The 139,742-nt window shown below is 43.8% G+C and overlaps 13 protein-coding genes across 20 annotated transcripts in view; 6 read left to right on the top strand and 7 right to left on the bottom strand.

Moving 5' to 3' along the window:
* LOC133107726 (TLC domain-containing protein 3A-like) overlaps positions 1-4,864 on the top strand; it is a 7,115-nt gene extending 2,251 nt beyond the window's left edge. Inside the window, exons 2-5 of the mRNA XM_061216853.1 lie at positions 1-34; positions 1,775-1,991; positions 2,180-2,275; positions 3,566-4,864. The exon at positions 1-34 is cut by the window's left edge and continues 50 nt beyond it. Coding sequence (XP_061072837.1) covers positions 1-34; positions 1,775-1,991; positions 2,180-2,275; positions 3,566-3,850 — 632 coding nt within the window. The 3' untranslated portion in view covers positions 3,851-4,864. The remainder of the gene's footprint in view (positions 35-1,774; positions 1,992-2,179; positions 2,276-3,565) is intronic.
* Positions 4,266-9,102, bottom strand: gemin4 (gem (nuclear organelle) associated protein 4). Its single transcript, XM_061216850.1, has 2 exons — positions 8,800-9,102; positions 4,266-8,290 (listed from the first exon to the last, which is right to left on the bottom strand). Exons 1-2 carry the CDS (start codon positions 8,807-8,809, stop codon positions 5,094-5,096), a joined length of 3,207 nt encoding a protein of 1,068 aa, XP_061072834.1. The 5' UTR covers positions 8,810-9,102; the 3' UTR covers positions 4,266-5,093.
* Positions 9,103-9,422: 320 nt separating this feature from the next.
* dhrs13b.2 (dehydrogenase/reductase (SDR family) member 13b.2) lies at positions 9,423-14,612 on the top strand. 2 transcript variants are annotated; one of them, XM_061216851.1, is made up of 8 exons: positions 9,439-9,708; positions 10,277-10,447; positions 10,536-10,811; positions 10,963-11,292; positions 12,222-12,551; positions 13,199-13,300; positions 13,621-13,640; positions 13,969-14,612. In XM_061216851.1, exons 1-8 carry the CDS (start codon positions 9,663-9,665, stop codon positions 13,981-13,983), a joined length of 1,290 nt encoding a protein of 429 aa, XP_061072835.1. In that variant the 5' UTR covers positions 9,439-9,662; the 3' UTR covers positions 13,984-14,612. The 2 variants fall into 2 exon arrangements, with proteins under 2 accessions (XP_061072836.1, XP_061072835.1); XM_061216852.1 differs by lacking the exons at positions 13,199-13,300; positions 13,621-13,640; positions 13,969-14,612 and adding an exon at positions 12,681-13,175 and having other exon boundaries at positions 9,423-9,708; positions 12,222-12,594.
* Positions 14,613-14,726: 114 nt separating this feature from the next.
* On the bottom strand, positions 14,727-19,062 carry tmem199 (transmembrane protein 199). Its single transcript, XM_061217736.1, has 7 exons — positions 18,882-19,062; positions 18,317-18,501; positions 18,027-18,100; positions 17,822-17,911; positions 16,641-16,683; positions 16,314-16,426; positions 14,727-15,514 (listed from the first exon to the last, which is right to left on the bottom strand). Exons 2-7 carry the CDS (start codon positions 18,495-18,497, stop codon positions 15,419-15,421), a joined length of 597 nt encoding a protein of 198 aa, XP_061073720.1. The 5' UTR covers positions 18,498-18,501; positions 18,882-19,062; the 3' UTR covers positions 14,727-15,418.
* An 11,858-nt stretch (positions 19,063-30,920) lies between these two features.
* Positions 30,921-35,814, bottom strand: LOC133108429 (dynein regulatory complex subunit 4-like). 2 transcript variants are annotated; one of them, XM_061217942.1, is made up of 9 exons: positions 35,570-35,814; positions 34,894-34,992; positions 34,054-34,251; positions 33,642-33,848; positions 33,459-33,513; positions 32,652-32,857; positions 32,218-32,385; positions 31,567-31,653; positions 30,921-31,319 (listed from the first exon to the last, which is right to left on the bottom strand). In XM_061217942.1, the coding sequence occupies exons 1-9, from the start codon at positions 35,570-35,572 to the stop codon at positions 31,188-31,190; spliced, it is 1,155 nt and encodes a 384-aa protein (XP_061073926.1). In that variant the 5' UTR covers positions 35,573-35,814; the 3' UTR covers positions 30,921-31,187. The 2 variants fall into 2 exon arrangements, with proteins under 2 accessions (XP_061073926.1, XP_061073927.1); XM_061217943.1 differs by lacking the exon at positions 31,567-31,653.
* Positions 35,815-35,951: 137 nt separating this feature from the next.
* nek8 (NIMA-related kinase 8) lies at positions 35,952-46,306 on the top strand. 2 transcript variants are annotated; one of them, XM_061217703.1, is made up of 15 exons: positions 35,952-36,050; positions 37,245-37,450; positions 37,942-38,174; positions 38,300-38,431; positions 38,870-39,078; positions 39,503-39,582; positions 40,103-40,272; positions 40,483-40,630; positions 40,966-41,042; positions 41,154-41,271; positions 41,376-41,526; positions 42,640-42,803; positions 43,314-43,466; positions 44,086-44,244; positions 44,611-46,306. In XM_061217703.1, exons 1-15 carry the CDS (start codon positions 36,004-36,006, stop codon positions 44,637-44,639), a joined length of 2,076 nt encoding a protein of 691 aa, XP_061073687.1. In that variant the 5' UTR covers positions 35,952-36,003; the 3' UTR covers positions 44,640-46,306. The 2 variants fall into 2 exon arrangements, with proteins under 2 accessions (XP_061073687.1, XP_061073686.1); XM_061217702.1 differs by having other exon boundaries at positions 40,085-40,272.
* A 583-nt stretch (positions 46,307-46,889) lies between these two features.
* On the top strand, positions 46,890-54,968 carry tada2a (transcriptional adaptor 2A). 3 transcript variants are annotated; one of them, XM_061217667.1, is made up of 16 exons: positions 46,927-47,038; positions 47,487-47,592; positions 47,781-47,887; positions 48,116-48,175; positions 48,865-48,956; positions 49,466-49,620; positions 50,018-50,106; positions 50,241-50,313; positions 50,548-50,611; positions 51,248-51,291; positions 51,411-51,521; positions 51,657-51,728; positions 53,503-53,635; positions 53,826-53,869; positions 54,276-54,355; positions 54,578-54,968. In XM_061217667.1, exons 4-16 carry the CDS (start codon positions 48,173-48,175, stop codon positions 54,761-54,763), a joined length of 1,146 nt encoding a protein of 381 aa, XP_061073651.1. In that variant the 5' UTR covers positions 46,927-47,038; positions 47,487-47,592; positions 47,781-47,887; positions 48,116-48,172; the 3' UTR covers positions 54,764-54,968. The 3 variants fall into 3 exon arrangements, with proteins under 3 accessions (XP_061073649.1, XP_061073651.1, XP_061073650.1); XM_061217665.1 differs by lacking the exon at positions 47,487-47,592 and having other exon boundaries at positions 46,890-47,038; XM_061217666.1 differs by lacking the exons at positions 47,487-47,592; positions 47,781-47,887 and having other exon boundaries at positions 46,929-47,038.
* A 5,513-nt stretch (positions 54,969-60,481) lies between these two features.
* On the bottom strand, positions 60,482-73,539 carry LOC133108025 (synergin gamma-like). Its single transcript, XM_061217433.1, has 14 exons — positions 73,500-73,539; positions 72,149-72,189; positions 71,488-71,618; positions 70,336-70,448; positions 69,853-69,958; positions 69,277-69,388; positions 65,572-65,649; positions 64,966-65,162; positions 64,224-64,352; positions 63,942-64,103; positions 63,334-63,473; positions 62,496-62,605; positions 62,139-62,198; positions 60,482-61,681 (listed from the first exon to the last, which is right to left on the bottom strand). The coding sequence occupies exons 1-14, from the start codon at positions 73,532-73,534 to the stop codon at positions 60,699-60,701; spliced, it is 2,397 nt and encodes a 798-aa protein (XP_061073417.1). The 5' UTR covers positions 73,535-73,539; the 3' UTR covers positions 60,482-60,698.
* A 4,898-nt stretch (positions 73,540-78,437) lies between these two features.
* Positions 78,438-90,036, bottom strand: hnf1ba (HNF1 homeobox Ba). The gene is made up of 9 exons (XM_061217744.1): positions 89,681-90,036; positions 87,908-88,107; positions 87,315-87,588; positions 86,899-87,134; positions 82,117-82,289; positions 80,032-80,152; positions 79,763-79,906; positions 79,362-79,475; positions 78,438-78,508 (listed from the first exon to the last, which is right to left on the bottom strand). The coding sequence occupies exons 1-9, from the start codon at positions 90,034-90,036 to the stop codon at positions 78,438-78,440; spliced, it is 1,689 nt and encodes a 562-aa protein (XP_061073728.1).
* A 3,040-nt stretch (positions 90,037-93,076) lies between these two features.
* On the top strand, positions 93,077-100,235 carry tp53i13 (tumor protein p53 inducible protein 13). Its single transcript, XM_061217938.1, has 9 exons — positions 93,077-93,643; positions 94,651-94,725; positions 94,967-95,002; positions 96,100-96,158; positions 96,308-96,386; positions 96,683-96,811; positions 97,535-97,780; positions 97,918-98,764; positions 99,483-100,235. Exons 1-9 carry the CDS (start codon positions 93,524-93,526, stop codon positions 99,596-99,598), a joined length of 1,707 nt encoding a protein of 568 aa, XP_061073922.1. The 5' UTR covers positions 93,077-93,523; the 3' UTR covers positions 99,599-100,235.
* Positions 100,236-101,647: 1,412 nt separating this feature from the next.
* On the bottom strand, positions 101,648-109,972 carry tekt1 (tektin 1). 3 transcript variants are annotated; one of them, XM_061218114.1, is made up of 8 exons: positions 109,899-109,972; positions 107,074-107,325; positions 105,638-105,803; positions 105,134-105,262; positions 104,868-105,011; positions 104,291-104,516; positions 103,723-103,919; positions 101,648-103,185 (listed from the first exon to the last, which is right to left on the bottom strand). In XM_061218114.1, the coding sequence occupies exons 2-8, from the start codon at positions 107,261-107,263 to the stop codon at positions 103,026-103,028; spliced, it is 1,212 nt and encodes a 403-aa protein (XP_061074098.1). In that variant the 5' UTR covers positions 107,264-107,325; positions 109,899-109,972; the 3' UTR covers positions 101,648-103,025. The 3 variants fall into 3 exon arrangements, with proteins under 3 accessions (XP_061074098.1, XP_061074095.1, XP_061074096.1); XM_061218111.1 differs by lacking the exon at positions 109,899-109,972 and adding an exon at positions 107,653-107,872; XM_061218112.1 differs by lacking the exon at positions 109,899-109,972 and adding an exon at positions 107,534-107,610.
* Positions 109,973-110,084: 112 nt separating this feature from the next.
* On the top strand, positions 110,085-116,802 carry LOC133108576 (dynein regulatory complex subunit 4-like). The gene is made up of 11 exons (XM_061218161.1): positions 110,085-110,363; positions 110,799-110,885; positions 111,114-111,311; positions 111,497-111,703; positions 111,832-111,886; positions 112,627-112,832; positions 113,092-113,259; positions 114,092-114,178; positions 114,375-114,584; positions 115,996-116,061; positions 116,229-116,802. Exons 1-11 carry the CDS (start codon positions 110,361-110,363, stop codon positions 116,349-116,351), a joined length of 1,410 nt encoding a protein of 469 aa, XP_061074145.1. The 5' UTR covers positions 110,085-110,360; the 3' UTR covers positions 116,352-116,802.
* LOC133108578 (MICOS complex subunit Mic19-like) lies at positions 116,196-123,033 on the bottom strand. The gene is made up of 7 exons (XM_061218162.1): positions 123,021-123,033; positions 122,118-122,220; positions 121,694-121,814; positions 119,323-119,406; positions 118,566-118,636; positions 118,171-118,306; positions 116,196-117,614 (listed from the first exon to the last, which is right to left on the bottom strand). Exons 3-7 carry the CDS (start codon positions 121,799-121,801, stop codon positions 117,591-117,593), a joined length of 423 nt encoding a protein of 140 aa, XP_061074146.1. The 5' UTR covers positions 121,802-121,814; positions 122,118-122,220; positions 123,021-123,033; the 3' UTR covers positions 116,196-117,590.
* Between the last annotated feature and the right edge of the window lie 16,709 nt (positions 123,034-139,742).

Genomic DNA, 139,742 nt, shown 5'->3' with positions numbered 1-139,742 from the left:
TAATTGCATCGTGCAAAAATGTGATGACTGACAGGTACGTGGGTTTGTCTAATGACAGCACAACAACGAACAAAGTAAATGGCATACCGAATCTCTGCACAGATATTATTCACTCACGTAGATAATTATGGAAAGGAAACCTTGAGAAGTGCAAAACATTTTTTTTTTTAGGATGAAAAAATGAAAAGAAAAAGAAAGCCTGTTGCTTGTGGTAATTTAGCTATTGCCAGTACTAAATGGTAAATGGCATTTATACAGCGTCAGATATAGTGATTGGCTGCCATGCAAGGCGCCGACCAGCTTGTCAGGAGCATTTGGGGTTTAGGTGTCTTGCTCAGGGACACTTCAACACAGCCCAGGCAGGGTATCGAACCGGCAGCCCTCCGACTGCCAGGCGACTGCTCTTACTGCCTGAGCCATGTCGCCCCTGAGGTTTGGATATTTCACCGTTTTTGTAGCGCTTGTTATGGGTGGAGGAGGAGGAGCCGGGCTGTTGTTCAGGGGTAACCGACCGCTTGGTGTAAATTAATTCTGCGGTTGTTTGGGGGGTGGCTTGGTGCAAAGACATTTGAGTTTATGAATAGGAGTACCCAGTATACTCAAATTACCAAATGACTGTTTTCTGATATGTTTATGGGACAGTCTCGGGAAAATGTGCCTTTTTGGCATTGCAATCTCAGGAGAAAAAAAAATCATAGAAATATCATTTCATAATGCAAACTCTGGCCTTGTGCAATTTCATTTCTTACATGTTTTTCACATGAAAGCACTTCCATAATTTCATAAAATCTCAAAAGAAAATGTAGAGAGGTGACACCCCCTTCACCCCCATCAAGTGGAAAACATTTGGCGGGGTTGAATGTTACAAAGTTCAGCTTGACAAGCTCAAATCGGCATCAAATGGAACAAAGTAAGCTTACCTCTTTTTAATCATGTTCTTCCAAAGATTTGAAGATCATTTCCACTGTAACAGGACATTTAAATATTTACATGCATTAAAGAGCAAAAGTTTGGTCAAAAGTGAACATTGTCCATTGAACATATCCAATGGAAATGTAGTGATGATCACTGGGGACATATGTGAGTGTATTATAATGAAAAACAGCCATTATTTGCTAATACTTTTTTTTTTTTTTTCAACTTTTCTTGACATTTTTTTTTGCGGTATTTTGTCCTGACCTGTGATTAGGAAGCAGTTTGCTGGTGTTCTCCCTGAAATATTGAAAGAAAATGGCATGTTTTCCTGAGAATGTCCCATACATAGCAAGCAGTTATTTTTAGATTCCTACACCAATAATCCTAAAATGTCACATTAAAACTCATGGAGTGTTACGTTAATAATTTATGATTCTTTGTGTACCACCCAATCAATGTACAATTTTAGAGTCTATGATCCTCACGAATCAGTCTGTGATCCTGAAGCAGAAGGGATAAGGACTGCCTTTGCATCCTCATGCCTCCACATGCCAACCTGTCACTGCATCTAACGCATGCAGGGTGCAGTTAGACTAAAATAAAAATGCTGGAGCTCCACCCATTTCACAGGCCTGCCACTCTGTGGCTTCTTCAGAATGATGCAGGAAAATGAAACCCACAGCTCCACTATTTTAACTGTATTTTTATTTTGTGTCAGATGGAAAAAATCTGGAGTAGAAAAAAGCTTTGTACAAGTTCCATTCCATGTGTGTGAAGACATTTCTTGTAATGAGGCTTCAGGTAACCTCTCTCTCTCTCTCTCTCTCTCCCCCTTTCCCTCTCCCTCAACTTTCTCAAGACACTGGCTGTCCACTGCTTTTGTGTGGTTCGGCATTCCCTATATGTCTTACGACATTTATGCCATGTACCTGAGCCATTACTTTAATCACCGGGTTAAAGGGCATGTGGACTATCAAAACCACTCCCTCCACACGGTCAAGGCTTTCCTCCACAAGGACTTCCTGCTGATTCTTCATCACGTGGCGCTGCTGACCGTCTTTCTACCCATCACACTGGTGAGAGAAATACTGATGGTTATTTACTGAGTTCAAGGCATTTATCTTTTTGTGTTACGATTGAACAAAGCTGAGTGCACACACCGTCAAGCTATCCTGCGAGCCATAGTAGACCTCAATCCTTTCGTCACAGTACATGTAGTAAGCTGGCGAAACGTCTCACAATAAGTGCGATTTTTGTTTGCCAGTTCTTCAGGAGGGATCTGGGAGACTTCTTCGTTGGCTGTCTCTTCACTACGGAGTTTAGTACTCCTTTCGTTTGTCTCGGGAGGATCCTAATGCAGGTAAAAATCAGTCTCGCACTGCACAGAGACACCCACTGCCCCAGCTCCAGCATACTGTTGTGATGCCACTGTAGAGTGGGGCTTTTTGACTTACCTTCTTGAATCAGCTTTAAGATATGTGACCTTTTTCTTTAAAGGTATAATATAATAATAATTATAATAATATCTATAATATATATAATAATAATATATATATAATAAATATAATAATTTTTGTGTAAAAACATTGTTACAAGACCATTGTAAATCCCTTCCTATCATCGAAAAAGGCTCGCTGACATGTTGACTCACCCTCTGCCTGTGTTTGGGTTTAAAAATATACATTTGACCTCCCTCCCTGTACCAAAACATTGTATAACTGTACAATAATTCAAGTTCATTAGTTGAAAATTGGTTTTAATTGCCACAGCCAATGGCGTTTCAACGTCAGCGCGTTTACAGAGAAGAGGGAGGGATAAACAGTGTTGTGGTTTGAAGGTGTTTGTTGCTGCTATTCCTCTCTTGACCGTTAGAAGTCTGAAATTACCAATTGTACCTTCAACCAAAATAATGTTACAATTGTAACTTAATTTATGCACCAGTGATCTGGTATGCAGATGTTTTTTTTTTTTTTAGCAATTCCTTACAGGTGCACTAAGCAACTTTGTGTACAGCAGGTTGAAAACATTTTTAACATTAAGTTTAAAGGTACAATAGGTATTTTCAGACAACACTGCTTGTCCCACCCCTTCTCTGTGAACGCGCCGATGTTGAAACGCCATTGGCTGTGACAATTAGAACCCATTTTCAACCAATGAGCTTGAATTATCGTACAACTATACAACGTTTTGGTACAGTGCCAGCCCGTCACCTGAATATTTTGAAACCCGAATTTAAGGACTATAAAACACAGGCAGAGGGCAAGTCATCATGTCAGTGAGCCTTTTTCAATGATCGGAAGGGATTTACAAAGGTCTTGAAACAATGTTTTAACACAAAACTTTTACCTATTGTACCTTTAATTTCCACTGGTGAAAGGTTTAGGTTTTGTAGTGTTTAGGGCGGCCTGTAGCATAGTGGTTAAGGTAAATGACTGCGACACGCAAGATCGGTGTTTCGATCCCCGGTGTAGTCGCAATAAGATCCGGCACAGCCGTTGGGCCCTTGAGCAAGGCCCCTTAACCCTGCATTGCTCCAGGGGAGGATCGTCTCCTGCTTAGTCTAATCAACTGTACATCGCTCTGGATAAGAGCGTCTGCCGAATGCGAAATAATGTCATAACAACCCCGACTGTTCTCGTTCTGCCCCAAGCTGAGGCTGCAGGACAGCTGGCTGCACGTGGTGAACGGCGTGCTGGTGCTGCTGACCTTCTTCACGTGCCGCATCGCGCTCTTCCCCTACATGTACTGGGCGTACGGGCGGCACGCCGACATCCCCTTCCACCGCGTCCCCTTCCACCTGCCGCTGTGCTGCAACCTGGGGAACCTCTGCATCCTGGCGCCGCAGCTGTACTGGTTCACGCTGCTGTGCTGGAAGGCTCGTCGCCTCTACCTGCGGAAGGCCCGGCCGAAAAGTCAAGAGCCCAAGTCAGACTAGACGATCCCCGCGACCGCGTTCAGACTACTTGGGATTTACTGGGCGGAATTGTAACCCCCCCACTCCCCACTTCACGATCACTATTGCCACAGAAATCAGAACGGTCGCTCTCAATTTTAGTTATGTTAAATAGATTGAGGCCCCCAATTCATGCCAACGGTAATATTTTACTGGGGGGGAATTTTATTCTGCATTCTTCATCTTCTGTTGTCATTCAGTCAGGCATTGCCCCCAGGGATTGGCGTCTCAGGTTACTACAGACACACACTAGACTGGAACATGTGGTCGGTGTCCTTCAGGGTAGAACAATGAGTTTGACGGTAAAAATGTAATGCATTTGCATAATGTTGTCAATTCAGTATATAGGTATTCAACATAAGTGTTCTCAACAGAGAACTAAAGACCACCAATGGAATAATTTCAGAAACAATTTATTTAAGCCAATTGTAAAACAGTAAAAAGCTTTACATGCAAAGTAAAAAAGAAAGAAAAAACCTTCACTGAGAGAAGTGACAACTGAAATCACACAGGCCAATAAGATGCATCAACAAATGAAATAATTTGTACACAAGAATGGGTGACATATGCCAAAGTGCTCTGAAGCACATGTTCTGAAGCTTTCCCTTTCCATTTCGATTTAGACCACTTATTAAAAATATCTGTAAACAAGTCAATTCTATGAAAGCCCAAGTAGGGTTTTTACAAAGCCCCCAACCAAAAGTTTACTGACAAACTCATGCCAATGAAACTGTTGACACGTCACTGACAACATCAAAGCACAACCCCCCCTCTCAATGGATGCAAGGATCAATGGGTGGTGGTGACAGTCTGTTATTTTAAAAACTGGCAGATACTGTGTATATAGGGCAAAAGAGCAGTGTGCTGTGGCTGATCTAATAAGGGTAAAGGTCTCGTTTGAGGAGTTCATTTGAATACTTCGGCTGTAAAATCAATATTCTGATTTTAGTGCAGAAGCCTAAAATTAAAATGATCTAACCAATTGTGTCATGATAACAGTGTTTCGTTTTTGACTGAATGGAAATGTTTTGGATCTTGAATACATGCACATATGTACACATTCCAAACGAAGAAGAAAACCATTTTTTTGTGTCAGTTAAATAACCTGTTTAACCGGTTGTTACACAACCAGAAAAATGACAAAAGCAGGGGCTTATCATAATTTTGTCATAATTTTTCCATGGGAATTCATTTTCACTTAATAAACTCATGTTCAGAAAACGGTTCACAGCTGGGCAATCTTTTGACTCAGGGCAGCCCTCATGTCCGCACTCTCCAGGTTGGCCGTGAGGGTGGCGAAGAAGTGTTTCGTGTTTTTACGGTTCAGGCTGGAGCTGCTGGCGGGATACGCGGCCGTCAGCGACTGGTACAGAGTCAGCGTCTCGAGGGCGCACAGGAAGAGGGGCTCGGCGCCGCCCGGCAGCATCACCAGGACGTGCAGCACGTGGCAGAAGAGCTGGGCCAGAACGAACAGGCCTTCCTGCCCGGCGCTCGCGCCGCTGGGGAGAGCGGGCGGCGGGACGGGGAGCTTCCCCTTCACGGAGGCGATGGTCTCGCGGACGGCGGCGGCGTAGAGCTGCCCCGCGTGCGCCCAGCCCCGCGCCGGCAGCCAGCCCTCGCAGCTCGCCCCGCACAGCAGCTGGAAGACGCGCAGCAGCAGCGCGGACAGGCGGAGCTCGCAGGCGAAAGGTCGGAGGTCGAGCAGCGGGAGGAAGTCCACGTACTCCAGGGAGTACGGCGCGTAGAGCCGGCCGGACTCCAGCAGCTGCCTCAGCGCGCCCAGCAGCGTCCGCCACTCCTCAGGGGTGCGCCAGGGCAGCGTCTGCGTCACCGCCACCAGGAGGCCCTTGCCGAACATGGTGACCTGGTCCGGGCAGCTCTGGTCCAGAGCCAGGCCGCTCAGCATGGTCTCACGTAGGCCAGGCATGCAGCAACACTCCACCCAGGCCAGAAGGCCCGTGCCCTGGCCGTACTGGAGCAGCTCCAGCCCAGACCACTCCCGTTCCGACAGCTCACACACGGCAAACAGGGAACATGGACCCTCGTTCTTGAAGTGCCCGCCCAAGATCGACCTCAGATGAAAGTAGACGGTCCAGTCGAGCCCTTCCAGTTTACTGTGGAGCCAGAAGACTGCTCTAGACCAGACGCCAGGGGCTGCAGCCACCTCCCTGCCAACCAACCCGTCAATCACCTTCAGAGCACCAATGAGCAGCTCCTTTGACTCAATCGACACGTAACGGCTGCCCTCCACTGGCTCCTCCCAACAGGCGTAGCTGTCATTCAGGAGTTGACAGAGAGCAGCGAGGAGGGGGAAAGGGCTGCAGCTCATCAGCCAATGAGCAGAGCCGATGCGTTCTCCCTGCTTCAGGGCAGAGTGAAGCACCTGCAGGCACAGTTCCAAGCTACAGGAGTGAGGGGAAGAGGCGGTAAGGTAAGGCAGGACAAAGGAACAAACCACATTTTCGGGGGGCAACAAACTCAGCTCTTCCTCTTCGGTCTCGCTCGCCACCACCTTGAAATTCATTAAGGCGGCAAGGAAGTTGAGGAACTGCCCCTCCTCTTGGGGTGTAGCCAGCTTGCCCTGAACCGCCTCCTGTAGACAGCTGCACAGCAGCCCCCCACGAGCCAGGCTCCGCCCCTCTGCACCGGAGCCCTGGGGATAAATCAGCCCAGGAAGCTGCTGGAGGACTTGGGCCAGGAGAGCTTCAGCTCCCAGGTTCATGACAGCCATATGACAGCATCTGCTCAGGGTGGCTTCAGGGTCCTGTAGGGCAACCCGGGCCACGGCAGACACCGCAAGGCCCAAGCCGGACTCTGCCCGACTCTGAATGAGGCTGTTGAAAGACAAGTTTAGCTCCTCACTGAAGCCCTCAGACATGGCAAGGGGCAGAGTCCCGTTCAGCCCACCGTTTCCCCAGGAACCAAGCACTGCAGCCAGGCTCTCATTCTTGCCTGGTAGTGGAAGCTCAGAGAAAACATCCAAAATAATTTCCTTCAGCAGTTTACACTGCACGATATCCGTGTTCATTTGGCATTTGGCCACTAGGACGGAGATTAACTTCAGAACCAGGTCTTTGTGCAGAAAGGCGTCTTTATTTCTCTTCAGGCAGTTAATCCACTCATTGCCACTTAAAGCCCAATTTAATTCAGAGGCAAACACACAAACGATATCTTGGTATCGGTCTAGACGCTGATCGATGACGGCAACAGCTACATGGGCCATGTCCACAGAGTCACACTGGAGGTCGGGGACAGGAAGGGACTCTGCAAGGTCCCTCAAAGTACGACACATTTCATCCACGTCCCGCCTCTCGGCTTCAGTCAGCGCCTCGGTTGCTGTGCCTTCCTCCACGGCTCCGATTACTCGGCGCAAACTCCCCGCCAGACCGAGGACATTTTCACGGGGAGCGTCACTTTCCGGCACCTTCAACAGCCCCCGCTCCCCCCAGGCCCGGCAAATGGTCGAGACGGTACGCACGGCGTCCATCAGAGTCACGCTGTGCGGCCTGAACCGCGCCGGTCTGCGTGTGGCGGCGAGCTCTCGCTGTGCCTCTCTGATGATCTCCGTCAAGTCGCGGCCCTCCGGGCCAGCTTGCCGTCGTCTCACGCACACCGCCCTCGAAAGGCTCTGAAGATACTGCTCGGGGCTGCCGTCCTCCGCGCGGTCGAGCAAGAACGACGTGTAGAACGTGTCCAGGGAGACGGACAGGGCAAAACGACACACGTCCAAGGACAGCGCGTCATGATTAACTGCCTCAATTGCACTGAACAGGATGGACTGCACACAAGGGAAGGTCCGAGATTGCCGCGGACCAGGCTCGACGTTCTGGGTGGCCTGGCGTGAGCGCTGAGAGCGGGGCGTTGCGTAGCTGCCGCACTGCGACGCAAAGAGCTGATCCAGGGCGTGCTCCTGCCCGCCACGGGCCTTCCACAAGTCCCACCACACGTCTAGGAGGAGCTCAGTGTCCTCCTTTGTGTTTTCGGCTACGATGTGCTTGGCCAGCCTAGCCAGCTCTGAGCACAGGCCCGCCTCCGGGAAGCACAGCAGCAACTCGACATACACTTGGGAGAAGCCCGTCGACTTGATCAACTCGTACAGCACCACGCGGCTGACCTGGGGGAGGGCGTTCTGCACTGAGAAAAAAGGGCTCTCTCTCCACGCGGAGTCAATGTCCTTCCCGTCTTCCGTTTCCAGTAGCTTGCGCCACAGGACACAGACGATCCTCTTTCTCCAGAGGACTTGGTCTTGGCTGCCCCCACGACCTTCTCCACAGATGCTAATGACGGCCTGCCGGACAGGGTGACCCACTGTCGCCCAGTCCTCCTTCCTGAGGTCAGACAGCTTCCCAGCACCAGATAGCTTCTCCGCCAGTAGAAACCCTCCCTGGAGCACGGCAGTCTTCTCACAGCTCAGCCACAACTCTAGAATAACAAGCACAGTGATGTGAGGATAAACATTTGCTTGATTATGATTAAAGCTTCGTTGGTTTAAAACAAATCAGTAAACAGCCAAGTTGTGAGTGGTAAAAAAGTACCAGTCTATACAGTCACACTTGTGAGCGCAACTGTTAACAATATCACACTGTTGTGCTTGCATACTATTATTCTTACAACACGTTAACAAATTGCATGTTTGACTTAATAATTAACTTAATTAGCGGCTTTGTATTTTAATTAAATATTCTACAAATAGTTTCGTTTCAGTGAATAAATGCACATCTTAATTTAGGACTATCAGTGAATTAATTTATAACACATCACCTAACCTGACAAATTATGCGATTACTGAAGCTACCACAACAAACGAAATCCAGGTGATCGCTATTCAAAACACAATGTACTAAATTACTTATTCTGCACAGGTAGTACGTAAGCTAGTTCCTGACGAAGAATATTGAACTGAACGCGGTAGGACAAAATATTCGGCTTACCAGATTCCATACTTTGGACGTGACTTGAGGCTCTTATTCGGGAGATAGCGCAAGTTATGAAACCGAGCGATTGGAGCACAAAACAAAACACCTAATTTGCTATCGACACCTGGCCAAGTTCCAACCTAGCGTTACATCTTGCTCGTGAGCAACCTAAGTTTATGAACAGTAGGTGAGGGCCAAATGGCTCTAATACTTTATGTTTATACGGTTGATCAACTCCAGGAACCACATAGAACCATGTGCTGTGCCCTTTCACATTCGCAGCTAGTTTGTCCGTAGTGCGCCCTTTGCACTTTTCAAACAAGCCAACGTGTCTATGTATCGCTCAAAGAACTACATACACAAAAGAACAACTGCGAGGTTTTTATATTGCGCCCCCACAGGGGGATTGTGGAACATAATTTGCGCCTATATGTAGAGGACAAGGAATATCGGTTCGCAGCCAAATTTAGACAATATCACACTTACTAATATAACCATTTATCAATTTACTGATAATGAATCCTCGTTCAGTGTTTGACTATCTGTAAGACAGATAGACAAAACACGTATTAGTTTCGTCTTTATAACGTTTGTGTTCAAATGAGCGAACCACAATGCAGCTAAAATAATACTTTTTAAGCTGTATAACACTGACACGATCTTTGAAATGTGTGTTTATAGCTGGTCCTGGTTAACAAGATTTTTAACCAATTGGGAGAGGTGTCACTCATATTTCAAAACTTTATCTTAAAAAATAGGATGGGCTGACAACGTTATGTTACTCCAAAAATGAAAGTGAAAGCACTAGCTATATTTATCCACTTGAAACGAAACGGCGGTTGGAGTGCTGGGCTCATATGAGCACATTCTGAGGCAACATGGTGACGCGCTTTATAGTTCTTCTCAGTACACTTATTTATTCAGGTTGGTATCTCATCTGTTAATTGCACGGCTGCTTCCTCCACAATTATTTTTCTGCTTAATGTATAGTAATAGCGACATATATAGTTCATTTCTGTCGAAGGGATCATAACCTGGTAGCTGTAGCAGTCGGTCAATCTACAGTAGTTGGGTAGTTCATGTTGAGTAGTTCATGTTGAAAACGCTGTCTTTCAAATGAATAAATATTCTGCACAAGATTTCTACATGCTTAGCTCGTGTTAGCGGTATACAGACACCCATAAATATAGTCCGGACACAGTCAGATGACAAGGTAGCACAAAATTACTCGACGTCATGACATCAGCTTCACCAGTGGCAAATATCATTTAGACGTAATTTTGTTTACAGCCAGACTTTTGCCGACGATTAAATAATCCTACCGAGTTCTGCTTTGAATTGGCTACTTATTTAACGATGGAACTCGAATCTACTAAACGTCTATGCAGCACATCTATTGAACATAAGTATTGCTTTGACTAGCACCCAAATTTTCTAAACAAGTATACCTGCTGCAGTAATCATAATATGTATTGTGTGGTGTCCTGTGCAGTGTTACTGGAGGAGGTGAGCTGGCTTCCCTGTGAGCTGGCGGAGGAGCAGGTCGAGACTGATTTGAATGGACACTTAAACACTCACTACCGCTATCGAAATGCAATGCTGCAGTTCGGACAGCCAGGAGACCGCGCTATGAACCCGGACGGCATCACGTTCTTCGTCACAGGTGAGTTAACAGCCGGAGTGCCATTCAGACATGGACGCAGTGCAGTTTTGATGGGAGCGACAGTGCCTTACCTCACTGTGTCTAACAGGCTCGGGGAAAAAGCTGGACATGAGGAGGCAGGTTGACCTGGGAGTGGAGGCGCTGCAGTGTGATATTCGCAGGTACAGCACCGGTGGGATCCAGGTGCTCTGGCCAGGTCGCGGGGCACAAGAGCAGGACATCTGGTTCACCTGCACCCTGCGGCACAGCGGCCACTTCGTCCTCACCACCTTTTTAAGACACACCCCTGCCACGCCCATCGACGCCCAGGAGGACCACGCGAAGTCGCACGTCATCGGGGACAAAGACTCCATTGTCACGACAGGTGATTTGCGTGGGGGGGGGGCGGACGCGCAGCGAGTGAAGCAAAACCCCGAAACACTAGTCCGTAGGTAAAAGATGAATGAACTCCGCTGACATTAATTCGCTGAATCATTGTTTTACTCCCCTGCACAACCCGCCCCCCCCCCTCGCAGCGGCGATGCTGGTTCTGACCCGGACCCCCGCGGTGGACGTGGGACTGTTGCGGGAGCAGGTTCTGCACTGCCAGTTTGCAGTGGATCACAAGGCGCCGGACCTGGCGCTGGAGTGGGTGAGGCAGCACCGGGGCGAGCGGACCAAACTGTTCCACCACAGCAGCCGCTCCGGCCAGAACACGGGCGCGGGCGTGTCCCCGGCCGCCGTCGTCAAGGGCGACGGCTCTCTGCTGCTTCCCGCCGTCTCTCTGTCCAGCGAGGGGACGTACGTGTGCTCGGTCTACGTGCCCCCGCTGTACGCAACCCATGACGTGGTCCTGCAGATCATGGGTGAGTCTGCTGGGGGGCAGGGGGGTTACATTACATTACATTATTGCCATTTGGGCAGACGCTCTTATCTAGAGCGACCTACAGTTGATTAGACTAAGCAGGAGACAATCCTCCGCTGGAGCAATGCAGGGTTAAGGGGCCTTGCTCAAGGGCCCGACGGCTGTGCCGGATCTTATTGTGGCTACACCGGGAATCGAACCGCCGACCTTGCAGGTCCCAGTCATGTACCTTAACCACTACGCTACAGGCCTCCCTGAAGGGTTATTTGCTGAATTATTGGCACCCTTAATGAACATGCACAAAAAAGCTGTAAACTAAAAAATAATAGTTACTGACATAAGCTTTTTTCTATTACCATTAACTGAAGCTCCTGACCCGTATCTACATGATTGTATGTATGATTGTATGATTGATTGTATTGATCCCACACAATTGGCTGATTAGATAATCGCATTACTAAGTAGGTGTAATGAAGTAAAAATGTTCCTAATAAAGTGCTTGGTGAGTGTAGTTCCTGTAGACTGAGATTTACAATTAAGGAAAAACTGTATTGCCAACTTTCACTTTGTTTGATTTTATCGACAATAACTGTCAGGGGTGCCAATAATTTTAGCGCCTGTGGTGTTCAGAAAAAATGAGGTTACTAAATAAAAAACACTGAAACATGAGAGTGAATGTATTGAAAGAAAAATACATTGTTTTCCCATATGTTTGAACATAAAATATAGATCATTATCCACGTTGTTTATTATATGCAGCCTTTTTCCCCTCCATTAATAATAATTCTGGAGCCCACTGTGTTTGATGGCAGGACAGACAGAGAACGGCGTTTGTTTCAGTGGATACAGGCGTTTATATTTGGTTGCTACTGACCTGTTACTGAGAGCACCTGTGTCTGTCCGTCCGTCCGTCTGTGTGTCTGGCTGCAGAGAGTCCGCAGGTATCTCTGAGCACGGGGGCGTCCCTGACGCTCCAGGAGGGGGAGGCGCAGAAGGTGGTGTGTGAGGCGCAGGGGTACTACCCGCTGGACGTGCACATCGAGTGGCTGAAGGAGCAGAGGGGAGGCAGCCACCTGCCGGAGGTGCTGAAAAACGTGCTCTTCTCCAGCCATCGGCACCACCGCGACGGCACCTACTCCCTCTCCGCCTTCTTCCTGCTGCACCCCTCCCCCACGGACTCAGGGAGCACCTACACCTGTCGAGTGTCGCACCGCTCCTTACGTGTGCCCGCCCGCAAGAGCTTCACCCTGACTGTCACAGGTGAACCCTCACACACCCATAGAGCTCCCTCACCCTGTCACAGGTGAACCCTCACACACCCATAGAGCTCCCTCACCCTGTCACAGGTGAACCCTCACACACCCATAGAGCTCCCTCACCCTGTCACAGGTGAACCCTCACCCATAGAGCTCCCTCACCCTGTCACAGGTGAACCCTCACACACCCATAGAGCTCCCTCACCCTGTCACAGGTGAACCCTCACACACTCATAGAGCAGCCTCACCCTGTCACAGGTGAACCCTCACACACCCATAGAGCAGCCTCACCCTGTCACAGGTGAACCCTCACACACCCATAGAGCTCCCTCACCCTGTCACAGGTGAACCCTCACACACACATAGAGCTCCCTCACCCTGTCACAGGTGAACCCTCACACACCCATAGAGCTCCCTCACCCTGTCACAGGTGAACCCTCACACACACATAGAGCTCCCTCACCCTGTCACAGGTGAACCCTCACACACTCATAGAGCAGCCTCACCCTGTCACAGGTGAACCCTCACACACCCATAGAGCTCCCTCACCCTGTCACACAGGTGAATCCTCACGCATCTTCAAGTACACACATACAACTACACAGACATAAATATTAATGTCATTTAACTAACCTGATGTTGTTGTTTCAGAATCTGCAAACTGGGGCTCGGTGTTTTTAGGAGTTGTGGGCTTTGGGTTAGCAGGATTTATGATTGTGTTTCTGGTGTGGATGCTTCGCTACCTCCATACACGTAAGTTCATTCTAAAACTCTTATATAGGACCACTGAAAAAATGTTTGTACTAGGTTTCATGTCATTCAGACAAATGGATTGCGATAAAGGAGATTTCATAGTGTTTCAATTTGTATTGTGGGTTATCGGAAGGGTGCACAACAATGTGATGTATGTGGTTTGTTGCTAGCATCTATTCTGTAGGCATTCTAAAGCTATAGCTGTTGTTTATTTATACACTATTATTTACTGTGTTGAGATGTATTTAATGAACTGCGGAGAAGTGCCGGCTAATAAATAAATCATATTTAAGTCTCACTGTTTTATTTCCCCCATACAGTAAAACAAGAGGCAAAAAAGGTATGTAAAAACAGATTAATTTTTTCATCTATCATGTTTGTTATTACCAGATTTGGTTTCCTAAGGCATGTAGTAAATTCAGAACAACTATAACTAGAGTAAACAGAGGATGTTTTTTAACCAGCTTCACCCTGGCCCAGCTGCTCAGTTCTGAGGGACAGCCTGATAAATTCAATTTTCATGGTTTAATGTTGTGGGAAAAATGTGATTTGAATTGTGTGTATGTGTGCGTGTGTGTGTCTTTGTGTGTGTGTGTGTGTGTGTGTGTGTGTGCGTGTGTGTGCGTGTGTGTATGCGTGTGCGTGTTTCCATGCTCTCCCCTGTGCAGAGTAAGCCGTACTGAGAGACCGTGCCTGGAGAAGAGCTTTCTCCTGGCCTCCTGTATCAGGCCGTTCTGTGCGTTACCGTAACGGGCAACGTGGAGAACCCAGCAGAGACACTTGTAATGGAGTCATTTCCAGATGGTACACAAAATAAGTGGCTTTCTAAAACCATGGAATGAGAATGCAATGCTGGAGCGGAATGCATTTTATTCAAGTCAGTCCTGGAGCATTTATGTGTCAACGATGCTCGATTCCTGACACAAGTTACATTCTTACATGGCAGGACACATGATCAGAGAAGACAATGATTACGTTTTGAGTGTGCAGTAAAATAATACAATTTTGGAGTCCTTTTGTCAGACTAAAGTTTTAGGTTTTCAGGGTGTTTTTGTCTTCCAGTATCTGTTGACTTCTCTCTTCTAAACATGATTAATATCTCCTGATTTGTGCATGATTGGAAGGCCTGTATTTTTTGCAAGCGGACTGCTCATGTCTGAAAGCTTTAGGCAAAGGTAGGCCATCAGGGCCCTTTCATGCTTCGTTTGTCTGATCATTCGGTTTGAGTACTAGTGCAGATTAATAAGATTGCAGCTGTATGTGAAAATTATGATGCTAACATAATTACATTTGAGTGGACATAAGGTAGTTGGGGAGGGGGGGGGGGTCTAAATGGTTAATTGCATATTTGCACTGTTCGGTTTGCACTGGAATGCTTTCATTTGGGATGTGTGAATAAAAGGAATATGACATTGAGAAAAGTGTATGAAGTTTTGAAGGGTAGTTTTTACAAAACACGTTGTTTATTTGCTTTGAAAACCACATCTTGACATTTCTACATGGATTCTCAATGTATACAGCTGGATAATTACAGAAGTTATCCAGGGTACTGTGCTGAAAGGTGCAACATTAAGAAACTGGTTACTCAGGTCTAGCTCTATCAACTCTACCATACTGTCACATTCTTAACATAGTGCTAGGAAATCTGACTTTAATATTGCCATAGTCAATAATGGGAATACCACTGAAATGAATGTCAAACATAAAACAGTACGAAACAAGACTTTAATAATTAGACTGGGGCAGACGACAGCACTGAATGGCAGTAGCAACAAGAGGAACACATTAAATATTTTATGATTCATTTAACAGCAGCCTTTCCAGTCATGTGCACATGTGTGATACATACTCCTAAAAAGATTTTACACATCTATTAACAGAAACACTGACTGAAGACATCGCTTTAAAGATTCCAGTATTTTGCGATGTGCTGATTTGAGGGCGGACTTCCCTGCTTTGCATCCAAACTGGGATTGGTTTCCTGGGTGATGGGTCTGAATTTGGGTTGATTTCCTGGGCGATGGGTCTGAATTGGGGTTGGTTTCCTTAGTGGTGATCTTGAATTGGAGTTTGTTTCCCTATGATAAGCCTGGCAGAGGTCTGTGCAGGTTATGGTTGCTACGGCTCCCCCAATTCCCCCTCCATGGTTCTGACCAGAACGTACAGCTCTGCAAGACCCACAACAGAGGCTGCGATCACTGCAGAAATCACCCTCTGTAACACATTAGCACATACAAACACTCAGGACACTGCTGTATTTTACCACATTCTTACCAAGTAATCTGTATCTTAATCTGGCTAATTGATGGGCTCAGGGAAGAACTAATCTCGGGACCATTGGCAGATAGACAATGCCAAGACAGCTTGGGGCAAAAATCATGGGTTGGTCACATATCACAGTAAAATACATGTTATCACTGACAAATCCCCAGCAATATTTATTTACAGGTAATACTTTACTGATAATATACAAATCAAGCCATACTAGTCAAGATTGTGTGGGTCCTGTTTGTGCTGTACCTGTGTCTGCACAGTAATGGGGTTTTGTATGCACAGGTGTGTGAAGGAGGATGGGTTATAGACATTCAGGTGTGTGCAGAGGAAGGTGGTTTGGTGTATACAGGTGTGTGCAGGGGAAGGTGGTTTTGTGTATACAGGTGTGTGCAGGGGAAGGTGGTTTGGTGTATACAGGTGTGTGCAGAGGAAGGTGGTTTGGTGTATACAGGTGTGTGCAGGGGAAGGTGGTTTGGTGTATACAGGTGTGTGCAGAGGAAGGTGGTTTGGTGTATACAGGTGTGTGCAGGGGAAGGTGGTTTGGTGTGTGCAGAGGAAGGTGGTTTGGTGTGTGCAGAGGAAGGTAGTTTGGTGTTCACAGGTGTGTGCAGAGGAAGGTGGTTCGGTGTATACAGGTGTGTGCAGGGGAAGGTGGTTTGGTGTATACAGGTGTGTGCAGGGGAAGGTGGTTTGGTGTATACAGGTGTGTGCAGAGAAAGGTAGTTTGGTGTGTTCTTACCGCTGTCGTCTCAGTGAAGAGATATTGACTGCCCATGTATGAGCAAGCGAATGTTGCCACAACTGTCACGAGGAAATTGAAGACCGTGACAACAGCGGCTTTGACTGAGCGTACTGTAAGGTCAGGAAAAGTGTACATGTCAAAAACAAATAATTTTGTTTTCATAGACACAAAATAGACAACCCAAAAACTATTTTGGGCAAACAGTTTTAATGTAGTAACACATCTAACTATATGTTTCAACTATGCCACTAACTACATTTTAACTATATGAAGTTAAAAGTACTCCATAACACTGATCATAAATAATTAATGAATTAACCAAACCTTGTCTCCCAAAGTCAGCCATTGTCCCAAGGCGATTCAGTTCCTATATGAGAGAAACAATTGGGGAGAAAATTATCACTTTTCAAAGTCAAATTGTTTCCTCTGCTATTGGAGTCTAATCCTGAGAGTCACATCATTGGCTTTTTTTTTTTAGTTGATCACACCACACATGGACAGTGCCATCAAGGGTGCAAGGTATCAAATGCAGAAGATAAGAAAATTAATTGTTTCTCCTGAATATTTTTTTTTCCATTGAGTTCAACAGGAAAATTTGTCAGGAGAAACTGCATATCTGGCAGCAGCACCGTTCACAGCTCACTTGATACCTTGGACCCTTCATGACTCAAAGCCATTTAGCCAACAAATGTGTTCCATACTGTGTCAGAATTATTTACAACTGAATCTATTACACCCCCACCATTCCCATAGAGATCTATTCAAATGCAAATATTTTTAGTATCACCTGTAGGACAACCTGAAAATAAGATAGCAAGATGCTGATGATGTCGATAGGTCACAGATGTCAGTCAGTCATGGATATGAAACAAAATACTAAACATAGGGGCCTACTATTTTCATTTATGTAACATTTATGTGTCCCAAACATTATAGTGCCCTGAAATGGGGGGACTGTGTAAACAATGCTGTAATTGCATGGTGACCAAAATGTATAAAAATGGCCTTTATTAATCTCTGGCAATGTGCACTTTAACCATATTACAAATCTCAAATTGTGGAGTACAGAGGCGAATAAAGAAATGATGGATCTTTGTACCAAACATTATGGAGGACACTGTATATGCACTGGTAGTGCCAGGTAAGGGAAGCAGCTTTCTAATTTATTACACCTGGCTGTACAAACGAATTGTGTCAACAGAATGGTGTCCAATGTCAAAGCACATATGAAATTAAAGGTTTATTCAATAAAAAGAGATAATCCACCTCCAAATCAGGATGCCAAGGAAGATTTGTACAACAGAAGCGGCTCATACATGGAGGCATGTCTCCAAACCGTCTGGGAAAAAGATCTAAACTGTGAAAAGATGGGTAGTGTACAAAAATACAGTTCACAGCGTTTCAACCTATAATGTTCGGTATTCCTAGTTTATACTACATACCGGGACTGTTAATGTTCCTTTTAAAGAAACAAAATGAAATGTTCATGGACTCCGTGCGTTTACCTGAGCGTTCACATTTCTGGTTATCCTCATGTATTCTTCGTTCGCCAGTTTCGCTTTAATCCGCTCTAGACGAGCTACCAGCTGGGGATTCTGTCATAAAGAGCAAGATAATAAGACAATGTGCCCAGTTTAACATGAAAACTAATTATGAGTGGTCTGCAGTTACATTATTCTAGAAAATCAAAAATGGCAGTGCAACACTTACTCTTGGGGGCTTTTCAACTGGAGGTAGGTAAATCGAACCGTCTTCCAACAACTGATGAAGGTACACGGGGTACCCTAAAACGAAATTCAATGGTCACAAGGCTTGGCCTATGTAGTTACAATAGAGTTTCGGCCGGGTTGACATATTAAGTTTAGCCCTCGACTAAATTGTGTTTTATATGGAGAATCACCATTCAAAATTCACGTACGTCAAGGACTAGACTTAATCTGTGAAACCGGGCCTTTATATTTTAACTGAAATCACATCGTGCTTATACTTCGTCCTCATACCGCTTTTCTGTAGATGTTTTTGTAACTTCCTTGCGATTCTGAAAGATAGAATCGATGGTTCATCCTTTCCCAAAATCTTCTCCAATTCTTCTTTTAATTCCAGGGGAAAGGAAGTATCCGTAGTCATCAACTCATTTACCCTCTCACGAAATTTGCAGCCAATCACAAATGAAGATGTCATCTTTCTGTAAAATGATGGGTAAAGGATTTTAGCCAGGTTTTAGGTTATTGTCGAAGAATATATCAATCGCATAGTTGATGCAAATAATTATTGAGATTAAAGATTAAAGTGTTAACATTCCGCACATGCAATCTCCTAAAGGAAATTCCCCAAAAAGCACAATACCGGGCTCCTAGGCTTAAAAGGATTTTAAATTAGACCGTGAATTAACAGTACATTGGTAGATACAAAAGCTATATAATTTAGGTATACGACAGCATGACTGAGTTGGCAAATGTCTTTAATTCCCAAACAGACCTGAAATATCGCGCATCTAACACATTTAACATGGCTACATTAGGATAGCAAGCGTACAAGAACATATTGTAGTTTATGAACTGTTACCTTGCGAATGTTCACTATTTTTCAAGCAGTTGTTTTATAGCATTATTAGGATTTCTTAAAAGCAGCTAGTTTCCAGAATATACAACTAGTTGCACTAGCATTACACATTCATATAAAAAAATCCCATCTGAAATGGTTGTGTTTCCTTATGGTCACAAGACCAGAACAACAGACCCAAACATGAGCGTAACTTCCGGGAATGGCAAATGAGAAAATAATTCAAAATAAAAGCATCTGGAGCTTCTATACAATTTGGTCATAAAAACTAAGTAATCCATCATATAATATTCCGGGATTCTACAGTTTTGCCAAGTGTAACTAGTGTGTTGTCAATATCATTGAAGTTTATAAAGCAAAAACGATTTACAATGTGAGAGTCTGCAGGTGCGATTATAGTATATTTTACCTAGTTATTCCTAGTTATTCTGTGTTTACCTTATTAATCAGTATGATTATCTTATGTTATTCTGAATCAGGATGATATTCTATGTTTACCTTATTAATCAGTATGATTATCTTATGTTATTCTATGTATCAGTACCTATACTAATTTCCACTAACACAACACTGAAGAAGTACACTGAAGTATGATATTTGCACTGTATTGTATTATTTTTTATATAACCCCAGCATTGAAGTACACTGCACTGAATTGCATTATTTCTGTTTCTCCTTAAAACACTGGAAAGAACGTTTTCTTGAAGTAAAATGTTAAGGGTGGGTTGATAAAAAGTTTCTGAGATATGGATGCGCTGTGTGTAAAAGCCAATCAGAAGCAAGAAAACAACTATGGCGTGACTGGAAAAGATGTAGCCGTACCCAGACAGAGGGAGAGACCAAGGCCACGAAAAATGAGATACAAGAAACTGTTTTGCAAAGTGTGTGTGCTCAGAGTGCTCAGATGATTTAGCTTGTTCTGCTCACGCTGTGTGTGTGTGTGTGTGTGTGTGTGTGTGTGTGTGTGTGTGTGTGTGTGTGTGTGAGTGTGTGTGTGTGTGTGTGTGTGTGTGTGAGTGTGTGTGTGTGTGTGTGTGCTTGCTGTTCTGTGCCCTACTGATGATCACTGCTTTTTTGGTACTTGGATTCCATCTGATGGAATAAAGGCCTATTATTCAGTACTTTACTACAAGACTCCTGATTTTATAAATTGGATTGTTTATTTGTAATTGGACTGATAATTTGTTGGCCTGGGAACCCACAACAGAATTTGGCGCTGCGAGCAGGGTAGGGAAGAGGTCAGGCCCCGTCCGACTGCAGAGGCGGCTGAACCAGGAGGCCCTGATATTTGCTTAGAGCGCTGACAAATATCAGAAATTTGTGGTTGTGGTGGGAATTTTAATTTATTCCTGTAAGAAAACACTCAGAGACAGAGACAGTAAATAAAATCCAATCTTTACTATGTATAGGGTCCAAGTTGCATGCAAAAACAAGGACAGAGGTTTCTCTCCTTTGTCTGGATATATGTATGCGCGGAGCGCAATAAATGTACGCCCCCTTTGATTAAACATTCCCAATGATCAATATTCAAAGACAATTCCCCACTCTTTTCCTTACTACAGATTGTTTATTCATATCTCCCCCCTTCAAGGTACTGTTTATGCAGATATATGTTCTCAAAACATTCCAGCATTCCCAGTGTATACACAGGGGCCTGCACATTCCCTGTGCGTCTGAGAAGTCTATCTTATCTTGTTTAAACTCCCTATGTCCAGGGGGAGGATAATCCCCATGGTAACCTCAGTGGTGAGGTCCAAGACAAGATAATATAGAACACACAGTTTATGGCCGTAGCCTTGGAGGCCCACAGGGTACAGAAGGAGAGAGACATCTCAACTCACACAGTTACAGAAAGTAATATTCATTAGCACAAAGAAAATTATGATACTTTAATAATTATGTATGATCTGGATCACTCCAGGATAAGCAATTAATAATAGGATAAGCAATTAATAATAAAATAATCACATAAATGTATAATTTCAACAACATTTCCCTTCTCTTTTTAATTGATTATCCGCTAACATGCCACTTCTTTTGATTTTCGGCATGTGCTTCATTCACAGGAAAATATTTTATTGTTGAAACAGGCCAATGAATTCTATCACATCATGGGATGGTTTCTTCAACGTGTCAGACGGAGCGGTCACTTCATTGACGTCCTGTAACATAAACATCTGATATTGTGGGTTAGCATTCAACATTTTTGATATCAATCCTTTAATTATGGGAACCCCACAGCAGCTGCAGAAGAGCAGTACTGCGAATCCGGCTACTATGAGGGTCAGTACAGATGTTATTGCCGCTTTCCACCCCCCAGAAATGAGCCACTGCCACCAGGAGTTATTATATACATAGTCGTTATGTTGTGCATCCGACAGGTCTTTTAAGCGCTGCAAAGCTTGATCTATTTCTCCGCCTTTCTCATCATTTGCTGGTATGTAGGTGCAACACGAGGTTCCCACGATATGACACACTCCCCCCTGCGCCGCCGTCAACAGGTCTAGCACCATCCGATTTTGCAGTGTCATTAGCCGTAAAGCAGTCAACTGTCGCTGTATGCTTCTAGTTATGTTGCTGGTCTCATTTATAAGTGCACTTAAACGGTAATTCAGTCTCCAAACATAGCATTATCTTCCCCACCCCTGTCCAAGGAAATAGGGAGAGGGCTACCTTCTGTCCGGTTGTCCACAATTTTGCGTCTGCCGGGACATTGGTGCCGCAGATAGAATCATGAGGAGCACTGGCGTCTCGCCTCCCCTGCGTGGCCTCATGTGGGCTCACAATGTACGTGAACCTGGTGAAGATACATAAGCACATACCCCTCCCCATTTCGGTGGTAATGCCACATATATCCGATGTCCACACAACCAATACCAACTGTCCACGGCTCTCATCCCATTCCAATGCGGTGCCGATGGGTTACATAGCGTGCCATTTTAGACTGTTCTCTTTACCGGTGAAAAAGGACTGTTCGGTTATGAGCGGATATCCACAAAAAATCAGTAGTTTCCCCTGACACCCCTGGGTTACTCCCACAAATTCAGTGCCAATATGAATATTAGAACTCATATTCCCCTATTTCAGATATCCATCTTTGTCGGTGCAATATTTGAACCCAAAATCCATTATCAGGTTGAGTGGGGGTGCACTGGGATGCATTGATGTTAATGTACTACGAGCAATAGCGCACTTTATTGTACTATTCACACTTAGCGTGGGGGCTGCAACTTGTATCACCTCTACCCTGGGTGTAGATATAGAGGCCGCCAATTGTGTGCACACATAACATTCAGTGCGGTTTGCAGAATGTGCTGATCTATTTGCATATTTCCACCATGAGTTAGTAGCATATATGTGTGCAGGGTTTCCTGATTCAGATAGGTAATCATTCGCCCCCAGATATCTTCTAGCCCTAGGCGAGGTTGGCATATGACCTGCACTGACCGTGCATGTCCCTATGATCAATAGAAACAGGGAGGAGAGAGGCATCTCTGGGAACCGGTCTGGAGTCTCTACTGACTTGGAGTGTAAATAAGTTCTTCACCAGGTTTGAGACGGACGAGCTCTATATCCCACGCCCCCCTTTGTAGCTGGACTCCCTCCAAGTCTATCCTGACCTTTTAATAATATTGAAATGCACCTACACACCAGCAACTGGAGGCGATACTATCTTACAGTGTGACTGATGTATCCACGTCTCTCTCTCCTGGATTCTCACTGCAGTAGGTGTGGTCAGGAGCACTTGATATGGACCCTTCCACGTCGGTTCACTTTTTACCAACACTTCGCACCAGGATCCAATCTCCAGGCTTAATCTCTCCTGGTGGCAGCTCCGCTGGCAATCTGGGAGGAAGCACATTTCGAATCTCACTTTTATTAGTTAACATTCTATTCATATATTCTGCCAGGGTTGCTTCTTCCACTTGTGTTCTCTGCAATAAATGTGGTGATTCAAATGATTTCCCATGTATTATTTCATAAGGTGACAACCCCAATCCGCGCTGTGGTGTTATTCTCATGCTAGTTAATGCCAATGGTAGACATGCTATTGTTGTAGGAATTTTAATGTATTTCTGTAAGAAAACACTCAGAGACAAAGACAGTAAAATAATTCAATCTTTACTATGCATAGGGTCCAAGTTACATGCAAAAACAAGGACAAAGGTTCCAGGACCTTTGTCTGGATATATGTAGGCACAGAGCGCAACAAATGTATGCCCCTTCATTAGTATTCGTGAGTATTTCCAATAATCAATATCGAAGGACAATCCACCCCTCTTCTCCTTGCAACAGATGTTTCTTGACTTTCTCCTCCCTTGAGGTATCTGTCCACGTGAATGTATGTTTTGGGAACATTCTGAAGGGCCCTCGCTTATCTTGTTTAAACTCCCTGTCTCCAGGGAGAGATACTCCCAGTCTCCAGGGAGAGATACTCCCAGTCTCCAGGGAGAGATACTCCCCAGATCAACACTCTGTCGACGTAGAATGTTGATGATCTGCGAGAATCACAGGCACCAGCCCCTTCTCAAATAAACAGATACCATGCTGTTCCATGCCTCGTGGTGCCCTGTGGCCTTCAAGGGCCGCAGGGCAGAGAAAGGAAAGAGACATCTCAACTCACACAGTTTACAGAAAATAGTTTCCATTAATACAAAGCAAGTTATACATACTTTAATAAGTGTGTATGCTCTGGATCACTCCAGTATAAGCAATCAATAACAGTATAAGAAATTAGTAAAGGATAAGCAATTAATAATATGATGAGCAACTAATAATTATATAATCACATGAATATAATTTCAACAACACTATCCAATTCCATTTAGTTTCTGCCATAGCTTTGCACAATTTTGCTTTTAGGGTTCCATTAGTTCTATCCACCAGTCCTGCTGATTGTGGATGATATGTGCAATGTTTCTTTAACTCTATTCTCAATTTTGCTCCTAGGTGGGTCAAGACTTCATTCCTAAATTCTGGCCCATTATCACTATATAATGCCTTTGGAATCCCCCACCTAGGAATGATTTCTCTACTCAGACATTTTGCTACTGTGATTGCATTTATAGATGTGGCTGGGAAAGCTTCTACCCATTTAGAGAAAGGTCATAACATTACCAATACATATCTCTTCCCTTCACACGGTGTTAGATGTATAAAGTCCATTATCCATGTATGGAATGGCTCAGGGGGTGTAGGAATTGCCCCCCCCCCCCCCCCCCCCCCTTTGTGCTACCACCCCACCCCGTGTATTATAACTTTGTCATGTTGGGCATTTCTTAGAAAAGTTTTTTAGGTAAATGGTGAGTCCAATGGTATAGTAACTTTGATCTATTAACCCCTTCATCTCTTCTCTTGATACATGGCACTGCCCATGTACCAAATGAGCAGGAATATGGAAGAGAGATTTTGCCGAATTATCCTCTTGTTTTAGAGGCTGAAACTTATTCGGGCAATCTCGCGCAAAATGATCCTCCTTTCCGCATACATAACAAGCTCGAGAACCCTTGTATGGTTCGTTTCCCCCACGACCACGACCACGACCACGACCGCGTCCGTTTCCCCGACCTCTGTTTCCCTGGCCACGCCCTGCCCCTTGAGTCTCTCCGTCGTAATGCAGCGGATAAACCCCCTTATTTTCGTGCATCTCCCTTTCAAAATGTAAGGCGTAATCTTTAATGGGTTGGAATGCCCCAGTTTGCCAAGTCAACAGGTGTCGCTTTACCATTTGCGAAACTTCGGGGCGCAGCCCGGTCAGAAAAGCTATCTTTAATTGTTGGGCATACAGACCGTTGTCATCCCACGGGTTCGGTAAGTCGAGACCACTATTTTCAGCGAAAACGGGTTGTAATCGGTCTAAATATTCTAGACAGGATTCATCTTTTTTCTGTCTGCAATCGTAAATACGCGCATAATTACAATGCCCATGAAAAACATCGCGTATACGACCTAACAATGCCATTAAGGGTCGCCAGTACACATCACTGTTTACATCAGCGGGCTTCTCTCGCCATAAATGCCCTGCCACATTTGCGGCAGCAGCTGCGTTGGCACCATTTGTCCCTCGACTTTCTACTGTCCAGTTTCCCGCGACCTGACACCACTGCTGTTTCAATAGCAAACGCAGACAACGTTCTACTTCAGTAGCGTCTAGCCGATAACTTTCTATAAAGGGTTCAAACCACATATGAAACGCCTGATATCCTTTCTGTGGATGGGGACACCCTTCCATAGCTGCGCGCATATCTCCGACCGTCCACGCACGATACACCCACTGTGTTCCGCCGGCAGCTGCTGACACTTTTTTAACAACTTTTTGTCATCACCTGCCCGCCTCATTATATCACGCATAAGTTTATTCGTATGGGCAGGCTTCAGCAGTCCATTAAACCCGAATTCCTTTACCCAAAATGATTCCCATTTCCCCGAACCATTATGCCGACGCTCCACACTCTCCCCAGTCATAGTCAAAGTCACGTCATCTGTCCCACAACAGTCTTTACAGCAGTTACAACAACACCCCCCTTTACTGTTAGTGTGTCCCATCTTTTTTTTAGTTTTACTCTCTCTGTCTCACATAAACACAAGCCGAATTCAGGGATACCGTCACTCACCCGCCCGCTCCTCTCCTCTTTTGGAGAAACTCCCGACTGGCCTCCTACTTAGCCCAAAGAGCCTTGACTCGCTCCGGCTGAGGTCTTTCTCTATACCGGCTCGCAGACGACCCGTGCACGGTTTGCAGTCAGCGCTGATACTCCAGGGAGTGCAGGTGAGGTATTGGTATCCCGGCCGAGCCCCCAATGTGGTGGGAATTTTAATTTATTCCTGTAAGAAAACACTCAGAGACGGAGACAGTAAATAAAATAAAATCTTTGCTATGCATAGGGTCCAAGTTGCATGCAAAAACAAGGACAAGGTTTCTCTCCTTTGTCTGGATATATGTATGAGCGGAGCGCAACAAATGTACGCCCCCTTTGATTAAACATTCCCAATGATCAATATTCAAAGACAATTCCCCACTCTTCTCCTTACTACAGATTGTTTATTCATATCTCCCCCCTTCAAGGTACTGTTTATGCAGATATATGTTCTCAAAACATTCCAGCACGATGCATACGCAGGGGCCTGCGCATTCCCTGCGCGTCTGAGAAGTCTATTTTATCTTGTTTTAACTCCCTATGTCCAGAGGGAGGATAATCCCCATGGTAACCTCCGTGGTGAGGTCTTATGTTTTTGGTTCTGCAGGCTCACAGGCTCCCAAGACAAGATAATATAGAACACACAGTTTATGGCCGTAGCCTTGGAGGCCCACAGTACAGAAAGGGAGAGACATCTCAACTCACAGAAAATTACAATTAGAAAATAATATTCATTAGCACAAAGCAAGTTATGATACTTTAATAATTATGTATGATCTGGATCACTCCAGGATAAGCAATTAATAATAAAATAATCACATAAATGTATAATTTCAACAACAGTGGTTTTAATTTCAGTCGCAGAGTGGCTGTATATAAATTGGGAAGGCATAATTATACATAATTGGATTGTGGAAAAAGTGGGAAATACATTATTATTAATCATTAGAGATTAATTAATTAATCATTAGTGCATTAGTGGACCTAATAGAAAATCTTGAATTGCATTACGTAATTATACAGATTAAAGAATACATCTAGATGTTATTCTGAATCAGTATGATATTCTGTGTTTACCTTATTAATCAGTATGATTATCTTATGTTATTCTATGTATCAGTACCTGTACTAATTTGCACTAACACAACACTGAAGAAGTACACTGAAGTATGATATTTGCACTGTATTATTTTTTATATAACCCCAGCATTGAAGTACACTGCACTGAATTGCATTATTTCTGTTTCTCCTTAAAACACTGGAAAGAACGTTTTCTTGAAGTAAAATGTTAAGGGGGGGTTGATTAAAAGTTTCTGAGATCTGGATGAGAAGGTGTAAGACAATTGCGCTGTGTGTAAAAGCCAATCAGAAGCAAGAAAACAACTATGGCGTGACTGGAGAAGATGTAGCCGTACCCAGACAGAGGGAGAGACCAAGGCCACGAAAATGAGATACAAGAAACTGTTTTGCAAAGTGTGTGTGCTCAGAGTGCTCAGATGATTTAGCTTGTTCTGCTCACGCTGTGTGTGTGTGTGTGTGTGTGTGTGTGTGCTTGCTGTTCTGTGTCCTAATGATGATCACTGCTTTTTTGGTACTCGGATTCCATCTGATGGAATAAAGGCCTATTATTCAGCACTTTACTACAAGACTCCTGATTTTATAAATTGGATTGTTTATTTGTAATTGGACTGATCATTTGTTGGCCTGGGAACCCACAACACGATCACATGCATTGATATACAATGTAGTCTAAAAGTATTTGAACAAGTGATACAATTGATGCACTTTTGGCTCAGTCCTCCAGCACATCGGATTTGAAATGAAACAATGATTATTACATTACATTCGTAATTTAGCTGACACTTGTATCCAAAGCAACGAAGTTGATTAGGCTAAGCAATCAATCCCCTGGAACAATGTGGGGTTATGGGCAATGCTCAAGGGTCCATCATCTGCATGGATTTTATCGTGGCTTGAGCCACCAACCTTCCGGGTCCCAGTCATGTACCTTAGCCACTAGGCTACAGGATGCCCCCCTATGAGGTTAAAGTGCAGTTAGATTGCAGCAAAGTGAGAATTTCAGGTTAAAGTGCTGTCACCTTCAATTTGAGGGAATTTACATCCATATGGGGTGATTTTTAACCTAACTTTTATCTCCGGTGAAATCCCAACGGTCTGGAAGTCCGCACAGGTCGTGCCCCTGTTTAAAGGGGGTGACACCAGTGACCTAAACAATTATCGTCCCATCTCTAGACTGTGCTGCCTAGCTAAGGTTTTAGAAACCCTGGCAATTGAACAGCTGCAGGCTTTTTTAGACGCATACAATATCCTACACTCACACCAATCAGGATTCAGACCCGGTCATAGCACTGTTACTGCCACTTCCCTCGTCATTAATGATATTGTGAATGGTCTTGATAATCGCCAACATTGTGCTGCCCTCTTTGTCGACCTCTCTAAGGCCTTCGACACTGTTGATCATGGTATTTTGTTAAGTATGTTAGCTTCCATTGGCCTGGATGACCTTTCTCTTAGTTGGTTCTCTAACTACTTGTCTGGGAGAAAGCAGTCAGTTGTTGCTGGCAATCTTAGATCCAGCTCTTTATCTGTTGTTAAGGGTGTCCCACAAGGGTCCATTACTGGTCCAATTTTATTCACTCTTTATATAAATAATATTCTTTTCCCTTCTGTATACACTAATGTTCATTATTATGCGGACGATACAATAATTTACTGCTTTGGTCCCACCCCAGCTCAGGCAGCTGCAAGCCTGCAGTCAGCCTTCGACACATTCCAACGATCTCTGCTTGATCTCAAATTAGTCTTGAACTCAAACAAAACTAAATGGATGTTTTTCTCTCGATCGTCAATTGTTAACAATAGCCTTTCTCTTCACTCTCTGCAGGGAGAACTAATTGATTGTGTCGACTCATTTAAATATCTGGGTATTTTGCTGGATACCAAGCTCTCTTTTCGCACACATATTGAACATCTTATAAAGAAGCTGAGGGTTAAAATTGGCTTTCTTTACAGGAATAAATCCTGTTTTTCTCTTCAAACCAGGAAATCCATTGTTCAGTCCCAAATTATGTCTGTTTTTGATTATGGTGATATTGTGTATATGCATGCTTCTCCTGCCATTTTGAAGCTGCTTGATGCTGTGTATCATAGTGCCCTGCGCTTTGTAACGGGTGATGGTTTTCTTACTCACCGATGTGTTTTGTACGAAAAATTGGGTTGGTCGTCCCTAACTGCACGAAGAGAGCTACATTCGCTTCTATTCATCTATAAAGGTCTAATTGGTAAACTCCCATCGTATTTATCCTCGCTCCTCATTCACAACTCTATGAGTTGCCGAACACGCTCGCAGTCACACATCAGATTGCTCATTCCGCGCGTGAGGACGGAATATGGAAAGACTGCTTTTTCTCACTATGCTCCGGACAAGTGGAATAGGCTCCAGGACACTCTAAAATTGGATCATTTTGTTTCTCTAGACTCTTTTAGAGTGCTCCTCGTGGGTACCATGACTGAGAACTGCTCGTGTTTTACCTGATTTTTAGTGTCTTATCACTTATCTGTTTTTTATAACTTGTTTTTTGTCTGCTCTTATCTTGTCTGTTGCAACCTGTATCTTTTATATATGTCTTTTGTAAACAGGGCACCCTTGAAAATGAGAGCTTGCTCTCAAGGGACTTCCCTGTATAAAGGTCAAATAAAAAATAAAATAAAATCTCTGTAGGAATTACATCCCATTTTACGCAGTCACTTCATTTTAGGGAACCAAAAGTAATTGGACAGTTGGCTTCTCAGATGTTTCTGATTAGTCGGGTGTATTCAATCACTTCCTTGAGATTGAAGAACAGCTTTTGATTGCCTTTGGAGTCTGTTATTGGTGTTTGTCATCTTGAGAATCACAGTAAGTAAAGGGTAAATGGTACATTTGTGCCAATGAAAGTGAAGGACGCCATTATGAAGCTGAGAAATAAGAAAAAAAGAATCAGAGACATAGGCCAAATAGACTTACTGAAAAACTGTTTGGAATATAATTAGGAAAGAGAGCATTGGTGTATGTTGCTACCTTGCTGTGGGATGAGGCAGCATCTAAAGAATTTGGAGGCATTTGTTTGAACTTGAGTCTCTCTGTACACTTCAGAATTAATTCAGCTGCTGCCATCAGCAGTTACATTATCAATGAAAGCAAGTGAGTCAGCACCTGTGGCAACCATACAAGCCCAAACTGTCTCTCAGATTTCAAGGCTGATGAAAATGAGCCGTTAATGAAACAGTCACACAGTCATTCCAATATGGCTTTTATTTTTCACTTCAAACAATGTTCCATTCTTTATAGAAAACAAATTATTAAGAGCTATTACTGGATTTCCTTTCTGGGGAATTAGCAAATTCACTTGTAGTATCCTTGCCAGGCTTGTTTCATTCCTTACAGTTGTGTCTTCTATTGGTGGAGTGTGAAATGTTGTGACTGTGTAATTATGCATAAAATCAAATGCCATGGAGCCTCTGAAGCTCGAGAATTTTGTTGTAGATAATAATAAAACAAATATAATCACACTTGTGCTTTAACTGGACAGCCCACCACTCTTTGAGCTACACTTCCATGATATGTTCAAAATGTTTTTGCATGAACACCAGCACATGTTCTTATATTAGTAAAAACCTATTTCACTAACTCATCTGAAAGATTTTAGTCTGAATGCGTGGGTCTTGTGGAAAAACAGCAATATGATTAAACTTTAATTCAAAGTAGTTCATTTGCTCATCACACTGTGGCAGACACCAGTCCAGCTGAAGTGCTCTCCAGGGGCGTGAACCCCAGCTCCTCCACAGGGATCCCCAAAGACTTCCGCTTCGCCTCATATGTCCAGAGCAAGTCATTATGGGCCTGCGAAGGAGACACACTTAGAACAAAACAGTTACATGCTTCCATAGCAGAAATGACACACAAGGGACCCTGCAGCACTATACACATCAATAACATAAGGGCGGGGCTCTGCAGCGCTGTACAGGAGGGCGGGGCTCTGCAGCACTGTACACGACTGCAGCAGGAGGGCGGGGCTCTGCAGCGCTGTACAGGAGGGCGGGGCTCTGCAGCACTGTACACGACTGCAGCAGGAGGGCGGGGCTCTGCAGCACTGTACACGACTGCAGCAGGAGGGCGGGGCTCTGCAGCGCTGTACACGACTGCAGCAGGAGGGCGGGGCTCTGCAGCACTGTACACGACTGCAGCAGGAGGGCGGGGCTCTGCAGCACTGTACACGACTGCAGCAGGAGGGCGGGGCTCTGCAGCGCTGTACACGACTGCAGCAGGAGGGCGGGGCTCTGCAGCACTGTACACGACTGCAGCAGGAGGGCGGGGCTCTGCAGCACTGTACACGACTGCAGGTATACAGTATTGGAGTATGGCGACAGTGGATTATGGCAAGTGGGGAATTGGGACATATGTAATAGCCCAGATAATCCATAGCTTAATCCAAACGTTCATAACACACGTTTCCTCGTCCAACTAAACTTCAGGACAGATCCAATCCGAGTAACAGATTAAAGGACCGGTGAAGAACAGGCATACCTCCACTTTGCGGGTCGCCAGGTCGTGCGCCAAGTGGTTGAGGTTGGAGTTGGAGAGGACCTCACTAAGTCCTGCCTCCTGTGCCTACTTCTCCAGCGTTTCGGCCAGAGCGCTCAGCTTCTTCTCCAGGAGCAGGTTCTTAAAGCCACTCTTCTGCTGCACCTCCAGAATGGCCTTGGTGAACTTCTGGTACAGCTCATCCCTCTCCTTCTGAATCTACAGTGACAGTCATTTCCAACATTTTGTGAGACCTGCTTTCTTTCCACACACAAGTTTGAGTCCTCCACAAGTGGAGCTGGACCCAAGCCATGTACAGAACAGCAATTTCACAATGCAGTGGGTTTAGCATTATACATTACATGAGTAAAGTACCATGGTACCATGTGCCAGCTTTTATAAAGCAACACGCGGAAAAGTGCTTCTGCGTCACACGTTCAATAATGTGAGGAGAATAAATTCTCACTTTGCTAAATTTCTGCTCCAGGACTTCATGTTTCCACTTCAGGAATTTCATATCTTTTTCTGCAACCTTCAACCGAACTTTTGCCGTCTGTCCGGACAGAAGATGTAATAACATCACTGTACACTTATCACACAATATATTATATTATATATATACATTATATACAGTGAGCTCCTTAAGTCTTGGGACAAAGACATATATGGGATAATTGGAATCACAGGTGTCTCTGTGTCCAATGACTTACCACCGTAGCGTGGGTATAAGGGAGCTTTCAGTATCTAGTCTTAACTCTAGGTTGCCTTTGGAATCTGTTAATGGCATTTGTCAACATGAAGAACAGACTGAGTTGTGCAAATGAAAGTCAAGGAAGCCATTATGAGGCTGGGAAATAAGGGGGGAAAAGAACTGTCAGAGACATACAGTATGCCAAACTATAGGCTAAGCAAAATCAACTGTTTGGAACAACAGTAAGAATAATGAGTGCACTGGCAATCTCAGCAATCACACAAGGGACTGGTAGGCCAAAGACGATCTCTATAGTTGATGACCAAAGAATTCTATGGAGGGCACTGTACTTGGCTGGACTTGACTGGATTCTTAGGAATTAATCTTAAGCTTCAGCACCAGAAGAAGGCGTTTTATTTCACCTACCGCCAGGGAGGCCTTGTCGTTTTTGTAATTCGCCATCTGTCTCTGCAGCTCAACCACCTGCTCCTTGGCTTTCTGCAGTGGTTCAACCAGAATCTTGTTCTGGTGTAAGACTTCCGCCATTTCGTTATCCATCTTATCCTCCTTCTTCTTCTTCTCCTCTAGCTGCTCCTGTTCAAAATGGGTTTGTGTCCTGCGTGTTACTGAGGTCTCTGCCTAAAAGCACCGTGGCTTCTCATGGCAACAGTTTCAAACTTCATCATCATGAGTCATTTTTATACTTTCACACTTCAGCAGAGTGGAAGGGTCCAGCACACACTTCATCACAAGAGGGCATAAAATACACACTTGCCCTGACCTCATGGTAAGATATTCAAATGAAATGGCATGTAAAATTAATTGTACCATTTAAACGAGGTTTGTACAGTTGTTCTTACTCTCAGTGAGTTGATGAGTGCCAGGTTGTTGAAGGTGGTTTTATTGTAGTAAATCTTAATGTTGCTGAAGTCCTTGTCATGGTTCATAATCAGTGAATTGATCTGGCTGTTCTTCCTTTCTTCAATTTCATGGATCTCCATTTTCCGCCTCAAGTCCAGGTCATGTTGTAACGCCTGCATTCTTTCATCATATTTCTTCTCAGCGACTTGAAAAAAAAAAAGTTCCTTCATAGTTGATAGCCTGCAACTTTTTTGAACAGCTTCATAACAAACTACTTTTACAATTTATTCCCAATTCAAAGGCATACTATGCAGGATGTTTTTTGACTTGCTGTGGTCCTGTCTTTACAATTAAAGATAAATTTCCCCTGCGTCCTCAACCCCACCCACTCACCTCCATGCTCAAATCTGTTTAACCATTTTATCTTTTTTTTTTCATCCCACCCCACAGGCTCTGTAGCTAGACCCACCCATCCACACACAGATAAGACTGCCACACCAAGAAATGTCCAAAACACATTTTAGAATAACAAATACAGGTAAAGTAATAGACACCATTGCATGTTTATTTTACAATATTTTTACAGGTAAAAATAGTATGCCTTGAAAAAGTCCATCTGCTGAAAGCCAGCCTGTCTATATCTACCTTTAAAACGGGCCCATATCTGATACCTGTGTTAACATGGTTTGCGACCAACATGCACATAAGAGATTGGTTACCGATAATGAAGTAGGCTATACAACCACACAGGCACAGTGAAACAAAAGTAAAATATGTGAACGAGTGTTACTTAAAATTAGGCATACCTTGCACTTGACTTTCAAAATCGTGTCTCATTTTGGTAATTTCTTCATCTTGTTTCTGATGGAATTAAGAGTAAAATAGGCTTTTTGTGCACAAAGGTGAGAATTAACAAAGAGAATTCAAGAAACCCCAAGAACAAGACATGGTACAATTCCCTTCAACCCCAACCAATCCCACCCACTCACCTGTCGCATGCTCTTCAGTCGTTCTTCATTCGACAGGTTCTGCTGTTTGATATCCAGTTTAAGGCAGCGTATGGCCTTACGCAATTCATCCTCCATCTCTGCATAGTCTTTCTGCATCAATTTGGCGGTCAAAACCACTTTTGACTTCTGGTCTGTGAGAGTATTTTGGTATTCATACAGCAAGTGTTTCACTTTCTCTTTGTAAGCCTGAATGACAGCAAGCAAACACACACAAAACATCATTGTTTTCCAACAAAATAATTTCAGTGCACACAATGTAAATGCACAGCTGAAATGTGTAAATCTAAGCAGAATGATCCATTTGTAACCATATAACGATAGTAGCCGTTTCCTTTCATCGAAGACAAAATTTTAGGCATCCTTCAGTGCATTCACTAAGTTCTTTTATAACCTGGATTTCCATTTGATGACGCTCCTCTGACTCCTCCATCTCCCTGTCCCTGTTCCTCAGGTCAGCCCTTTTCTCTTCGAGTTGCCTCTTGGTGACTTCCCAGAAGGTGTGGATCTTGTCCCTCTCCAGCTGAAAATAGTTGCGCTCCTCCCGCTCTCCGTCCAAATCCACCCGCAGGCGCACAACGTACTCCTCCAGCTACATCACAGAGACAGAGCCCAAGAATGAGCTAACTACCTAATGTTAAGTTAAATTAGGTTTCACCATATTTATGTTGGAAACGTGATGCCCTTAAGAAATACGACGACAGAAATGTAAGGTATAATATGATTTGCATAAGATAATTTGATTAATGTTAAATTAATAATTGCAATTCGTTAACGACTAGATAGGACTAGCATTTGCAAGCTGGCTAAATTAGCACATCCAAAATCAAACGTGAGTGGTGATTGTACGAACCAATCACATAAGCACACACACTCACAAAAACATCAATTCATTGTCGCTTTTATATTTATCAGACATCTCAAGTCCTCTGAACGTCTAGGAGTCTTTTGCAAGCGCTCCCTGCCCAAGAGAGGAAATAAGCCAGCAGAATCTCCTGAAACTAGAATCTTACCCTCCTCCTCCTCCTCCTCCTCCATCTATTGGACTATCGACCCTATGAGTTCTATATATTGGACACATTTTTCAGATATAGCCCAGAAATAAGCACAGTATCGGGCAGAAGTTAACACAGACACAGGTTGCCAGTGTATCATAGTAATGACTGAGCATGTTTGCTTTATAATATTTTCATGGTGAAAATCCTGCATAGTATGCCTTTAATGTTTAACTTACCTCCTCCTTTGACATTTCTGGCATAGGCAGGTCATCCCCCACTAGAGGTGCTGCTGCCTTGACCTTTGCAGACTTTTTCCGACCTTTTTTTTTTGGAGGCTGAAACAATACAACTATGCGGTTAAATAATTATTTGATTTTCCCTGAAATTAGTCAGCTGTTCAGTCTACCCTTGACAATTGAGCTGGTAAAAAGCCAGGGTATGAGCTGGTAAACCAGCTAGTGCTGGTCGATTGTCTGAGCTGATAGCTGGTCAACCAGTTAATTTTACCAGCTGTTTCAAAACATGGCTTGAGCTGGTCAAACCATGTCAAGCTGGGAGCTGGTCTGAACTGGTAAACCAGCTACCAGCTGTTTCAAAACCTAGTTTAAGATGTTTTTCTCGAAGGATAAACAAAGAGTGTTGCTTGCACATTGAACAAACAACAAACATCAATCAAAGCTAAGTTAGCTAGCCTAACGTAGAGACTAGTTAACGACTAGCCTTAGCTACAGTAAATTTAGTCATAACTACTAGTCTATGTAACTTACATGAGCTATCACACAACGTTATAACGTTAATTTGGCTAGCTGACCGTTAGAGTCGAATTTAACGTTAGCTAACATAGCCTAGCTATTTAACTAAGCTAGTTAACGTTAGTTGTCTAAACGTATCTCTCTGAATAAATATATTCACCATGTCGATGTATTGATTTCACTTGACACGAATAAAATACAATCTAGTTAAGGAGGTGAAATGTGTTATTTACGGGCACTAAAAGTACATTAGCTGTGTTAGCTAGTTAAGTTATCAACTCTTAGATGCAAAGTTAACGGTAACCAGATAGCTAGGAACTGTTAGCCAGTAGATGAAGCGTATAGCGAGCTAGCGTATGACTGTTAAATGCCGTTGCTATGGAGAACAAAGATGTTGGACGGAAAATAGCTATCAACTAGCTCGCTTAGGCTGCCAGGTTGAAATAATGATTTATATACCGGAACTCTATACTGCTAAAATAACTTCGACATTGACCGGAACTTGTAAACCAAAGCAAGAATAAACGCCGATTACGTCATACAAAAAAGGAAGACGCGATAAGGCTGTCTCCACAAGTGTGCACACAGTGAGAAATGGAAAAATATGAGAAAATAAAAGTGGTGGGAAGAGGAGCTTTTGGGTAAAAATTCAATCTCCTTACTTTGTACTTTTAAGTGAAGCTTTTAATTTATCTCAATATTTAACGAAGCTATTTAGAAGCCTATTAGAGTTATCTAAATTAGCTAACATTATACGTTACAAAACTTTGCCGTTGGGCCGTAACGTTAATCTAACTGCAGCGGCGGTGACCAGTTGGTTGGATGATTTACTTGTTAGCTAGCCAGCATCAGGCTGTCGGCAATATTTCAGATTTACGATATAAATTATCTTTACTGCCTATTTAGCAAACTTTAACCACGCAAAAAATGCAATCTCGTTAGCTAGTTAGCTGGTTAGTTTGCTACAGCTACTATATTTAAAGGAACTTGCAAAATTAAGCATCTTGCTAATCTTCAAGATACCTAGACTGTTTTTTTCATATGAATAACGTAATTTATTCATTTATAGAAAAGTATTTACTTTAAAGACAGAATTTAACTTAGACAATGCTGTTTTCTGTTGAATGCCAGTTTTTCAGTTTGACATTACTTTGATCCAGCTGACATCCACGGATAAAGGGTAAAGCTTAGATCCTCGGACCAACTGTTTATCAGTGTTCTTGTCAAAGTACCAACTACGATTCACAAAGCTAGAACTGTTCCTCCTTTTGATCCGAATTCATAACCCAGGCAGTTGATTGACCTTTTGTTTCAGAAAATTATACCAATTCAACTTCCACTGAAAGATAGTGGATTTTCTGTCAGATATATTACATTATACGTTCCCTGCGTAAGAGCTGAAGTTATGTTATTTTGTTTATGCATTCATACAATACTCTTGCTTCCAAAAGCATCAATGCCCAGTGGAAAAAAGTGTTGTGAATTTATTTACATAACACAAGGTAATACTTTTCCTACACTGTCTGGATTTTCAATCAAAACATTAAACATTATTATTTCAGAGGTCTATTAAGAAATCATTTATGTGTTATTAATATGCCATTGAAGCTATTTAAGAAGCCCTTGCTCTACTGTTGGGACCGAATGGTTTTATAACTTTTATAATGATTGACATTTTTACCTCATTTATGAAAAGAAATCTCTCTCTTTTTACTTTTTGGCATTACTGAGGTAGGACATTGCCTTCAGAAATTGTACTTAACGAGCTCTAAGCTAACCAATCGACTCCTGTGTGTGTGTGTGTGTGTGTGTGTGTGTGTGTGTGTGGGAGGCAGAATTGTTCACCTGTGCCGCAGACACAGCGATGGGGCCCTGGTGATTCTGAAGGAGATCCCGGTGGAGCAGATGACCCGAGATGAGCGTCTCTCTGCACAGAACGAATGCCAGGTGCTGAAGCTGCTCAATCACCCCAACATCATCGAGTACTACGAGAACTTCCTGGAGGACAAGGCCCTCATGATCGCTATGGAGTATGCGCCAGGTATTCATCAGCCTGAGCTCTCTCATGTCACTCTCTCTCTCAATTATCCTCACTCAGGAGTATGTAGGTCGGTGCTACTGGGGCATCAGCAACATTGACAGAACACAAGTCAAACCTGTTGTTAGAAGTTTCTGGCAATATTTCTATATTTCTGCACGTGAGTCGTTCCATGCCAGATCATTCACAACTGGGAAATTTTGCTTTTCAGCTGTTTATAGCTCGTCTTTCATTTTCTTAACCTAATACATATTTTAATTATTTGTATTATGGTATTATGGTTCTCATTCGCCTCATTCAATTTTCTCTAATTGAATCAAAATCAAGACAATTCAGCAATATTTGCTGTATTCAACAACTGATCTCAACCGTAATGTAACTCAGATCGCAAGGTCCCTAGAGCATTAAATTGTCAGTGTTTAATGTTTCAACTTCGACCTCAATCAGCCAGATGACCCTTGTGAGGATGTTTGATGGACTCTTCCCCTGTGTAGGTGGGACCTTGGCTGACTACATCCAGAAGCGCTGTAACTCCCTGCTGGATGAGGACACCATCATGCACTTCTTTGTGCAGATCCTCCTGGCGCTTTACCACGTACATAACAAGCTCATCCTGCACCGGGACCTCAAGACACAAAACATCCTGCTGGACAAACACCAGATGATCGTCAAGATTGGAGACTTTGGCATTTCCAAGATCCTTGTCAGCAAGAGTAAAGCCTACACTGTAAGCGTCAGCCGGCAGAGCCAACAGCCGCACTCATACTGCGGTCTGTCACTGTCGAACTGCTGCAATGTGGAGCCATTCTGCCCGTAACCAGCTTCTCCGTTGGCTCTCCCATGCACCTGCAGGTCGTGGGGACTCCGTGCTACATCTCCCCTGAGCTGTGTGAGGGAAAACCCTACAACCAGAAGAGTGATATCTGGGCTCTGGGCTGTGTGTTGTATGAATTAGCCAGCCTAAAGAGAGCTTTTGAAGCAGCGGTAAGGAAACTCCCACCTCGCATTTTATTCTCTGTCATGCGTTTATGCGGATATTTCATGTCTAAAATAGGATGGCAGTCAGTGGGTTTTTATAGGTGTTAAAAGCCTGCATGCATCAGCATTTTCTTCCTGGTTTTAGCATCTAAAATGCCCACAAAATGTTCGCAAAGGGCAGTGACATATGTTTTTTGAAAAGTCCCTTATCCTGCCCCCAGAGCCCCATTCTCCCTTCCCCTCCGCCTGTGGTTGGTTCTCTGATAATTATGTGAAAACCTTCATTGTCACATTGGAAATTGTTTTACCAACAGCTCAGAAAAATTGCAGTTAGACCCTAAAATATGCATACTCCTACCAAAATTGCATTCGTTTCACCTGAATCTGTGTGGAACACAGCTAGTAAGCAGGATGGTATCAAAATCTTGTCTCTTCTCCTTCCAGAACCTTCCTGCCCTGGTTCTGAAGATCATGAGCGGTACTTTCGCTCCGATCTCGGACCGGTACAGCCCACAGCTCAGGCAGCTGATTTTGAATATGCTGAATCTGGACCCATCCAATCGGCCGCAGCTGAGCGAGATCATGGCCCAGCCCATCTGCATTCGGCCTCTGCTCAACCTCTGCACCGACATCGGCAACGTCAAGATGCGCAGGTGATGGGTGTCTCGGTGGCGCAGCCTGCAGAGCACTGGCCGCATGCTCATCGCGAGCCGCGACGTCGGCGGTTCGAATCCGACCGTCCGACATTTGTCGCATGTCTTCCCCTCTCTCTCGCTCCCATTCTTCCTGTCTCTCTATACTATATACTGTCCAATAAAGCTGAAAAAATATCTTAAAAAAAAAAAAAAGATGCGCAGGTGATGAGCGTGGTCAAGGCTGGGGCTCCTGCTGCTGACAAGGGGTCTCATAACCCAGGTGTCACAGCCTGGAGATGGCTGTGATGGTCGCTGCTTGCACGTCTGGCTACATAGCTTGCTAGCTGTATCCTCAGGAATGTGATACATGCGTACCCTCACGGATGATGTCCATCATCTGGCTGATTGTCATTGTAAAAATTGTTACGATGTTTGATCCCAGGATCGAGAAGCCTCTGTCGACGGTGCAGGCGGGTGCTCATGGGAGACCGGGAGCTCGAATGCCCACCAGCAGATCCAGAGGTCAGTGCACATCTGCTGTTAAATGTATACCGCATTAATTGCAATTGAATTTTACCTAAATTATCTTTTGTATTCCTATCACTTTTATGCAGCAAACTGGTCTACAATGTACTGTAGCTACAATGCCGCAAGGAAGTGTTAGATGGGATTAGAGAGAGTCATTACTTAAAAGGAACTGAATTATTTCTGTCAGTTGTGTTGTTCCCTATGTTGTTTTGCATGCCTTACAGTGCTGTGGTGTTGTGTTACATGCTAACCAAGCTGTGCTGTTGTGTTACATGCTAACCAAGCTATGCTACTGTGTTACATGCTAACTGAGCTGTGCTACTGCGTTGCATGCTAACCAAGCTGTGGTGTTGTGTTACATGCTAACCAAGCTGTGCTGCTGTGTTGCATGCTAACTGAGCTGTGCTACTGCATTGCATGCTAACCAAGCTGTGCTGCTGTGTTGCATGCTAACTGAGCTGTGCTACTGCATTACATGCTAACTATCCTCTGACAGATGGGATGCTGGGTTTAGGCACAGGAACTATGGGACATCCTCTCCCCCTGTCGTCTGTCTACACCTGGGGAAGTGGCATCTCTGCACCCCTCCGCCTGCCCATGCTCAACACCCAGGTGCTGCAGGTGTCTCTGGGCCGGACACAGAAAATGGGCGTCACCAAATCCGGCCGCCTCATCACCTGGGAGGTCAGCGGTCACGCACTGATGAAAACTAAGAAATATGTATTATAGTGTTTATGTGCTTTTGTTCCCAGACAAGGGTTATCTTCAGATGCCATAGTGCTGAATTGCACGCTGTTTCCAGTAACTTAATTTAACTACTCTTATTATCTTGTGATGTTGTGAATAGCTCAGGCTTGCGATTATTTGTGTCAATTCCCTCATTGAATGGGTCAGGCCCCCTCCGTGGGGTGCGGAGAGCCCTCTCTTCCTGGGACAGTGGAGCACATGCAGCCACAGTTCATCTCCCGCTTCCTGGAGGGGCAGTCTGGTGTTACCATCAAATCAGTGTCCTGTGGGGACCTCTTCACCACCTGTATGACAGGTAGGCCAGTATTCACCTCTGTGTGTGTGCGTGCATGAGTGTGTGCATGTGGAAAGGTCCAGCGTTTAACAGGGTAAACATTACAGCAAGAGTTATTCAGAATGGGTCATACTACACAAATAAGGAAATGTTCACATTAACAAATCATCTCCTCAGCTGTATTGGCTGTCCATCCAGTCTTTGACAGTGTGGATTTTTAAAGCCTTACAATCATACATTTAGCTTGTAACCCAACTTATTTGGATCTCATACAGTAAGAACAGTACAGTAAGTGTACATCATGGTTTTGTTGGTGGTTTGTTTTGTTGTCATATTGCTCTTTTTTCAATATACAGACAGAGGCATTATAATGACATTTGGGAGTGGAAGCAATGGCTGCCTTGGACACGGAAACTTTAATGATGTTACCCAGGTATATTCTCAGCAGTACAGCAGCTCTGAATGCTCACAAAGAGAAGTGACATTGCTTACAGTCTGAGAGAAAGTCAGGCCTGTGGACTTCCTAATGTTTGTGTTTCTACAGCCGAAGATTGTGGAGGCGTTGCTGGGATATGAGCTGGTCCAGGTGTCCTGCGGGGCGTCACATGTCCTGGCCGTGACCAATGAGAGGGAGGTGTTCGCCTGGGGCAGAGGGGATAACGGTAACGGAGCAGCTTCATATGTTCTTGGGACTGTGGTGTTATGAAAACAGGCTCTTGGAGCGGTTTTTGACGCGCCTCTTCCTCTCCTGCGTCCCGCGCGACAGGTCGTCTGGGTCTGGGCAGCCAGGACCCGCACAACTCCCCGCAGCAGGTGTGTGTGCCGGCGGAGTTTGAGGCCCAGCGCGTGCTGTGCGGGGTGGACTGCTCCCTGATCATCAGCACACAGCGCAGCATCCTGGCCTGTGGCAGCAACAGGTGAGGAGCTCGGCCCGTTTCCCCTGCCCAGACTACATTACATTACATTATTGGCATTTTGACACTCTTATCCAGGAGGTCCTGTGTTCGAATCCCCGTCGGCCGGGGCCTCTCTGTGCGGAGTTTGTATGTTCTCCCCGTGTCTGCGTGGGTTTCCTCCGGGTACTCCGGTTTCCTCCCACAGTCCAAGGACATGCAGGTTAGGCTGATTGGAGAGTCTAAATTGCCCGTAGGTATGAGTGTGTGAGTGAATGGTGTGTGTGCCCTGCGATGGACCGGCGACCTGTCCAGGGTGTATTCCTGCCTTTCGCCCAATGTATGCTGGGATAGGCTCCAGCCCCCCTGCGACCCTGTTCAGGATAAGCGGGTTAGGATAATGAATGAATGAATGAATGAATATCTTATCCAGAGCGACGTACAGTTGATTAGACTAAGCAGGAGACAATCCTCCCCTAGAGCAATGCAGGGTTAAGGGCCTTACTCAAGGGCCCAACGGCTGTGTGGATCTTATTGTGGCTACACCAGGATTAGAACCACCGACCTTGGGTGTCCCAGTCATTTACCTTAACCAGTACGCTACAGACTAACGCCTTCCACCTTGATGCCTCATTGTAAATGGGTGCTTTTAGACCCTAATGTTAATTTAAATGGGGCAACATGGCTCAGGCAGTAAGAGCAGTCGTCTGGCAGTCGGAGGTTGCCGGTTCGATTCCCCGCCCGGGCTGTGTCGAAGTGTCCCTGAGCAAGACACCTAACCCCCAAATGCTCCTCACGAGCTGGTCGGTGCCTTGCATGGCAGCCAATCGCTGTTGGTGTGTGAATGGGTGAATGAGAAGCATCAATTGTACAGCGCTTTGGATAAAGGCGCTATATAAATTCCAACCATTTACCATTTAAATAGTGTAAAAACATGCCAGGCATTCAACTGGGGGCACTGAGGACCATATCAATTGAACGCATAAAGTTCTTCATAAAGCCTTTTTTGTTACCTTGTTTTATTTGATTAGTGAATACTTATTGCTATTATCTTTCCATTAGGTGACATTTGGTTTTTTTTTGGTTTTTTTAATCATGAGTGAATTAATCACTGAATTGTAATTCTGCATGCATCAGATTTAATAAGCTAGGTCTGGACAAGATTGATGGTACAGAGGAGCCGTCCAGCTCCAATCAGGTGGAAGAGGTGACCACCTTCAGCCCAGTCCGGTCAGCGCCACTGAATGTGGAGAAGATCGTTTACATTGACATTGGAACCTCCCACTCTGCTGGAGTGACAGGTGAGAGAGCAGCGGGGCTCCATTCCAGCATATCTCAGAAACAGCAGCACTGTGCACAACGCCACAGTCTGAACAGCAATGGAAGCTGTCCCACAGAAACTGGTTTCCCAGGGAAAAAAAAGGCCCCCTAAGTTACAATGTTCTTACCTCAAACATTGTTAATGCGAAGGATCTGTTTGCGTTATACGTCATGTGCGCACCATCTGATGGAGAATGCAATGTTTCTGATACACCTGTCAGAGCGTGACATATTTACCACTATCACTTTCAGTTTTTAAACAGAAACCACAGCCTAATTCCATGTGCATGCATTTTACAGTGAATGATGGACAGTTCCATATTAATTTAAAAACTTGTAATCAGGTAAGACAACCAACGCTTTCTTTCTCTCCAGCACCAGGGTTGGGGACCCCCGATTTATTAACTAAGTAACTGGTGACCTTGTCTGTAGTCGTAGCCGTATCAGTTCGCCCGTGTAAAGGACTTGCGTGGTTGTGTCTGTGTGTCCAGAGAAGGGCCAGTGCTTCACCTTCGGGAGTAACCAGCATGGCCAGCTGGGCTGCAGCCCCCGTAGGGCCAGCCGGGTGCCCTACCCCGTGCCAGGGCTGCAGGGCATCGTCATGGCCGCGTGCGGGGATGCCTTCACGTTGGCCATCAGCGCAGGTGAGCCTGCCTCAATGTGGCCCATCAGCTCAACAGAACAGGATGGGGGCGGCCTGTAGCGTAGTGGTTAAGGTACATGACTGGAACCCGCAAGGTTGTTGGTTCAATCCCCGGTGTAGCCACAGATCCGCACAGCCGTTGGGCCCTTGAGCAAGGCCCTTAACCCTGCATTACTCCAGGGGAGGATTGTCTCCTGCTTAGTCTAATCAACTGTATGTCGCTCTGGATAAGAGCGTCTGCCAAATGCCATTAATGTAATGTAATGTAATGTAATGGATGAGCTGACTAGCACCCTCCAAGAGCACAAAGTGTCTACAGGAATCATGTTACAGTCAAAAGAACGTGTGTCAGCACACTGATCTGCTCTTCTCTGGGATGTGGAAAAAAATAGCTCCCTGGTGGGTAATTAGTTCAGTGTGATGGAATTTTAGAATTTAAAAGTACTGTCCAAAATGGTATAATTTGGCCAGAGTAAATTCATAGTTTTGAATGAACTTCAATGGGAGACTTACGAAATGGCAATACCTCCAGTAACCACTGGCGTTTGCAAGCTTCAGGGAGAATGTCAAATCCTGATCCCTTTGTGGTGACCGCTCTGTTCTTCCTCATCTTCCTGTAGAGGGTGAGGTGTACACCTGGGGGAAAGGGGCCCGTGGCAGGCTGGGAAGGAAAGAGGAGGATTCTGGGATACCAAAGGCAGTGCAGCTGGAGGAAAGGCATCCTTACACTGTTATGTCTGTGGCCTGTTGTCATGGAAACACCCTCCTGGCCGTGAAACGTAATATTTTTATTATTATTAGTCGTTCACATTTTTTTTGCTGAACTAACTATTATTTGTATAGATTTATTTTCTTGCATTTTTTGCCCAATTTGCAATGCCATTGAACATTCAAAAAGGTCAATGTTAATAAAGAAAGTTACAGGAAACGGATATTACATTAAGAATGTGAGTACAGTACAGTATGAGCTGTCAAATTGTATCAATGAATCAACATTTGCCTAAATTGAGGCACAAGAAGCAACATTTAAAGTGAAAATGAAGAGCTTAGTCTGAAATATTTTATAATTGAATAGTGTGTGTTTATATGTTTTTTTTGTGTATCTGTTTATATATGTGTGTATATATCACTTCTCTTGTTCCCAGCTTTTATAGAGGAGTCGGTTGCCAGGTGATCCTCCATGCCACCAGCCCGAGCAGTCAGAGGAAAAGGACTGAGACAAGAGACGAGATGGATTCCTGTGAAGTTCCTCTAGGTACCTGTGTGTTGTTGGGCTATAGAGGACATACACAGTGATTGACTGCCATGCTGTCTGTCTGCCTTTGACATCTCCAAAATTTGGCAGAACAAATCTCGAATACATAATCACAGACGACGTGGACCTGCTCAGCCCATGCAAAAGCAGAAGACTGTGTCTCGTTCCCCGCCATGGAACTTTCCGGACTGTGTTTCCATCTCTGTCTGTATCAACACTAAAAAAACACAATGACTGTCCACACACCTTTTTAACAAGGACAAGGATACCCACTGCAAATCCACCCCTTTTCATGGTCTTTCTTCTAATTTATTCAAAGTCAATATTGCAGTTACCTTAATCACATCAATTTTTATTTCAGCAGCTGGGTGACGTTGAATGGAAAACTCAAGTAGCCTGTGGAAGGCTATTTTGTATCATATCTTAGGTTAGAAATACTGATAATATAAATATCACAGTGACTTATGTAACATACAAGTATAGGTACAAATGCTAAGTATGATTTAACTCCACAATATGTATTAATAATATTAAATCTAAATAATGAAATTGTCTCTGTAGCCCCACAGAAAAACATGAATAGGGTATATACAGTCTAACACTAGCCAGATAAACAAATCTCCTGCATCTTTGACTTACACTCAGTGAGCACTTTATTATGTAGACCTGTACACCAGCTTTAATCAAGTAAATGCATAAAATCACGCAGACGTGGTCAAGAGACCAAATGTGAGAATGGGGAAGAAATCTGATCGGAGTAACTTTGACCATGAAATGATTGTTGGTGCCAGACAGGGTGGTTTTAGTATCTGAGAAACTGCTAAAATTCCTGTGATTTTCACGCACAACAGTGTCTAGAGTTTGCAGAGAATGGTGCGAAAAACGAAAACATACAGTGAGCAGTGAGCAGCGGGTAGAAACATGAACACACAACAGGTAAAAACAGAAGACTTTAAGTCTAAAAAATAAGTATTAAATACCTAATAAAATGCTGAGCCTGAGTGTGTATGCAATAAAACATACAAATGATCTCTCATTTTCACTCATACTCAAATATAATATTTTTTTTCTAATATAGTAAAATATGCTCCTGCCAACTAGTGGGATCATTAGGTAAAGATTCATTTGTCATTAATTATCAGACTGTCAGCCCTCGGCTATCACTTTTGTAAATATGTGTGCAAAACTCAGTCTTTCTACTTTTATATTTTATCTCAAATTTGTAAAACCTCAGATATACAAACCCCATGGCTATGGACAGGCTAATCAGTTGAGCAACTTGTAAAATTGGACAAAGCATACGAGATCTCTACTGTCTCTACACAGTGACACTATCCACTGTGAGTGAATGTGGTTCCATGTGCAAACTATTTGTGTACACACTCACACACTCACTCACTCATTCACGTTCAGCAGGCTCAACATTCTCCATAAAGGGGAGCAAGTAACAGGCAAAGTATGGTTGATGATGCGTAAGAGTGGTGCTTTGCAAGAATGACACTGTGTCCTTGTTTAAAACTATCCTTGTGTGTAAACGTTATTGTATATGAATGAATGTTAAATAAAACATGTCTCCCTAACATTAATATCTGTTTTATTTTTCTTTCGTTTTAAAAAAAACTAAATGTAGTAAATTCCTCCAATCCCACCCGGATTTGGAATGTCCAGTTTGCAAACTATTTACAAGCATGATCATATATCATGTTTTTTAATGCATTTGTGCTCATAATAGACAAACAGCAGATTATAGTTATTGTATTATGCCTAGTTTTATCTCAGATAAAAGTAACTTGTGAATGCTGTTACTAGGTAGCTTGATCTTTATCTAAACCACAACTAGGTGTTGCCTCAGAAAGTAAATGAATACAGCAAGCAACCAAAAGTTAGGGCTGAAGTTTTTCTCAGTTTTGGTGACACTGTACAGAGATTGTGACATTTGGTAGTTAGAAAGTTTACCCAGCAAATTAAACATTTTAACTGATAGTACTATGAATATATGATTCATTGTGCATAATAGCTTTAAATTATTATTGTTACTCACCACTGCATTAATATTAATTATTTGTGGTATTTCAGCAGAAAGTGAGATGTGTGCACATGGTCGCTGAGTGTATGTATCGATGGTCTATTTGTATTGTAATATGTGCATCTTCTCATTTTCTACACCATCAATGGGGGAAGCCCAGCCGTTCCTTCGGCTGATCGAGTCTGATCATTGACGTTGGATTCATTTTGCCTGATTGTGCGACAGCGAGGGGGGCTGTGAGAATCGGCTGCTTACCAAGCAGCGAACATGGATCGGTTAGCTTCATATGGAAGTAAGTGTCTCTTAAGTGACGCAATTAGCTATAACGTTGTAATATGTCATATAGTTGGTTAGATAAGTTAGTTATGTTTACATATCATATTCTGAAATTGGAAATGTGTAACGTTAGAGCAAGCCATAGCTAGCCACCCAGCAAGCAAGCAAGCTAACATGCTCCACTCCACTGATGGTGAACACAGATGGCTACGTAAATTGCTAGATGGTTAGCTAGCTAGCTTGGAGCATACTTGACTAGTTTGGTAGCCAGCTACCTAGTTAGCGTTTTCAATTGAAAACGGAGGCTATTCCCGTGCCTAACGGTGGTCATCTGTTTTACGGTAGCATTAATGTTGTTAGTTGAGCGTGTTCACGCTATACGTAGCTTGTTAATTTAGCATGTGGGCAAGACTAACAGAAAGGCATAACTGGAGTGTGTGTTTACTTATGTCTGCTAACTCTAGCTACCTAGCTGTTGGCACTGAAATGCTGTGTGACAAAGACCCAAGACATAGCTATCTAACCTCAATTAGATGAATGATGAAGACAATTTCTTTCCCTGTGAATAAGGTAGCAGCTTTATGTATACCATTTTTTGTTTTGGATTCTAAATCGATGTAACAATGTTTTGCATCCTCTGTTAATGTTAATTAGTTAATTAATTTGGTAGCGAACTTAAGCGTGTTCACGCGGAGCAGCTCAGAAGTACGTTCATAAATACACAGTCCAGCTAAATACAGTTATTTAAATGATCTCAGATGACCCGTACGACAAGCCACCCTGCCGGGGTTGCTCATCCTACCTGACCGAGCCGTATATAAAATGCGCCGAGTGTGGTCCCACGCCGTTCCTTCTCTGCCTACAGGTTTGTTTCTTGTCTGTTTCAGTCCCGTTTCCATTTTTGATCCTATCTCATGCACATTTTGGTTAGTAACATTTTAAATGTGCAATCGCAGGACATTATACCTGTCCTTTTAATCTAAAATAAACTTTGCAACTATCACCGGTGTCTATGAGCTTGGTTTGTACCTGAATGTGTAGCTATAGTATGAACATATGGATATGGAGGTTAACGCATCTTTTTATTCTTCAGTGTTTTACCAGAGGGTTTGAGTACAAGAAGCACCAAAGTGACCACAGATATGAAATTATGGTAAGAATAATACTGAAAACAAATGTATTGGCAAGGCTTCACCAGTCATTGGGGACTAGGGTAGGTTTATAGTGTAAAAGCTCATTTGTGTGGGGCAAAATTCAGGGGCCCTGAGGTTAATCTGTATGCTATCCCTTGGTGATGAATGCGTTTATTTGTTTGTTCTTTCAGTGATCTCATCTCGGGTATTGGTTTGTTGTTGATGTATTTGCGCTGTTTTAGCTCCTGTTTTTCATTCACCTCCCAGTTTGGAGTGGAAACATGTTTATAGCCATATGGCCCCCTATCTCCATTCAGGAGTGGAGAGATTAGTGCATGCTTTTCCTGTAAATATCTTCAAATGGGACTCTCCTGCATTGGGTGCCTTTGGCCTTGGTATTCTTTGCCAGTTGGGGTCCAAAGGAAAGCTGCTCATTATCCTTGCTATGTATATATTTGGACATGGAATTTGTGTTGGTGGAATTCTGGGTGGGGCAGCCTGTAGCGTAGTGGTTAAGGTCCATGACTGGGACCCGCAAGGTCGGTCCCCAGTGTAGCCACAATACACAGCCACAGCTGTTGGGCCTTTGAGCGAGGCCCTTAACCCTGCATTGCTCCAGGGGAGGATTGGCTTAGTCTAATCAACTGTACGTCGCTTTGGATAAGAGCCGAATGACATGTAACGCCATGTAATGGTCTGTCTCCTGCAGACCTCAGATTTCCCTGTGCTGGAGCCTGGCTGGACGGCACAGGAGGAGATGGCTTTACTGGAGGCAGTGATGGATTGTGGCTTTGGGAACTGGTCAGTGCCAACCTGCACACACTCCTGCACCTGCACACACTTCTGCACCTATGTGCACACCTGTACCTGTGTACACTCCTGCACCCGTGTGCACTCCTGCACCCGTGTGCACTCCTGCACCCGTGTGCACTCCTGCACCCGTGTACACACCTGCACCCGTGTACACACCTGCACATGCATCAATTATTATTAACAGCTAGTGCTGCAACATAATTTGGTGGTTATGTTGATTTGATTGGTGTTCTTTAAGAATATAAACCCTGTGGTTTTTTGTTTCATGTTTTGCGTTTTCTTCTCCAGATAAAGCTATAGGTGGTGTGGCTCATCTCATAAAATGTTGTTGGTTTGCTGAGGATGGTAGAAATTGTCGGAAAACAATTAGATGTCTGTGCCAGTTATAATTATCATACCTGTATATAAAAAAAATATGATTTAATATACTGTGAAGGAGCCAAATTAACCCAAATCCATTGTTCCATAACTAAAGAGCATCACTGTGTCCTGTGCAGGCAGGACGTGGCCTATCAGATGCGCACCAAGAGCAAGGAGGAGTGCGAGGGACACTACATGAAGAACTTCATCAACAACCCGCTCTTCTCCTCCACGCTGCTGGGCCTACGGCAGATGGAGGCTCGCACTGCTGACACGGCCATCCCCTTCAAACGTGCGACCTCACTCTCCTGCTCTTCGCTCCTGTTAGCCTTTTCATCTCCTTTCTTTTCCACCTGAACCTCCATTTCAAATGGGGAAAAAATGTGCTTGCAAACATCTCCTATACTTGTAGCTTGTAATTTGTAGCTGTTTCCATATCCACAGTCTGTAGTGACAGTCCATCACTCAGTCTCACTTTAAGAATGTAAACTCTTCTACCAAGAAAGTTGATAGGCTTCCTTTCAGTCATTTGTTGAATACTATCAGGCTGTTCTGACAACTGCTGCGTATTAATCAAAGGGACAGCGAATCATAGATGAAGATGGTTTTAATATGCCAAAGAGTTGGATAAATTGTAAAGTGCCGTTTACATGTGCTTTGAACTGCTTCCGTATCCGTTTTTCCGACAGCCACTGACGACCCCCCCAGACCGGCTTTTGACTCTGTGCTGTCGCGAGACATGGCGGGGTACATGCCTGCAAGAGCAGACTTCATGGAGGTGAGCAATCAGGATGATTTCATGCCACAGAACAGGATGTATACACCCTGTTTATCCTGTCTTTATATGGGGTCCACAACTCTGTTCTCTCTCTCTCTCTCTCTCTCTCTGTCTGTCTTCTGCTCCTCTGCCAGGAATTTGACAACTACGCGGAATGGGATTTGAAAGACATTGATTTTGTGGATGACGACTCTGATATTCTGCACGGTAACCCAGAGGGAACTGGCTCAGACAGGAAGCAGGCTTACTGCTGTGTGCAACGCATCTGAATAGTTATTCTTAATCATTTGTCTGCTTGTCAAAGGCTCTAATTGTAGGTACAAAAACTGGTACAATGTGCAGTACAATTTGCAATGGTTGTAGGGTACTGACTATGTTGATATGGAAGTGGGAAGTGTTGTTTTACAAGTGAACCATTTTTTCTTTTTTCTTCTTCCCTAGCCCTAAAGATTGCAGTTGTTGATATTTACCACTCCAGATTGAAGGAGAGACAGCGCAGGAAGAAGTGAGTTTAAATTACTCTGCACCTTCTGTTAATAACTGTATAATACAAGCAGAAGAATATACTCAGTCGCCACTTCATAAGGTGCTAGTTACTGCTCCATCGAAGAACCATCCTTGGTTTTTCTTAAGAAAGCAAAACGTGACCTTTCAAGCTTGACAGGCTTGTAGCTTGAAAGGTCATGTTTTGTTTTGTTGAGAAAAACACTTCTCTTTGGTGCAATAGACAGTGTGTGGACTCCACTTTATGCATTATGATTTATTTCATGTCTGGTATATGTTGACATTTCGGATGTGTGTTTGTATTATTTTTCAAGTATTTACTTTTCTGTCAACTAGTGTTCAGCTAAACATCTGGCTGCTTTAAACACAAGCCAAACTAACATTAATATTTGTTGTACATTGCTTTCGTCGGTAGACCGTGTTGTCTAGCTTAATCCTTCCGAAATGGTCATGTCACGTGTAAACAGAGTGGAGTTGACGCAGCGTTGTTCCAAATAGGAGACTTGCGTGTTAATCTTAGGTGTAATGAAACCCGGCAATGTTCCGGGTTCCATGCCTAACCCAGATAATCAAATCCGGCAACGTTTCGGGTTCCGTGTGAGAAAGTGGCTGGGCTGACTGCTCTGTCCTGTTCCAGAATCATCCGGGATCATGGATTAATCCACTTGAGAAAGTTTCAGAGTGAGTGTTCCAGCTGTGTGTGTGCGCGCAATTCTGTCGATATGTTTTTGCGCCCGTGTTAGAGCGGCACTGCCTGTAATGACTGGGGGATTGATTTCGGCTGTGTATTTGTGCTCCAGTGCTTGAGCGACGCTACCCCAAGCAGGTGCAGGATCTGTATGAGACCATGAGACGCTTCGCCAGGGTAGTAGGACCCGTCGAACACGACAAGTTCATCGAGAGCCATGCATGTGAGTGTACGGCACGCATGCACGCACACGCGCATAGTTTTCAGCTTTACGTAACCTTGGAGACTGCTTCACTGCACACTACATTTCCCAGTATGCTGTGCTGTGGAGGTCGCTCATGGGCTGTTTCTCTTGCAGTAGAGTTTGAACTGAGGCGGGAGATCCAGAGACTTCAGGAGTACCGGACAGCAGGAATCCAGTCCTTCTGCAGTGAGTCCACGCCATACTAATGGTGCTGATGACAGCCTCTCTGTTAAATAGCAGTAGGCACCGGTATATCTCTGCTGAATAACTAATAATGCAATAATATCTCTGTAAAAGAGAACTACAGAAAAATATAAACTTAAAATAGGTAATAATAATTATTTCTGGGCCTCCATCTGAATTCAGCCAGGATTTAGGTTTTGCGGGCTTATTTTCTATTTTTCCTCATGGCAGTCGTTATGTATTAAACGGAATAAAACTTTTTTTCACGCTGAAATGTTTCAATCACGATGCTAACTGGTTATTCAGTTTGAAAGCTTTAAAATTCACGGTCCCGTCTGTGTAACCTAATTTAAGATGCCATTGCTTTAGCGACGACAATACCTTGTTTTGTAACCTGGGTGGCGAATCAATGGACCTCAATGCATATATTCGTAGACAAGGTGTTATTATTGCACTTCTTTTTTATGATCTTCTGTCTGAGGTAAGCACAAGAAAGGCAGGTTGAGAGAGAGATGTAGGGGGAGAAGTGCAAACATGGTAAAAACAATCTTTTCAGCAATCTTTTCACTGCGTTAGCTTCTGTAACATTCCGTTAGTAATATTTGGAGTAATTCTGACTCTTGGAAAACAAACCTCAAAGGGTTACCTTTCAGAAGTGACCAGGATTATGCCTGGAGTCAAAAGAATTGAAAAATTGCAACCATTCTATTTTGGGTATGTCATTTTATAGCTTGTGCCAAGTAAAGGGGCAATATTAAGGGGTTAACACAGGGGTCTAAATATGTTCCAAAATGGTTGCCAGTTTGGGGGTTTAACACTTGCATGATTGTATGCAAGCATATTAATGAAATGGCTGTTGCTGAAGTGTGTGTCTGTGTTACAGGTGTTAATGTGTATAAGCGTGTCTGTGTTACAGGTGTTAATGTGTATAAGCGTGTGTCTGTGTTACAGGTGTTAATGTGTATAAGCGTGTCTGTGTTACAGGTGTTAATGTGTATAAGCGTGTGTCTGTGTTACAGGTGTTAATGTGTATAAGTGTGTGTCTGTATTACAGGTGTTAATGTGTATAAGCGTGTGACTGTGTTACAGGTGTTAATGTGTATAAGTGTGTGTCTGTGTTACAGGTGTTAATGTGTATAAGCGTGTGACTGTGTTACAGGTGTTAATGTGTATAAGCGTGTGACTGTGTTACAGGTGTTAATGTGTATAAGCGTGTGTCTGTATTACAGGTGTTAATGTGTATAAGCGTGTGACTGTGTTGCAGGCGTTAATGTGTATAAGCGTGTGTCTGTTACAGGTGTTAATGTGCATAAGCGTGTGTCTGTTGCAGGTGTTAATGTGTATAAGCGTGTGTCTGTGTTGCAGGTGTTAATGTGTATAAGCGTGTGACTGTGTTGCAGGCGTTAATGTGTATAAGCGTGTGTCTGTTACAGGTGTTAATGTGCATAAGCGTGTGTCTGTTGCAGGTGTTAATGTGTATAAGCGTGTGTCTGTGTTGCAGGTGCGAAGGTGTATAAGCGTGTGACTGTTACAGGTGTTAATGTGTATAAGCGTGTGTCTGTTACAGGTGTTAATGTGTATAAGCGTGTGTCTGTGTTACAGGTGTTAATGTGTATAAGCGTGTGACTGTGTTACAGGTGTTAATGTGTATAAGCGTGTGACTGTGTTACAGGTGTTAATGTGTATAAGCGTGTGACTGTGTTACAGGTGTTAATGTGTATAAGCGTGTGACTGTGTTACAGGTGTTAATGTGTATAAGCGTGTGTCTGTGTTGCAGGTGCGAAGGTGTATGAGCGTGTGAAGCGTGTTCGGGAGGATGAACGCAGGAAGAGGAGCATGCTGTGCGATGTTCTTCAGCTGATCCAGGATGGCCGTGCCTGCCAGCAGTGGCTGCACAAACAGGCTGCTATGTAAGCCCTTACCCACAATTCAATTCAAAACAAAACCGAAACTTGGATCTATAGTGAACACTTGATTATTTATTAGACTTAAATATGGGTAAAAATAAAATATTTAACTTAGTGCTTCATGTACACATTCAAGTCTGAGTATTTTTTACTGTGTTTTTACCATGGTAACACAAGGCATTTGTCTCCTCAGTGATGCAGGGATCACGCCCGTGGTCACCACCATCACCACATCCGGTAAGGCTCTCCCTCTCCCCGGTTTTGCGGTTTCTCGCAGGTTAAGTGATCCTGTTCGATGGCTTAAGCAGCAGATGCATTCCATATGGATCGTTCTTAATCATGTGACAGTTTCCTCGATGACATGTTGGACGCCGAGCAGCCATAGCAACCCATTGATTGTTTTTTATGGCCAAACACTAGGCCTTGTTGAGATGGCATCCATTAAAAATTATTACGATGGTGCCCTGTCAATATCAGTTTTCATATGAAGGTTTGGTTGGTTGACCTGTAAAGGAAGAAAACTAATATCTAAGAGGGGAACTTCACTCGTGCAGCAACCCTCTGCGTGTCGTCTGAAGGACTGGGTTGCACCCGTTGCACTTTCACTGTAGGTCACTGTGGGTTTATATTCTCCATTTCGCAGCGTCAGGCCGGAGAAGCGCACCCCCTCTGAACCTGACCGGCTTGCCTGGCACGGACAAACTCAACGACCGGGAGAAGGAGGTACGGCGAACGTTCGGCTTTCCTTCACAGTCGAGTAGATCAGGGGCTTTCATTCAAACCGTAATGGCCGTTATTTAGAGACGGTTGTAATGTGGAACGAGCGATAGCTTACCCTAAGGGAACCCCCGTTGTAGAAGCACACGGTTTGGGCCGTGTCATTGCGGCCTTGTTTGCATGCGATTGGCTGAGCTGTGCGGGCTAACGGGCCGTGTGTGGTTGCAGCTGTGTCAGGTGGTCCGGCTGGTCCCGGGGGCCTACCTGGAGTACAAGCAGGCCCTGCTGAACGAGAGCCGCCGGCAGGGGGGCCTGCGGCTGGCCCAGGCACGGGCCCTCATCAAGATCGACGTCAACAAGACCCGCAAGATCTACGACTTCCTCATCAAGGAAGGGTACATCAACAAGGCCTAGACCGGCGCCGCGCCCATTCCTGACCCGCCCACCAAACCTGCAGGGACATCGTCGAGGAAAAGCACCCAGCCAGACTGGTGGTGCTGGTGATACTGGTCATACTGGTCATACTGGTGATACTGCTGATATTGCTGGGTGGAAGGTGTGCTCGGACTGCATTTGAGGGACCTGGAACTGAAAGCACTGCCTCAGAACCCATCTGCAAGTGGAGGGGGTGGGGGTTGGGGGTTGGGGCAGGGGGGGATTAGAGATTGTTGTCCTTGCAGTTGAATCAAGATGTGGTAGATTGATGCGGTGATTGGCAATTGGCCAAATAGGATTATTTAACAAAGTAACAATACAAATAAAAAAATATTCTGTTACCCAGCTTAATAACTACTACAACCACAAGCCAGAAGCCACGCAAAATGGTATGGTTATTGGTACGTATGTAAGGACTGTTACCATTATGAGGTTATGTGTTTTTGTCACACTGTCTTGGTCACTCGTAAACGTGACCCTACATATTTCAAGCTTATGTGAAATTCTTGTGAGAATGCACAGTCCTGTAATAACTTAATACTCTGACCGTTGGGCCTTCCTCAATCATGTTAGTTGAAGAGGCAAAATGTCAGAAAAGTCAAGACTGCTGTCAATTCAAAACATCAGATATGAGTTCTCAACATTTTTCACAAACTTGGAAAGCTAGCAGTCAAATACAGTATATTCACAGAGCGCACAAACAGAAGAATTCACACGTACAGGTATGAAAGATCTGTTGCAGCTGAAGAGGAGCACCCTGCGTCTGTACATGGTACCCTGTGGAACTTCTACAGCCACTGTATACATATAATGTTAAAATAATACCAGTATATGAACTGGATTTTATTTCTAACATATACATGTAATTCATGTTTCAATGGATGGGCCCCATTGTATAATCCAACTCACCCATTTTCAGTATTTTGTGCAGCCTCCATTAGGAAGCGTAATAGCACTGGACCTTTTACTATGTCTTAATGGAAACCATATTGGGAGGGATTATTCCTTACAGAATCTTGCATATCTTTTGGTCTGGATTCATTAACACCAGTGTCCCTGTCCAGAGAATCAGGTGGCTATTGCAAATTTGATTTTGTGTTAGATAAACCATTTGTGAATATTGATGTGTGCTTGGTGGTAATTGTCTACCTTGGAAGATCTATTTGCAGCTAAGGTTCATCCTCCTGGTAGAGGCAACAACCTTTTACTTTAGTCATGAGGTTCGTCTCTGCATAGTACAGCATATGCATGCATCTTTCTGCTGGTTAAAGCGGTGTCGTGTAGCAAACTAAACTTCTCAAAACCATTCAGACAGATTTTGTTGGTATGGAAGTGGTGTCTAATTGCACATGTGGAGATTTGTCGATGCAAAGTTCTGCAATTTTGCAACTGGACCCAACTGTGGACTTTTGGGTGCATCCCATGTGTCTAGTGTATGTGGGGGTACGGCAGATGTGTCAGGCAGGGTTACCTCTGCATTTAAACCTTGTCATTATTCCTGTAAAACTAGTATGTGGTATATCTACCATATTTATTCATGTTTATTAAATGGAGATGATTCTCATCCATCTAAAAGGAAATATGTAGGATTTCTTCATTTGATCTTTGGAGGCAAGACAATACACGTTAGATTTCCCATACATAAAGAAAGGGACATATTCAGGTTTATCCTTTTTTTACTTTGTGGAGGGAAGACTATAGTCTTATGTATTTTTGTCTTGTAATGTCTTCAAATGTACAGTATTGTGCAGAAGTCTTAGACACCCTAGACTTTATTATGTATATATGTTTATTTTTGTGTGTGTGTTAGTATAAAAGACCACATTTGAGACTTCCGAATATTCATTTTCCAAAAGATTAAATTTTACAGAGACATTTTTGTATTTGATTAAAAAAAGTAACATATTACTGTAAGCCATTGACTACTTTATACATAAAAACTTGATCAAGGCTGTCTGAGATCTGAAGAAAGGAGCCAACCAAAGTCTGCAGAATACTGTGGCAAGTTTGGGGTGACACGGTTCAGGCAGTAAGTGCAGTCGTCTGGCAGTCGGAGGGTTGCCGGTTTGATCCCCCGCCTGGGCTGTGTCAAAGTGTCCCTGAGCAAGACACCTAACCCCCCAAATACTCCTGACGAGCTGGTCGGCGCCTTGCATGGCAGCCAATTGCCGTTGGTGTGTGTGTGTATGAATGGGTGAATGAGAAGCATCAATTGTACAGCGCTTTGGATAAAGGCGCTATATAAATCCCTACCAAGTTCTCCAACATGCTTGGAACAACCTCCCTGCTGATAGTCCTAGCCAATGCTGTCCTGCAGTTCTGTCTCGGAGAAGTGATGCAGTTTTAACGCCAAAGTGTGGTCACAAAAAATACTGATTTGATTCAGTTTTTAACTATTCTGCCAAATTACTAAAATGTAATGTAAAATGTATAGTACGTTTATTTAGGACCTTTCATTGAATCATTTTTGAATCATCTATACAGAATGTTATACAGGTGCCTAAGACTTTTGCACTGTAGTGTATATATATTTTCTATACTCTGAAGTTAATACTGGAACAATTATGACAGTACACATTTCAGCTATACCAAGATTAATATTTATTATGACAACAAAGCTCACAAAATGCTGTCTGTGAAAGGGAAATTATTATTATAAGAGGTTGGCCAAATGAGCACTTTAAAAAAAAGAACGCATACAAGGGCATGCAATGTCATAAAAATGACAAACGGCAAAACTGTTTGAAAGAAGAAACCCAAGAAATCAGTAGCAGACAGTAGATCTGAAAAGGCACATTCACAGACTAACATTAGGAGTTCTTAAGTTACGCTGTAGCTGTCCTAACGAAAAAGCAACAGAGAACCAAATTGTACGTAAAGCGTAAAAAGCCTAAAACAACATTATCGAGTGTGTGAACGCCAGATATTAAAATGCTTTGAGGAATACAAACATCCTTATGTCCTGCAGGCATACAGGTGCCCATCTTTATAAAAATCCAAGATGACCGAAATGAATGATGGGTATCTGAGTAGTGTACACTGTACTTTAGGTGAGACAATTTGTCCTGTCATTCTGATACTGATAGTTTACAATATGACCCACAGGCTCAGAAGCAAGTGTAAGGATAGCCAACAGAACCTGTGACTCGCTAATCTCATTTATGCTTCTCCCTGCATGGCATTTAATGTTTTCAATGCATTAAATAGATTAACTCTCTTCATTAAAGCTAACCAGAATGCATCTGTAATAACTGCTTTGCTGAAATACTCAAGGGGTTAAAATAACAAATAAGACAATCTTAACACTGAACCTTACAGAGTTATTGAACAGGTAAACAACAAATTTAAAGTGACAGTATCCTGTTTATCACACCACCCCAAACATGTCCTGTGCATGATCCTCTGTCTAATCTCTATAATATGGAAGAAGGATGCATAAAAATATTACATCCCGCAAAACCTTTTTTTGTTAAATATTCAATAGACATTTTATATTTCAATGAAAATCGGTATTATAAATGTATAAATAGCTTTCATATTCAAATAGATAATGCAGCATGAAGTAGAGTTCATTCAAACTACTTTCAATATATATTTGAATGAGAGGACATATACTGCAATACAAATACACTATTTTATATGTATATATAGTGACCTCCATAATGTTTGGAGACCAATGTGTATAAAATACCCTAGTAAAAGCTGAGAATGTGCACTTTACCCACGAGTGAATTGTTTGGTTACAAATCTAAAATTGTTCAGAGCCAATATATGTCTTCATCCCAAACATTATGGAGCTCACTGTATATATTTAAAGAAATCAATATGCAGATCAATATGCAGATACAGTATATACCAGCTGTATGGTCCCACAGTACTGAGGGAGTTATTTCATGTAATTCATTTAATGTATAATAGTAATATTATTATGATTAATTTAATAATATTATAATCAAGATATCAATATTGCTTTAATGTGAATTTTGTAGGCCAACAACATCCCATGAAAATGAATACTGTCTCTTTAAGGGTACAGACCAATGAATATGAAGCAGGAATGAATGAATGAACAGTCGCGTTTATGGAGCAGCTTCTGCAGTCAGATCCTCAGTGCCTCTCACACAGCGCTGCATCACACGCAGCTGCAAACGCACTCAAACTCCTGCTTATCCTCACATCTGCAAGCCTAAATCAAAGCGATCTCCGTCAGCCAACAGGCCGACAGACCTGCAATGGTGTGGATATATGCTCTGATATTTGAGGGTCTTGAGTGTACAGGACTATGAACCTTGCACCGGAAGATCAGGTGAAGCAAAATAAATTAAACTGACTTTTCTCTGTCTGTCACCTTTTGCCCTACACTAACATAATTCAAGCTCCTTATCTATTTTAATGGCTTTTAATAATTGTGGCCCAATTAAATTAAATGCTGTTGTAACACAGTTTACTTATAACACCCGCTGCATGCCCACAAGGGCAAGGTCTGATGGATCAGACAATACAGTCATTTAAGAGCGGGAATGTTGAGCGAAAGTGTCAATGCACTGCACTACCTCACGGTGGTTTATAACCCGTGGCTGCATTATAAATAAATATAATAACTTTTTTTTTTTGTGCGTGTAATTAGCAGCAGTCTAAAATGTCCTCTCTGAAGAGAAGTTTCTTATGGACAGTAATCTACTTGGAAAAGAATACTGTGGTACACTGTGCTGAAATACCCCATCCCAATATTTTAATCCTGGGATAAATATTAAATAAACACAGGTCCAAATGTAAGCATTATATCATAATCAGAAATTATTCCCTGCGTACTTCACTAGCTATCCTGTCTAGCTTTATAGAACGGTCTTATATTTAGATATATTATCTTACTAAGCAAGGTATCCAAGCTACAAACAGTTATATAATGTCATATCTTATTGTAATGTTAATAGGTGCATAATAGAAATCGATGAATGTAATGCCCTATGGATTCTGTAGTCCCACCAATAGTTTGAACCTGACATATCCAATTATATCTCCATGCTTCTCTAAGCTGCTATCCTATGTGCATCTCCAGGACCATAATCTGGCTCAGGTTCGAATCTGTCCTTCGTTCCCAATACCACCTGGCTCCTTAATGTGTTGTCTCTCTATAAGGTCTGAAAAGCAGTGAACTGTCTGTTGAGTGTGAGACTGCTGTGCTGTTTAATTAAATGCACGCATGAATCATATTGTTTCGGACTACAGATCCTGTTGGGGCGACTTTATTTTAAATACTGATTTGTGCCGGGTATGGAGACCAGTGTGAAGGAAGTAAAGATGAGTGATAAAAGAGAGAGTTCTCTCCTGTTGCCAGTGTGGTTGCTGAATAAGTGTGAATGGGACAAAGGCAGTGTGCTTTATGCAAGAGACATGTCTGGGGTACCAAGGATTCATTACACTGCTGCGTACATTAACACTGCTACAACAACTAATACTGCAGAAACAGAGAGTCCCACAACCAATACAATATGGACCAACCTTATGAGCAGTCTGAAAACACATGAAAAAATATCTATTCATAAATGACAATGTACTAAACAAACAAATAAATAAATAAATAATCAAACAAACAAACAAATAAATAAATAAATAAATAAATAAATAAATAAATAAATAAATAAATAAATAAATAAATAAATAACAGAAATTGATGGGCACACAGTATTTCTGGGTTTCATGGAAGGCTATGAAGTGTGCTTGGAATTGATGGCTTTAAACACTGCTAAATAATAATGTAGTACACAGTACGTATGCCCTGGCGTGAGGGCACTGGGGGCAGAGGCAGAAGGTTTGCCTGGGGGCAGAGGCAGAAGGTTTGCCTGGGGGCAGAGGCAGAAGGTTTGCCTGGGGGCAGAGAGGGCCTGGGGCGGGGGTGCAGCCGAGCTGGGTCTCACCACAGTAAGCGCACTAGTTCCTCACCTGAAGCGGGGGGCTGGTGGGCGGACATTGCAGGCAGGTCCAGGGAGCTGTCAGACATCACGTGCTTCAGGTCGCCGCCCACGTCCGACAGCTTCATGTCCAGCTGCACGGAGAGCGCGTCCTCCGAGTCCTCCTTTCCCGCGCTGCTGCCCCCGGTGGACGGGAGGTCCAGGGACTTGACGGAGGCGGAGTCCTCCTTGGCCTGTTTGAAGGTGGAGACCTTGTCCAGCAGGCTCTTCTCCGAAGCGCCCAGGGCGGTGCAGAACTTGGAGGACTGGAAGTCGGCGAAGTCGTCCACGTCGCTCTTCAGGGAGGCCGCACAGGCCCCGCTCTCCTTGGCGTCGTAGCCCAGGCCGCCCTCCAGGGAGAGCTGCTTGAAAACGTTGTATTTGTCGGAGGCGTGCTGCTGCCGGGGCGGAGCCTCGGCCGGCCTGCTGGCCCCGTTCTGGGCGGGGTTGGCGCCGGAGACGTTCTCCGCAGGCCTCCTGAACGCCAGAAAGTCGGCGAACTCATCGAGAGCCGAGGCTCGCCCCCCCCCAACGGCGCAGCCCCCCGCCGCAGCCGAGCAGGAGCCAGACGGGGCGGAAGACCCGAACAGCGCAAACTCCCCAAAATCATCGCCGGCTTTGCCCAGGGGCGCAGCACCCTCCGGGCGGGGCTCCGCGGACGGAGGCGTGGCGGGGAAAGGCAGGCTTTTGGGGTCGGCGGCAGGCGCGGGCGGAGCCGTGGGGGCGAAGAGGTCCAGGTCGGCCATGTTGAGAGGGTTCCTGCACCGCGGCTGGGAGGCGGGGGGCGGGGGCTGCGGGGGGTGGGAGAGGGCGAAGGGGGGGGGGAACGAGGGGTGAAAGGTCTTGGCCTGATCCGACGGGTCCGACGGAGAGACCGTGTCAGCCGTTTTAAAGTCTGTGAAGCCGTCGTCGGCACTGGCGGACTTAAAGTCTGCAAATCCTTCACCTTAAAAAAACAAAACAAAAAGAAAACATGAATTGATTTAAAAAAATGGGACTTATTATTATTTCTAAAAATGTAGGCCTATGCTGCACTATAGAGACTGACATGAATTATGACATTTGCAGTTACTGAATTAAGCTCAGCCAGGCTTGTTGCTTTCCTTGTAAAATATGTCCGGGAACAGAAAATGAATTTGGCCATGATAGACAGGCCAGTGGTCAGACAGAATCAAGTGTGCCTTATACAACAGAACAGCACCGTCTAGAGAACCAGGAATACAGCCCAAACTGCTTGCCCACTTATGAAGCATGAACCCAGTTACATTATCCATTTATAAAGTGCATTTTTGAGTGTGTAACATTAAAATGAGTAGGTTTATTCATAAAGAATGCACATAATTCATAAACACACATTTTGGATGTGGACCGTGTTAATGAGAGTTGTAACAGCTGTGGCTAACCTGACTTTCTGTCTCCAGGTTGCTCAAGCTGTCTGAAGACACTGTATTTATCTGCAAAATCTGTAAAGACAATAAAAAGTAAGTTGACAAAAATCTATTAGAGCAGTAATAACAGTGAACACCATGCCTGCAGGTATGTTTCAACATGTTTCATTCTTTTAAATTTCTACCTCTAGTTTAACGTGTTGTGGGAGGCATTAAAAATTAGGGAAACAGACAGACATCAGGGCAGGTATTTCCTCAGTCCACAATGTCACTGATACACATGTGCCACAGTTTCTATAAGGAACAATACGAAAATGAATCTCATGAAAGTCACAGAAAATGACAGAATTCCTCTGGTGGGTGAGGTGGTACCTGAGGCAGGCGAGGAGGTATCTGCAGCTTGCTCCACAGATAGCTGCTTGAATGCGGCATATTTATCCAGCGAGGAGGATCTGGACACTGGAGTCAGTATTGCGGGAGCACTGAGGACAGCACAACACTGGAGTCACTGACATGGAGAGGAACACTGCTGTACCTGGTCTGGTGTTGGAGGTGTTCTGGGTTTGTACCTGGTGTAGTGTTGGAGGTGTTTTGGGTATGTACCTGGTCTGGTGTTGGGGGGGAGGTGTTCTGGGTTTGTACCTGGGGTGGCGTTGGGGGCAGGTGTTCTGGGTTTGTACCTGGGGTGGCGTTGGGGGCAGGTGTTCTGGGTTTGTACCTGGTGTGGTGTTGGGGGCAGGTGTTCTGGGTTTGTACCTGGTCTGGTGTTGGGGGCAGGTGTTCTGGGTTTGTACCTGGGGTGGTGTTGGGGGCAGGTGTTCTGGGTTTGTACCTGGTGTGGTGTGGGGGGCAGGTGTTCTGGGTTTGTACCTGGTGTGGTGTGGGGGGCAGGTGTTCTGGGTCTGTACCTGGGGTGGTGTTGGGGGCAGGTGTTCTGGGTCTGTACCTGGGGTGGTGTTGGGGGCAGGTGTTTTGTGTTTGTACCTGGTGTGGTGTTGGGGGCAGGTGTTCTGGGTTTGTACCTGGTCTGGTGTTGGGGGCAGGTGTTCTGGGTTTGTACCTGGGGTGGTGTTGGGGGCAGGTGTTCTGGGTCTGTACCTGGTCTGGTGTTGGGGGGGAGGTGTTCTGGGTCTGTGCCTGGGGTGGTGGGGGGAGGTGTTCTGGGTTTGTACCTGGTCTGGTGTTGGGGGCAGGTGTTCTGGGTTTGTACCTGGGGTGGTGTTGGGGGTGACCTGTGCTGGGAAAGGTGCTTCCTGGTTCAGCCTGGAAGTCGGTGAAGGGGTCCTCGCTGGCCCCAGCCTTGGGCGCCTCCTGAAAGTCCTGGAAATCATCGTCATCAGGTTTGGTTCCCTAAAATACATCAAAAGGCGCAGCAACAACAATTAACCCAAAACGCAAACAGAGAACAAATAGCCAACTTCTCCATTCATTCACATGCAAATTACTTTTGGGAAAGAACAATTCAATAAAAAAAGATGTGTTAACATGTTGTTACGGATCCTTTCAGTGAGATAAACTGACTATGTGGTATAATAGCACATGATTAATCCAGGAAGGGTTGTTTGGTTTCATTGTACATGCCCCTGTGTTACATTACATTACATTAATAGCATCCAGAGCAACATACAGTTGATTAGACTAAGCAGGAGACAATGCAGGGTTAAGGGCCTTGCACAAGGGCCCAACGGCTGCGCGGATCTTATTGTGGCTACACTGGGGATCGAACCACCGACCCTGTGGGTCTCAGTCATGTACCTTAACCACTGCGCTACAGGCCGCCCAGGATGTAGAAGAGAGTGGCAGGGGTTGCCATATTACCTGCAGAGGTGGGAAACAGGTGACAAAGCTATTGGGAGCCTGGGTGCTGGAGTTTGGACCAATGACTGCAGGTGTTGGAGCTGACGTGGAGACGGGTGTCTGAGACATGATTGGCTGTTGATGCTGGGCCAGGACCGGGGGCGTGGCCATGGAGATGGGAATCTGAGACATGACTGGAAGTTGGAGCTGGGGCAGGACAGGGGGCGTAGTCATGGATACTGGTGTCTGAGACATGATTGGCTGTTGGTGCTGGGGCAGGATAGGGGGCGTGGTCATGGAGACAGGTGCCTGAGACATGATTGGCTGTTGGTGCTGTGGTAGGACAAGACTTGCGGTCATGGCAGGTAGGTTGGGCATCGGAGGAGAGGGGAACTGACTCAAAATATCCAGACCCATTGCAGGAATACCACTCTGAGACAAAACAAAAAAGGACAGTTAGTATTACAGGTATGCAGATGCAGTGTGATTTAGAGATTAGTACTGTGCTAATGCAGATGCATGTGTTGTAGAGATTTGTTCTGTACAACTCAAAATGCTCACTAATGTTCAGTGAGCTCACTCATGTTTTTTGTGCAGTAGGAAATGACTATGCCCATCATTGCTATTAATGATCAAAATCACGCGCTGAAGGAGTATTTTGAATGACCTCAATCAATACCGTATGTAAATGACTATGTCTGATGACAGACATTGTCCTCAGATAGCCAAAGGCAGGACTGAAGCCTGTGAAATAAGCAGTACACACTCTAGGTTTACACTGCTGGTCTATAGCCTCATGGGTGAAAACAAATATTTTCCCTGATATGTCTACCCATTTCCATGGTAATTTTCATTTTTGATAGCATTCAACTGCCAGCATGTGGCCTCTAAGTGACATTTGATAAATTTCTTCTATGCCTGGAAAATGTGGTCATGGGCAAAAAATCATTTGTAATCTTCAGTGATCTCCATTACTGTCGCATTGCGTGCCAAAAACATTTTATCCAGCATTAAACTCAAACAAAGGTCAAAGCAGAATGGCCACCTGTGTGACACCAATCATGGCCAGCACAGCATATAGCTCCTCCTTGGTCAGCTTGCCAGGTGTGGTGCGATTGGCTGAAGCCCATATCTGCCCCAGCGCCTCTCTGGGCAGGCCTGATGACATCAGAATGGGGTAGAGCTTGGCCGTGTCGATGCCAGCTGGAGTCAGAGTGAAGTCCAGCACCTTTTTGAAGAGCTCTGCCCAAACCAAGCAGACCACACATGCAGACGCAATTAGACATGTTCACAGAGACCACACACACAGGAGCACACAAGCAAAACACGCATGTACGCATAAATGCACGCACACACGCAGAGAGAAAGAAAAAGGAGTGAATTTGTTTTTTACAAAACTCTTCAAACTAAATCTACATTCAAATTAAGTCAATATACAAACTCAACCTATGTACATACAAACATAATCTACAAAGAAACTAAATCTAGATTCAAAGTCAATTTATATAAAAAATACATATACACACAAACTAAATCTACACAAGTTAAATCTATGTAGAAATGAAACATTGCAGTGCATTTAGTACAATGGACCATACAATTATCGAGAACAATTATGCAGGTTTATAGAAAGAACCAGCATGGCGTTTACCTGGGACCAGGCTATCGTTGTACAGCCAGGCAGGCATAAGAGGCTGAATGTGGTCCTGCTGAGGGTAGACCCCTAAACCTGCAAACAGCAACACAGCACAGGACTGACACACCTGGGAGAACAGGCAGGTACTTTACAGGAGCTGTCCTTCAGCTGGGCTCACATGAAACCGTCAGATCCAGCCTGAACTGAGGATGTTCAGGTTTACATGGGTCCTGCGAGTACAACTGAAAACGGGAGGAAATATTTCCACAAGTACCTGTGTACAGTGCGTTAGACTCACTGGTTGCACCAATGTGGAAAAAGAAAATATGAGGATCAAGTATAAACATTAATAAGAAGGAGAATCGCCATTTTAAACCGTTTGTGAGGCCACAGCTATAGGGCTGAAACACAGACAGTGATACTGTGGAAGACTTAAAGAGATAACGGGACATATCCTCACCCAGTCTGTAGAATGAATATCAGGCGCTGTACTGAGAGGTATTAATTATGTAACAAACGTACATGATACCTCTTAGCATAATGCATCATCATTGTGACTTTGAGAAACTGGAAATAATGGTGGTGTATTTTTATTAATAATAATAATAATAATAATAATAATAATAATAATAATAAAAATAGTAATATGAAATTACTTCATATAATAAAATAGGGGGTTCCATTTTCAAAGAAATTGTGAGTAATCCGTGTAGGTTGGTAAGTACCTGGTCATAGTAATAAGACAATGGATGCGTCCAGAAACTTCTACAGAGACTATATGCAATATTAAAAATAGTCTACAGTATGCGTTGTGCAACTATGTTGTTTCTAACTAGTTACACACGATCGCGTCAAGACCTGTGACCATAATTATGAAGGTTTTTCACAATTGTGATGTGGCGGGAGATGAGATGATCTCTATAGCAATGCATGGCCAACACACACAATCGCACTTTTACATCAAACTGGTCCGCGTGCACATCCCATCCGCTCTGGCAAGACGCGTGGCGCCGCCCTTCTGCCTGATCACACGGCACATTCTGTGATTGACAGGCGTGTGATGGAGCGCCTCTGTGCAGCACAGTGCCAGGCAGCATGGCTGTCCCAGGCTGTAGCCCTTTAGTGGCAGAGCTGCGCTGGACTCAGCATGGTCCACAGCCGTTTGGCCCACGGAAACAAATATCCTTTTTTAAATGAAAACAGATCTTAATGCATTAATGCACACTTTCCCCAGTATAATGTACCCGTGTTAAGACACACATGAATTGGGTCCTTTCCATGAATTCCGTACATTTACATATGGACAACCAAATATACTCTATATTTGTGCATGTGTGTGTATGAATTAAAATGACTTCTCATGTCAGATAAGAGGGCTTGAAATAATTTATATTGAGGAAAATAGGGAGTAAGATTATGGTTGCTTAATAATGTATGCATTTAAGCATTTTATAGAATGTATCATTGTTTTGATTATGAAGCATAGGAGAGGATTTGTGATGCATCTCTCTCTGTGTGCACATTTGTGAGTGCATGTAAGCAAGCACGTGTACGTATCCTTTTTACACTGAAGAGATTATTCAGGTTCACATACGTGTTTATACTGAAGAGAATATTCCGTATAATGTGTGTATATACTGGAGATTATTCGGGCGGTTTCTCTCCTCTCCTCTCCTCTCCACTCCTCCACGTTTGCAGTAGACGAGCATTCTCAGATCCATTCCACAATTTCCCTCCTCAGCTTGCATCGGGGAATTACCGGGTCTGTGACGCCCCAGCAACTCGACACAAAGACGCGAGTGAATTCCTGTCCCGCAGCTCGACGAGGAGGCGATGACCTCATCAAGTGCGGCCACACCCGGCACCGCGCTCCACAGAGACTAAACTCTGTACTATAACTCGCGTATTATTAATGGGGAAAACAGACAGAAGGATGTAAAATGTGATGGAAGAATGGGATGGGGATGATGGAAAAAATAGTCTAAATTAAAATGGAGGGGAAAAAAAAAACATACACAATAAGCAAAAAGTTTCAATTAAATCAGAACACGAGCAAGTGAGAACTAAACAGACTTGGCATGTCAGGTAACTAAGAACATAATAAATAATTGTAAAATAAATGACTGAATGAGGTACTTATGTACAATTAGTAACCATGAAAGTGTGGTATCATTGCACAGTTGCTGTTCCGAAGTAGTGAAATGATGAGTGGAAGAGTTTATTCGGTTACAAGAAAAAGACTCCATCTAGTGGAGGTATGATACCACTGCGATCAGATGTGTGTATCAATGACACTCCACTCAAACCAGAAATTAACACCGGTCTTCCCTAGCCTGCACATGGGGCCCTGCTCCCCATGCTAACTGAATTTTGTGCTATGCTTCTGAGATTGAAGGGCTTGACAGCAGAGTGCCAACATAGAACAATGCTATTTGAAAAAACCGGGTAAAAATTATGACCAAAATATAACGTATAATTACATACTAAACAATTCCCAAATAATTAAACAAACCAGTTCGCTTCCCCTTCGCTCTGAATAATGATTGGAATTGCTTTTCAAATGCAAAAAGCTCACATGACTTATAACTTTAATAATGTCCAGAAATAATATGTTTTCCTAATTGTAATATTGCAAATGCCTGGAAATTCACCTTTTCAGTTGACAATTTTAAAATATGTATAATTGTAGTGAGGAAAATATTTACCCCCGGCTCAGTATTGCATTATGAGAGTTTCTCATCATAATAATAAACAAATCGTTATTCCTAGAATAGGTAAAAGTGCCATAACGTGCTCCTCTCCTGTGGAGCAAACTGCCTGCTCATGTTCAGGGTCCAGACACTATCACCTTCTTTAAAGCTGGGCTTATCTCTTTAGTTTGTCCTATAGTTGAGGGGCAGGAGTGGGTGGCTGGCATAAGCTATGGAGTCTCTGGTGGACTTAGCGATCAGTGCTGTCATGGGTCATTATTGGAAGTGCTGTTTAAGCATAACCAGTCATGGTCTGGTGGTGACTGTATCAAGCCTGCCCTCATGGATGTGTTGGCCACTGCCTCCGTTTCCCTTAGCTACGCTGCTATAGCCTTATTCTGCCGGGGTTCTCCTTATCGCACGCAGGCACCTCTCTCTCCTGCTCTGCTTGATTAACTACCATCTGAACCCCTAACAATGTTTTTTCCCCTCTTCTCCCTGCTCTGGGCACCTGCCTGGAGCTCTAGTGCAAGTTTCCTGAGCATACCATCTTTAATGTATGAGACTTGCATGCATGTATGAGTCTGCAGAGAAACTTGTGTGGATGATGACAAAAGAATGCTTGACAGCAGGATTAAATCAAGATGATATGCCTCTTAAATCATGCAACACACACATAAAAAATGTTTTCATTGGATGAATTTATTGATGAAATAATGTCTTATAGTGGGGCAGAGCAAATCACAAACATCATGAAAATAGCGCACAACATGAAAATGGAAAATTTTAAAAAGTGAAAATAAAAATGGGAGCGAGATCATAACACATCAACCTCACCTACACTGCTCAAAGGGGTAGGTGTGATGGAATGTGCACTGGTGGAGGTTTGTGGAGACGTGGCATGTTAAAGAGGTGTTCTGGGCTGGGCTTGTTTCTGCAGCGTCTCTGAGCTGTGTTGACAGGGTGGGGACTGCTACAGTCAGCAGGAGAGAGGGCGGAAGCGCTCGCCTCTGTGCTCAGGTGACCGTACCTGCTTTCTTAGGGTGCGAGGACGGCGTCGGGTGCAGCTTCGCGTCTCTGCTGAAACCGTCCAGGTTCCCTTTGATGGCCTCCAGTGCGTCGTCCCGACTCTTCTCACCCACCTGAGCGGGAAAAAGCAAGGCTGACGCGTGCACATACTACAGGACTACTGGGGCTGAGAAAACGCACTGAACCCCATTGAAGCAGAGAAACCACACTGAACCCGACTGAAGCAGAGAAACCACACTGATCCTGATCAGGGCACAGAAACCACACTGATCCTGATCAGGGCAGAAGCCACACTACACTGATCCTGATCAGGGCAGAAGCCACACTACACTGATCCTGATCAGGGCAGAAGCCACACTACACTGATCCTGATCAGGGTAGAAGCCACACTACACTGATCCTGATCAGGGCAGAAGCCACACTACACTGATCCTGATCAGGGCAGAAGCCACACTACACTGATCCTGATCAGGGCAGAAGCCACACTACACTGATCCTGATCAGGGCAGAAGCCGTACTCATTTTGCGGGGGGCTCTGAAAGCCCGTGGCTCTGGCTGGAGGGTGGAGGCGTCTCACCTTGGGCTTGACGCTGCTCAGCAGACGCAGTTTCTGTTTCTGCTCCTCAAACTGCCTGCGCTTACGGTCCTCCTCCAGCAGCTTCTGCTGCTGCTCCAGACGCTTCCTGTAGGGGGCGCACACAACACAACCTGCACTGGAACACAGGGCATCACACACAAACTCCACTGAAACACAGGGCATCACACACAAACTCCACTGAAACACAGAGCATCACACACAACCTGCACTGAAACACAGAGCATCATACACAGACTCCACTGAAACACAGAGCATCATACACAACCTGCACTGAAACACAGGGCATCACACACAGACTCCACTGACACACAGAACATCACACACAGACTCCACTGAAACACAGGGCATCACACACAGACTCCACTGAAACACAGGGCATCACACACAGACTCCACTGAAACACAGGGCATCACACACAGACTCCACTGAAACACAGGGTCGGAGATCACGTGCAGGTCTTACTGGTGCTCCTCAGCTATGTGTGTGTACTGTGGGCCAGTAGCCCTCACACTGATGAACTGGGGCTGAGCCACAAACTGCATCCCAGAGGCCTGGATCCCCATCGTCAGCCCACCCTGGGAGGAACACAAAACAATCACCCAACAATCACCCAACAACACACACGCTCACTCACCTAAACAACCAGCATGCAACAGACACTAGCTCTCACAAAACACGGGGTACATATCTGCTGTCCAAATAACCAACTAGCAGTGTTAGCATTCATTTCCAAACACAATGTGAGTCAACGTACCTGCAGGATGATTGTATTACATAAGCCAATACTTTAAATTCCAAGACAAAACAATACCAGCGGCTCAACACCTCATGGACACGGAAGAATTATTCTTGACACCTTCCTTTAACGCTCACCAAATAATATAAATGGAATAATCAGCGAACCATGTATACAGGAATAAGATTGGGTTATCATTTTCATGCAAACAGCATAATCAGATTATGACCATAACCAAAATAAAGCTATTATTATGTTATTCGGCATAGGGTGCGCATGTAAATGTAGTCAATACAACATCAACTACAAAAGGCACAATGGGTCAGCAGTGTGCTTAGCAGCAGTTTAAATCTCAGGTTTGAAGCCCTAGACCCCGGAACTGCATTACACCTGGAATAGCTCATCCTTATTTAACAGATTTGGATCGCTGTTCCAGTTCTAATGCAGTTCTGTGGTATAAGGGCTTAAACTCCAGCTAAGCACCCTGCACTTGACCCTGCGTGGTTAACGGTTAGAAAATAGAAATTACTGGGAGGTAATTTTGAGAGGAATTTTGAGCAAGCTCCCTGCAGGTACAGAGAAGGAGTCGCACTGTTTTCAGAAACCGCTGCCAACCACGGAGCCCCTTGGTGAAAATAAAACCATAATACCTTTTGGAGTGACCTGCCACATTAAATCCAGCACTGGTAACGTGTCACTGAGTGGAAGATTATGTCACTGAGGTGTATGTATACCTCATCAGCTAAATTTATAATAAACAGGAGCAGTCTGAGCATTCACCAGCTATCACTAGCTGTACCGGCCAGCACTGTAATTACGGATCGCCCAACAGGATGCTGGACTCTCCAAGGCGACCCCGCCCTCCTACACGCACAAACCTGCATTGGCATGGCTGCCGGGGGCATCTGGGCCCCAAAGTTGATTCCCATCATTCCCTGAATGTTGGGCTGCATGACCTGCACCATGGGGAAGGCCTGTTGCTGCTGGGGACCCTGTACTGGCATCAGGCCTACAAGAGAAGCCCAGCTTCATCACATGACATGTCATTCGGCTTTTATCCAAAGCGACTTACAGTTGATTAGACTAAGCAGGAGACAATCCCCCCCTGGGTTAAGGGCCTTGCTGTGCGGATTTTACTGTGGCTACACCGGGGATCGAACCACCGCCCTTGCTACGTTGTACCTTAGGCACTACGCTACAGGCCGCCCCTCAGATCTATGAGCTCAGGCACAATGTGTCATACCTGTAATGGTGGAGTGATGACACTGAGGTTCTATAAGGTGTATGATGTAATCCCTGGAGAGGATGTAAAAGACCCACACATCCCCCATTCTGAAGTGGAAACATCCAGAAACTCACAAGACCAAAGGTTGTTTTTTTTTTAGCAAGGTGACATTATTTTAAACACAATCTACAGGGATGCCCAGGGATATTTACTTCACAGGAACCCAATATTCCTCACCATGGAAACAGGAAAGAAGACAATGATGGCAATGATTGACTTGTGGAAAAACCATTTGATTTAAAGACAGGACTCACCTTGTGGAGGTCCCAGGCCCCCTCCGACAGGATATATAAAACTGAAAGGCACAGGAGAAACATTAACATGCCACTGTTCTCACCAAGAGCAGAAATTAATACTGTGCCTGACTTACTTCACAAAATGATTGCATACGTCATCACATCTTACCTTTGACACGGTTAATTACAGATGTCAGATACTGTACATAAGCCCCGCAATAGCTATGATATTTCTCTCTCTTCTGGCGTTCGTGAGTCGAGTAGCCTACTTGGTGAGTCACTCCCATATGAACTGATAACTGCGTATTATTTCACCCTTCAGTGCAACCTTTGACTCTACATGCAGTGCTGGTTATAAAGTGATCTTATTGTATAGGCCTAGCCTAAATGTCACAGCACAGACCTCATAGTCTTCCAGAATCAGGATGGGTTAAATACTTTTAGCTTCTTGTCTGCCTGTGGGATTTAAGCACCTCTGAAAACACCATATATTTCTAAATTAACTTCCCTTTGTTATTTCATATTTATGCTTAAAAGTTAGATACTGTGCTTCTAATGTGATGGAGCATGGAGAAGAGGGGTTATGGAATTGCATGTATGTGTAATATTGACTTTATGTTACAAACAACAAAACAACATATCGCATGATCACAGACAGGAGCCTGTGTTAATAATATAATCGAATCAGACAGTGCCTGTTCAACTGCTGGGATGGCTAGACCAGCTGTATCTGAATACTTACATTGGAATTGTGGCTAGGTAGATACAATGTGAAAAGTTGCTAACAGTTAGCTATCAATTCTAGGTAAATCAGAGTAGCGCCTATTTTGACATAGTGCTAGTCTACTAAATATCAACTACAAATAGTAATCAAGCAGCATAGTATTTTCATATGCATGTACATAGATCTGCGTCATCGTAAGCCGCTTGCCTTCGAGTTAACGTAGACACGCACGGCTCTGTAAATTAATGGTAAGACAGCTTCATGACTTCAACTGTGTTAGCTAACTGTCAGCTGCAATGCTAACAAGAGCGCCACCGAGCAACTAGATAGCAAGCTAGCTCGCTTGTTTCTCCGTTCCAACATATTAACTAGCAAATGTTGGCCATTTGAAGCAAACTATTAGCGACGTTAGCTAGCAGTTTAGTGATATCAACATGTCAGATAGATACTATTGCGATGGCTAGCTCAAGATCCATCCAGTCCAGTCTCTGGATTGCTATCCTATTGTGCACGCACTCTCTTTCCCAATGGTAACGTTAACGTTAGTTCGCGATCTAATTTGGATAAAGTAGACTTACTCTCACTTTACACAAGTGATTCACCAGGCAAATGACAAGCAACATGGTTTATAAAGAAATGTTGTACCTGCCAGCTCCCCCTGGTCCTGGCCGCAACGCCATCTTAACAAAACAAGCCTGCTAAAAGACGTCATCGATGATGTAATACATTGGTACTTCCGTTATGTGCCACCGTAGCATAAATAAATAAATACTGTGCCACCAGATACAGGGATGGGTAGCTAATCTACATTTATTTCTGGAAATTTGTGCAACCTCCACAACGACGCTCTTTAATATTTATCAGAGAGAAAAGTTGGAGGCAGTAAGCCCAAAAGGCACATCCACTCTTCTTCCTGTTGGGGGTATGGCATAATTCATATGACAGTGTGAGAACAAAAAAAAAAAAAAGAACATCAAAAAAAGAATACAAATATGCAGATATGGAGATATTAAGGCCCATATTCAGGCTTAATTTATTCAGTATGCATTCCCAGTGCTGAGCTACAGTGGGACTCTTCCACATGGTATGCATATAATTACCGGTAGTTGAGTTGTTTTGAGTCGCCAGTTGTGGATTGGAGAATCCTCACTTTATATTTAATAATATAAACCCTGGGCAATTGTTCTGTATTGCAATTATGTATTATCCTGCTCCCAGGATTGGCTGTTGAGAGTGTTTCTGAGGGAACGTCCAATGCGTGACCCTGTGATGAAAGGAAGCTATGTATTCAGGAAGGTGGGTGTTTAGTGTGGGAGATATCATGTAATTTTTTTTATTATTATTATTATAGGAGAGGGATCCTTAGTGGAATTGCTGATGTAAACATATTCCTTCAATTGGCAAAAAATTTAGGAAATGATGAGATGGAAGGTTTTTTATTTTATTTTAACTATTTATTGGACTGCAGTTTATATTGACTAATTAAGAGTCCCTATCATCAAGCAATGAAAAGGCTGCTTCCTGACAAGGGATAGCTTTAAAACTTCAACAAAGCAGTAATCTGCTCTATTAAAATGGGTTTTCCATGGCCACCACATATGCACACTGATAATGCATCTTAATTTGAATATTCCTGCTGTGCTACGCATGATAAAAATGAAATATACTGAGCAGTGCATCTTGTAACGGTTAACAGTCAAATTCAAATTATACAACTAAGCATTTGACCTGTTATCAACATAGAGCAGAGAAACATGTTCAACTGGCAAAGCAGGGTCATTTGGCTGCTTTTATTTTGAAATTACAAATTTGAATATCTCCAACGTTCCAATGTGCTATATTTCCTGTTCATGAGTTTTATATGTACATGACCAGGCCTGCGTGGGTCCAGTCCCCAACTGGGGCCACTGCCGTTGCACTACCCAAGCAAAGTTATTTAATTTAAACTACTTCAGTAAAACACACAGCTGTAGCTAAACTCTGAATAACACTGTATTGTAAACGCAGAAATGTATAAACGGATTACCCATTTAACAATTTATCTGTTCATATAGCTCTTATACACAGAGCAGCATGCTAAATGGTGGGGAGTGTGGCATAGGATAGGCTTTTTGCAATGCAATTCAACATTTAGCCGTTATGCGGCAAGCAACTGGAATGAACTGCCAGAAGATCTTAGATGTGCCCCAAATCTAGCAGTTTTTTAATCCCGGTTAAAAACATTTCTCTTCTCATGTGCCTACTACTAAATACTAGTGTGTAAATACTGTAAATACTGCACTCTATCTTAACTTAATTCTTTAAATTATGTCTGTATCTCTGTACTCTTTTAACTATTTTATGCTTTTATGTTTCTTTTTGTCTATTTTTATGTCAAGCACATTGAATTGCCTCGGTGTATACAAATAAACTTGCCTTGCCTTGCCTCGCTAATGCTACTCTTCTGCCTCATACGGCTCTCAAGTGCAGAGAACAAGAGACCCTCAAAAACACATTTTAAGTGATGGAAGTACTAAGATGAACAAAAAAAATAGCAAGAATCCTTATAAAAAAATAAATGTCACTGTATAACTACACATACAGTGCGTACAGATAACATGCAGCTGTGGTTGCGGCAAATACCAGAGTTATGGATTTACAGTATGTAATGTTTACTCATACTGATGGCATCAAATAGAGTTTATGGCACAGTACTGATTGAGTTTCACAGAATACCTTGTTAGGGTGTAGTGCAGATTTGAACATAGTTTAAGCTTTTAATGCTTGTCTTCCTCGGACCCTTATATATCAAGTTCTAAATAAATATTTGGCATTTAAACACCTAGTACTTTTAGCCAGACTTAATGTCTGAAATGGCTACAAACATGAAGATCTATTAATAGACAGCACAAGCATAAAGTTATACTACCTCCCACCCCTTGTAATAGACTCCTACTCGACATGCATATAGGCATGCAAACACAGTAGCGATGAGGTGGTCAGAGTAGATTGAATAAACAGTGTTTGCACAATAGGATAACTCAACAATGATTCAGCACCAACCAGGATAGACAATGATAGTGCCAGCAGGGGCCTCACCAAGGTTTGAATACATTAGGGTCAGAGCCACAGTTATTTGAGGCTGAACCGGGAAAGGACATTCCATGTATTTTATAGTACCTGAGTACATCTTTAGTTCTTAATGTTTTCTTGTGTATATTTTTATATGTAGACTTATACCTGTTTCATTTCTCTTGAGATATTTCCTGTCTCTAAATGTGCTGCTCTTGTATCAACCTATATCATTTAACCAACCTCAACACATGATGAACAGTCTGCTCACCCACACATTACTCCAACTCCCCTAAATAAACAAAAAAACTGAAAGCATGTGAGCAAGAATAATGTATTGGTGCCTTTAATGTCCAAATTCATTTAAATAAGTCACAAAGTATGATTTATGGAAAGTAATGCTGTGAATGGAATGGAACACTATTTTTGCATGCTTTTTTTTTTTTTGCATGTTTTGCTTGTGTGAAACATGTCAGGCTACAGTTCTGTTTGCAGTTTCTAAAAACTTCATATGGATGTAAGACTTGTGAAATTGTTAAGAGAAGTCGGAATTGATTAGCTTCTGCTGATGCACTTCACTAATCACAGCAATAATATTCATAATAATAATATGTGTGTAGAATATTTCTTTAAGTTACAAAGCATGTGAAACAATTGCAATGAAACAAATCTATTATCAGTCAGCTACATATAGGAAGTCAATAAAAATATAATATATAATGTACAAGTAAAGGAAAGACTTGCAGCACTGCCTCCATTAAGGTGCACTCAACAGAAATGGCACAAGACAATATATATAGAAAGAGCACTAGCACTATTAGTTATTGGACTCCACTCATTAGTTCAGTGAGTGCAAAGAAAGAACACCATCAGACAGGAGCCACCGGGGGAGGTGACGTTGCTGGCAAAGTTCACCGACCGAACTGGACGTCCAACAGGTCAGGCTGTCCATGGACTGTCTTAATCATTTCTCGGTCTGCTCATTTGCTCTAAGGATCTATTCAAGTGAAACAAAAAAAAAATATTACAGCACATATTAAATGTATACTTTCAAATTAAATGCACTTGTTGGGGCAATGATATTCACAACAACTGTGAGCAGCATGTGACATGTAAAGCAGGGCACCTGAAAGTTACTATAACCCCTTCAGTCCCAAGCACTAAACCCGACTAAATCTTCTCAACTTTATCCCAAAACCCCTTGGGATTTGAGTGGAACCACTTCATATTGGGCTTGGGACTGAGAGGGTCAAGCATAGCCTAATTAAAATTCAAAGACTACAACCGTTTGCTTCATAAGTAGGCTACTTCATGTGTGCCTGACTTTGCTTGGTCCTCTGAGTAGCTGGGTACTATTGGATCCAGTTGCACTGTTGAGGAGTGTATCCATATACACAGAGACAGCGTAGGCTATGCTCTGGCCAAAAAAAAAGGAGAAATAAAAAAACAGCTTTATGATTTCAGACACTGAGGATTTCCCTTAGGCACAACCTCTGGAATTACTTTGAAATATTTAATTAAAGCACAACTTGTCTATGGCCTAATGTCTCACTGTGAACGTATTTATGAACGATTGTATGATTGAGAACACCACAGTGACAACATTCATTGCGTTGTTGGCTTTTTGTGTGCCTACTCTTTGAGCAACTACTCATTTTTTATTTACAAAAGAATTTCAAATATTTTTTGCAAAGCGAAAGACCAATGCTTCCTAGTTCGGGGAACTAATCATACTGGTATTATTGGTCCACAAGTGATGATGTCACAGGCTGTACAGGATGTGCACATGCCAACTTATATGTAACAAAACATTTATGTAAAATTAAATAGCTGTAAAAAGCTGCATACCATAGGCCAGGCCAGATATATAAACCTTTGCAGGATTCTGCTGGCAAGTAAGCCTTGAATTTTTTGTTCCCCAAATGTTTGAACTTCTGTCGTATTTGAAGCATTATGACACCCCAGTACTGTGACTAATGATCTGATCAGAAAATGCTGTTCAAGCTCTTCTGAATGGGAGGACATGGCTGTTTTTAGCACAAGGACAGGCCCCATGGTGTTGTGATCCTATCATTTCTCTCATAGTGCCTCACAGTGCAAGCTATCCTTGGAGACCAGCAGTGAGGAGACAGTGACTTCACTCTGACCACCTCGTCGCTATGCGATGCAGTCATCCCACACACATATGCACACACATCCCCGCCTGTCACACACAACCACGCAGTGCATCGAGAACCTCCAAGTGACGTACAGACGGACAGTATCAGAGCTCTTTCTTCCATATATGAAACGAGGAATGAGAAAACCAACAGTGTTTTCATCAAGCAGACGACTCAACGTTCTTCATCATCACCATGCCAGAGTTAGTCCAGTTACATATCCACACCGCTCATGTGGCTTTGGCATACACAGGCAGTGTGCATTCCACTGGTTTCCTTTGAAAATAGTGTTCATCCAGACAGTTCCTGCCATTACTTTACTGAGGGGCTTATTGTCCAATGCGCCCTTGCCTTGCCTCAGGAGTTTCCATGGTTACGCTTGTGAGAGGGTGGAAGAATGCTCTCCCGTTGCCAGGTGCGCAATCACCAGGCTAGCAAAGGGCACTGCAATCACAAAAATAAAAACAGACAGTTTAACACTCAACTGTCAGTTTAACACACAACTGTCAGTTTAACAGACAGTTGCACACACAGGCAACACAACTACCTGAAAAATACTCAACTACAGTTGTGCCATGGTCAAAAAGATTACAGAAAATGTCTCATCCCTGAAAGAGTTCCTCAACTGACTAAAGGACAAACACAATTCTCTAGCAGGTAAAACACACCTTCTGTGTTTGTAAGTAAATGTTAGTAGGGACGGGAGGAATTGACCCAACAGTGACCTGCCGGCCAGAAAAAAGCTCTCTCTGATGAAGATGGAAGCCAGGAGATCTGACTGTGAGGCTTAGTGAGCAGGTGACGGAGGGGTGTATTTTAGCAAACATGGCGGTAACCAAGCATGAACACACATTTACTGCCATGAGTACAGCCCCACCTCCCCCAAATAATGTCTGTCTTAAGTAATGAATTAAATCTAAATCTAAATTGAACTGGAGAAATGAAAACATAACATTTTTAAATCAAAGTTGCCATAAATTAAGTATTTTACGCATAGAGCAGGAAGCAGGATCTAGGGCTCATTGCAATCACTTATTTTTCCGTCCTAGTCTCCTCAGTCCAAGCCTGAGCCAGAAATCCAGCGAGGTCTTCCTTAAAGACAATCCAACCTGTTGAATGCTCCTTGAAGGAGCTAGAAGCAAGGAGCTAGGAGGATCCCGAAGGATGCTTGAACAAGGAAACACGAGTGCCTAATACATATTTCCTTGATTCCTCTGTCTGACGTGAGGAAAAGAAGCAAGGAGGTAATAACAGGCGATTAGAGAGCCCCTTGTCTCGCTCCTGCAGAAGCACTGACCTGCTTGGGGGAGGACCTGGGGCTGAGGGTGGTGATGCTGCTGGCATCGTTCTGCCCCCTGGTGGGCGGGGTAGTGCGGGAGCTGGGAGCACTGGGGGAGATCCGGCTTATACACTGCCAGGGGAGAGAGAGGAGGGAGATCCGGGTTATACGCTGCCAGGGGAGAGAGAGGAGGGAGATCCGGGTTATACACTGCCAGGGGAGAGAGAGGAGGGAGATCCGGGTTATACACTGCCAGGGGAGAGAGAGGAGGGAGATCCGGGTTATACACTGCCAGGGGAGAGAGAGGAAGAGTCGTCAGTCCTTCCACTCATCTACATTGCTGCTTCTCAGGGACCAGGGGAACACGTCAGGGCCCTGACTGTATCCGTGAGAGTAGTACTCACTGTGTGAGTGTGCACCGGGGCCCAAGAAAGGCTGCTGGGTCCGGTGGTCAGACCCCTGGTGCAGCAGGTCGTGCTCCTGGCAGCCGTGCAGCTGCGGCGGGAACAGCAGCCCCGCCAAACTCCCCGCAACCTCCGTCTGCGCCCGCGACACGCCCAGATCTGCAGCGAGACGACACTCCAGTATGCACACACATCACCCTGCACATCTACAGAGACCCGGGGGCGAGAGTTAGTTCAGGGCTCTGAGGCAGAGGGAGGGGGAGGGGCAGAGACAGCGTACTTACGCCGCGCTGCGGTCACGGCTCCTCCGGGCAGGGTTCTGATCCGGTCCTGGGTTTGATGGGGGCTGTCAGAGCGATGTATGTGCGTCAGCGTACTGACGGGAGGTAGCCCTCCTCCTGACATCTGCAGAGAGAGGAGAGATGGAGAGGGGGCCAGTGTGCAGGATCCAAAGGCAGCATTGTAATCCCTATACCAGGATAATACCACTAATGTACGACTGCTTCACAGCGTTAACAGTAGCTTTTTATTTATTATCTATATACTATTTCAATGCTTTTTCCCCCCTTTTACCTCTGACTTTGGAACCGCCAGTGTTATTCGTGTTCAGCACGCGCTCTCCTCCAAAGCATGTGATGTCACACACAGCAGTTCACAAATCAGGCTTGTGCAGACATGAGTCAGAGGAAGACGCTTTATGTTCAGCTCGACAAGTGGACAGTAGGTGCTCCACTAATACGCTATGTGATGCTAGAGAGAGTTGAGACTAAACCCCATCCCTTCACTGGGCGACCCTAGTGGCAATCACACGTGGCCCTGTGGGGCAGCTAATTCACGGTCCGCACCAACACCGAAAAAAACAGAAAAAAGTATATCTGACCATATTCTAACTCGCAAACATATTACTATACATGTTCCTACAGGATAAGCCAACCAGCGGCCCCAACAGTAGCTTGTATTTTTAACCCACACAGCAGTTCTCAGTAAAACAGAGTCGCCACTCATTTTGAATTAGGTCAACACTGACTGACCTAGTTCAGTGGTAATTGGCTGCTACTCATCCCAATGGTCTTGTTTGGCAGGTAAAATTCCAGGCAAACTCATGCAAGTGAAACAGAACACGTGTGAGACACGCAAACGCAGTTCCACCGTATTTCAGCTCAACAGCTACAAACAGCAAACCACCCAAGCAGTAGAGTCAGTACAGAGGATGGTTTTGCATGTTTCTCACGATAATGTACAAATTAAGGCTGCAGCAGCTTAAATTCCTTTATTCTTCAAGCAGCATTATGACACAGGTAACAGCCAAAGAAAACCTGTATGTGAACCTGTATGTATTGTGTCGGTACAGGGTGGCCTGTGGCGTAGTGGTTAAGGTAAATGACTGGGATCTGCAAGGTCGGTGGTTCAATCCCCAGTGTAGCCACAATAAGATCCGCACAGCCGTTGGGCCCTTGAGAAAAGGCCCTTAACCCTGCATTGCTTTAGGTGGGAATTGTCTCCTGCTTAGTCTAATCAACTGTATGTCGCTTTGGATAAAAGCGTCAGCCAAATGCCATTGATGTAATGTAATGAAACACAGTGAGAGTTGGACATTTTTTTTTCCTAGGGCAGCATCGAGGGGGTGCCATCTTGCACTGGCTGTTGCTGGTTAGTTAAGTGTAACTGATAATGGCAAAGAGAATAAGAAGGGCAGACACAGCAGAAGGAATGGTGGCAAACGTTATTTTTAAATACATGGAAAATGTACAGAAGGGCCCACGGCAACATAATTAACCACAAATTACAATTTGCTTGCAATAATATAATGCCTTATCATTAAAACAAAACTATGTGTGCAGTGACTTCCAAGCAACTTGAAATCTGCTTACCAATCAAAGTCGTAGGTGTTAGAATGGGGAGCTAGAGACACCACTAAAATTTCCCTCAGGATGAATAAAGTATCTATCTATCTATCTATCTACCACATATTTTACCTTTTCTTAGCTTTACATGTCATTTGGCAGACGCTTTTATCCAAAGGAACTTAAAGTTGATTGAGACTAAGCAACCAGGAGAGGACATGGATCAGCTATAAGTAACAAAAAAGGGATCAGCCACCACTACCAGAGACGGTGTTTAACTAGGAGGACAGACAGGAATATTACATTACATCTATGACATTTGCCAGACGCTCTTATCCAGAGCGACGTACAGTTGATTACACTAAACAGGAGACAATCCTCCCCTGGAGCAATGCAGCTCAAGGTCCCAACGGCTGTGCGAACCTTATTGGGATTATACCAGGGATCGAACCACCGACTCCTGCGGGTCCCAGTCATTTACCTTAACCACTACGCTACAGGCCGCTGTAGCTAATCTTAGCCCGCAGGTGTGCTCACCATCTTGGTGTCAGGTGAGAGCAGGCAGTGGGCGGGGTCCAGGTCGCCGGGAGACAGCTCCTGCAACACAGGCCGGCTGTCTTCCATGTTGTCGTTGCCATGGTGACCAATGGCTGTGCTGGAAGTGTCCTTGCTAGCTCCCTGCTGGCTGTAGCAGACCCCTGCGGAAAGACAGAGTTTAACATTTCACTGCCAGTTTAAATATCACATTACATGAATTTAGTTCATGCTCTTAATGAGAATACAATAAGAAACAAAAGTGCATTTGCCTGATTAATGTGAGCTGGACCTGGCTAACAACATTCCCACAGCAGCGAGTAAATATGCTAATCATGAATCACAGTACAAATTCCAAATACATCCAGGCTACATCCATAACAAGCCGGAAGAAACACAACACCATAAAAAACAACACCTGAATTAGTCAACGGTGGGAGTGGGAAGGGAAACTAGAGGCAGGCCTTGGTGTGCATTTGTTGACCTAATTCAAAATTAGTGGTGACTCTGTTTTACTGAGAACTGCTGTGTGGGTTAAAAATAAAAGCTATTGTTGGGGCCGCTGGTCGGCTTATCCTGTTCAGACCCTGTCACAGTGCGTGGAGACGTATGGAATCTGCATAGGCAAACGTTTCTGTTGCGCTGATCGCTTTGGAAACTTCACACCACCGCAGTGTGGCCTGTAGACAGGGACCGCCCTGTAGGCTTTAAACAGAGAACCGGATAAGCGTGTTCAGGAAAGACCACGACATGAGCACGCTTATGTCCCAGCTCCAATCAGAGTGACCCTCACATCTGTGTCCCATGAGTTCGGAGACGTCAGCGTTCCTGAGTGGCAGGGCAAGCATACCCCAGCCTCTCCACCTGTAATGTTGACGCACAGGAGCCAAAAGACCTCGCTGTCTGCACACACAGCCCCTCCCTGCCCACCGACCACATGCCCGAGCAACCTGCCACACACACACACATACACCCCACCCACCCAGGACACAGGAAATGATCTCCTCAGCTCTCCCTGCCTCAGTCCATCAGAAACACAAACACAAACGCCGCCCTGACCCTCCGCTCGTCTGAGGGAGAGTTGCATTCCACGCGACTCTCCCTCAGAAAGAAACGAGAGCTGCTCGGAAAAGATGTCGCAGCAATTTTTTGAAAGAATTATGTCACATAATGAAGAAATGAACTGCTGGATCCTGAGAGGGTTCATGGGTCAGGAGAACCGTAAAGCACTCACCGGGTCTGTGACCTGGCGGCTACACAACGGCCCAGGGCTCAGACAGGGACTGTGTCCCTGGTGCTTTACAACCGTGGAGCCACTAAAAGTGCCAGAGCTGAGGTATGCTATACAGAGCGGCCTCGTGGGGCTGTAAGTCGGGTTTGGCGCGGAGAAGTAATATCAGTGAAACAGAAGCCCGTAAACAATGAAGAAGAGAAGCGATTGGTTACTTTCACCCGGCGTCTCATGCAAACTGCATTTCCACATTTCCACTGTTTAAAAGTGCATAATTACTTTTGTAAGGTTGACTATAAATGGGCCTCTTGGTGCTTTCTTGGTGATGCTGCTTGTTTTTATATTTTTGAGAGACGAGCACTGATGTGATTTGTAATTGATGTGACGGAGTATAAACTCCACACAGTTGCTCTTTGAGAGACAGTGAGAAGTGTCCTCATGTGAGGCTCAGTCAGATTCAACAAGCAAACGAAGGCTCACCTGTTGCATGCAGCACTGGAACCAGAAACACACATGCTGTACGTCTGTCAAAGCTTTCCCTCAGAACAACAGTGGAGGAATAACCAGCAATATAAGCGGTTATAAAGGCTTATAAAGGCTTATAAAGGCTAAAAGGCTTGTTTGTAGCTCCATAGTTTGAGACGCCTGTTCTAATCAGATGCACAGTTTGGTCCTGACGGGCGCACATGACATAATGTCTGCGACACCCTCTGTAATTCAGTCACTAAAAAGTATATGAATTGTACCCTCTGTTAATGCATAATTTACATATAAGAAAGGGATAGACACACATTCACAAGTAGACAGGTGACAGATGTACCTCTTAAAGTCTATTCTTGGAAGTGATTATATAAATTGTAGTGAATTTCCTTGCACTTTCTTTAGAATGAAGAAAATGCAATGGGTGAAGATGAAAACTGGCTGATGGGTGATGAGTCAGATAACCCCCACACCTGTTAAGTAAAGGAAAAGTCACCTGGTCCTCATAGACCATGCCCTAACTATGCGCACACGTGTGGTTAAGGTCTTATGGACTGCAATGCAACGTTAACTGGAAATACTTCCATTCTGCATTTAAACAGTAAACAGAACTCTAGCACTGGAATGTGCCTTTTGATCAAAGCTGTATTTTTCCAAAGCTCTATTCTCCAGTTCCCATACCTTATTTAAAGGTACAATAGGCAAGATTTTTGTGTTAAAACATTGTTAAAAGACCATTGTAAATCCCTTCCTATCATTGAAAAAGGCTCACTGACATGTTGACTCACCCTCCGCCTGTGTTTATAGTCCTTAAGTTCAGGTTTCAAAATATGCAGTTGACGGGCCGGCACTCTGTACCAAAACACTGTATAGCTGTGCAATAATTCAAGCTCATTGGTGGAAAATTGGTTCTAATTGCCACAGCCAATGGGGTTTCAACGTCAGCGCGTTCACAGAGAAGGGGGAGGGATAAACAGTGTTGTGGTTTGAGGGTGTTTCTTGCTGTAATTCCTCTCTTGACCGTTAGGAGTCCAAAAGTACCTACTGTACCTTTAAACTAAAGCACAAAGACAGCCTCATCTTAGGATACCCACAAGACGTGTGGTTTAGCTAACTGAGCTGAGCTGTGAACAGAACGCAGCAGTAAACGGGTCCCACACACTGTAGTTCAGACCGCTCTGCTGGGAATATGAAAGTCCTGTCAATGCCAGACCTTCCCTGTCTCATCACAGGAACACACCATACCAACATGCCAACCAAACTCCTGTGTAGATCCCCCAGAAACATCTTAACTCCACTGACCCCGTAATGATCCTTTCAACACAAATAACGTAAGTAGGAGAGGAGGAGGAGGTCACCCAAAACTACAGCAGAGGGGGTCCATCATTCCTGTGTAGAGAGAATAGAGGCAGTAGCCCAGTGGACAGCTCCTGTTGATCCAGCCCCTACCCAGTCTCTGCCATTATACTGTGGCCCAATAAAGTCTGGCGGGGTGGGGGCTTTGCCCACAGAGATAAATAAACATGGATTACAGTTACGAGTCTCTTCTAATATACCCCTCACAATGGAGCCCCCAAAGAGAGGGCTACAGGGAGCAGGGGTCAGAAGTCATGCGGCAACCAAGGATTTTTAACTGTCAATTGAGCATGCATAATGTGGACGGTGCCATGGCAACCCAGTGAGGGCCCTGCTGGGCTGGTATTGTAAGGCCAGCGTCTGGCTCTGATGAACGGCTGAGGCCGTCAGCGGGACATCGGCCGGACACCTTGCAAGCATGTGGACTCTCTGTAGCGCAAACTACCTTCTGCTGAAGTTCCCCTCTCCTTTCACGAATGCCCCCTCTCACTGGAGCATCAGGCCAGTGTGGGGAAGGGGTTCAGGGAGTCATATATATTTATATAACTATATAACTATATTATATAACTATAACTATATATAACTCACTGAAGGGTTCACAGGAAAGAGGAATCTGCCTCTGAAAGAGATTGAGTGTAAACTAGTGTTCGTGTCCGCAGTGCCAGCCTAAAAACCAGCCATGGCACTGAAATAAACCAGCTGAAATGCTAAATGTAGCATTGTGAGCCAAAAACTGGATCATAAGCTTGAGGAAGTATGGCCACCTGAAAACCGACAAAATTAGGCTACGACGGAACCCATAAAATTTCAATAATTATTTTTATCTTAGGTGCACAAGATGAAAAATTATTATTATTATTTAAACCTTAGGAGGCTTGTACGAAGCAATATATTTCACATTCTCGTTACGTAACCATATGTTGTTTTTCATGTGGAATATAAAAATATATATATATATGTGGAATATATCGGAGTATATAGGCTACATACAAAGGTAGTTAATTTATGTAGTGAAAATTCCACCATTTCACTTTTAAAAAGTTACAGAATTATTTTTACAGCTGAATAAACTATTTTATAGAGCCAAGTTAGCAATATGTAGTTAATTCTCTTCAGAAAACTTGCAAACTCCAAACTCCAGCAACATAATCTAATGTGTAGATAACGTCAGCCACTGCTTTATTTCTCCATGTATTGCACAACTTCTTTTATGAATGCACAGTGTGATGCGTTTCCATTTAATGCATTTATTGCACCACTGACAATCAAGAGCCAAACATGCGTGGCTACGCATGCTACCGTTGGTTTCACATCAGCTTTGAGGTTTCTGCATTTCTATTCTCTATTCTTTCACTTCTCATTATCTCATTATCTAATTTATCAGGCCCAGTGTCCTCAGGTTCTCCAGCCGCCAACTGACCTGGCTGCCAGGGCAGACGAGATTAAACCTCTGGCTAAATGTCATGCATTAGCCTCCCTTTCTGCGGTATCAAAGAGGACACAGTCCACTGACTGCATTACCCTCCCCTTTTTTCACTAACAATAAAGACACAGTCCACTGACCGGCCCTCTTTCCGTTCTTGATAAAAAAAACACAAAACCACATCATGGTCTCCAATAATTCAGTGCCAAATGATCCAGACATTTTTTGTGAGTGCAACGCCGGGGCTGGTTGTGTTACCCTGAGGCCCGGATTCAACCCTGACCTGGCATTTTTGTGGGGGGCGAGGCACAGTCCTGGGGCCGGGAGGGAGAGCTGTGGGGCAGCAGGGCGTCAGCGCCGAGAGAGGACCCGCCGTAGGCATCCAGGGCCAGTTTCTGTCGGAAGGCTTCCTCCTTGCGGCGATTGGCGAACCAGTTGTAGACGCGCACCTCCGTGACCAGGTTGGAACCCAGGCCATAGGCTTTGGTCGGGGGCACTCCTCTCTGCACACACTCGGCTCTGGTTAGAGGGGGCGGAAGCAATGCCAACACTTTAATCCCAATGAAAGTTGAAAATGGGAGAGCCAAGATGGAGTTGCTCAGCAGTCCAAATTATATGAAATGTGAAGTTTTCACATACAGTGGCACAGTATTATTTTGTGATGTATAAAAAATATGACTGGTTGTCCCTCTTTCTTACCGATTACATTCCTCCACCAGCGCCTCCCTCTCCTCCTTGCTGGGGTTCCTCTGTCGCTCATAGGCCTGGTAGAGGATCTGTTGGGATGCAGGGCCCCATTTGAAACGGTTGCGCCTCGTTTTCTTGCAGGCTGGGTCGACATCCTCCCCATCCTCAGCCTGTCCCGTTTTCGGTCCGGGCTGATGGAAGTCTGGGAAAATAAACAGCACCTGATCCTCACTGCTTGTGCCTGTCAAGTACATGCTGTTAGAGGCTTGACCTGCCTGGGTGAACTCTGAAAAATAAGAGAAAGCGGGTTTTACACATCTCTCAACACACGCATACACACACTTACACACACTTACACACACACGCACACTAGGGTTTCCGGACAGATTTAGAATTTGTCAAAACCGGACAACGTGCATAGCTGTAAGCGTAGTCGCGAACAAAGTCAGCAGCTGTCATACCGGGGTGGGGGGTGGGATTTGGTGGATGTCCCCCTTGGTTACGACAACTGCATTGAATCTCAATCCCAATCCCAATCCCAATCCAAAGACACTTACTGCATGTAGCCATATCGTGTCCTGGGAGAAGCTCATATATTAACTTACGTCTGAGAATTTCTCGCTGTTTCCGGACGTACCAGGTGTAGAGTGCTGCACGTTTATAGGTCTTCATGGGCGTGCCTTTATTGAGGTGCTGGGACAGATGGGATTGGTTGAGCCCTGTGACGTCCACCACCTCCCGCTGGGGAATGTTGTGCTGCTTCATGTACCCTCTGATCATGCGGGCGGCACACCATGGGTCTTCACTGCGTCCAATACAATGCAATACACACAACACAATCACCACTGAACCGCCAGAAGAATGCAATACACACAACACAATCACCACTGAATCGCCAGAAGAATGCAATAAACACAACACAATCACCACTGAATCGCCAGAAGAATGCAATACACACAACACAATCACCACTGAATCGCCAGAAGAATGCAATAAACACAACACAATCACCACTGAATCACCAGAACAATGCAATACACACAACACACTCACCACTGAATCACCAGAACAATGCAATACACACAACAATCACCACTGAATCACCAAAACAATGCAATACACACAACACAATCACCACTGAATCACCAGAACAATGCAATACACACAACACAATCACCACTGAATCACCAGAAGAATGCAATACACACAACACAATCACCACTGAATCACCAGAACAATGCAATACACACAACACAATCACCACTGAATCACCAGAAGAATGCAGTACACATAACACAATCACCACTGAATCACCAGAACAATGCAATACACACAACACAATCACCGCTGAATCACCAGAACAATGCAATACACACAACACAATCACCACTGAATCGCCAGAAGAATGCAATACACACAACACAATCGCCACTGACTCACCAGAACAATACAACACACACAACTCATTGAGTCTACAATCAGTAGACAAAAAACACTCACTGAGTTACCAATACAATACCACAACATAATCACCATCCTTACAGGTCCTCAGAACCATTGAGTCATATAATAATAATAATAATAATAATAATAATAATAATAATAATAACAAGAATAAGAATAATACAATAATAATACAAACATATAATGTCAAACATGAAAATAAAAGGAAGTATAATAATAATAATAATAATTATTATTATTATTATTATTATTATTATTATTATTATTATTATTATTATTCACGATTCCAATATTCAGTAGGTTAGTTTGTTTCAGAGAATATCTGTGTTAAAAATGTCCTGCAGTTTTATAAGAAAATCAGGTGGTAGGTTTTTCCAAACATATTGGAGAACTTGCCACAGTTCTTCTGCAGACTTTTCTGTTGCACTCACCTCTGGCTTTCCAGGTAATCCCAGACAACCTCGATCAAGTTTTTATATGAAAAGTGGTCCATTACTTAATAGTTACTTTATTTAATGAAATGTACTCTGTAACATTACATTTTTGGGGAAAATTAATTGGAAATCTCAAATGTTCTATTTTCTACTGACACACATTTTAAAAAAAACTTCATAAAAAACGAATTAATATTTTTAAAATATAGGCTTTTTACTCAGTAAAACCTGTATATGCAGGTCTACGATTGTAACGAAGTAAAAAATTATAAATTAATTAATTAATTAATTACACACACACACACACACACACACACACACACACACACAGTTTTACACAGAAGTGGTTACAACAGAGAAATTCGGGGACGTCGCCGATGTAGGCAAAGCCAAAAACAAAAAGGCACTTTAATTGTTTTCACCTTTAACTGTTAAAAGTATAGTATAGCAAAGTGCAGCCCACTGCAAAGGTATACTCACGCTAAGATTCCATCTACTTCAGCCCTCTGCTCTGCCGCCTCCTCTGTATCGAGGGACAGAAGTTCCTTAAGTATTGGCGGTGTATCCAAATTGTCCCCATCGTCGGAACCCTCGTCACCCGATAACCTGGAGCCCTTACCGTGTCCGTTGGCCAGTCTACTGAAGATTTGCTTTGAATCTGAATAATTTCCGTTCATCTTAGAACTTGGCCGGGACATCTGGAAATCCACCAGTTTAACCCCAGTCCTACTCTGGCTGAGGTCGTCCAGCGCTTGGATCAAAATGTCTTTGTTAACTCCGGAACTCAGCAGAGCGACCAAAAGCTCTTTTTGCAGAGGCGTCAATTTAGAGACCATTTTAAGTAACTGAAATACAAGCAAAAAGCGCAGGACTGACAAAGGATCATTTAAATGATAACTCGTTCTGCGCTCTGTGGTTTTAGTTTCAATAGGCTACAAATACAGTAGCAGGCCCTGGCAGCACCTGCCCAAAGAAGCTCCACAACCTTACTGTTCGACTTAATAGCTTGAATTGCCAAGACGCTTGACGCAGGCAGGCAATATAAAACATGATAATTAGCAGGCTGTCAGATCGGACTCTATGCAAATACTGGCTCTGTTCACCGAGCAGAAGGTACGCTGGATCGCTGGCGCTTGTATTCTGCCAAACTTGACATTTTGACTTTACTGAGTTAATATCGAGCTGCGAGATAACCATCACTGAGATAATAATAGCAACTTCTCTTCTAATGTTTAGAATTTTATTTTTTATTAAATTACAGTATACAAATTAATTTACTGTAAAAAATAAATAGTTTTGTCCCAAATGAATTCGTCCCATAATGAATAAATACCAAGGACAGTAGTTCCTTATTTGCTGTACGTGAAGATTTATCATCGTGCATCTGGATAAATGCAGCAATACTAAATATTCAAAGTAACCAATATTCAAATATCAATGAAACTCACATTTACTACACAAATTGTCAAAAAACAAAACAAAAAAACCCTCTAAATTAATTAGTGGTCAAGATCTTGGCGGCTGAACTGTACACCCCTCGTCATTCCATACCACAGGTTTTTCATGGGACTTAAGTCTGGAGACTGAGATTGCAGAACACGGTTATTGTTTTTACGTAACCATTTCTGCATGGATTTTGTCCTGCTGGACGACCTATGTATGTCCAAATCTAAGCTTCCTAGCAGTGGCGACCACATTTTCTGCCATGATTTCCTGGTACTTTAATTCATTGATCTTAAATAGTGCCACTGGCAGCAACACATCCGCAGAACATCAATGGCCCACTGCCATATTGTTTTTGTACCCATTACCTAACTTGTGACGGCCAATTACCATCTGTGCCTTTAGACTGTGATTAACTAAATAAAACTGTATTAGGGCTGTCTGTAGCGTAGTGGTTAAGGTACATGACTGGGACCTGCATGTACCTGCCTGCTTTGATTATGAGCATTGCCTTTTTTTGGACTACGTTTTGGATCTGCCCCGTTAATAAAACCTGCCTTTCACGTTACCCCTGAGTCTGCTCTTGGTTCCTCCATCCCACAAAGCTGACATGCCCAAAGGACAATTATTGTCAATATTTCCATTGACATTCCAGTACAAGCCGTACTTCATTTCCGGAGAGCACATGGGAATGAGACATAATTCCGCTTAATCTCCCACATTTTCAAAATGAAAATATTTGTCTCCAGTCAGAATCATAGTCCATGTGTTTGTGGACCCTGTATATATATTTTTTAAAGATTGAAACGCCTTTCCTTCAAACGAGTGAAGCTGCTCCAGCTGATGTTCCGCACAAGTTTTGGGCTGAATTCTCATTATTTCCTGTGTTCTAAAATTGTTAGAGCAAAGGTTAGAGCAAACTCTTATAGCAGTGAAAGCCTGTATCATTCCAGCCAGGCTCAATGGCCCTGTGACCTGTCCTGGTTATGTTATTGGTGGTGTAATGAGTTAAGGAGTTTGAGGTTAAACGGAAAGCATGGGCAGTGACCCAAAGTGTGCCACACAGGTCTGCCCTGACCTCCCTCTCGGTCTCCCTTCACACCCCCGGAGATTTGAGCTCAAAGTGGAGAATCTGGAAACTTCTGCAGTGCTTGATCTGGTCCTGTTCCAGACACTGAACTGAATTTGAACCCCATCAACAGATCATTCACTGCTTGAGAATTTGAAGGGGGATTTTTCGTTTGTTAATTTTTTATTTTTCACTTACTGGATTGATAGAGATAGAGATTACTTTTTATCCTTAGTGCAAGCCAGCAAACACATATATTAGCTCTTACCTCTTTCTATGATACCATTAATGTTCAGTGATATCCCATGCATGTTCTATTTTGCTGACTCTTTTCATCCAGTGCCCTCTAAACATGCACTAAAATGCATAAAAAAATTTTTTGGGTTAAAATATTATTGCCATTCCCTGCAGCCATGTTACTGTATAGAACACTGTATAATTTCATGCTATTAATATCCAGGTGCAACTGCAGGGTCCTGACACACACATTGCCAAGTGCCCAGGTAAAATTCATGGCAGGTTTACCTTGGGCAACTCCACCAGTCCTGCAGGCTTTTTTTTTTTTAAGATGGTCTATTATTCACTGGAAATGTTTTTGTTGAATTTAGTCAGGGCTCTTTGAACAGGGGAAATTACTCAGGGGGGATGAGGGGACCACGCAAGAAAAAGACTCTGTTCCAGTACTAGGGGCATAAAGGCAGGCTTGGTCTGGACTGACTACCAGCCAATGGACTGCCGTTGTCAGTCTTTTAACGGCAGTGAATGAGTCCATGCTGAACGATTTTCACATTGCTTGGAAAAATGCTCTATTGTTTGTGCTTTTCTTTAGATTCTTTAGATTGTTTCAGAGATTTGTGTTGCCCCCAGAGTGGAGAGAGGGCTACGTGGGCAGGGAAGTAGACTGATGGATTGTGTCCAAAATTAAGTTCCCAGTGAAGAGCTTGGGTCCCTCCCCCACCCCTCCCAGGCCATGGCCTCCTTCATGTCTCCATGCTCGTCCGCACGTCTCCCACCAGCTATATAATAGCCATGAACTCAAAATAGTTTTAGACTCCTGTAGGTCTAAGGATTAATTTTGATTCCCTTAACTCCTTAAGATTCACAAATACTTTTTGTTTGTGTTTTGCTGGCCCTACTGACATGCAAATATGAAAACATAAGCAATATTATAATTTACTATGTTTTCATTGAGGTTACAAATAATTGCCCGTCTTTACTAGAGATGTAGTCCAGGACTAAACTTAATCTGTCCGTGAAATCAGACCAAAATGCACTTTTATTTTGAAAATCGCTAGAGAAACCACACCGGAAGTTCGTTCGCATTCCTGCTTTATACGTCTTCTAACAGAAGTCTGTATTGTTAATATCCCCTTTATAGACTGCAACTATGGTTAGACTCAGAATACATTTCCATACTTTCAACATAATAAGATTACTAAAAGACTAAATAAGGAATATAAGTGGGATATTTCTGTTCGCTAAGTATTCAGGGGCTCGTAAGAAGGAATTTCTAAGGAATTTGGAAATGTATTGTAAACTTTTTGTCAGCTGCCTAACAAATGACAATGAATACTCGCTAGCAAGCGAAAAGTTTTCAAGCAAATGTGGTCAGCAAGCTAATAGCCAAGTTGTGGCATCGGCAGTGTGTAACTGCATGTACGGTACATTTACCATTTTAAAATATACTCGTGAGTTTGTTCCTTAAGTGTATCTAAATCGATACCCTGCGTCTGCTTATGCAAATGTTCGAAGTTTGAGCGTCGGCGATTTTTAAACGGTGATCTACTTTTTAAAAAAAACTTTTCACTTCGATGAATTCGGCTGGCTGGAGACGATGGGCTCATCTGATGGTGAAACAGCTAACGCTGTGTTTCTCACTGTTTTTATGCTGGGTGGACGCTTCGATGTGGCCCCACTGTGACAATGGAAAGGTATGGATATCAGACTGGAGTTTCCTCTAGAAATTCTCTGTGCTAATTGTAGCATGAACGTCATAATCGAGCAGCCAAGTAGGCTGCCACTGATGATCTGTCAAGAAAGTGTAAAACTATTGGTGCATTGAAAAAGAAAATAAAAGATTCACACAAAAAAGGAATAATAATAAAACATAGAAAAAAGCAATGTGTAAACATTGACATGTGTGCAGAATAATGTAATGACTTAACTACCAAATGTGGCTGTGCTCTCCATGAAACGTGCCTTTGTAGACAAACACTTGTCACACAACCAACTGCTTGAAGTGACATGAAATAGAGCCGAGAGTCGTGTTTCGAATGGAGAACGTGGCAAATACACATATGCAATCACAATTTACATTAAAACGTTGCAAATTAATCGGTGGGTGATAGATCCAATGTAATGTCATCTGACGCTAGGAAGAAAATGAGAAAGTGTTAAATTTGAAAGAGAGTTCAGACTTGTTGTGGATGAAGATCTACTCATGTCCCCGGTATTCGGTAATGCCTATATTTAATGTCATTCTTTAGTGAGAACATCACTTACAATTAATTAAGGATGTGAATGAATGGTCTTTAATAATTGGTCAAACTTAAGCCTACTCTAGAGGCATATGTAGTTACAGCATTTAACTTTTTAAATCCATTCTCAATTAAATTATTAAATCAAAGGCGAAAAAAAAAATACATCGGCCTAACCCCACACCGTCCACCCCACTTCCGTCGAGTCTGTTGACCTCGGTATTTTCAGGTTCTGGTTACCTCCCTGCCCTTCTATAGATTATCTGGGGGTCTGTGTCACATGCTTCAGACCCTTTGGAAGTTCAGGAATATCTCTTTTTCCCGTGTTCTACAGAATGCTGTTAAATGGCAAGCCGATATCACTTTAAACATTTTAGGCGCACTATTTGGAGACACGGTGTATTGTTTTGAGTGTGCGACGTGCAGCGAGAAAGAGACTAACAGCTGTGTGTATCTGTCAGCTTTGGCTTGAGAAGGACCTGCCTCGCTCTGCTGTGTACCGATGTGCTGGGGCATCCTGGTCAGAGTCCACCCAGGTAATTATCAGGTTCAGATAAGTAAATAGTACTGGATATCGCCCAGTCACTTGTAAGGGGGTTTCCATAATGCTGTGTAAGACTCATTTTATTTTAAATGTTTAAAGTTTAACATACTTGTGTTGACTTTAACTGTACAAACTGTACAAACAACATTGGTTAGGACATTTTTCTCATGTTAATGTTTCCAGAAATACTGGAACTAAACTAATATGTATCGGTTTACTTTCTATGTTAACAGAAACTCCCCAGCATTGATACCAAACATCCATTACAGGTATGAGTAAATCTCTCACACTGCCAACCACAGACAATCTTATTTTTGTATGTATTAAAATGACCATGTCAGACAGCAGACATAACAACCCGAAACAAGCCTATACTAATTACCTCTACAAAAAGCCCTGAACGGCAAACTTGCTTCTAATTTGAGGTCCTCATTCAAACCTCCATTAACATCAAGACCATATGGTCACTCTTGCACTTTTACAAAGAAATTCCTCAGTGATTGGTTTAAACAGGTAATTTATATAAATCTAGAGATGCAGACATTCAACTAATTTAATTCAACTAGTATATTTTGGGGAGGATGCTGGCTGGTTAAAATATTGAAAACAAAAACACGGAAGCATTTACCTGTCATTTTCAGCCAGTTGAAAAAGCAAACCAGAAGTACTTCTAAAAGGCCTCTTTATGTACGGTACAGTGCTGTTGGGGTGGGGTGGGGGTACTGCAAAGCACGATTATGGGATTAGCTTTTAACCATCTTTTTTGGAAGTTTGATTTAATAAGAATGTTTGGTTGTTTCGAAATGCTGAGCTAGTTTCACGTAACTCCATTAACACAATTCTGGTCAAATGGAAAGCAATTTCAGATTCTGCGAAACGATATGAGCAAAGCAAAGTGTCAGAAATGAGAAACATGCAATTATTGAAGACAACTTTTGCTCATATACACTCAGTGATCACGTTATTAGGTAGACCTGCACACCACCTTGTTCATACAAATATTAAATCAGCCAATCATCTGGCAGCAACTAAATACATAGAATCATGCATAGAACCCTTTCCACCCACCCAGGCCCAGAGTAAGCACTGTGAAAACAGGGATTTAAATATAATAAAACAAAACCCGTTGATCCATGATCCTGACCAAACGTGACAGTGCAGTGTGTAAAACGTTTAAAGAGGTGATAAGAGAGGTGATAAGCCGTCATCAGTTCACTTACAGTCATGGTAATGCTTCACATGGGGGGAACACAGGAAATGATGTCAGCTGAAGCCAGTGAAGAGAGAGGCTGTTAGAGTGGACAGGGGAAGTTTTATTGACTGTCTCTGGAGTCACAACACACCTCTGCTTTCATTCTGTCCACAGCCAGCCATGTCTGTCTGCATGCAAACCCCCATCACATACAACCACACCATCCCCAGCAGGTAAGGTAACGCAAGCCCACCTGGGAATAGCCCATGTGTCGAGGTGATAAGTGGGGATGGACTACTGTTGGTATTTATTTACTGTTAGCATGAGTACAGATTTTGATGATTGTTTATCATTATAAAAGGCCGCCTTCCTCTCTCTCCAGTGGTGCCCATAGGCCAGTGGGTGCGCAGAGTGGGGAGTACCTGTTCTGTCCGCCCCAGCGTTGGCTACACAACCTGCAGGTGAGGGGCAGCGCTCTTAATTCCAGCCACACTTGGTTAAAAAAAAAAAAAAAAAAATTATAATAATAATAATAATACTATACATGTCTTGGTTTTATGAAAAACAAATAATTTTAGGCTGGAAAGCGTTGGTTTTTCTATGTCGAATAGAACTCATATTTTTATTGTCAGTTTTCCTCTACTGCTTTTCTATGAAACTTGGCATTAATCCCAAGTTGCACCTGACCATTATATGTGAAACTTCATGGTTAATACTGTTCTGATATGAATATATCTTGATCTCTGTGTGTTTGCAGCATGGGGCAACCGTATTCCTGTATCACCCGTGTGCCCCTGCATCAGAGCGTGTCCGTCTGTCTGTCCTTGCACACTCCTGTCTGTCCGATTACGTCATCACTCCGCACTATGAACTCGGTGCGAACAGGGTGAGCCACGTTCATTCAGACCTGCACACTCACACTCCAGATACAGTTTAAACTACACATGGATACAAACATTCATCATAATAATAATAATACAATCGTAAATGTGGGTCTGTCATGCAACTTCCATCGTGTTGTGCTCCTCTAACTTGCAGTGCCCTCCATAATGTTTGGGACAAAGGGCCATTAGGCCAACATGTGGTTAAAGTGCACATGCTCAGATTTTATACATTTTGGTTTCACCATATAGAAATTACAGTGGTGCATTTCAGGGCACAATAATCTGACAATGTGCACTTTAACCACATGCGATTTTTTTAAAATTACAAATCTCAAATTGTGGAGTACAGAGGCAAACAAATAAATTGTGTCTTTGTCCCAAATATTGTGGAGGGCACTGTATATAAGCTCACCAACATTGAAAGAATGGTTCATGAATCATTACTGACTTAAACCTGGAACAGCATTCAGGTAACAGCACAAACGTGCATGTTGTCAAGAACATTATTTTGTACTAGTCTGTTTATTCTGTAACAAAAACTATTGACTATATACCAGTCTTTTTGTACAGTAATTTAGTACTTTTTTTCTTGAAACATGTTGCACAAAATTTCATGAGTCAAGCTAATTTCACCTCTGGAAAGTGAACTAACAACAAAGCGTTTTGGTAGAATGTCACATTTAATCTGCGATTCAGAAATGTGTATTTTGTCCTTCTGTTTAAAGCCTTTAGCCATGGCCTCTTGGGGTCGTACTCTGGAGCTGTCCCACGTGACAGAATCGGAGGTGTGCGGTTGGCTGGACGCGAATGCAGCCAACCGCTTTGGGGGCAGGAAGCTTCAAAAGGAACAAAGACGAGAGTACCGTCTGTACCTGACACGGCCGGCAGGTGTCTCCCGGCTGACGGAGTCTGGAGAGAGAGGAGCACAGAAACCACTGGCTGTGCTGGAAGAGCAACAGGCCAGAGAGCAGGTGAGATCAGCGTGGAGAGGGGGGGTGAGCAGTGTGGAGGAATGAGAGAGGAGCTGGAGGAGGTGAAAGCCCTGCTGGATGGAGGAGGTGTGGAGAATGAGAAAGTAAAAACCGTCTCTGATTGTGTCTCCTATAAGTCTGTGAAGCGCTGCTGTGAGGGAGCTCTCTCCCGGCTCTGGGAGGGAGATTCTGAGATGGACAGATGGAAGAAAAAGAGGAGAAGGAGAGCGATCTTCAGATCTTCAGAAGGACAGGGGGAGAAACGGGAGGAGACGTATAAAGACGGTGTAAATAGTGAGGCGGCGTCTCACTCGGAGCCAAACGGCACGGGGCCTGAACGAGTGCCGGCGCACAGGCCTGTCCGCCCGCCAGGGAGGGCCGCGGGAACGAGCGGGAAACCAGGCCAGGCCATGACGGGGAGAGGGGCGGTGAACAAAGAGAGGAACACGGAGTTAAAACAAAGAGAGGAAGGAGCGGTGGAGAAAATACCAGAGGGCGACTCGGGGGGCCAGCGGGAGGACGGGGAAACATCCCGAAAGACTCACGACAGGCAAAGAGACTCCCAAACACTGGGGGCAGTGCAGGGCAGGGGGGAGGGAGGGGAAAAGCCGGAGAAGAGGGAGACGTCCCGGGATCACGGATACGGAGGAGACGCCAACACCGTGTCTGAACCGCACGGGGGGAACGGGCGCCCCAAGCCGAAACAGCAGACACAGGACCCAGAGGGCCAGCCGGACGGCAGCAGGGCGCGGCAGCGGGATCCCGGGTGCTGTGGCTGCACGGGGGCTCCGGCGGAGCGTGCCGTGCTGGAGCAGAGGCTGCACACCCAGCGCACAGACGAGGCGGTGTGGGCGGCCGCGGCTCTGGGCTTCCTGCTGGTGCTGCTGGCCCTGTCCGTGCTGCACACCCGGCTGTACAGACACTGGCGCACCATGCCCAGCCTGTACTGGTACCACCCGCAGCACGACTACGACAGCGTGGCAGGTGAGATCTGTAGTGTCGCGGGAGAGATCAGCAGTGTGGCAGGTGAGATCTGTAGTGTCGCAGGTGTGATCAGTGCGTGGCTGGTGAGATCTGTAGTGTCGCAGGTGAGATCAGCGTGTGGCATGTGAGATCAGTGGTGTAGAAGGTGAGATCACCAGTGTGGCAGGTAAAATCAAAAGTGTGGCAGGTGATATCAATAGGGTGGCAGGTGAGATCAGCGTGTTGCAGGTGAGATCAGCGTGTTGCAGGTGTGATCAGCGTGTGGCATGTGAGATCAGTGGTATAGAAGGTGAGATCAGCCTGTGGCAGGTGAGATCTCTAGTGTGGCAGGTGAGACCAGCAATGTGGCAGTTGAGATGAGCAGCAAATACAGCAGCAAAATACCATGATTATATGAACTACCAACCACCTGTGGTGTTGACTGTAAATGGTGTGTGTGTGTGTGTGTGTGTGTGTGTGTGTGTTTCGCCTATTCCGACGCAGACTAAAAACACACATTTTCAAACTGTACCTTAGTCCTCCCTCCTGATTTCCCTCGCCCCCTTTCTGATATCCCTATCCCTCTTGTCTAACCCCCCCCCAAAAAAACTTCATGTGTATTTTACTAGTTATGGATGTGATGCTTTAACTTGTGGAAGAACCTATGCACTTGTAAGTCGCTTTGGATTAAAAGCGTCTGCTAAATGGCAAAAGTGTAACTGTAATGTAAATGTTCCAGACGTGGTGCGCAGGAGGCTGAAGATGTCGGGAGGGAAGAAGAGGAGGGCCCCTCAGAGCCGAAGGCAGGAGTGTGTGCTCCTCCCCAGCTCCAGCACAGAGGACGAGTCAGAATGAGCCTTCATCCCTTCATCCCTTCATCCCTCTCCTCCTCCGCTGAACCTGCCCCTCTCCATCTCAGCCCTCCTCCTCACACGGCAAACTGCTGCATCCAGTCCGGGGTTCCAGGGTTTTGATTGTATATAATATAATAGGGAGAGGCACAGAGCTCTAGGACTGTCAGTTTTATGGACAGCCGTCATCGTAGCAAGCTCGTTTCGTTGGTTGCGAAATCTATTTATGGAAAAGCGATGGCAATAATCCTCATCAAAACCACGCTGCAAATGACACTTTCTAGTATCCAGTTAGCGTGATAGCTAGCAAGTTGTATTTATACTATATTTTTTATTTTAAAAAGTTTTTAATATTGATTTTTACAAAACCTTGGATTTTAGTAGAATCATGCATATTGTGCAGGTTGCTAGTTTATAAGCTAATGTGGACAAATGAGTGAGTGATAGTTAGCCAGCAGAAGATTTGAATGTTCATCCAGCCCCTGGAGTGATTCCCAGCAGCACAGAAAAAAAGAGAAATCAGCTTGATAATTATCTTTAAAATGATGTATGTATGAAAATGAAACGGTTCATGAGAGACAAAGGTCATTGAAAAGGTGATGTACAGAACTCCAAGCAGTAAAGGAATCACTTTCTTGTAATTCTCAATGGCCTTCATTCCTGACGCATTCATGTCTAGTCAGATTCTGTTGTCTTAAAAAATCCTAAATCCTTTGTCTAGTCAGTACAGAATACATCATCTCATACATAGATCAGTAGTATGTGCATGACGTGGCAAGTGTATACCTCGAGTGCACATTTTAGTTTTTCGCTTTCAATCTTTTTGTATAATTCTGTCCCCCTTGTGAGCGGCACGGATGGTGCAGTGGGTAGCACTGCCGCCTCACAGCAAGGAGGTCCTGGGTTCGAATCCCCGTCGGCCGGGGCCTCTCTGTGCGGAGTTTGCATGTTCTCCCCGTGTCTGCGTGGGTTTCCTCCGGGTACTCCGGTTTCCTCCCACAGTCCAAAGACATGCAGGTTAGGCTGATTGGAGAGTCAAAATTGCCCATAGGTATGAGTGTGTGCGTGAATGGTGTGCGTGAATGGTGTGCGTGAATGGTGTGTGTGCCCTGCGATGGACTGGCGACCTGTCCAGGGTGTATTCCTGCCTTTCGCCCAATGTATGCTGGGATAGGCTCCAGCCCCCCGTGACCCTGTTCAGGATAAGCGGGTTAGGATAATGGATGGATGGATGTCCCCCTTGTTCATCCCTAGTTTGGGATGCCCAATCATATTCATCATCAGTGCTCGCCTCAGCAGGTGCAGGCTTCAGATGATTGCCTTGATTCATGGAAGGTATTACAGAGTTGAGATTGCAGAGGTGTGGCTTTGTGAGGGGGCAAAGGACATTTACCTGGAACTGCAGAACCAATAAGAAAGGCGGGATAATAAATACCAAATAATAAATGACCAGATGATAAACAACAGTGATTTCTCAGCAGGAGATTATGTTAAGCAAGTCTACACTGAAATGTATCACTGACTGGGAACACTTTTGTAGTCTTATAAAGTACTGGATACTCGAGTTAATTAATACTCAATTAATAAGCAAAAATGTTACTGTTCCGTGACTGTTCAGATGCTATAAAACCCCTTTAAAAAAACAAATAACCATATTCCGCATGGGTGCAGCCATGTTTGATTTGACGCATGGTACAAGGTGAGGAGTGAAGTATTGGGACACAGCTGCAAAAACTTGGTGCTGTCCATGCCAAGTCGATTTGATTCAAAATGGTTGCTTAATGAAGAACAGCAAGAAAAGCCAGGAAACGGTAAACCCACAAATATATTCTGTAGAAATATGAGACGTTGTAAGCAATGAGTAAAATCCATAAGCATGTAGAAATATGAGGCACTGAAAGCAAGGAGTGAAACCAGAAACCAAGAAATGTGAAGCAATGTAACCAAGGAGTAAAAACAACAAACATTTCATCATGCACATAGAAATATGAGTCATTGTAAGAAAGGAATAAAACCACAAACACAGAAATAGGCCTTAGGTATTGTCATTTTAATCTGTATTCTGATTGATATAATAAGTGATGATAAACACAATTCTGCAGCTATTACCCAGTCTTTTTCGTGTACGATAGTGTAAGATTTCCAAAACAATTGCTCTAACCTGAAATTTAGTCATTAGGCTGCATAAGATTGCACCTCAAAATAAAAACTGTCTGGGGAATGTACCCAGTCATGGTTGGTAAATGGACTGCATTTATATAGCGCTTTTACGCAAAGCACCTCTCATTCATGCTTTCATGCACACTCTTACACACCAAAGTATGTAATGGTGTAATACACTTACACATTATTACCCTACGCTTTAAACATTTTTATGTCTTGTCTGATGTTATGCAGCATTTTCCTGTCATACTTCCTCACAATGCTGAGCTGCTGCGACAGTCCAAACACGCCAACATCCATGAACGATACACAATTACGCATTAAATTCATTCAATTGCTACAAATAATGCATATTTCCATGTTGTAAATGTATGGGATTAGTACTCAAAGAAATGTCACTGATTTTGCCTTTGACATGTCCTTTAATTACATTCTACTTTACAAGCCAAGTAATGAAAAGATAAGTGGAAATGTGAAGACACATTCATTTAAATGTTCATGATTCATTCTTAAGTTTTCCAGAATCAGATATGTGTTCCAGGCCACACTGAAGTCCTCTGTCTACACCAGCACTACTCAACTCCGGGGGGTGGTTACCAACGTGCTAATTGAAGACAGCCTTTGTTAACCAAGAGCTGTGCACGTTAAACTAAAGTTTATTCTTAAAGTCAAAAATTGTATAATTAAGGGAAGTAGATATTGACGCACAGGGTTCATGAAGCTTGCATCATGTGGGCTACTGTATTTTCTCTGTTGAGAATCTATTTTAAATTTTTCCTATTGTGTAACCATGAAAAAATCCAGCCGATTCATTTGGTCTTCGCCCAATGAAAACACCCCCGAGCTCTACGGGAATGTCCTCCATTTCCAAGGAGTCGATTGGTCAAAGCTGCTTTTACACGTTTCAAGCCGATAGCCTGAACATAACCTGCCCTAAACCAGGTTATGCTGAACCATCAATCAGAACCATGCAGCGTGCTTTGCCCCGGTGATATGCCCCGATTTAAAGTAACTAAGCTTCGTAGTACGGGAAACCCAGGGTTATAGCTCAAGTTACCTCGCTAACCCCGTCATCTAGCTTCATAGTACACCCCCCAGGTATTTACTCTTACCATTCACTGCATCACCTGATTTCACTAACTATTTTACCTGCTTGATTCAGGAAGTAAGGCCATTAGTGAAATCAGATGATGTACCTGGAGTCAAGTGGTGCTGGTCTACACGTCGGTCCTCAAAATACAGAGTTTAAGATTCGGCCCTTGGTCCCGTCAGAAACTGTGAATTGCAATGGACTGGTGTAGTGATGAGCAGATGACCTCATCGATGTAGAGGGAGTTTGACTTCCCTTGAATTTGCTCTTCTAGCGACAGCTGGTTCTGGGTCAATGCCCGAAGCTCCATCTCTGACTGCGATAGGCTGGCGTTCAGCCTGTGGAAGGAGACCGGAGCCAATGAGTAAGTGTGCAGCAGTGAAGGCCAAGGAGACACACTGAAATGCATGCATAGTGGGATGATAGACCTGTGCTTTATGTCATGTTGAGTGTTTAACAGGTGTGATTGATATCATCTTGAGTGTTTTATCAGATGTGATTGATATCATCTTGAGTGTTCAACGTGTGTGACTGATAAAACCTTGAGTGTTTAACAGGTGTGATTGATATCATCTTGAGTGGTTTATTACATTCATTACATTAATGGCATTTCGCAGACGCTTTTGTCCAAAGGGACGTACAGTTGATTACACTAAGCAGGAGTCAATCCTCCCCTGGAGCAATGTGGGGTTAAGGGCCTTGCTCAAGGCCCCAACAGCTGTGCGGATCTTATTGTGACTACACCGGGGATCGAACCACCTACCTTGCGGGTCCCAGTCGTGTACCTTCATTTAACGTATGCGATTGATATAACCGTGAGTGTTTAACAGGTGTGACTGATATCATGGCGAAAGTTTCCTTCTCTTGCTGCTCACCTCTCCATGTGGGCAGACAGGTCCTGGACCTCTGCGGAGAGCTGAATCTGCGCAGAGTCCAGGCAGAGCTCAGGATTGGGCCTCTGACTGCGCAGAGCCAGACGTGTCTGCGCAACCTTCAGCGGCCCCTGCTTGGCCTGGAGGGACACTGCAAGGGATTCTAGGCTCCTCTCCTGGTTTGCGATTTCTGCCTGAATCTGAGAGACCAGAGAAATCCATAACTGTCTCTCATGTAGTGGAGAGAGAATTAATACACAGCAGAAGATACGTTCAGGGACAAACATGATACTACGGCATAATGTAGGTGTCCAATCAATTGTGTACTGTTAATTAACATTAACAATGTTATATTTGGTAGACTAATGTTCTCTGTTTGTTCAATTAAACATAATCCAGATTTAAATTGTTAAATGAAACATAATCAGTTTCTTTAGGTTGGGGATATACAGTCCTAGATCAGTATGGTTTTTATATGGGTCTTGTATTAAAACTTAAGCCACAAAATGTCCTGGGGGAGCATGACCCAAAATCCCCCCCTAGAGGGATGTTCACCCTCGTTTCCACCTACTTTGTGAAGGCGGTCTTCGATCTGCTCCTTGGCGTCCTTGGTCTCCTGGACGCGCAGCTGGAGGGCAGAGGCGGCGGCCCGGTGCTGGCCACGCATGTCCTCGGCTGTCTGCCCCAGCACGCGGTGTATGAGGGTCCTCAGGGAAGCAGAGGCGTTCCTCTCTTTCTCCGCCTTGGAGATATTTATGTCGGAGGAAGTCTCCCAGCCCTCGGGCGTCACACTGGTGCTGGGTGGGGAAAGAGCGTTTCAGAAATGGAATATCGTACACCAAAGGTTTAATCTCTGGCAGCGGATTTAAATGAATACAGCTACTTGTGCTTACGGCTGTCATTGTCCCTCTCCCCTCTGCCTGTCTACCCTATACCCTTTGTATTTGTCTTTACCAAGGGGAAGCACAGGGGCCAGGGCCTACATTTTGTGGGTTGATGGGGGGGGGGGGTGTTACGACAGGATATCAGACCAAAATTTCACCAAATGCCTTTTTCAATATGTGATCAAATAATCAACAACTAAAGACATAATGGCATTAAAAACCCAAGAAGACCACGCTGTTTAGAAAGTGGGCTGTACAGTTTACCTCAGAGCAGAGCAGGGCAGCTTCTCGGTCTGGCTCAGGCCCGGTGAGGCGTTAGTGAGGACGGAACAGCGATCATCAATCTGCTCTGCCTGAAACTTCTGCTGAAGATCCTTCTCTAGCCAGTACTTTGCAGAACGGTTTAGTCTGAAGCCACATTCAAAATATAACAGACAAAACAAGCAGTGGTAAGGGTGATTATTATTATTATTATTATTGTTATATGCTTATTTAATTATTATAGCAACCCCTTTGCTCCCCTGCCCCACCTCATCTGCTCATTGGTCTGTTCCAGTGTACGTTGCAGCAGTGATATCACCCCCTCCGTCACCTCCCTCTCCTTGATGAGTTCCCTCTCCACCTCATCATGCACCCGGTCAATGCCCACATGATTCTCCCTGAAACCACACACACACAGACACTCAGACATGCTTCTGGTGGATAACAGACAGAATGGAAAGAGTTAAAGAACACATGCTGATGAGATAAGGAACAGGCTACTGTGCTGCAGACCCCAAGGGTCCATGCATCTACTGTGGACAGCCTAGAAATCTTTTCCAGTGAGTTAACACATTTTTGTGTGAGCAAACAGTGCCATATATCAAATTAACATTTTCCTGAAATTTCCACCTATGTCCCTTTGTTGTACTGTAGGTGAACTGTAGGTGTATAAATATCTTGTTCAATGTACAGAATGACTTCCCTGTAAGCGGGGTCATACAGGATGCAGCCTATTAGCACTGGCAATCTGATGTAGCGAGTTATCTTTGTACCTCTCAGACAGACACTGCAGTATGACCTGGAGGGGCTGTGAGCAGCTCTCCAGGGCCTTCTCCACTCTGGTCCTAAAGGTGATCAGAACCTCGATCTCCTCTGTCATGTCTTCCAGCTTCTTATTCAGCTCCTGCCTCCAGAACCTGATGTTCTCGAGCCTTTGCTCTGGACATTGGCAGGACAGGGGTCAAATCAAGGGTCTGCAGTTCATCGCATTTATTCACTAGAGCTTTTTGAAATTTGTCAACAGAATCAGTTAACATGTAAGAGCATTTATTGTGTAGCATCATGTAATAACACTAACAAAATAAGCACTAGAATCATATTCTTTCCCAAAACAGTCTTTATGACAACTAGCCAAGCCTTATGGGGAATATATTATGCTTTAGCTTCTGTTATTGTCTACAAAATATTTTTTGTTGCAACTGTAATTATGTTTTATGCATTCTGCTGAGAAGCTATGGTACTGCTGCTATCCAAGGTCCTGAGGCCTCCTTGGCTGGAGGAGCGAGTAGGCGCCACTCACTGGAGCCAAAGAGGAGGCGCCTCTAAGCATCGTGCGTACGTAATTTTACGTAAATTAACATAGTTCATTTATTTGCTACAACCTGTGCTGTACTCCCATTTACCATGATTTCTCTGTTTCTGCTCATCTTTAATAAGTGTCGAGATCCCGTATTGGCTAATGTGAGGCCCCACTGTATATGGACTCTATCCAGTGTATCGATTGTTGCTATGTACGTTGCTATGTTGACGTTTCATGGCTTATTCTAAACTCAAGCCTGCGCTTATTGATTATAACTACATCATAATACACACATAGTTGCATTTTTAACAAAATAAGAAAGGTGTGGACGATTCAGTGTTTAAATACCAACACAAATCAATTAATCATGTTAATAGAAATGTCCTTGAAATGTAGCGCGTGTGCCTCAAAATACGGTGTTTTTTTTTTATACTTTGAATTTGACAGCAGAAAGTAATACATTATCTTGCGGCGATACGATTATCGAGGCATTAACCTACTTACGGAAATACGATAGCTCTGGTGCACTCTAAAGCAATGCATTACATTGAATATGCACCAATGTCGCTGAATAAGTAATGTTTTGACAACATTGTACGAGTGTCATTCACCCGTGGGTCATCATACTTTCTGTTCACTGTATAGGCCATATTTCAGCCAAATACAATATCGGCGTTAACCTGAGAAAGGTTTCATGTACTGTAACTGTGCAGTCAGCAGAAGGACTATGGTAAAAAAATTAAAATAATAATAATAATAATAATAATAATAAATTAAAATAATAATAAATAAATAATAAATAATAATAAACCCACAAATTATTATTTTATTAGTGTCTTTCCAGTAGTCCGATTTTATATTTACATAGAAAATGCTACAACCTCAAAATTTATTTATTTTCCATCTTACCAAGCTTCTTATTGGCATCCTGTTGCATGCGTTGTGCAGCCTTGTTACTTTCTTCCACCACAACCCGGCTCGCGGCGATGAGCCGCTCAGACCGTGAACATTCCGCCTCGGCGCTCACACAGTGAGCCCGGTTTGTCAGCCACCACTCCGGTGGCAGAAATTTAGGGGGTTCCTGCTTCACTTTATACATCCTCCGCTTTCCCTCGCTGTCAGTTTTTCAGTTTCTTATTTTCTTATGTTAGTTGTAGTTTCCTGAAAAACAAGTGACATAAAATCAGGCGTGATGCAAAAATAGTCACCTGGCAAATGTTAGCTCGCTATTGAAGAATAAAGCCAAGGCCCGTGTAGATCACGCTAGCTTTATATAGGCAGCAGGTGCCAAATGTTCGCAAAATAAGTAAATAAAACTGTTACCAGCGTCACGCTACCTCCCTGGGCTAGTAAAGCTAACACAACTTACCGTAAACTTGGTACACTGAAGGGTAACGTTAGTAAATATGACTTTGATAACATGAGCTTAGGGCTAGCTAATGTTGCATTCGGTCAGCATTAAGTTACATACTGGTAAGGCTAACTCACCTGGATCGCCACGTAAGCTCAGCTAGCTCTATGGGAACAGATGTAGAGCTAACATTAACAAGAGCGTTGCATCGCGTCTCTGTCGTCACTGTCCAGAGGGAATGCAGCATGCACTATCCGTAAAGTTCACTTTTAATTAAAGTTAGCTAGCTTCTTAAGTGAGGTAAGGCTTTGTTAGCAGCTTGGACTCGTGATTAGCTAACTAACTCTATCCACTGTGCTGCTGGCACAATGAGTGACAAGCACCTAAACACAGTGTTACCACAGCAACCATGAAACGCATGGGCTTGCTGACAGTGTTGCCAACGTAGCCACTTTGTGGCTAGATTTAGCCACTTTTGATGCACCCACCTAACCTCAAATTTAACCACCTTTTAAAATGTGAACGGATACTTGTAGAATCACAACTATTTTTTATTTCTTAAAATAGCAGTAGCTAGATAAAAACACATATTTCCCTGTCCTCACACTCTCTACCTGCTCCGGATAAAGGATATGTTCATTATCAATTTATTGTTAAATAAAATAAATCACCATCAAAAATATACAGTCAGAAGTACAGGCCAGATGGATATACACACAGTGACCACTATATTAGGTATTTCTAAGACTTATTCTTTAGATTTGTTGGGCTTCTGCTGCTGTAGCCCATCTACGTAAAGGTTTGACGTGTGTTCAGAGATGCTCTTCTGCATACCACTGTTGTAAGGAATGGTTAGTTGAGCTACTGTCGCCTTCCATCAGCTTTTTAACTAGTCTGCCCATTCTCCTTTGACCTATGTCATTAACAAGGCTTTTTGGCCCACAGAACTGGATGTTTTTTTGTTCTTCGCACCGTTTTCTGTAAACTATAGAGACTGTTGTGCAGGCAAGATTACATTACATTATTGGCATTTGGCAGACGCTCTTATCCAGAGCGATGTACAGTTGATCAGACTAAGCAGGAGACAATCCTCCCCTGGAGCAATGCAGGGTTAAGGACCTTGCTCAAGGGCCCAATGACTGTGCGGATCTTATTGTGGCTACACCGGGATTAGAACCACCGACCTTGCATGCCCCAGTCATTTACCATTTACCTTAACCACTACACTACAGGCTGCCCCGTATCAGTAGTTTCTGAGATACTCGAACCACCCTGTCTGGCGCCAACAATCATTCCATGGTCAAAGCCACTTACATCACATTTCTTCCCCATTCTGATGTTTGGTCTGAACAGCTTTTGCGCATAGAGTTGCTACCACACAATTGGCTGATTGGATATTTGAATTAAATGACTTGTCCTCCAGGAAGTTCTTATAATACTCAATGATGATGTCATGGGGTATGGTGACGTCATGGGGGATGATGGGGTGACTGAGCAGCTCCAGTACCAGGCACTCGTTCTGCTCATCTTGCGTCATTTTGCTTAAACAATAGGTGGTATGAGACTTTTTGGCCTAAGGTTTTCCATTTTTAGTGAATCTAAATCAGGCAGATATGCTGTTTTCCCCAAATCTAATTTTTTCTTTTAACAATAGGGTCCACACATTCTCTAAATCAGCCTAGAGGTATTTTTAAAGTAGCTTAAAGGACTAAATGCAAATGAATTCATAACACTGGATTTTCATTGTGCACGATGCGGATGTCTATGGTTTTATGTATAATCAAAATAACAAATCATTTAAACTCACATAGGGAATGTTGAACATAGCGGTAAATTTAATATTTGCCTAGCAAGTTCAATATTTTTAAAGTGGAAGTAAGATGCACCCTTTTGGATATAAAAAGATCAGTTCCTTGGGTTACGAATTAGACTGGTGCATGCCTGCAGAAAGCAATTTATGGTTGTAAAATCAGAAATGAGATGAGAACACTATAAAGCAATAAAGTCAGAGTCAAATATCATTATCCTCATGATACAACATGATACAAGACAAAAGTAGGTTTATCCATACTTAAATTAGTAAAACTTCTGTTCCGTGAGGACAATGCATAATTACAATGACCCACAAACCCTCATATGGGTTAATGGTGTTACATTTTGCCTTGAAAGTAAGTTAAAGCAGCACCCGGATGGATGTAGCTTATATAGTCTAACAATATAAAACCAAGTCAAGTGCCCCAAAGATCAGTAGATGTTGTTCAAAAATCAAGCTGTATCGTTTCCCATAGAAACGAATCCCATTGGTATTTCATTGTTTTGCATAGTTTCCAGCTAGCTCTCACGCTTAAAAGTACAAAGTAAAATAATGATAAATGATAAATACCCATACACTTGGCCTTACGTTTACTTTTCCCTATTCTTCTTTATCCTTTTTACTGGAGACACCCTCGACGTCGCTTCTTCGAGTTCGTTTCTGGTGTGACGTAATTTTTATTTAAAGAGTTCCGGTCGCTATCATAGTTGTTCCCCAGCAAAGAGTTCCGCTTTGGGTAGGGATTTCATTTAACCTGGAAGTCTACGTGAGCTAGCTTGTTTCAGAGTCATTTGCGAGGATTAAATATCTTTTCTGTTCTCCATAGCAACGGCATTTAACACAGGCATACGCCAGCACGCTAGCTTTATTTGCTGGCTATTTTATACATTTTAGTTAGCTAGCTAGCTAGCGAGCTAGTTAACCAGAGCTACATACAAGGCTAATTAGCTAATCTACTTTAAGTGCCCGTAATGAATACATTTCAATGTCATAACTAATTTAATTTGGGTCTAGTGAACAAAATAACACGACATGGTGAGTATATTTTGGGTTTAGCCAACGCTAGCTAGACATGTTGACTCTGTGAAGGGCAGCTAGCAGTTAGCTAACCTAGCTACCTGACTCAAAACGTAACTAGCTAACGTTAACCATTGATTCGATGATTAGTTATTTAAATTAGCTAACTTTCTAACTGTTGCTAACAGGCAAAGTTACTTTATTTTGCTTAGCTAGCTACAAACTTAACTGGATCTAGTCAACATTTCACAAAAAGTATTTTTTGTTTAGCTCTGTTTGTGAAATCTATCCATCTAACCTGAACTTAGTTAAGTTGGTTAACGTTAACTTGTTAGTTACCCCACTGGTAACAACCTGGTTTTCCAGCTAGCTAGGTTAGCGACTGTGGTTGGATGAATCAGCTGAACTAACGTTATCTCAGGGATATAGCTAACCATAGTTTTATTGTTTCAGCCTCCGAAAAAGAAAGGGGGGAAAAAGTCTGCAAAGGCACCTACAGTTGTAGATGGCCTGCCCGCGGAAGAAATGTCGAAGGAGCAGGTACAGTATAACCTAGCTTGCAAGCTAACTCAGCTACTACCCTGCTGAAAATAAACAGCTCAAGCTAGGTTTTGAAACAGCTGGTTGGTTGAGCAGTTCAGACCAGCTCCATACTCATCATTTGACTTTAATTATGGTCTCTTGAGGTTATGTCACTTGTGTTACTTCTGCCGCGATAGATCTTTAAAGGAACCAAAACCTAGCGGGCTCTGTCTATGTGTGCTGTAGCTGGAGGAGCACATCGTGCGCCTGCGCGAGGAGCTGGACAGAGAGCGGGAGGAGCGCAACTATTTTCAGCTGGAGAGGGACAAGATCCACACCTTCTGGGAGATCTCCAAGCGGCAGCTGGAAGAGAAGAAGGCTGACCTGAGGAACAGGGACAGGGAGATGGAGGAGTCAGAGGAGCGCCATCAAGTGGAAATCAAGGTATAATGTAGCTTAGTGAAAACAAGATCACGGATGCCCAATAATTCATCAGCAAAATGGAAACTGCAACAGTAGGTATTGACAGCCCACAAAATAATCACATTGCGTTCACATTTGAACATTTCAGGCGCATTTTACTTACTTTGTTGGAAAGACCGATGTCTTTTTCTTGGGTTTTCATTCAGGTTTATAAACAGAAAGTGAAGCACCTGCTGTATGAACACCAAAATAATATCACAGAACAGAAGACAGACGGGGTTGTGGCCACGAAACTGATGCAGAAGGAACACACAGAGATGGAGAATGAATTGCGTAAAGGCATGCGCTGCCTTAAAGTGGATATCAAACAGCAGGAACTATCCAGTGAAGATCTGCTGAAGAGCCTGAAGCTGGTTAGTAGATGTGATTATTTAGGGGAGGGGGGGAATGTATCAAGTTTTGTTTGTGGGGTTTATAAAATTTTCTTTGTTCTCACTTCTGTGCACAAAAAGTATATTTTATTATTTTTAAATTCTAACAGAAACATGATGAAGAATTTACCAAATTGAGACAAGATTTTGAAGGACAAGTGCAAGGTATGCTTCATTTAATGTAATTTTTTTCTACATGTTTAGCATTAGATTTTAGCTTTGTTACTCTGTTCAAAATGAATGCATTCTTATGGTACACTGTTGAGGGCTGCTGGGTGGCTTAACCTGATAAGGTGCTCTTCTAGATGGGCCTGAATGGGCCCAAGGGGGCCAGGATCGAATCCTCTGCTGGTCGATCTGATGCCCATTGTCTGCCTGCTAAAAGCTCCACATGAAGTGTTGTCCTCGGACTCATGTTTGTGTAAGCTTGGCTTATGGGCTTTGGTGAGAAAATAAGTAGTGGGTGCTTTGGATGAAGGTCTGTGATTGCCTACAGTCTCCAGCTTGGGCTGAGATTGCAGCATGAGCCCTGTTGTGCATGATTAGGCATTGTGAATCGGGAAGAAAAACAAAAAACATAAAAAGTAATAGATAAACACAATGTCACATGTTCAAGGACCTCTTTAGTGGCATAAGCACTGCTATTTAATACAGTAATTCACACATTGTCTGATTTAAAACCCTAACTATGCTTGTTAGGAGTCCCACAGGTCAGTGCATAAATTCTTGCAGTTTTTTGCAGGGAGGAAGGAAGGGGCTCACACTGCATGATATGCCCCCCACCCTCTTGAGCTTAAGAGACCTGTTAATCTCCGGCAGCCAGACTTCTATATAAAATGGGAGTAAAATTAAAAAGTAGTAGATGGCAAGATGGAAAGACGTGCACATTTTTAATTTTTGTCTAGACATTGAGAGGACGTATGACAAGAAAATGCAGGTGCTACGACAGGATCTCGACTTGAGGCGGAAAATTGAGATCCATGAAATTGAAGAAAGGAAGAACAGCCAGATAAATACACTGATGAAGAATCATGAAAAGGCCTTCAGCAACATAAAGATTTACTACAATAAAACCACCTTCAACAACCTGGCACTCATCAATGCGCTGAAAGTAAGAAAAACTGTGCAAAGCAACTTATTTACTAACCTCTTTTAAATAGTACAATTCATTTTACATGCCAGTTAATTAGAGTATCTTACCATGAGGGCAGGGCAAATGTGATTATGGCCTGGTCCGTCCCTAATGATGGTGTGTGGGCTGGACCCTTACACGCCCTTTTACACTGTGAAAGTATTACAAAGAACTGATGAAGTTCTCATGGGAAGCAGAGATGCTTTTAGGCAGACCTCAGTAACCTTGTCTCATACAGGAGCAGCTAGAGGAGAAGAAGAAGAAGGAAGATAGGATGGATAAAGAAATGGCGGAAGTCTTACAGCAGAACAAGATTCTGGTTGAACCGCTACAGAAAGCCAAGGAGCAGGTGGTTGAGCTGCAGAGACAGATGGCGAATTACAAAAACGACAAGGCCACCCTGGCGGTAGGTGAAATAAAACGCCTTCTTCTGGTGCTGAAGCTTAAGATTCATTCCTAAAAATCCAGTCAAGTCCAGACATTTGCATTTAGCATATCTTGACTTCATTGGGATACCACTGTTAACCAACCCAGTATATTTATATTCCATTTAAAAAAAGAGAAAACATATACCATCATTGGCCGTGTTCTTGATGTGTAGTGTGTAATAAAATTACTTCAGTTATGTTCTTATATTGTTATGTTCCCCCTCACAGATAGATGTCATGATTTTTGCAATAATTGTCATATCTACCCAAGTGGCAAGGTCCAATTATGACGTGTATAGATTTTGGAATAAAAGAAACCAAAGTCATTTTTATATTGATGTTTTTTTCTTTGACAGTGTGGAGTCGGTTGTTTAGTAACATTTAAATGAAACTTCTACACATAGTTAGAATAATATGTATATTATTGCCACACACATCCCTGGTGCTATTTTCCTATTTTGTGTGGTATCTCAGTATTTTCCACAGCTAAACCTGAGTTCTGTAAATGAATGGATATCATAGGAAAGCAGATCCAGAAGCCTAACAAAAATTGTGAATAGCAATAATGTAAAATGTATACAACATATCGAATAATACTGAATGGAATGAATTGCATGTTGATGCAACAGGTTCATTTTAGCATCCTTCAACTCCTGCATAGAATTGGCTCCAAAATGTGAAAACTGATCAAGAGGGTGAATACTTTGTCCAGGCACTGAATGTACCTGTCCCTTTAGGTTGTCCAGGTGTTTGTGCCGTTTTAGTTTAATAACTGTGCAGTGATGTTGGTTCCATCCACTCTCCCTCCAGGGGGCGAAAGCTCGTTTGAAGGTTGCAGAAAAAGAGACGAAAGACCTGAAGTGGGAACATGAAGTCCTGGAGCAGAGGTTTAGCAAAGTGAGAATTTATATTGGTGTTCATCGCATTATACCTGTGTCGTGACGGGTGAGAAATCGTGAGAAATGTCGTGAGAAATGGCTATTCTGTGCTTGGCTTGTATTCAGCTCCAGTTACTCACTAGTTGGCTGATATGGAGGAGTCAAGCTTGTGTGTCATACTTGTCTCACTTTCAAATGTTGGAAACGACCGTTAGGTTCAGGAGGAGAGGGATGAGCTGTACCAGAAGTTCACCAAGGCCATTCTGGAGGTGCAGCAGAAGAGCGGCTTTAAGAACCTGCTCCTGGAGAAGAAGCTGAGCGCTCTGGCCGAAACGCTGGAGCTGAAGGACGCGCAGCTTAACGAGGTCCTCTCCGCCTCCAACCTCGACGAGTCTGCGATCAGCCTGGTGACCCGCAAAGTGGAGGTACACCTGATCTCTATTGGTCCTTCACTCTTTTATTCAGATCGCATCTGTCCTCTCTCTGCGCGGAGTTTGCGTGTTCTCCCCGTGTTCGCGTGGGTTTCCTCCGGGTACTCCGGTTTCCTCCCACAGTCCAAACACATGCAGGTTAGGCTGACTGGAGAGTCTAAATTGCCCGTGGGTATGAGTGTGTGTGAGTGAATGGTGTGTGTGCCCTGCGATGGACTGGCGACCTGTCCAGGGTGTATTCCTGCCTTTTGCCCCATGTAAGCTGGGATAGGCTCCAGCCCCCCTGCGACCCTGTTCAGGATAAACGGGTTGAGATAATGGATCTGTCCTCTTTTAATTGGATGAGGATGCATTTGTTGTGGAAGTGTTGCAGTAGCTTAAGTTTCCCACCGGGTTTTCAACTTGACGGGCAACGGATGAATCAGGACATGCTCATATACCCCAATGCCCCCATATGCCCAGACCCCATTGTCTTCCTCTGACCACACTCTACTCCCCCTGTACACCGATACCTCAGTTCCCTTATAGCTCCCATTTTCCCATACCCCTATGTGTATGCCCTATGCCCCAATGCCCTGTACTCCAGTACCCCACTCTTTTCACCTTAGCCAGGAGAAACGTCTTAACCGTGGCCACTTCCACCATTCAATGGACGTTTTTCTTCTGAGGAATGTGGTTCATGATTACGTTTGCTTATTGACTATCCTAGACACTAAAACACATTGCTTGATGTGAATTGGACCAATAATTATGGAGAAAATGACAAATAACCGCACAACGTCCCTGTGTTCGGAAGACGATTTAGCTCACGATGGTCCGAACACCAACTTTCATATGTTCTAGAGTCATTACACATAGTGAAATATGTCGAGCCTTTTTTTTTCCAGTATCTCAAAATATTTGAATATTACATAAGGCCAATCAAAAAAAGGATTTATAATACAGAAATCTTGACATTCTCAAAATTTTGTTCATTTATGCACTCAATATTGAATTAAAATACGGAAACAAATGAACTTTTCCACGATGTTCTAATTTTTTGAAACTTTGATTTGTCCTCTGGGTCAAAGCAGGTTAAATTAACAAATTCATTTGTTTTCAGAATGAAATTTGATGACACAATTACAAAATGACGATTACAAAAAGTTCAACATTAACCTTTTTTTTTTTTTATAAAAGTACATCATCAGGGTACAAAGAGTTGTGGTGTAAGTATTTTATCTCCACAGGTGTGGTTAACCCTGCAGAAATGAGAAGTCATAATCAAAGTGCCTGGTGAGAGTGGGCAATTCTTTACCATACGGGCTACATGCATAGTATGAAGAAAGGTGTGCACATGCATTTAGCTCACGTCTTTAGCTGTAGTTCCCCTTTAATGTTTTTAAAGTTACATTTCTGTTCACAGGATGTGATGAATTCCAAAAATATGGCCATCAAAGATTTGCAGTATGAGCTGGCTCGAGTTTGTAAGGTAAGATTATCACGCATTATTGGGAGAGATGATCATCATGTCTCGTATTACACGTCTATTACGATATCAATTCATGCCTTGAAGTTAGTCCCCCCCCCCCCCATTCTGATCATTTTATTCCCCAGTTATTTTGTTAAAGGTTACATGCGAGTGTTTCTCCTTCGCAGGCCCATAATGACTTGCTCTGGACATATGAGGCGAAGCTGAAGTCTTTGGGGATCCCTGTCGAGGACCTGGGTTTCAAGCCCCTGGAGAGCACTTCCGCTGGACTGGTGTCTGCCACAGTGTGATGAGCAAATGAACGATATTAAGTAAAGTTGAATGATCATTGGAGTTTTTTTTAGATAGAATGAAGGGCCTGCATTCAGAGTAATATCGTTCAGACTGATTTAGTAGATAACAGGTTACTTCTTAATGTCAGAAGGCAGTGTGCTAGTGTTCATGCAGTAACATTTTGGACACATCATGGGAACACAGTTGACATACTATTACAGTGATTTATAGTGATTGTCATACAGACATACAACGTGGTTTTAAGCAAAATTAGACCATCACAACACTCATCAATGGACTACATGACTGGATGGAATAAAACAAACCTCTGAAATGAAAAATGAAAACACTACCACAAGCTGCAACACTTTCAAAGAATGGTAATCCAGCAATAGCCCTTTAACATTTGTTATTTATACATAAAGGAACGTTATTTGAAGTGAAAAATAAAAGCTATATTGCAGTGTGTTCGCTCTATCAGCCACTCACTTTCATCTGGCTTCAAAGATTCAGGTGTTAATTTGTACAGCAGCACCATCCGCGGTGTTAAACGATGTGTCCAAGGCAAGTGTGCAGAGCCGGCGTGGAGGAAAACAATCCTGGGCCCGTCTCCAAAAAAAAAAAAAAAAAAACCTGGTCTGTCACCTCTATAGATAGAGACCTGTCATAGATCGAACTAGCTGAAATCGCTATTTTCATAATATCATTATCATTTTTAGATATTATTATAATGTCAGCAAATGACTTTGAATTATTGTTTCCCGAAGAAGAACAAAGATATTTTGATATTACGTTGTTCAGTGACACACAGTGAGCTCCATAATGTTTGAGACGGACATTTCTTCCTTAATTTGGCTCTGTACTCCACAATTTTACATTTGTAATCAAACACTTCACATGGGGTTAAAGTGCAGATTCTCAGCTTTAATTAAGTTTTTTATTTTATATATATACATTTTGGTTTCACCATGTAACAATTACAGCACTTGTGTGTGTGTGTGTGTATGCTTGTGAGCGTGTGTGTATATGGATGTACGTATGTTTGTAGATGGACGCACTGTATGCGTATCACTTGACTCCTGCCTCTTATCTGAGGTAATGCATCTGCACAGCACACAAAAATGAGCACTTCCTGCCCCTCCCCCGCTGGATGACTGGTGTACGGTAGCAGCGTGTTCCTCCCTCTCGGTGCTACGGTAACCGCTCCTTGGAGTAGTGGGGTGTGGCAGCTTGACAGTAGTGCAGAACACGGAGCACTAATGGCCCGGTCTCGTCTTATTCTGGAGACAAGATGGAGGACGGACAGCGCAGGGGTGGGAGGAAAGGAGAGATGGACAGCAATGGAAAGGGGGATGGAGGGGGAGAGTGCAGGGGAAGGAAGGGACAGAAGGGGACAGAGAAAAGGATGATGTACATTGATGCCACACGGTCATGACGTAGAAAGGCCCTCTTACTGCAGGCAGTGTGTGTGATTCCAGAGGGACGATCCCCGAGTGCCCAGTGGCAGGGTGGAATGATATGGGAAAGGGAGGAAAGTAGAGACATATGGGTGATATATAGAATGGTTAAAGGAGCCAAGCCTGCAACAAACGGGAAGGAGAAGTGGATGAAGATCTGAGGAAATAAGATCAAAAAGGATGGAGTGTGGAGGAGAATTAGCCTGTCCTGAGAGACTGTCATTCCACTGTGCTTTTTCGGCGACTGCTGGGAATCTCACAGAACTTTATTTAAACTCTGACATTAGCAAACCGCACTTGAAATAGAGCTGTCGCCTGGGATGGACTCTCAGCGGGTGAAAGGAGTGTTTGCAGACGTCAGAAAGAGTATTCGCCGTACCTGTTGCGCGTCACTGACACACTGCAGGTAGAGCGAGGCGATCCTGGAGCAGGACAGCGTCTGTCCCGCGTTCTCTCCGTAGCACTTGACAATCTCCCTCTGCAGATCAGCGCAGACCGGATTCGTCTGGTACTGCCTGCAGGGACACGCAGGGAGGGAGAGAGGTCAGGATTGAGACAGTTCCCACATTCTTTTAGATCTATTGCATAACAAGTCCCGGAATACAGAATATGATTAACATTCCAATATCTAAACTACGCAAGACGGCATGAAACGGCATTGGAACTATGAAAAACATGTTTTACTGGCCTCTCCATACAGAAAAATGGAAAGTAGGCTTGGCCTCTATGGGAGAGACTGAATGTGAGAGAGCAGGCGAGGATGTCAGGGCTCACCTAAACTTGGCACTGACCTCGCGGGATGCCTGCTGGTAGCTCTCTGTGATGGCGCTGTGGAACCTCTTGCCCTGTAACAGGGGGAGGTGCTAAGCAGCAAAGAAATGTCCACACTGGACTGCGCTAAATCAAAACTCACTTCTGCAAAATGAAAATATGAGGAACTGAACATTTAATTACGTGGTTTTCATCTGCATGTCTGGGAGTTTTCTGCACCGGGAAACCATGTTACATCAAAATCCACCCCCGGTTTATTAAAAAAATAGCTCTATCTGCAAACCTCACAGAACCTCAAACTATGTTGACAGAAATAAAGAAAGGTAAGGACTGTAATTATGAAGATACCCAGCATTTAGGGCCTCCCCTTTCCCCAGTTACCCTGCCAAAGAGGCACATGAGGACTTGAGACTCGGATTCTCTTCTGCCCCACACAGAGTAAGGGGCAGACCTCTACGTTTCCCCACCAGGAGCTCCGGTTTCATAAGATTTGAATATCCTCCCTGCAAAATCGTTTTCTGTAGTTTTGCATGCACGCATGTGCCTGTATAGATGTGTGCCTGTGTGTGTGTGTGCCTGTGTGTGTGTGTGTGTGTGTGTGTGTGTGTGAGAGACGCTCGTGTGGATGTAGTAATATGGGTGTACGTGTAGACCGTGGAGTAGTGTTGGTGTAGTTTTAAAGGGTGAGTCGTGGTGGTGTAGACAATGGAGTATGGACTAGTGTGAGTGTAATGCATAGTGGGTGTGGTGCAGGACTTGCCTTCAACTCCAAATTGGCCACCTGCTCCCTGTAGATTGCGTCCTGTTTCCTCAGCTCTCTGACCCTCTGTTCTAGCTGATGAGCCTGCAGAATCATATGTAGCATCATCCATTGTAATTGTGTAATGAAGAGGATCACACATTATAGCACCCATTATAACGGCACAGTACAGAGCATAAAAAGCACAAATTACAACTGTAATAAAGAAAATGACACATCACAACTCAAAGTATGACTGTAATACACATAATAACATAACGGTGTAATATAAGGATAACACATTGACGCATAACTAATAAGGAAAACACATTATAGTAAGTAATCAAAAACATTTTTTTGTTTGCCTGTGTGAGGTGCGTTTGGCTGTATTTGGTGTGTTTGGCTGTGTGTGGTGTGTTGGGCTGTGAGGGGTGTTTGGCTGTGTGAGGGGTGTTGGGCTGTGTGAGGCTGTATGTGGTGTGTAGGGTTGTGTGTGGTGTGTTGGGCTGTGTGAGGGGTGTTGGGATGTGTTGGGCTTTGTAAGGGGTTGTTGGGCTGTGTTTGGCTGTGTGAGGGGTGTTGGGCTGTGTGAGGCTGTATGTGGGGTGTCGGGCTGTGTGAGGGGTGTTTGGCTGTGTGTGGGCTGTTGGGCTGTGTGAGGGGTGTTGGGCTGTGTGAGGGGTGTTGGGCTGTGTGAGGAGTGTTGGGCTGTGTGAGGGGTGTTGGGCTGTGTGTGGGGGGTTGGGCTGTGTGTGGGGTGTTGGGCTGTGTAAGGTGTGTTGGGCTGTGTGAGGGGTGTTGGGCTGTGTGAGGGGTGTTGGGCTGTGTGTGGTGTGTTGGGCTGTGTAAGGTGTGTTGGGCTGTGTGAGGGGTGTTGGGCTGTGTGTGGTGTGTTGGGCTGTGTGAGGGGTGTTGGGATGTGTTTGGCTGTGTGAGGTGTTTGGCTGTGTGTGGGCTGTTGGGCTGTATGAGGGGTGTTGGGCTGTGTGTGGGGTGTTGGGCTGTGTGTGGGGTGTTGGGCTGTGTGAGGGGTGTTGGGCTGTGTGTGGGGTGTTGGGCTGTGAGGGGTGTTGGGCTGTGTGAGGGGTGTTGGGCTGTGTGTGGGGTGTTGGGCTGTGTGTGGGGTGTTGGGCTGTGTGTGGGGTGTTGGGCTGTGTGTGGGGTGTTGGGCTGTGTGAGGGGTGTTGGGCTGTGTGAGGGGTGTTGGGCTGTGTGTGGGGTGTTGGGCTGTGTGTGGGGTGTTGGGCTGTGTGTGGGGTGTTGGGCTGTGTGTGGGGTGTTGGGCTGTGTGAGGGGTGTTGGGCTGTGTGTGGGGTGTTGGGCTGTGTGTGGGGTGTTGGGCTGTGTGTGGGGTGTTGGGCTGTGTGAGGGGTGTTGGGCTGTGTGTGGGGTGTTGGGCTGTGTGTGGGGTGTTGGGCTGTGTGTGGGGTGTTGGGCTGTGTGTGGGGTGTTGGGCTGTGTGAGGGGTGTTGGGCTGTGTGAGGGGTGTTGGGCTGTGTGTGGGGTGTTGGGCTGTGTGAGGGGTGTTGGGCTGTGTGAGGGGTGTTGGGCTGTGTGTGGGGTGTTGGGCTGTGTGTGGGGTGTTGGGCTGTGTGAGGGGTGTTGGGCTGTGTGTGGGGTGTTGGGCTGTGTGAGGGGTGTTGGGCTGTGTGTGGGGTGTTGGGCTGTGTGAGGGGTGTTGGGCTGTGTGTGGGGTGTTGGGCTGTGTGTGGGGTGTTGGGCTGTGTGAGGGGTGTTGGGCTGTGTGTGGGGTGTTGGGCTGTGTGAGGGGTGTTGGGCTGTGTGTGGGGTGTTGGGCTGTGTGAGGGGTGTTGGGCTGTGTGAGGGGTGTTGGGCTGTGTGAGGGGTGTTGGGCTGTGTGTGGGGTGTTTGGCTGTGTGAGGGGTGTTGGGCTGTGTGTGGGGTGTTGGGCTGTGTGTGGGGTGTTGGGCTGTGTGAGGGGTGTTGGGCTGTGAGGGGTGTTGGGCTGTGTGAGGGGTGTTGGGCTGTGTGAGGGGTGTTGGGCTGTGTGTGGGGTGTTTGGCTGTGTGAGGGGTGTTGGGCTGTGTGTGGGGTGTTGGGCTGTGTGTGGGGTGTTGGGCTGTGTGAGGGGTGTTGGGCTGTGTGAGGGGTGTTGGGCTGTGTGTGGGGTGTTGGGCTGTGTGAGGGGTGTTGGGCTGTGTGTGGGGTGTTGGGCTGTGTGAGGGGTGTTGGGCTGTGTGTGGGGTGTTGGGCTGTGTGTGGGGTGTTGGGCTGTGTGAGGGGTGTTGGGCTGTGTGTGGGGTGTTGGGCTGTGTGTGGGGTGTTGGGCTGTGTGAGGGGTGTTGGGCTGTGTTTGGCTGTGTGAGGGGTGTTGGGCTGTGTTTGGCTGTGTGAGGGGTGTTGGGCTGTGTGAGGGGGGAAGGGGACACACGTAGAGATGGGCTCGTAGCCGGTGATCCTGGGCGGCAGCGCGGTCTGCCAGGATGGACTGTTTCAGGTTCTCCTCCACCATCGTCTCATCCACCTGAGTCTGCCCCATCTCCAGCTCCACCCTGCACACAGACACACAGCCTTACATGCATGGCGTGCCTCCTCACAGCGCCGTATTTCAGTGCCAGTGCAATAGCTGTCGCATCAAAGAACAGCGATTCCAATGTTGAACGAGGTGGAACTGGCTTTAGAACGAGCCCTGTAGGACTTGTCGTTTCACGTCGCTGGACTTGTGCTTCTTCAAATCTGCCACTGTAGTCGCTACAAATGCCCTGCTGTAGGCTGACCCCACCCCACAGTAGCCGCATCCACCCCTCACCCCCAGAAACATCCCGAACACAAAACCTTATCCTCCTACTGCTCACCGCTGAGGCACCTCCAGCGCCGTCAGGCTCCTGTGTTGCTCCAGGCCTTTCCACGGCTCCTGCTCCCGTGTGCTGATCCCGCACAGTCCCTCCTCACCCGCTCCTGCGATCCACAGAGGAATAAAGGAAGGCCCGAAAGGGATCACCTCAGCGGTGATACCACAACGCATCCTGGGGTGGGCATTTGGGGTATAAAGGGCAGGCTAGACCAGGGGAGAAAGGGGGGGTGAGGAGGTGCTGCTGGGTATGTGACTGGGGGTTTGCACTTTTTGGTTAACTTAATTTCGCGATTGTCCGTCATTTCACAGCAGGACAATCCCGAAACTTGACTGCTGCCCACTCACGGGTCTCTCCGGGGTAGGCAGACAAACCTTTTGGTTGCTGTAGGGGCGGCCTGTAGCGTAGTGGTTAAGGTAGATGACTGGGACCCGCAAGGTCGGTGGTTCTAATCCACAACAAGATCCGCACAGCCGTTGGGCCCTTGAGCAAGGCCCTTAACCCTGCATTGCTCCAGGGGAGGATTGTCTCCTGCTTAATCTAATCAACTGTATGATGCTCTGGATAAGAGCATCTGCCAAATTCCATTAATGTAATGTAATGCAACTACAATCTGACCACCGTCCCCCAAACCACTTTTTCCGAGGTCAGCCACAGCCATTCAGAGGTTGCTTTGCCGATCTTCCCCTTTGACTCTCTCGTGATATATATATATATATATATATATATATGTGTCACAGGCAGGCTAATTACAGAACCGAGTAGCGTAACAGGAAGCACGAGCAGTGAGTTACAATCTGCTGAGCATTAAACAAAACGGGAGTGCACACGAGCAAGCAGGCTGGGCATTTAAACGATCCCTAAAAAGGGGTACCTGTTGAAACAGACCAATAATACAATACTGACTTTCCGAGATGCACGAGGACGGAAAACTGGGGGGCTCTAGCGGCCGCTGGCCAGAACTCTGAAAATAAAAATAAAATATCTATGTGTACAGTATGTTTGACAATGTTTGTTAGAATGGTGACAGAATTTCTCACCAACGGGACATGATGGTGTTGGAGACGCAGGCTCCACAGAGGCAGGTGTAGAAGAGGGAGCAGGTTCCACAGAGGGAGGATGAAGAATAGGAGGTTCCATGGGGAGAGCAGGAGGAGGAAGGGAAGGAGGGGCAGGTTCCACAGAGCGAGGAGGCAGAAGAGGAGGAGGAGCAGGTTCCACAGAGGGATGAGGATGTGGAGGTGGTTCCACTGAGGGAGGAGGTGGGGGAGGTTCCACATAGGGAGGATGAGGAGAATGAGGAACAGATTCCACAGATGGAGGAGGGGGAGGAGGAGGAGCAGGTTCCACAGAGAAAAGAGGTGGCGCAGGTTTCACAGAGGAAGGAGGAGGTGAAGGTGGTTCCACAGCAGGCTGAGGTGGAGCAGGTTCCACAGAGGGAGGAGGAGGTGGAGGTGGTTCCACAGAGGGAGGAGATGGAGCAGGTTCCACAGAGGGAGGTGGAGGTGGTTCCACTGAGGGAGGAGGTGAAGGTGGTTCTACAGCAGGCTGAGGTGGAGCAGGTTCCACAGAGGGAGGTGGAGGTGGAGGTGGTTCCACAGAGGAAGGAGGAGGTGAAGGTGGTTCCACAGAGGGAGGAGGTGGATGTTCCCCAGGATCAGAGGGGTCTGTGATTTGGGCGGGGAGTGAAGACACTGGGATTGTGGGTGGTGACTCTGTGCTGGCTCCCGTAGAGACTCCTCTCATGCGATTAATAACATTTTCTGTCAACTGTCAAAGGAAAATGGGAACTAATCAGTACATCTGCCCAGTTTTCCATGGAACAGACACGCTGAGCCAATTCAGTTTTAGACAGAATTAATCAGCTCATCCTTATAGATTTGCACTGAACTGACCATAGTCTCACACCAAACTGACTAGCTGTAATACTAACTGGCTTATCCATAGTTTTACACAGAGCTGATGAGCTCATCCATACAGGTTTACACAAAACTGACTACGGCCAGGGTTCAAACAGCTACCTCTCTAAACCAGGGACTCTCAAACTTGATCCAGGACCCAGACCCAGACCCAAATACTGGGCCTAGCAGCCTGTTAATCATTCTTAATTAGACATTTGTAATGAGGATGATTTATCCTCAGACCATAATATCAGAAGTAGTTTAGATGTATTTCCAATATTCACATCCCAGGACATAGTCAGATCAACTAATGCTTTAATATTCTGTAATTTGGCCAGTTATGAGTATTTTTTTAACGGGTTCAGGTCCAAACTGTCGAAAGTGTTGACACTTGGTAACTAAACGTAAATAAATGAGGCAGTTCTGCATTAACATAATGGTGAGAAAAACGGAAAGTAGGCTCCAAAAAAAAAACTATTTTCAAGAAATTGGCTGCACAAAAGCCAGAAACAGACCCACTTGTTTGTTTGTTTGTTTGTTTGTTTGTTTGTTTTGTTACATAGTTGGTTGAGTGAAGGTTTGGAAAGAGAAATGTATTCCGAGTGGGCGGGGTGGTGTTACACGGAACAGTTCAGATTTAACAGAGCTGTTGTAGCGAACGGCTAAAATCAATATTAAATCTTCCAGGAGACCTTTCAATGAAATAGGCGTGGATCTGGAGAGCGAATGGTGATTCTGCGTGGTTTGCGACAGTATGGTGCACGTTGTCAAATTTTAGCCAGGCAGTCTCACTGTAAGACAGACATCGTTCTAACAAAGCAGAGCCTGCCTGCTACTACTGCACCGTTGCCATTTCTCTCATGCAGCATTGTTAACAGGACACCCACCTGTGACCGGCTAAACCACATTCAAACAGGTCAGCCATGCTTGGCTACTGGAAGCACAGTTATACAACAAATGTGACCTCTGGGAAACTACGCTGCCCTGCAAACCGCAAAATAGGCTAACTCTCGCTCGCTCTCCACAAGTTTTCAGTAACATAGTTTTTTTGTTTTTTTCAACAAAATAAAAATGAGGTTGCATGTGTAATGTATGTATGCCGACAAATGGTAGACCCTAAATAGACCGACAGCGGTCTGCTCGCGTGCCCATTATCTGCAGCTAACCGACCCATGCATGAGTAAAACTGGGGAATGTGTCAAACGCATTACATAAAGAATATTGGCGTGTTGAAAGTGGGCTATAGCTATTATCGCTGTTAAACTCCAACTCAAACACATTATTCTAGTTAAGTCGTTTAAATGAAATGGCGGGCACTGAAGAAATTGCATTGTGCTCCTACAGTTGGTTGCGTTTTAGTTTGTTCAGAAAAATAGCATTTTGCACATTTGCATTGGTAATGACACGCACATGAACATAAATCTTCCCTACAGCAAGCTGTCTATCTGGCATGCTGCAAGGTAGCTATACATCGAGATACCTAGCCAGATCGAAGGCTACTTTGACACGTATTACGTTACAATATTTGTAGACGACAGGCGATTGAGAAACGCTTATCTCTTGCCTGTCTTCACGCCCACTCACCCTAACGCCTTTCATCATCGTAATGGTCTCATCGTCCTCTTCATACGCGCTGCCGTTCGCCCCCATGTCTGTTTCAATGCCCAAGAGGGATATGTAACGTTAGGCTTTTCGCGCAGTTAAGAAATTACTATCATCGGTCCACTGGTCCACTGTGACTGAAGGGAAAATAGGCTACTGTATGTTCTGTAACAGCTGGTCAAGGTACCATACGATGCAGGCGTGAATTCGGTCTATGTTGCCATTGGAGAAATAGCGCGACCATGCCTTAAATTGCTGGCTATTGGCTGTGCAGCTGTAGAAACAAGATACTACTACCATTGCACACAGGCAAGACTATATTTATAGTTAGAGGCAGTGTGTAGGCAATGTGAAAATCATAAGCTCAAATGCTAAAGTAGATTTAGAAAACGGAACAGATACTTGTTATACTTGCTAATTAAGGGATGGGACATGTCTACATTAGTGACTCGTGAGAAAGAGGGCGAGTCTGCAAATCTTCTTAAATGTCCTACATAGAAAAGTTTGTTTGCTTTCACAGGACAGATCTACTTCCACAGATAGCCTATAGCCTACTAATTATTTATTGCGGCGGAGAGCAGTCTGAAGCGGGAAGAACTCGCTTAGGTTTTCTTTTATTGTCTTTTTTTTTTAGCAAGCAAGCAAGAATAACCTTGGCATTGTATGAGGCATTGTTTCATGTTGTTTTTCATGGTTATCTGATCAAATATATTGTTTATGTAGCTAAGCTGGCAAAAAACTTGTTCTTTGCATCTGTAGGCCTCATAACACACACTTGTAATGCAGTACACTCTTAGAATAAAATGGTTCCAAAAGGAACCCTTTAATTCCATAGAAGAACCCTATCTAGTTCAAGGGTTCTTTGTCGGGTAAATGTCATCTTATTGTTGCATGAATGCATTGCTAGGTCATTTCAGTACTGAACTAATGTAAAATATAGTAAGCTACTATTTTCAACAAAGCATAATGTGTCATATTCGGACAGTTTAGGAATATTGCTGCATTTGCATAGCAGAATGAATATACAGATTTGCCTAATTACAGGATTTGGACTTGCTAGAGTTAAACCTGTAATTTGGTTAACTTAATTTGGAAATACAGTTCCATTTTAAATGTGATGCAGGTTGGTTAGAAGGCATTAGGGTGAGTCATCCTTTTAAGAGAGTTTTTTGGAAACTTTGGGCATGCTTTATAAAAACATACTCTCATATATGTGAATAAAACACATGTGATGGTTCATTTTATTTACATTTTGTATCAATAGATCAATAGTCTTTGAATAGAAAAATAAGTTTTCTGATCATTCGTGTGTTTGGACAAGAAGATATGCAGATGTTTTGTATTTGGAGAGATTTGGGGACACTTGAGGAGAACTCATGTGGAATTTGAACGCTTTCCGATATCTTTATCAAATCTCATAAACACATTGAGATCAAGTTCTGGGTTGGTCCTTGACTTCGACATTGAGATGTTCAGTGCTAAACTCTAAAAACATTTTGTAACGTTTTGTATTTTTTCGTATTTTAGTGTTACTTCTGTCTACACTGCATGTACATGCTCTAACATAAATTTGTTCTGTCTCAAATTTCTGAATGGTACAAGCCTCTTCTTTAATTTAAGTCAACCATGTGTGTGCAGTAACCATGCGTGTGCAGTGCGTGTGTAGTAAAAAGTTTTTGAGATAAAAAGCTTTTCTAAATAAGAAGATGAGAAATAACAAGACTGAGTCATTATTTAATGATCCGCCAGATGACACGTGCTGCTAGGTTTGAGACAGTATAATGTCACTGGCACAAGTATAATGGGTAAGTCATATCGCCCTAGTACGGCTGCTTTGGTATACTCATGTTCTCCAGTGGGTGGCAGTGGTGTAATTAGTCAAGGTTAAACCAGCAACTTTTGAGGTAAATTCCCATCTGGGTCAAAGTCATATCTCATGAAGATATGACCAATCAGCGATTCTCTATTGTTGTGTCCTTGCATTTTTATATTTATTTTATTTATTTTATGTGCATATTTATTTATTTAAAAAACTGAATAAATGTTGATCAATGGAGGGTAACATGCATGCATGTGTCTGTCTATCTGTCTGTATGGACATTCTCAGCAATTAACAACTGTAAATCTGCAGAAGTAGGGAGATTTCCCTTACAATGGGCTCATGATTCAATAATGCACACTATTTCTCCAGTTGTAGCCTCTAAAACTAAACTAAAACAAAAAATGCAGAACTTAGTGTACCCTTGGGACTTTCAGAGCACATTTACAGTAAGTTCAATGACTGTACTGTATATCAGATTCAGCAGACATGGGAACATTACCGTAAAACAATATGATCGACTAACCTACTGTTGTCATTGTGCATCCAGTAATCTGATCCTTTATCCTTGTGCTTACAGTCATGTGCTACACAGTTACCTGGCAACATCAGATATTCTGCAATGCTGGAGTTTTCAGAAAGAAATTCTGCTTCACTTTAGATTGTGACCACAAGTTGATTACTTTTTTAGACTTCATCATTAAAGAGAATGGCAGTTTGGTTACAGAATTATGCCATAAACCAATAGTAACTTGCTATAAGGAGCTGATAGTTTTCCCCCTGCATCCCTTTAAAAAGGTCTACTGGTCAGCTACAACAAGTAAAACAGCAGGCAGTAATACCACCCGTACGAAGACTTCTTCAACTCCTCCTGTTACTTGCATCACAAGTTATTAAATTATTGAGACAGATCGACAACGTAAGGGTATTTCTAAAGATCCACCTAGAGCGTTCTCGATGAGACAACTTCTAAAATATTTTATTATATTTTAGACTGTGTCAAAGGCGATTTGTTTCATATACCTGTTCATATTCAGTCGTGGAAATATCTGTTAGTCGTTGGTTTCAGTGTAGCTTTTTTATTGTCAAAGGATTATATGTATTATTATCATACATTGTACATCATCAGAATGCACGGTTTTGGCACAGCCGTTGAAGCCGTGGGAGGAGCACGCCTCATGCACCTTTAGGAGACTGAGGGTGCACGTTTTTTAGACCAATCAATAGCACCAATCTTCTGATGAAAACCAATGCGGTCAAACGACTTTAACCATTCTCGTGGCTTAATGAATAGTGCTATTGTCTTTTAATAATTTTAAAACGGTCTTAGTCATTAGGGATTTAGGGGAGGCGTTGACAGGCGGTGCTTTTCTAAATAGGGGCAAAAGAACAAGTCTCACGTCTCATGCCCTATTTTAGACATATTTAGTCAGACGTCATCGATTGCGAGGTGGGGAGAAAAAAAAACAAAGAAAAAAAAACAACATTTTCCACTTTCAGTTTTGTTTCCTCTGTACAGGTCTGCTGTCACTATTTCCACTGTTTTTGGGGTTTGGCGGTGACCTGGGTGGTGAGCGGGAACTCCCTATTGATGCGGGGACTCCCGTGGGCGCTCAGTTGGAGGCGGGCCGTTCTAGAGGAGGGCGTTCCCCCATCGTCTAGAGGACGTCTACCGTGCAGACCTGGCCGCAAGCAAGGGTGCGGTCTGGGCTAACGGCTTTATGCCTTTCCAGGAATCGGTCTGATTTCAAAGCAGAGAGGTGCTAATGCCTGTATCAGGGTATGGTTTTACATTACATTACATCACATTCATGCCATTATTCCTTTATTGCCCTTATTCAGAGCGACGTACAGTCGATTATATTAAGCAGGAGGCAATCCTCCCCTAGAGCAATGCAGGGTTAAGGGCCTTGCTCAAGGGCCCAACGGCTGTGTGGATCTTATTGTGGCAACAACGGGGATTGAACCACCGACCTTGCGCGTCCCCGTCATCTAGGCCGCCGACGCGTTAAGGATACGTGTTTAAGCTGATGTCGGATTTCCTTGACCTCGCACCTGAGGCCTTCACTTCTGCAATTCGTCCTAGAACAAAAGATCATTATGTGTGCAGTTGACTATTGACACGTACAAAGTGAAACTAAAGTGAGGGACAGAGCCCCTTAGCTGGCTGTTGCCTGTGGTCGCTGAGGTTGTGTCATGTGACCTCTCACACAATGGTCTTCTGCTGGTTGCTTTCTCTTGTTGCTGTGGTGAGACCGGTGCTGACATGAGCACGGAGATTTGCAATGTTTTAGCATAATTCAACTTTCACAAAGCAAATTCATGCTGATTATGATCTGGTGCTGTATATCTATATACATAATATTCTACTTCACAGACAGGAAAATTGGCGTGATTCCCACACAGGTTATTACAATATTTAGCCGTGTTTTATCAGGAGGTACATACATGTTTGCCATTATTTTGATTCCACACCATGATTTATTGTTACTCACACTGCTTCTGCTCCAGGGCAGGTTATATTACCGTACGGGTGGAGCTATGCAGTGCCTTTCCTAGATTGCCCTCCTATGTTAGTCCCTGAGGAAATGAGAGTTTGCACTAACCATTCAGACCGTTTAAATTCTCAGGGAATGTTTTGTGATCCAGTGTTTATCATTTGGTTCCTGATTTCCTCTATTATTGGATTCACACACTGAATGCTTTGAGATCTTCAGACAAACTGTGAGGGAACAAAGGGGACCTGAGTATTGACTGATATCAAAGTGTAGGAAGTGTTGAGTACAATTTTTGCTGCTAAGGGTGGTGTAATGAGTTATCAATTTGAGGGGGCAATTACTTTTTCACAGGGGTGATATGGGTGTTTGATAACACTTCATTAAAACAATGAAATAATAATTTGAATGTGTGTTTTGTGTTCTGTCAGGCTCGACAGCTCCATAACTGCCTGTGGCCTTCTCACACAATCACGCAAGACTCAGATCTTGAATTAAAATGTATGTGGCAGGACCAGTCTGTTAACTAATAACACAAATAATTTTGCATATTTGGTGACACCATTCCTGGCTGTGTGACCCTCTTAGCCAGTTCAGTCATAAGGACAGGCTTCCCATAGCAAGCATAAACCTCTCTGAAGCTGTGTTATTCTCTTGTGTGCCACTGAGCTAATGAGTTAATATGGCATATGTATAAAATCCATTTAATGTATAACAGTGAAATATTTGTTTGTCCTAACAACTATTGTCATTATCATGAATCATGCTACAATAAGTCAAATTCCAGCAGTGCACACCCAGTTGACCTGTTAATTGACCTTCTAACAACAGATGGTTTGTTATCTGACCCCTTCATAGGTTTTGATCATTTTTACGAGTGGCTCATTCCCCCTGTTTTCGTGCTTTAAGGCTGATGGTTGAACGAGCTTCTGTCCTCTACTTGTTAACGGGGGGAGAATTAAATGCAATGCTTCTAGTACACCAGTAGATGGTAGTAAAGAGTTCTGTAGGAAGGGAATGCAAGAAGAAAAATGCTTCGTCATTCTAGGCCTCAATCCATAGGACAATCTCTCCACCAGCACTGCTCAATTCAGAATTTAAATTCCATCCATAAAATCTTTCTATGAGGCTTTATCAATAAAATTCTATTTCAATAAACGCTTTGAATTTAATTGAAATGGACCAAAATGTCTTTATCAATTGCAACATATGTTTTTTATATGTAATTAATCATGAATCCCAACTGACAGAGAGTAAAATATCAGTATTTGATATTAAGCAGTATTTGAAAATAAGCAGCAATGTTGATATCAGCAATGTAGTCACTTTTACTTTCCGAACATATGTGCAGTCTGGAGGAGGAACGTCAATTTGGCTCCCCCTCCAATTACATGATAATAATAATAATAATAATAATATGTTATTGAAATGTCAATAAATGTAATGCAACTGAAACAGTTGGGGTATTACGACATATACACTGCTTTCTAAATAGATGTGGGCACAAGGCGGCTGTTCCACAAGGAATGATTACTGAGTTAGCCGGATAATTGCACTGAGCAAAACCCACAGAGCAGGATTACTGAGTTAGCTGGATAACTGCACTGAGTAAAACCCACAGAGCAGGTTTACTGAGTTAGCTGGATAATTACACTGAGTAAAACCCACAGAGCAGGATTACTGAGTTAGCTGGATAATTACACTGAGCAAAACCCACAGAGCAGGATTACTGAGTTAGCTGGATAACTGCACTGAGTAAAACCCACAGAGCAGGATTACTGAGTTAGCTGGATAATTACACTGAGTAAAACCCACAGAGCAGGGTTACTGAGTTAGCTGGATAATTACACTGAGCAAAACCCACAGAGCAGGATTACTGAGTTAGCTGGATAACTGCACTGAGTAAAATCCACAGAGCAGGATTACTGAGTTAGCTGGATAACTGCACTGAGTAAAACCCAAAGAGCAGGATTACTGAGTTAGCTGGATAACTGCACTGAGTAAAACCCAGATGCCATCAGATCTGGAACATGGACTGAAGTAAAAAGAGCTGCTCCGGGTTTTACTCAGTGGACTTATCCGACTGACTCAGTAACCCTGCGTTGTGGAACAGATCCGATCTGATCTTGCTCAAAGCATATAATGGAAAAACAGCTTGTAAAGCCAAAGTGTATTCAAATAAATACATTTCACAATCACCGCCCGAGAACTCGGGTGACCAGACATCCCATTGTCCCACTACGGCCCTGAAATTCAGCCCCTTTTCAAAAACAAATTGAAGATTATCAGTGTAGTTAATTGTACCACATTTAAACAATTTTTTTTTACTGCAATCGCTGTTACTGTGGTTCGTATTGCATTGTGCGCATGGATCTCTGATCACCCTACACATTCACACCAGTTATTAGCAAACTTTACAGGGGGCGACTGTTACGAGTTTATAAATATTAGGTTATGCAATCTGACATTACTGAAGTAAAACAAGGAAGTGATTCCCAATCGATAAAGGGACTGCTTTGTTATATATTCAGACCCTCTACACCAGGGTCTACTGGTTTCCATTGTTACTCAGTTTGTAATTGATCCATTAAAGTCAATGATTATGCAGTTACGTCACCTCACCTGTTACGTCACATGTTCTTTGGGTCCGATTCAGAGGTCCCATATTTTATACCTTTCCAGTGTTTTATTTTAGGCGCCGATATCCACAAGAAGATGTTTGTGTGGGTTTTAAGTACCAAAAACAGTCTCTGTCCAGTTTTACGTGTCCATTCTACAACACACCTCTCATGAGCTGTACTAACAATAGGCTGTTTTAGTGACTGTGTCTTTAAGGTTCGTTATTATTAATGAACCTCTGTTTTGGATTTCTTGGATTTCTTCTTCTGAAGGCGGACATGAGGGTAGTGTTGTGACCTCACAAAGTTGCGGAAGTCTAAATAGCTTGTTTAAATGTGGTTTCCACATACAGGTTGTGTGAATTCCTTTGGGGACTGCGCAGTTAGATGGTTAACGGTAAATGGCAGGCATTTATATAGCGCCTTTATCCAAAGCGCTGTACAATTGATGCTTCTCCATTCACCCATTCATACACACACTCACACACCGACGGCGATTGGCTGCCATGCAAGACCCCGACCAGCTCGTCAGGAGCATTTGGGGGTTAGGTGTCTTGCTCAGGGACACTTCGACACTGCCCGGGCGGGGGATCGAACCGGCAACCCTACGACTGCCAGACGACTGCTCTTACTGCCTGAGCCAATACTTTAACAGTGTTAAACTACAACTTCTTTATAATCCCCATAGCAAGGGAAATATAATTTTTCACAATATGGGGCCTTTAAAGGGGAAGGCCAGGGTTACAGGTACCTGGCACACAAAACACGCTCTGAGCTATTTCCCATCATGTATGATGTCATCATCTGGGCAGAGTGTGAATCACACCACTTATTCCCAGGAAAAGGAGAGACGGTTGTGAACAAAGGGATTTATTGCGCGACCTGACATTCAAACACATGATCGGTGCTGTATATTCTGGGAGGGGCGTTCCAAAATGTTAAAATCCGTGCTTAAATAAGAGGGGGATTTTTTTTTTTTTTTTTTTGAGTGGTATCATGCGAACAGCTTTTTGTAGCATGACTCATGCTTGCAGCACTGTTGTACATCTGTCTATTGCACATGTTATGTCTTCTCAGCATTAATACAGCATGTACGTGAATCAGCAGTTCCCCAAACATGGGTAGCCACAGTGTACGCTGGGCTTTGTTTCGGCCAGTCTCTTCATAAATTAAAGTTGCTGAAAACATGTTGAAATTCCATTACAGCTTTTCTTTTAACCTAAAACAGTGCATATTTTAGTTTGTTCTTTGCCATTTGCTTTGTCTGTGTCTTATATTTTGTGTGAGTGCCTTCCAGTCATTTCTCATAAATGTGGAAGCTAGTGTGGAGAGAGATCCACACTTGGGAACAAAAAAAAAGAAAGCCTGTATAAAATATAGTTTTACAGCACCCCTGGCAGGTTCTCAAAGGTGTTTGTGTTTTTTTCCCCCCAGAGAGGTGCTCATGCACTTGTATGCAGTTATGATCATAATAAGAGCCAGAGACCCATAGACACGTCAGACTTGTCAAACCTGCTCAGTTAAATGTGGCCTGCACAACCACCAATCATTGTGTGGGTGCAGGCTGGACAGACAAATATCTTTTTGGCAAGCAAGACAGTCTTTGGCAGTGAAGTACATACTGATGTGTGTGTGTGTGTGTGTGTGAGAGAGAGAGAGAGAGAGAGAGAGACATCAGTTTTTACCTTAACCACTATGCTACAGGCTGCCCTGTTAAGATATTATTATACAGATATGCCCTGTAAGATATTATTAAATACTCACAATATCTGGTCCAATACGGATAAAAGAATTATTCTATTTGAAAGTAGTACACAAAATGTCTGTGATTTATTTTCTTCTTTATTTGTTGTATAGTTTTCTTTATCAAAGTTGAATGGATCATTGTGTATGTGTGCCTGTGTGTGCGTGTGGGGGCGTTCAGTCTGCATTTGGCAACCTGCCAACCATGGAATTTCCCATTCAGTATGGTCACCACAACCTAGTTGTTTACAGTATTGTTTAAGAGTGGAGATGGACCCAATTGACCAAACATGGTCAGACATGACCAAAGTAAGTTTACATATCATGAGATTAGAGAAAAGTGTCAATTAAATCTAAAAATAAAATACATTTAAAATTAAAGATAAAATTTTAAAAAGCTTAGTCTTCATTATATGATACCTCCTGAAATGTGCAATGACATTCAAACATGGTGCTGGTGATGTGAGCCAGGAGGAAATGTTAATTTAACCGAGAGAAACAATTCCTATGTGGTGTGGTGTGTTATCACCCTATCGATTGGAAGATTTAACAATATGAAAATAATAACAAAACATATTTACTTCAAGCTCCACGTTCAGAAACTCCTCATTCCAAATAAAGATGAAAAAGGACATTCAAAAGACTGATGTTTGTTTCCCTGTCAATGTTACAGAATGAACAGTTATAATGTATGTCCAATTGCAGGATATATTTTGTGTATATTCTTGAAAGATGCTCCATTGGTTTTACATTGGTGATACAACAACTGAAAACACTCCACATATCTTCCCAGACTAATGACAGAAACACTGTTGATGGAGGGACAGAAACATATGTAGTTAAATAATGATCGAACCTTCTGGTTGCTACCTCTGTCATTAATCATATCCAATTTGTCCCAAATCAAGAGGCCTATGGCCTATTCATACTATAGCATGCATTTTGATTTCTGAATATAGTTGTTTTTTTAGATTGAGCCCAAGTGAATTATTCTTTGACTGAGATCTGAGAATCAGAGTTTAACTGAACAGCAAACAGTATGTTAGTAAAGAGCTGGATAGAATATTATTTAACTTTTTGCAGAGGAAAAAAAACCCTGTGATTTCAAGAAGATCATTATATGTAACTGCTGCGAACAGGATGGTCTGAATGTACTTTTGAGTATGTAAGTGCAAATAGAATCAGTTACTGTCTGTACTGAATTTCTGGGAATAATTATCGCACTTGCCATCAAGCACAAGACAGGAAAGTCTGAATTTTCCCACACAATGACATAAAATGAGTACTGTAGGTTTCTGAAAAAGCCAGTTGACTGAAACCACATGGCCTGTTATGTGAGTGCATCAGTTTTTTATTTTTTTATTTTATAATACAGAGCTTATGAAATATCTTCTGGGACTACACCTACAGGTAAGTGCTGGAGAACAGTCATGAATTAAAAAAGAATTAGAAGGTCACCAAATGTTGATTATCTACCAAAAAAGAACATAACACTTATTGAATCCACTCAGTTTATACAGTTTTAACAGCTCTAACACCATTGTTTTGAAGAGCAATAAGACCTAATGTGGCTGTATCAGCTGTGTCGTAGGCACTTTATATTTCCTTGTTTTCGACTATGAACCCCTGCATGTCCATTACCTGCCAATGTAAAGATGGAAGGTTTCAGAACCTCTGTATCTTAAAATATCTTTTATCACACACAGAATTTCTACTCACTCCCCCACAGACTCCCACCTGAATCGACTCCCACCTGGGGTAATGACTCACCATTGGTGAGTCAACAAGAAACACCATTGGTCCAGCTCAGAATGGCTCCCTTTCTCATGTCCAATGAGAAAGATTTACTGCCCAGTGGGGTGTATGACGTCATACACAGCTGACGCATATTGTTTGGGATTTATTATGAGTTGCTGACGGATGTCAAAACTATTCAAGCGTAATAATATCAAAGCCCCAGAAATGTAACTGTTCCTTGAGCTATTCCAAATGTTTGGGTGTTTGGAACTGCAGAATAGTTCCATAATTGTTGATGTCATGTCAGCATAAAATAAATCATGCGTTCGTTAAAATCCGTATTGTCATGTAAAACGGACGCAGTAGTAATTATGGCGTAAACGGCTTCCACAAAGAAAGCGAGAGGCAGTGTCGTTGGGGGAAGAGAGAATGCCTCGCTTTCTAAAGAACTTTCGACCGAGTGTGTTTAGCGATTGGAATGCGCGTGGGCGGCACAAACCCAGAGAGCTAAAAATAGACGGGGATAAAAGGGAGTAAGGGCTTCAGAACAGCAGAGCGCTCGACCGGCTGCTGAGGTGCGTCTCACTCCGAGAATAATAGCGCTCGAGGAAACATTTTAAATGAGCATTCCAGGTTCCAAGCCTGTGACGAAAGACAAAGACTGTTTTGTGAATTTATAAGTGACAGGCAGTCTCCTGGGCCCAGTACTTTACGCAGGATTTCAGTAATCAGATAGGATTCAATCTCAAAATTGGGTATTTCAAAACTAGAAGCTGTGATCCTGATCCTAAGAAATTGGACCAGTATTTTGTCGTCCAATTTACTCAAATCTAGATCAAATGTTAAGTTTTGGGTATTTCAAAATTCTATGGCGGAGATTAGGATAGGTTTGATATTGAAAAGCAGGATAATCTTGATCCCACTGAAAGGGTGGATTCAGGATGGGTTCAAGGTTGATGTAGGGACACATCTTTAATAAAAAATGTAATCCAGCGATTACACATTAATTAACGCAAACCATTTCCAAATTCTATTCTAAATGGACAATACAATATTTTCAAGAACCCACAACACTAAACGATGTCTAGAGAAAGCCTTGAAATTGTAAATGCTGTGCCTCATTTATTCATTTGTGCCCTTTTATACACTTTCTCTTCAGCATATGAAAGGCATTCTCACTTGGGTTCAGATTGGGTGATAAGACTTTGGCCACTCAAGAATTGACCATTTAAAAAAAAAAAAGAATCCTTGCCTGCATTAGCGGGATGTTCGGGATCATTGTCTTGCTGTAGGATGAACCGCCAGCCAATTGCAGTTTTCAGGCATTCGCTTGACCTTGAGCAGATAAGATGTGTCTATACACTTCAGAATTTACTTTGCTACTACCATCAGCAGTTATATCATCAGTGAAGAGCAGTGAGCCAGTACCATCAGCAGCCATACATGCCCAGGCCATAACGCCCCCACCACCGTGTTTCACAGATGAGGTGGTATGCTCTGGATCTTGGGCAGTTCCTTCTCTCCTCTATTCCTTGCTCTCGCCATCACTCTGACATCATATGTTCGTCTTCATCTCATCTGTCCACAATTTGTTTCCAGAACTGTGGTTGCTCTTTTAAGTACCTCTTGCGTGTCTCGGTGGCGCAGCCTGTAGAGCACTGACCGCATGCTCGTTGCCAGCCGCGACGTCGGCGGTTCGAATCCGACCGTCCGACATTTGTCGCATGTCTTCCCCTCTCTCTCGCTCCCATTCTTCCTGTCTCTCTATACTATACACTGTTCAATAAAGCTGAAAAAGGCCTAAAAAATATCTTTAAAAAAAAAAAGTACCTCTTGGCAAACTGTAACCTGTGTGTTTCAATGACAAGCGCACTCACATACGTCCCCCGCCGCTGGTTTTGGAGAACGGAGCCAATCAGCCTTATTCAAAAACAAACTCCTCCCAGCCAGCTTCTCCAGCTGCAAGCCACGCACGTGCAGAGCGGGGAGGGGAGGAGACCCACTCATACCCCTGAAAGAGGTAACCGCAGGTCCCCGGGGCAGCCAGCCAGTGGGAGTCGCTCGAGCAGTGAACGAGGCGATATATCCCCACTGACTGCGTTCCTCCTCTATCCCAGAGCGACGCAGTACTCATGTTGTACCGCTCCTGTGGGCTTCCCGGAGTCGGCACGCGCACGGGACGGATTCGGTCCAAGTCCGGTGCTGTTACATACAGCAGTGTGCAGAAGTCTTAGGCACGCTAGACTTTATTTCATATATTTAAATACAGAAAAAAAAATATATGTGCTTATTTATTTGTGTGCGTTAGTATGAAAGAACACATTTCCTAATTTTCATTTTCCAAAAGATTTAATTTTACAGAGACATTTTTGTATTTAATATAAAATATAGAAAAAGCAACATATTACTGTAAGCAACTGACTACCTTTTACATAAAAACTTGATCAAGGCTGTCTGAGATCAGAAGCAAGGCGCCAACCAAAGTCTGCAGAAGAACTGTGGCAAGTTTTCCAACATGCTTGGAACAACTTCCCTGCTGATGGTCTTACACAACTGCAACTTTCAGAAAAGTGATAGAGTTTTAACGCCGAAGGGTGGTCACAAAAAATATTGATTTCAGATTCAGATTCAACTATTCTGCCAAATTACAAAAATGTATAGTATGTTTATTTAGGACCCTTCATTGAATTCTTTTTGAAAGAATCTTATCAGTACAGAATGTTATACAGGTGCCTAAGACTTTTGCACTGTACTGTATATACTACCCAGCAGGTGGAGGCTCTACTGTTTAAATGACACCCCACCCCTGCCATGGGATCCAAACCTTCAACAACAGTGCCTTGAGGTATTGTGGCCTCAAAGCGCCAAAAATTCTAACATAGTGACATGGTTAGTCACAAACATCCACAGAGCTTAATTTGTTCACGGTTTCATCCAAAACTGCTTTCTACGAAGTACGCCAACTGTGTATATCCACACGGAAGTCCTCACCGAAGCATGGCAGTACTTGGGGTTACAGCGTCAACGTTGTTTTTGAAACAACGTTGCATGAACAATGTTGACACTGCGCCTCAGAATCCTGCAGTGCTTTGATTGAGGCTCTGCAAGGCTAGTCGGTGGACTAGAAAGTAGTTTTCGATGAAACTGCCCAAACCGAGGTCTGAGGATGAATAACCGCGGCATCGTATTTGGAAAGAGACGCTGTTGAGTTTTTCCAAACTAAAACGTTTGGTGCTTTGAGGCCACAAAATCTTGGACCCGCTGAGGTCAGTTATATCATTGGCTCAGGCGGTAAGAGCAGTCATGTGGTTGCCGGTTCGATCCCACCCTGGGCGTGTTGAAGTGTCCCTGAGCAAGACACCTAACCCCTAAATGCTCCCGACGAGCTGCTTGGTGCCTTGCATGGCAGCCGATTGCTGTTGGTGTGCGAGTGTGCGTATGAATGGGTGAATGAGAAGCATCAATCGTACAGCACCTTGGATGAAGGCGCTATATAAATGCCAACCATTTACCATTTATTTCATGGTGAGCTGCAGCAGATATATAGGAAACTTATGAAATCTCAGTGAAGCTATACCTGGATGAAGAGTACTGGGTAAGTGAAAAAATTAACCTTAATTAAATTTTTTGTGTGAACCGGCCCTTTAAGCTCCAGGCATTTTATGTTGCACAGCAAATGAGCAGCTTGGAATGGCAGTGTCTTGGCCTGGTTA

This window comes from Conger conger, chromosome 13 (genome assembly GCF_963514075.1).
Source record: "Conger conger chromosome 13, fConCon1.1, whole genome shotgun sequence".
NCBI classification, from domain to species: domain Eukaryota; kingdom Metazoa; phylum Chordata; class Actinopteri; order Anguilliformes; family Congridae; genus Conger; species Conger conger.
This window is presented reverse-complemented; position numbering and strand designations above follow the sequence as displayed.

Coding starts and splice junctions, on each gene's coding strand:
- dhrs13b.2 (XM_061216851.1), top strand. CDS start 9,663: ATGGTGACGCGCTTTATAGTTCTTCTCAGTACACTTATTTATTCAG. Junction 9,709..10,276: donor CAGTACACTTATTTATTCAG/GTTGGTATCTCA, acceptor TGTCCTGTGCAG/TGTTACTGGAGGAGGTGAGC. Junction 13,301..13,620: donor GCTTCGCTACCTCCATACAC/GTAAGTTCATTC, acceptor TCCCCCATACAG/TAAAACAAGAGGCAAAAAAG.
- tmem199 (XM_061217736.1), bottom strand. CDS start 18,497: ATGACATCTTCATTTGTGATTGGCTGCAAATTTCGTGAGAGGGTAAAT. Junction 16,427..16,640: donor GGCTGACTTTGGGAGACAAG/GTTTGGTTAATT, acceptor CTGACCTTACAG/TACGCTCAGTCAAAGCCGCT. Junction 15,515..16,313: donor TCTTCACTGAGACGACAGCG/GTAAGAACACAC, acceptor AATGTGTTACAG/AGGGTGATTTCTGCAGTGAT.
- LOC133108429 (XM_061217942.1), bottom strand. Junction 33,514..33,641: donor GACTGAAGAGCATGCGACAG/GTGAGTGGGTGG, acceptor TAATTCCATCAG/AAACAAGATGAAGAAATTAC. Junction 31,654..32,217: donor ACGACAAGGCCTCCCTGGCG/GTAGGTGAAATA, acceptor CTGTCCGGACAG/ACGGCAAAAGTTCGGTTGAA.
- nek8 (XM_061217702.1), top strand. CDS start 36,004: ATGGAAAAATATGAGAAAATAAAAGTGGTGGGAAGAGGAGCTTTTGG. Junction 38,175..38,299: donor GCAAGAGTAAAGCCTACACT/GTAAGCGTCAGC, acceptor ATGCACCTGCAG/GTCGTGGGGACTCCGTGCTA. Junction 41,527..42,639: donor CTGGCCTGTGGCAGCAACAG/GTGAGGAGCTCG, acceptor TGCATGCATCAG/ATTTAATAAGCTAGGTCTGG.
- tada2a (XM_061217665.1), top strand. CDS start 47,014: ATGGATCGGTTAGCTTCATATGGAA. Junction 50,107..50,240: donor CAAGAGCAGACTTCATGGAG/GTGAGCAATCAG, acceptor CTCCTCTGCCAG/GAATTTGACAACTACGCGGA. Junction 50,314..50,547: donor CGACTCTGATATTCTGCACG/GTAACCCAGAGG, acceptor CTTCTTCCCTAG/CCCTAAAGATTGCAGTTGTT.
- LOC133108025 (XM_061217433.1), bottom strand. CDS start 73,534: ATGGCGTTGCGGCCAGGACCAGGGGGAGCTGGCAG. Junction 64,104..64,223: donor CAATCATGTCTCAGGCACCT/GTCTCCATGACC, acceptor GTCATGTCTCAG/ATTCCCATCTCCATGGCCAC. Junction 62,606..63,333: donor CACCCCCAACACCACCCCAG/GTACAAACCCAG, acceptor TGCTGTCCTCAG/TGCTCCCGCAATACTGACTC.
- hnf1ba (XM_061217744.1), bottom strand. CDS start 90,036: ATGGTCTCTAAATTGACGCCTCTGCAAAAAGAGCTTTTGGTCGCTCTG. Junction 82,290..86,898: donor GCCCCCCACAAAAATGCCAG/GTCAGGGTTGAA, acceptor GTCTTTCCGCAG/GGGTCTGCTACAGCCAGCAG. Junction 79,476..79,762: donor GCAGCCTTTCTTGGGCCCCG/GTGCACACTCAC, acceptor CTCCCCTGGCAG/TGTATAAGCCGGATCTCCCC.
- tp53i13 (XM_061217938.1), top strand. CDS start 93,524: ATGAATTCGGCTGGCTGGAGACGATGGGCTCATCTGATGGTGAAACAG. Junction 94,726..94,966: donor CCTGGTCAGAGTCCACCCAG/GTAATTATCAGG, acceptor CTATGTTAACAG/AAACTCCCCAGCATTGATAC. Junction 96,387..96,682: donor GTTGGCTACACAACCTGCAG/GTGAGGGGCAGC, acceptor GTGTGTTTGCAG/CATGGGGCAACCGTATTCCT.
- tekt1 (XM_061218114.1), bottom strand. CDS start 107,263: ATGTATAAAGTGAAGCAGGAACCCCCTAAATTTCTGCCACCGGAGTGG. Junction 105,263..105,637: donor CTGCAGTGTCTGTCTGAGAG/GTACAAAGATAA, acceptor GTGTGGTTTCAG/GGAGAATCATGTGGGCATTG. Junction 104,517..104,867: donor CTGCCCTGCTCTGCTCTGAG/GTAAACTGTACA, acceptor TTCCCCACCCAG/CACCAGTGTGACGCCCGAGG.
- LOC133108576 (XM_061218161.1), top strand. Junction 111,312..111,496: donor GCCATCAAGTGGAAATCAAG/GTATAATGTAGC, acceptor GTTTTCATTCAG/GTTTATAAACAGAAAGTGAA. Junction 113,260..114,091: donor ACGACAAGGCCACCCTGGCG/GTAGGTGAAATA, acceptor CTCTCCCTCCAG/GGGGCGAAAGCTCGTTTGAA.
- LOC133108578 (XM_061218162.1), bottom strand. CDS start 121,801: ATGGGGCAGACTCAGGTGGATGAGACGATGGTGGAGGAGAACCTGAAA. Junction 119,407..121,693: donor GGCTACGAGCCCATCTCTAC/GTGTGTCCCCTT, acceptor ATGATTCTGCAG/GCTCATCAGCTAGAACAGAG. Junction 118,637..119,322: donor TGGCCAATTTGGAGTTGAAG/GCAAGTCCTGCA, acceptor CCCCTGTTACAG/GGCAAGAGGTTCCACAGCGC.